This window comes from Brienomyrus brachyistius, chromosome 4, assembly GCF_023856365.1.
Source record: "Brienomyrus brachyistius isolate T26 chromosome 4, BBRACH_0.4, whole genome shotgun sequence".
Lineage (NCBI taxonomy): Eukaryota > Metazoa > Chordata > Actinopteri > Osteoglossiformes > Mormyridae > Brienomyrus > Brienomyrus brachyistius.
Genome location: NC_064536.1, coordinates 39,044,979 through 39,179,312, shown reverse-complemented (window position 1 = coordinate 39,179,312; position 134,334 = coordinate 39,044,979). Strand labels below are relative to the sequence as shown.

General features: G+C 44.2%; 96 non-coding genes across 96 annotated transcripts; all 96 read right to left on the bottom strand.

The window, feature by feature from the left end:
* Positions 1–712: 712 nt before the first annotated feature.
* trnae-uuc (transfer RNA glutamic acid (anticodon UUC)) lies at positions 713–784 on the bottom strand. Its single transcript has one exon. It is a non-coding gene; the product is annotated as a tRNA-Glu (tRNA).
* Positions 785–26,890: 26,106 nt separating this feature from the next.
* trnag-ucc (transfer RNA glycine (anticodon UCC)) lies at positions 26,891–26,962 on the bottom strand. Its single transcript has one exon. It is a non-coding gene; the product is annotated as a tRNA-Gly (tRNA).
* Positions 26,963–28,195: 1,233 nt separating this feature from the next.
* On the bottom strand, positions 28,196–28,268 carry trnam-cau (transfer RNA methionine (anticodon CAU)). Its single transcript has one exon. It is a non-coding gene; the product is annotated as a tRNA-Met (tRNA).
* A 177-nt stretch (positions 28,269–28,445) lies between these two features.
* trnar-ucu (transfer RNA arginine (anticodon UCU)) lies at positions 28,446–28,517 on the bottom strand. The gene has a single exon. It is a non-coding gene; the product is annotated as a tRNA-Arg (tRNA).
* A 691-nt stretch (positions 28,518–29,208) lies between these two features.
* Positions 29,209–29,280, bottom strand: trnag-ucc (transfer RNA glycine (anticodon UCC)). The gene has a single exon. It is a non-coding gene; the product is annotated as a tRNA-Gly (tRNA).
* Positions 29,281–29,983: 703 nt separating this feature from the next.
* trnag-ucc (transfer RNA glycine (anticodon UCC)) lies at positions 29,984–30,055 on the bottom strand. The gene has a single exon. It is a non-coding gene; the product is annotated as a tRNA-Gly (tRNA).
* Positions 30,056–30,503: 448 nt separating this feature from the next.
* trnam-cau (transfer RNA methionine (anticodon CAU)) lies at positions 30,504–30,576 on the bottom strand. Its single transcript has one exon. It is a non-coding gene; the product is annotated as a tRNA-Met (tRNA).
* A 702-nt stretch (positions 30,577–31,278) lies between these two features.
* On the bottom strand, positions 31,279–31,351 carry trnam-cau (transfer RNA methionine (anticodon CAU)). Its single transcript has one exon. It is a non-coding gene; the product is annotated as a tRNA-Met (tRNA).
* A 182-nt stretch (positions 31,352–31,533) lies between these two features.
* On the bottom strand, positions 31,534–31,605 carry trnag-ucc (transfer RNA glycine (anticodon UCC)). Its single transcript has one exon. It is a non-coding gene; the product is annotated as a tRNA-Gly (tRNA).
* A 448-nt stretch (positions 31,606–32,053) lies between these two features.
* Positions 32,054–32,126, bottom strand: trnam-cau (transfer RNA methionine (anticodon CAU)). The gene has a single exon. It is a non-coding gene; the product is annotated as a tRNA-Met (tRNA).
* Positions 32,127–32,307: 181 nt separating this feature from the next.
* On the bottom strand, positions 32,308–32,379 carry trnag-ccc (transfer RNA glycine (anticodon CCC)). The gene has a single exon. It is a non-coding gene; the product is annotated as a tRNA-Gly (tRNA).
* Positions 32,380–32,828: 449 nt separating this feature from the next.
* On the bottom strand, positions 32,829–32,901 carry trnam-cau (transfer RNA methionine (anticodon CAU)). The gene has a single exon. It is a non-coding gene; the product is annotated as a tRNA-Met (tRNA).
* Positions 32,902–33,083: 182 nt separating this feature from the next.
* On the bottom strand, positions 33,084–33,155 carry trnag-ucc (transfer RNA glycine (anticodon UCC)). Its single transcript has one exon. It is a non-coding gene; the product is annotated as a tRNA-Gly (tRNA).
* Positions 33,156–33,604: 449 nt separating this feature from the next.
* trnar-ccu (transfer RNA arginine (anticodon CCU)) lies at positions 33,605–33,677 on the bottom strand. The gene has a single exon. It is a non-coding gene; the product is annotated as a tRNA-Arg (tRNA).
* Positions 33,678–34,379: 702 nt separating this feature from the next.
* trnam-cau (transfer RNA methionine (anticodon CAU)) lies at positions 34,380–34,452 on the bottom strand. The gene has a single exon. It is a non-coding gene; the product is annotated as a tRNA-Met (tRNA).
* Positions 34,453–34,634: 182 nt separating this feature from the next.
* On the bottom strand, positions 34,635–34,706 carry trnag-ucc (transfer RNA glycine (anticodon UCC)). Its single transcript has one exon. It is a non-coding gene; the product is annotated as a tRNA-Gly (tRNA).
* A 448-nt stretch (positions 34,707–35,154) lies between these two features.
* On the bottom strand, positions 35,155–35,227 carry trnam-cau (transfer RNA methionine (anticodon CAU)). The gene has a single exon. It is a non-coding gene; the product is annotated as a tRNA-Met (tRNA).
* Positions 35,228–35,928: 701 nt separating this feature from the next.
* trnam-cau (transfer RNA methionine (anticodon CAU)) lies at positions 35,929–36,001 on the bottom strand. The gene has a single exon. It is a non-coding gene; the product is annotated as a tRNA-Met (tRNA).
* Positions 36,002–36,183: 182 nt separating this feature from the next.
* trnag-ccc (transfer RNA glycine (anticodon CCC)) lies at positions 36,184–36,256 on the bottom strand. The gene has a single exon. It is a non-coding gene; the product is annotated as a tRNA-Gly (tRNA).
* Positions 36,257–36,704: 448 nt separating this feature from the next.
* On the bottom strand, positions 36,705–36,777 carry trnam-cau (transfer RNA methionine (anticodon CAU)). Its single transcript has one exon. It is a non-coding gene; the product is annotated as a tRNA-Met (tRNA).
* Positions 36,778–36,959: 182 nt separating this feature from the next.
* On the bottom strand, positions 36,960–37,031 carry trnag-ccc (transfer RNA glycine (anticodon CCC)). The gene has a single exon. It is a non-coding gene; the product is annotated as a tRNA-Gly (tRNA).
* Positions 37,032–37,480: 449 nt separating this feature from the next.
* On the bottom strand, positions 37,481–37,553 carry trnam-cau (transfer RNA methionine (anticodon CAU)). Its single transcript has one exon. It is a non-coding gene; the product is annotated as a tRNA-Met (tRNA).
* Positions 37,554–37,735: 182 nt separating this feature from the next.
* On the bottom strand, positions 37,736–37,807 carry trnag-ucc (transfer RNA glycine (anticodon UCC)). The gene has a single exon. It is a non-coding gene; the product is annotated as a tRNA-Gly (tRNA).
* A 448-nt stretch (positions 37,808–38,255) lies between these two features.
* trnam-cau (transfer RNA methionine (anticodon CAU)) lies at positions 38,256–38,328 on the bottom strand. The gene has a single exon. It is a non-coding gene; the product is annotated as a tRNA-Met (tRNA).
* A 702-nt stretch (positions 38,329–39,030) lies between these two features.
* On the bottom strand, positions 39,031–39,103 carry trnam-cau (transfer RNA methionine (anticodon CAU)). The gene has a single exon. It is a non-coding gene; the product is annotated as a tRNA-Met (tRNA).
* A 182-nt stretch (positions 39,104–39,285) lies between these two features.
* Positions 39,286–39,357, bottom strand: trnag-ccc (transfer RNA glycine (anticodon CCC)). The gene has a single exon. It is a non-coding gene; the product is annotated as a tRNA-Gly (tRNA).
* A 449-nt stretch (positions 39,358–39,806) lies between these two features.
* Positions 39,807–39,879, bottom strand: trnam-cau (transfer RNA methionine (anticodon CAU)). Its single transcript has one exon. It is a non-coding gene; the product is annotated as a tRNA-Met (tRNA).
* A 182-nt stretch (positions 39,880–40,061) lies between these two features.
* trnag-ccc (transfer RNA glycine (anticodon CCC)) lies at positions 40,062–40,134 on the bottom strand. Its single transcript has one exon. It is a non-coding gene; the product is annotated as a tRNA-Gly (tRNA).
* Positions 40,135–40,582: 448 nt separating this feature from the next.
* trnam-cau (transfer RNA methionine (anticodon CAU)) lies at positions 40,583–40,655 on the bottom strand. Its single transcript has one exon. It is a non-coding gene; the product is annotated as a tRNA-Met (tRNA).
* Positions 40,656–40,837: 182 nt separating this feature from the next.
* Positions 40,838–40,909, bottom strand: trnag-ccc (transfer RNA glycine (anticodon CCC)). Its single transcript has one exon. It is a non-coding gene; the product is annotated as a tRNA-Gly (tRNA).
* Positions 40,910–41,358: 449 nt separating this feature from the next.
* On the bottom strand, positions 41,359–41,431 carry trnam-cau (transfer RNA methionine (anticodon CAU)). The gene has a single exon. It is a non-coding gene; the product is annotated as a tRNA-Met (tRNA).
* An 885-nt stretch (positions 41,432–42,316) lies between these two features.
* trnam-cau (transfer RNA methionine (anticodon CAU)) lies at positions 42,317–42,389 on the bottom strand. The gene has a single exon. It is a non-coding gene; the product is annotated as a tRNA-Met (tRNA).
* A 703-nt stretch (positions 42,390–43,092) lies between these two features.
* On the bottom strand, positions 43,093–43,165 carry trnam-cau (transfer RNA methionine (anticodon CAU)). The gene has a single exon. It is a non-coding gene; the product is annotated as a tRNA-Met (tRNA).
* Positions 43,166–43,347: 182 nt separating this feature from the next.
* On the bottom strand, positions 43,348–43,419 carry trnag-ucc (transfer RNA glycine (anticodon UCC)). The gene has a single exon. It is a non-coding gene; the product is annotated as a tRNA-Gly (tRNA).
* A 449-nt stretch (positions 43,420–43,868) lies between these two features.
* Positions 43,869–43,941, bottom strand: trnam-cau (transfer RNA methionine (anticodon CAU)). Its single transcript has one exon. It is a non-coding gene; the product is annotated as a tRNA-Met (tRNA).
* A 182-nt stretch (positions 43,942–44,123) lies between these two features.
* trnag-ucc (transfer RNA glycine (anticodon UCC)) lies at positions 44,124–44,195 on the bottom strand. Its single transcript has one exon. It is a non-coding gene; the product is annotated as a tRNA-Gly (tRNA).
* A 449-nt stretch (positions 44,196–44,644) lies between these two features.
* Positions 44,645–44,717, bottom strand: trnam-cau (transfer RNA methionine (anticodon CAU)). The gene has a single exon. It is a non-coding gene; the product is annotated as a tRNA-Met (tRNA).
* Positions 44,718–44,899: 182 nt separating this feature from the next.
* On the bottom strand, positions 44,900–44,971 carry trnag-ucc (transfer RNA glycine (anticodon UCC)). The gene has a single exon. It is a non-coding gene; the product is annotated as a tRNA-Gly (tRNA).
* A 704-nt stretch (positions 44,972–45,675) lies between these two features.
* On the bottom strand, positions 45,676–45,747 carry trnag-ucc (transfer RNA glycine (anticodon UCC)). The gene has a single exon. It is a non-coding gene; the product is annotated as a tRNA-Gly (tRNA).
* Positions 45,748–46,196: 449 nt separating this feature from the next.
* trnam-cau (transfer RNA methionine (anticodon CAU)) lies at positions 46,197–46,269 on the bottom strand. Its single transcript has one exon. It is a non-coding gene; the product is annotated as a tRNA-Met (tRNA).
* A 958-nt stretch (positions 46,270–47,227) lies between these two features.
* Positions 47,228–47,299, bottom strand: trnag-ucc (transfer RNA glycine (anticodon UCC)). The gene has a single exon. It is a non-coding gene; the product is annotated as a tRNA-Gly (tRNA).
* Positions 47,300–47,748: 449 nt separating this feature from the next.
* On the bottom strand, positions 47,749–47,821 carry trnam-cau (transfer RNA methionine (anticodon CAU)). Its single transcript has one exon. It is a non-coding gene; the product is annotated as a tRNA-Met (tRNA).
* A 182-nt stretch (positions 47,822–48,003) lies between these two features.
* Positions 48,004–48,075, bottom strand: trnag-ucc (transfer RNA glycine (anticodon UCC)). Its single transcript has one exon. It is a non-coding gene; the product is annotated as a tRNA-Gly (tRNA).
* A 704-nt stretch (positions 48,076–48,779) lies between these two features.
* On the bottom strand, positions 48,780–48,851 carry trnag-ucc (transfer RNA glycine (anticodon UCC)). The gene has a single exon. It is a non-coding gene; the product is annotated as a tRNA-Gly (tRNA).
* A 449-nt stretch (positions 48,852–49,300) lies between these two features.
* trnam-cau (transfer RNA methionine (anticodon CAU)) lies at positions 49,301–49,373 on the bottom strand. The gene has a single exon. It is a non-coding gene; the product is annotated as a tRNA-Met (tRNA).
* Positions 49,374–50,330: 957 nt separating this feature from the next.
* trnag-ucc (transfer RNA glycine (anticodon UCC)) lies at positions 50,331–50,402 on the bottom strand. Its single transcript has one exon. It is a non-coding gene; the product is annotated as a tRNA-Gly (tRNA).
* A 449-nt stretch (positions 50,403–50,851) lies between these two features.
* Positions 50,852–50,924, bottom strand: trnam-cau (transfer RNA methionine (anticodon CAU)). The gene has a single exon. It is a non-coding gene; the product is annotated as a tRNA-Met (tRNA).
* A 958-nt stretch (positions 50,925–51,882) lies between these two features.
* trnag-ucc (transfer RNA glycine (anticodon UCC)) lies at positions 51,883–51,954 on the bottom strand. The gene has a single exon. It is a non-coding gene; the product is annotated as a tRNA-Gly (tRNA).
* A 449-nt stretch (positions 51,955–52,403) lies between these two features.
* On the bottom strand, positions 52,404–52,476 carry trnar-ccu (transfer RNA arginine (anticodon CCU)). The gene has a single exon. It is a non-coding gene; the product is annotated as a tRNA-Arg (tRNA).
* Positions 52,477–53,433: 957 nt separating this feature from the next.
* Positions 53,434–53,505, bottom strand: trnag-ucc (transfer RNA glycine (anticodon UCC)). Its single transcript has one exon. It is a non-coding gene; the product is annotated as a tRNA-Gly (tRNA).
* Positions 53,506–53,954: 449 nt separating this feature from the next.
* On the bottom strand, positions 53,955–54,027 carry trnam-cau (transfer RNA methionine (anticodon CAU)). The gene has a single exon. It is a non-coding gene; the product is annotated as a tRNA-Met (tRNA).
* A 957-nt stretch (positions 54,028–54,984) lies between these two features.
* trnag-ucc (transfer RNA glycine (anticodon UCC)) lies at positions 54,985–55,056 on the bottom strand. The gene has a single exon. It is a non-coding gene; the product is annotated as a tRNA-Gly (tRNA).
* A 449-nt stretch (positions 55,057–55,505) lies between these two features.
* On the bottom strand, positions 55,506–55,578 carry trnam-cau (transfer RNA methionine (anticodon CAU)). Its single transcript has one exon. It is a non-coding gene; the product is annotated as a tRNA-Met (tRNA).
* A 957-nt stretch (positions 55,579–56,535) lies between these two features.
* Positions 56,536–56,607, bottom strand: trnag-ucc (transfer RNA glycine (anticodon UCC)). The gene has a single exon. It is a non-coding gene; the product is annotated as a tRNA-Gly (tRNA).
* Positions 56,608–57,310: 703 nt separating this feature from the next.
* trnag-ucc (transfer RNA glycine (anticodon UCC)) lies at positions 57,311–57,382 on the bottom strand. The gene has a single exon. It is a non-coding gene; the product is annotated as a tRNA-Gly (tRNA).
* Positions 57,383–58,085: 703 nt separating this feature from the next.
* trnag-ucc (transfer RNA glycine (anticodon UCC)) lies at positions 58,086–58,157 on the bottom strand. Its single transcript has one exon. It is a non-coding gene; the product is annotated as a tRNA-Gly (tRNA).
* A 704-nt stretch (positions 58,158–58,861) lies between these two features.
* On the bottom strand, positions 58,862–58,933 carry trnag-ucc (transfer RNA glycine (anticodon UCC)). The gene has a single exon. It is a non-coding gene; the product is annotated as a tRNA-Gly (tRNA).
* Positions 58,934–60,933: 2,000 nt separating this feature from the next.
* On the bottom strand, positions 60,934–61,006 carry trnam-cau (transfer RNA methionine (anticodon CAU)). The gene has a single exon. It is a non-coding gene; the product is annotated as a tRNA-Met (tRNA).
* Positions 61,007–62,484: 1,478 nt separating this feature from the next.
* On the bottom strand, positions 62,485–62,557 carry trnam-cau (transfer RNA methionine (anticodon CAU)). The gene has a single exon. It is a non-coding gene; the product is annotated as a tRNA-Met (tRNA).
* A 703-nt stretch (positions 62,558–63,260) lies between these two features.
* On the bottom strand, positions 63,261–63,333 carry trnam-cau (transfer RNA methionine (anticodon CAU)). Its single transcript has one exon. It is a non-coding gene; the product is annotated as a tRNA-Met (tRNA).
* A 5,353-nt stretch (positions 63,334–68,686) lies between these two features.
* On the bottom strand, positions 68,687–68,759 carry trnam-cau (transfer RNA methionine (anticodon CAU)). The gene has a single exon. It is a non-coding gene; the product is annotated as a tRNA-Met (tRNA).
* Positions 68,760–68,941: 182 nt separating this feature from the next.
* trnag-ucc (transfer RNA glycine (anticodon UCC)) lies at positions 68,942–69,013 on the bottom strand. The gene has a single exon. It is a non-coding gene; the product is annotated as a tRNA-Gly (tRNA).
* Positions 69,014–69,462: 449 nt separating this feature from the next.
* Positions 69,463–69,535, bottom strand: trnam-cau (transfer RNA methionine (anticodon CAU)). The gene has a single exon. It is a non-coding gene; the product is annotated as a tRNA-Met (tRNA).
* A 1,733-nt stretch (positions 69,536–71,268) lies between these two features.
* On the bottom strand, positions 71,269–71,340 carry trnag-ucc (transfer RNA glycine (anticodon UCC)). The gene has a single exon. It is a non-coding gene; the product is annotated as a tRNA-Gly (tRNA).
* A 443-nt stretch (positions 71,341–71,783) lies between these two features.
* On the bottom strand, positions 71,784–71,856 carry trnam-cau (transfer RNA methionine (anticodon CAU)). The gene has a single exon. It is a non-coding gene; the product is annotated as a tRNA-Met (tRNA).
* A 182-nt stretch (positions 71,857–72,038) lies between these two features.
* trnag-ucc (transfer RNA glycine (anticodon UCC)) lies at positions 72,039–72,110 on the bottom strand. The gene has a single exon. It is a non-coding gene; the product is annotated as a tRNA-Gly (tRNA).
* A 449-nt stretch (positions 72,111–72,559) lies between these two features.
* On the bottom strand, positions 72,560–72,632 carry trnam-cau (transfer RNA methionine (anticodon CAU)). Its single transcript has one exon. It is a non-coding gene; the product is annotated as a tRNA-Met (tRNA).
* A 693-nt stretch (positions 72,633–73,325) lies between these two features.
* On the bottom strand, positions 73,326–73,398 carry trnam-cau (transfer RNA methionine (anticodon CAU)). Its single transcript has one exon. It is a non-coding gene; the product is annotated as a tRNA-Met (tRNA).
* A 182-nt stretch (positions 73,399–73,580) lies between these two features.
* Positions 73,581–73,652, bottom strand: trnag-ucc (transfer RNA glycine (anticodon UCC)). Its single transcript has one exon. It is a non-coding gene; the product is annotated as a tRNA-Gly (tRNA).
* A 449-nt stretch (positions 73,653–74,101) lies between these two features.
* Positions 74,102–74,174, bottom strand: trnam-cau (transfer RNA methionine (anticodon CAU)). Its single transcript has one exon. It is a non-coding gene; the product is annotated as a tRNA-Met (tRNA).
* Positions 74,175–74,867: 693 nt separating this feature from the next.
* On the bottom strand, positions 74,868–74,940 carry trnam-cau (transfer RNA methionine (anticodon CAU)). Its single transcript has one exon. It is a non-coding gene; the product is annotated as a tRNA-Met (tRNA).
* A 182-nt stretch (positions 74,941–75,122) lies between these two features.
* On the bottom strand, positions 75,123–75,194 carry trnag-ucc (transfer RNA glycine (anticodon UCC)). Its single transcript has one exon. It is a non-coding gene; the product is annotated as a tRNA-Gly (tRNA).
* Positions 75,195–75,643: 449 nt separating this feature from the next.
* On the bottom strand, positions 75,644–75,716 carry trnam-cau (transfer RNA methionine (anticodon CAU)). Its single transcript has one exon. It is a non-coding gene; the product is annotated as a tRNA-Met (tRNA).
* Positions 75,717–76,419: 703 nt separating this feature from the next.
* On the bottom strand, positions 76,420–76,492 carry trnam-cau (transfer RNA methionine (anticodon CAU)). The gene has a single exon. It is a non-coding gene; the product is annotated as a tRNA-Met (tRNA).
* Positions 76,493–76,674: 182 nt separating this feature from the next.
* trnag-ucc (transfer RNA glycine (anticodon UCC)) lies at positions 76,675–76,746 on the bottom strand. The gene has a single exon. It is a non-coding gene; the product is annotated as a tRNA-Gly (tRNA).
* A 449-nt stretch (positions 76,747–77,195) lies between these two features.
* Positions 77,196–77,268, bottom strand: trnam-cau (transfer RNA methionine (anticodon CAU)). The gene has a single exon. It is a non-coding gene; the product is annotated as a tRNA-Met (tRNA).
* Positions 77,269–78,213: 945 nt separating this feature from the next.
* On the bottom strand, positions 78,214–78,285 carry trnag-ucc (transfer RNA glycine (anticodon UCC)). Its single transcript has one exon. It is a non-coding gene; the product is annotated as a tRNA-Gly (tRNA).
* A 449-nt stretch (positions 78,286–78,734) lies between these two features.
* trnam-cau (transfer RNA methionine (anticodon CAU)) lies at positions 78,735–78,807 on the bottom strand. Its single transcript has one exon. It is a non-coding gene; the product is annotated as a tRNA-Met (tRNA).
* Positions 78,808–78,989: 182 nt separating this feature from the next.
* On the bottom strand, positions 78,990–79,061 carry trnag-ucc (transfer RNA glycine (anticodon UCC)). Its single transcript has one exon. It is a non-coding gene; the product is annotated as a tRNA-Gly (tRNA).
* Positions 79,062–79,510: 449 nt separating this feature from the next.
* trnam-cau (transfer RNA methionine (anticodon CAU)) lies at positions 79,511–79,583 on the bottom strand. The gene has a single exon. It is a non-coding gene; the product is annotated as a tRNA-Met (tRNA).
* A 945-nt stretch (positions 79,584–80,528) lies between these two features.
* Positions 80,529–80,600, bottom strand: trnag-ucc (transfer RNA glycine (anticodon UCC)). The gene has a single exon. It is a non-coding gene; the product is annotated as a tRNA-Gly (tRNA).
* A 449-nt stretch (positions 80,601–81,049) lies between these two features.
* trnam-cau (transfer RNA methionine (anticodon CAU)) lies at positions 81,050–81,122 on the bottom strand. The gene has a single exon. It is a non-coding gene; the product is annotated as a tRNA-Met (tRNA).
* Positions 81,123–81,304: 182 nt separating this feature from the next.
* On the bottom strand, positions 81,305–81,376 carry trnag-ucc (transfer RNA glycine (anticodon UCC)). Its single transcript has one exon. It is a non-coding gene; the product is annotated as a tRNA-Gly (tRNA).
* A 704-nt stretch (positions 81,377–82,080) lies between these two features.
* Positions 82,081–82,152, bottom strand: trnag-ucc (transfer RNA glycine (anticodon UCC)). Its single transcript has one exon. It is a non-coding gene; the product is annotated as a tRNA-Gly (tRNA).
* A 449-nt stretch (positions 82,153–82,601) lies between these two features.
* Positions 82,602–82,674, bottom strand: trnam-cau (transfer RNA methionine (anticodon CAU)). The gene has a single exon. It is a non-coding gene; the product is annotated as a tRNA-Met (tRNA).
* Positions 82,675–82,856: 182 nt separating this feature from the next.
* On the bottom strand, positions 82,857–82,928 carry trnag-ccc (transfer RNA glycine (anticodon CCC)). Its single transcript has one exon. It is a non-coding gene; the product is annotated as a tRNA-Gly (tRNA).
* Positions 82,929–83,377: 449 nt separating this feature from the next.
* On the bottom strand, positions 83,378–83,450 carry trnam-cau (transfer RNA methionine (anticodon CAU)). The gene has a single exon. It is a non-coding gene; the product is annotated as a tRNA-Met (tRNA).
* Positions 83,451–84,152: 702 nt separating this feature from the next.
* trnam-cau (transfer RNA methionine (anticodon CAU)) lies at positions 84,153–84,225 on the bottom strand. The gene has a single exon. It is a non-coding gene; the product is annotated as a tRNA-Met (tRNA).
* A 2,247-nt stretch (positions 84,226–86,472) lies between these two features.
* On the bottom strand, positions 86,473–86,545 carry trnam-cau (transfer RNA methionine (anticodon CAU)). Its single transcript has one exon. It is a non-coding gene; the product is annotated as a tRNA-Met (tRNA).
* A 182-nt stretch (positions 86,546–86,727) lies between these two features.
* On the bottom strand, positions 86,728–86,799 carry trnag-ucc (transfer RNA glycine (anticodon UCC)). The gene has a single exon. It is a non-coding gene; the product is annotated as a tRNA-Gly (tRNA).
* Positions 86,800–87,247: 448 nt separating this feature from the next.
* On the bottom strand, positions 87,248–87,320 carry trnam-cau (transfer RNA methionine (anticodon CAU)). Its single transcript has one exon. It is a non-coding gene; the product is annotated as a tRNA-Met (tRNA).
* A 701-nt stretch (positions 87,321–88,021) lies between these two features.
* trnam-cau (transfer RNA methionine (anticodon CAU)) lies at positions 88,022–88,094 on the bottom strand. The gene has a single exon. It is a non-coding gene; the product is annotated as a tRNA-Met (tRNA).
* A 701-nt stretch (positions 88,095–88,795) lies between these two features.
* Positions 88,796–88,868, bottom strand: trnam-cau (transfer RNA methionine (anticodon CAU)). Its single transcript has one exon. It is a non-coding gene; the product is annotated as a tRNA-Met (tRNA).
* A 41,389-nt stretch (positions 88,869–130,257) lies between these two features.
* On the bottom strand, positions 130,258–130,330 carry trnag-ucc (transfer RNA glycine (anticodon UCC)). The gene has a single exon. It is a non-coding gene; the product is annotated as a tRNA-Gly (tRNA).
* Positions 130,331–131,031: 701 nt separating this feature from the next.
* On the bottom strand, positions 131,032–131,103 carry trnag-ucc (transfer RNA glycine (anticodon UCC)). Its single transcript has one exon. It is a non-coding gene; the product is annotated as a tRNA-Gly (tRNA).
* Positions 131,104–131,552: 449 nt separating this feature from the next.
* On the bottom strand, positions 131,553–131,625 carry trnai-uau (transfer RNA isoleucine (anticodon UAU)). Its single transcript has one exon. It is a non-coding gene; the product is annotated as a tRNA-Ile (tRNA).
* Between the last annotated feature and the right edge of the window lie 2,709 nt (positions 131,626–134,334).

The following is a 134,334-nucleotide window of genomic DNA, read 5'->3' as shown; positions in this document are numbered from 1 at the left end:
AGTGCAACAAATGTTTCAGCCCCCTATTGGCCAGTTGAAGAAGTGTTTCAACTAAATGTTTTACAACGGTCTCGACCAATTGGCCAAGCGAGGCGACTGGCCCCGTGTGGTTGGCCAGTGAAACAAGGACCCGCCTGCCCCGCTGACGCGCTGGTGTTGCAGCACGGACATTCTCTTCGCATCGGTGACGGTTTTGGCTTCGCATCCAGCATCCTAGACAATGCACACATTTATGGCCGAAAAACTGCTAAATTTGAGCAAAATCTCTCGTATTTTTTGTGTTTTCTTTTTGACTGTTTCACCACGGGTAAGATATTTTTTTTCTGTACAAATTGCATTTCGTAACCAACAAAAGTAATTTTATGGTAAAAGTTCATTTTCTCAAGTAATTCATTTCATTTTGTGTGTCTGATCTGAATTGTCGGGGACAGTGTTTTTCAGGGGTAACCTGGCACGGCACCACAACCTACGACTGGAGGAAATGGGCGCTGAGATTATTCTTTAGCTTGGCTTAAAAATATTAAAAATGTAATAAATATTGTGACACCAAAGTATGGCAAAATCACATGCAAGGTGACAGCTCCACCTGAGTTGTATGTAATGGCTGGTCAGTATTTCCAGCAAGATTGTTAGACTTCCCAGGAAGAGCATTTTTGCTGCCTTGGCTCAAGGATATGATTAGTTGCAAGGCTGAAGACAACGATAAGTACAATTCCCATACCGGGAGTCCAACCCGGGCCGCCTGGTTGAAAACCAGGAATCCTAACCGCTAGACCATATGGGACACCATGCAGCCTGCCTCTTGTGAGCTCCCTGTCTGCAGCTGATGCGAGGAAGCCAAGATGTTGGTAGCATGGAGCGGCTAAAGCAGAAGGCATTAGAGTAAAGGAAAGAAATGTCCGAGCCAGCCAGGAGTCGAACCCAGAATCTTCTGATCTGTAGGTAGACGCGTTATCCATTGCGCCACTGGCCCACAGCATGGAAGAACAAACAAGTAACACAAAGAGAAAAGGATTAAATGCATTTGTATCCAGATCTTTCTTGTGTCGATTTCACACTTCAGATGACTTTCAAGTATTTCTTAAAAACAGATTCTTCCTCTCAGTATCAAATAATGTCACAAGAAATTTCATCTTTTTAAGTAGCAATAATGCTTATGAGAATTACAGATGGAAAATCAACTAAAAGTAAATGCTACAGTCTGAAAATACGGAATGCTTCCCAAATCTGTCTGTCATCTATGTTCCTTTTTCCAGCCTCCTTTCGGCTTTAGTGCAACAAATGTTTCAGCCCTCTATTGGCCAGCTGAAGAAGTGTTTCAACTAAATGTTTTACAACGGTCTCGACCGATTGGCCAAGCGAGGCGACTGGCCCCGTGTGGTTGGCCAGTGAAACAAGGACCCGCCCGCCCCGCTGACACGCTGGTGTTACAGCACGGACATTCCCTTCGCATCGGTGACGTTTTTGGCTTCGCATCCAGCATCCTAGACAATGCACGCATTTATGGCCGAAAAACTGCTTTAATTTGAGCAAAATCTCTCGTATTCTTGGTGTTTTCTTTTTGGCTGTGTGGTAGAAAATTCTTGATTATGCTAATCAGTAATCAATAATGGAATATAGACGATTATGCAAAATGCATTACCTAATCAGTAATTAACAATTGAGTTTATAATGTGTTGTTGATTTACCTATAATGACTGAAACAATATAACCTCACTTGAATCAGTCTGATGTATCAAGCACAATGTACTAATGCAAGCTTGCTTACTGTAAGTAAAGGGATTTCTATTTTCTATGAAGGAACTAATGTTTGCCATAATGTAGCTGCTCAGCAAGGGCCCGGGTCAGCATGACCTGGAAGTGAGATAAAAGTAATTGGGTAATTGGATAAATTTAATTCGACTCAGTATGAAACTGCAGAGGAATTTCTGTGCTGATAAGCAAGCCTCAATAAGCAGAAGTGCCGGGTGTCTACAGACACCTGATCCTTTTCTTTGAACTATCTGATGACGGCATTTTTGGCTATAAGAAATGTATGCACTTGTTGTTCGGGGAGCAGAACACGAGACGCATGATTGCTGAGTGTCTGTTCCCTTTGAGCTCATCCAATAATAAAGTTCTGTCAAACACTTAAACATCGGACTTCGAGAAATTTCTTCCACAGATTTGGGGGCTCGTCCGGGATCGGAGAAAGGGAACAGCCAGAGCGCACGGACGGCGAGGAACGAGGTGTCCTGTTAGAAGGGAGCGGTGAAGCGCTACCGTCAGCCAAGGAGCGAGGAAAAAAGTTACTCCATCCGGCTCAGCATCCCATCCTCGTCGGACGGACGCCTGGACGTCCCAATCCGATCAACGGACCAAAATTAAAGGGAAAAATTGTAAGTTGATTTATTTAATCGCAAGTCGATGTTTAAGTCTATATAGTATCTATATGTGCTGTTTGACAAACTTTGGGAAAAGCGCTAGTGTATTGTGATCCACAGGAGGATCCTCGTATTCACAGGAAGGTGAATACAGGTATTTGCAAGGAAGCAAATACGGGTGTCTGTAGAGACACAGGTCTTTGACAGGGAGGGAGTATAAATAAGGTTGTGTGTGTGGAAACTGTCCCGTCGGGCAGCTAACACGGCTCTGCCGGGGGCAGCCTGGTAGCGGACTGAGTCCTGCCAGGGAAGTGAACCGCGCAGTGATTCGTGTCCTGCCGGAGGAAATTGTATGAATGTGTGAAGCATGTAAATATCCTGGTTGTGATGAATGTGAATGTGCCTAGTGCAAAATATCAGATAAACGAATTAATAAGTGTCCAGAAAATTAGACAGAGATACCGGTGTAAAAAGCGCCGGAGGCCAAGTGGCCGTGCCCAAACTAAATTTGTCTCATTTATGAGGACAGAGACACAAGTCAAAATTTATATTGCTGGAATGTGTATCTGGTGCGCATAATAAAATATTAATTATATTATCCTCCAATCCTGCTAAAAACAAAATATTTGCTTATGCTCTCTAGCGAAGGAGCGCTAGGGCTTTGTGTTTATAATAAATAGCTTGCTCTATCGCAAGGAAGGAATTTGCTTTTGTTTTCTCGCAAGGAAGGAATTTGCTTTTGCTTTCTCGCAAATTCTATTGCAACGAAGAAACTTGCTTCTGCTTTCGCAACGAAGTAAACTGCTTAATTTCCTGAAGTGCATTGTTGAGGGTAACTGGTGAACAGATAGGAAAAGTCATGGGCAGTTCAAATAGCAAAGAAAACAAATGGGCTCCAGATCCTGCGTATGACCCAGAGGGTATGACAAAATTTGAAAAACAAATGAGAAAACGCAGTTGTCGAAAGCCAGGCGAGAAACGTATGTGTCGCGATGTGGTCGAGACTGAGATGGGAGAGAGTTTTAGCAAAGAATGTGCCAAATGGAGTAAAATGGCAAGCGGGCGCTGGCCCGTGGACGGCACGTTCGATCCAACAATAATGCAACATACAAAGCGTGTAATACAAAGCAAAAAGGGATGTTGTGGAAAATATGGGGATATTCATAAGTTTGAAAAGCGGATATATGTGGCTAAATTGAAAGAGTTAGAGAAGGAAAAGGCAAATAATAAGGGACTGCGGGACAAACTGGCCAGGGAGACAGCGGAGTTAAACGCTGAAAGGGCTAAAAATGAGGCTCAGGCCCAATCCCTCAGCATGGTGTTACAGAATACTAAGAAGAAAAAGGAAGAGATACATCTGTACCCTCCTCTGCCGAATGTGCCCCCTCCCCCTGCTTATCATCCTCAGCTAGGAGCAGCTGCAGCAGCACCGGCGTCTGTGGAGGCCACTGCCCCTCCCTCAGAGAAGAAGGAGGAAGATGACACAGTGGGGGGAGCAGGAGCCCTGCCGCTGAGACAGAGCCAGAGACTGCTGCAAAGGGGGGGAGACTCAGCCTCACAGTTGTAGGATCACACATGCACATATCACAAAGCTTAAATTCCAGGTGGCCTGAGACAAGGCCTACCCTGGTACGAGAAGGCACACATCGACCTAGGCCTCAAAAGGGGGGTTCGTGACCCCACACACATAGATAACCAGGGAGGCCAGCACTCCAACTTTTATTGCCCAAAGCTTTAACGACCTACAGATAGCAGAGTGGATCCCCAGGGACAGGGGCCCCTCGACTTGGCCCACAACCCCATCACCCGACATCCTGCCTTGCATACCACTCTCCCAACACCCCACAGAAAGTTTCCTTTAAGTTTGGTTTTTGTATACCCTGTATAGTATGTTGCTTATGTCTCAATATGCAAGTCATGTTTATGTGAGTGTCCTTAGACAGTCTTAGGTTTGTGTGCCACCCTTATAACCATGTTCACAGCGTGTCTATTATTTTACCCCTCACACCTAAACACTTGTATAAATTTGAATAAATAAATATGTATAGCTACCACTGCATATATGTTAAACCAGAATAATCTTGGAAATTGAATAGTCTAACCAGGGATCTTAGTGTGCCCTAACTTTCGAAGATTCTTTTCCTTTGTCTGACAAACCTTCCCCCCCCCCCTTTATGCTTTGCCACATTCCTCGGCAACCCTTATCTGATCTTTGTATTTCACCATACCTATCCAAGGGTAAGATGTGCTGATGACAAGACAATGTCATATAATGTCTGTATAAAGGGTATACATCTGTTGAAGTGTAACCTATACTGTCTACCATATATACCACATACTGGTGTGAGTAATAGAACATAACATAATAGCATAATATAAGTAATCATTAATTAATCATCACAGATGGGATTTGGTGTGAACCGCTAGGCTGGTATGGCATGTTTGGTATCAAACCGACGGGAAATCACTCCAGTTTCCAAATCTGGTCAATGGTTACCACAAAAGTGGACATATCAAAAGTTACACCAGCCTAATGAAAATCACCATTACCAGAGAAGTCAGTCTGGTCATAAATCCCAAAAGGACTTTTCGGACCCCCTTCCAAAAGCCCGCCAAATGGATGGTCAGCCATTGGTCCAGGACTCGAATTCCTGGTCACTCCTATTCACGAACTTTACACTATAAAACCTGGCACCTCAGAACAAAGCGGGGGAGAGGGAAGAAAAGGAGAGAGAAAGGTGTAGAACATCAGCGGAGCGGAGGAGAGCGGAGCAGAGGAGAGCGGAGGAGAGGAAACAAAGACCATTAGCCCAGGAGAAGAGAAGCCCACAAGCAGGCCTCCAGCCATCAGTTTAGACCCAACTGGACAAAGAACTGAAACTCAGTCCAAGCTTCACCAGGAGAGAGAATCAGAGGGCTCCACTCCAACAACCGCTGTAAACACCGCGCCTCCCTGAGTGCCATCACCCATCAGCTCATCAGCCTCTGCAACCAACTGCCAAGACCCCCCCTTTCCTGCATCCAAGTAAACCAACTTCCTTTCATTTCTAATAACCTAAACTGTCCTATTCACCTGCTATATTCCTTTAGGTTCATATTTCCACAAACTGTTTGCTTTGCAGAACAGTTTTTCCCTTTTTAGGTTAATCCTTTTAAATCTGGTCATTGCATTTTCATGATTACATTGTTTGTGTCTATTCCGTTATTTCATGTTTATTCTTTGTTAGGTGTAATGTCTGTCTTATGTTAGTTGTAGGAATAAATGCATGTCTTTTACACAACTTCAGTCTCCGTCATTGAGTGCTCACAATAGTCCCTGCCTCTGTGCGATCTGGCTACTACGCTCTGAAACCTCAAACTCGCCTGAAATATCGCGAGACTCTCTCTCATTGGCCGTGAGGGGAGCTTCGCTACCGACCATTTACATTACCTGGTGACGCAGCTCGCTGGACGAGCCTACTAACCCAGGTTATTAAGCGATACTCGTTATTAATGAGTACCATTTAAGTCTCACATTAACAGATATCGGGGATTCGCAATTGAGTTTGGAGGAGCCGACCATTCGGCATAACAATTGGTTAATAATCAGCATTAAATAATAATTAATTAAAAGTTAATTAATTTCAAAACATATTGGTGGAGATATTAAAATTTACCTGAGCTAATAATTCCTACACCTCCTTGTCCTTTACGCACTGAAATTCCTTCAGATTCCTTCAATCTTTTAATTATGTTATGCACTGTTGAAGGTAAAATATCCAAATCTCTTCCTGTCGTTCTTTGAGGAACATTGTTTTTAAACATTTCAATAATTTTCCCACGTATTTGTGCTGCTTTTGTACCAAATCATAATTACAATCACCTTTTGACATCACTTGTTTCAAATCACATCATTATTTAACCAATTTACCTCACTACTGGTCCTAAATTGCTCCTGTCCCGACTTTTTTGGAAATGTGTTGCAAGAACCAAAATTGGAATACGTGTTTATTTTGAGAAAAACAATGAAATCCATGAGGAACACATTAAATAATGTGGTGGGGGTAACACAATAAATTCAAGATTTTTATTTGTCATACAAATGTAGTGTATTTCACTGGCAGTGAAATGAAATTGTCGTTACTCCAGTCGGTGTAATAAACACACTAGTAAAAGGACATCAAAATTAAACAACGTGAATTAACAAAAGAAGTACTGAAACTACAGAAAGATAATAAGAAAATATAACAATAAAAGGTATATAAAAAGTAAAGATGAAAATGTATAAAAAATATGTAGAAATGTTTAAAGTACAGATTGTAGTTATAGCATATTTTAGCTTTTAATCTGTGATGTTAATGATCCTACTGGCCTGGGGGTAGACGCTTCTCCTCGGCCTCTCAGTCCCGGCCATAAGGCCCCGGGGACTTATGCAGGGCGGCAGTTCTGTCCTGGTGATTCTCTGGGCGCATCGTATCACCCTCAGCGGGACTCGGTGGCCCTCAGAGCTGGAGCAGCCGTACCGAGCAGTTATGCTCCCGGAGAGCACAGATCCCACATTGCCGCTGTAGAAGGTTTTTTGTAGCACAGAGGAGAGTCTGTATTTCCACAGCTGCCTCACATGATACACTCACTGTCAAGCTTTCAGCACTAAAGTTACAGATTACTGGGTGGCCGAGAGGTCTGTGAAATTTGGAGGGTCAGTAGCTTGCCTGGGAAGCCTTAGCATTCAGCGAAAACTGAACAGAGAGGCCTGTAGCAGGGTTGTCTAATTTGTTTAGCTGGCTGGCATAAGATTTTCAGTTTGAAACAAGTATGCACACAGATTTACATGTACGTAACAGTTTTATTACCTTGTAAATAGTTTGTAGGGTTTTCAAAGTACCCCAGTGCTTTTGATATAGCGAATTTTAGGTTTATAATGAAATAATATAGATTTCTTGCGTGAGCGTGAGAGCCTGAAAGTGTGAGTGTCACACCAGATGGGTGAGAGCTGGCAACCCTTGCTCTGTTCAGTAGCTTCAGAAATTCTTTCGAACTTTCCACACACAGCTGATGGAAATCAATGGACGCAAAGGTTCTCAGTGACCATTTTAGCTTGTTTTTAGACTAAAGGCCTATGATGGATCTTTGGAATGTTGCGGAGATGCGAATGCTGAGGACAGCATACTTTGTGCTGTGAGTGTTATGTTATCCATGTAAACAAAGAGGAAGTACACAGTCCAACCAGATACTATATTGAAATGCTAACAAGTTTTTAAATATTTTTATTCAAGTGACTTTAAGTCTGGATAATGTTTTTAATGGTTGGAAACGTGTGTATTACTGTAAATTAAATAATTAAACTTCTGAAAAGGCCGCTCAGCACCCACCACTGAGCTTCACTGGTCAGCCTTGACTGGTTCTGTGCTGGTGGCAAGAGGCTCAGTGCAGGAGGAGGCTGCAAACCTGAAGAGGCACACAACCGTATGGGTGGGGCAGGGGATCAATGGTGTGAGGTAGAGGACCAGGGCAGTGGGATTGCAGTGGCACAAGGGCAACCGTGTGGTCATCATGGGGTCCTCTAATGGCAGCTTCAGGTAAGTCTCTCTGGTAAACCCCGTTAGACTCCAGTGAAGTGAGTGAGGCTGCAGCGCTACACTGGAGGGGACACATGTGGGCTCAGGGGCCCACGTGACTGTAGCAGAGGAAGGGATCTCTAGCTCATGTGGAGGTACAGGCCCAATGCCAGTAAGGGGTGGGCAGTCAGCTGCAGAGGCTGCAGGGCCAGCGGCCCCACTGTACACATGGACCGCAGGGAATCTCAGCATGTTGTGCCCAAAGTCCAGCACACATGCCGTGCTCCGGGGGAAATTCAGGCCCAGGATGGAGGGATCGAGCATGTCAGCCATCCACATAGTTACTATTCACAACTAAACCCCCCATGTCAAAAGGGAACAACCCCATCCCTCTTAAAGGGGCCAGGTCACCAGTCATTGTTCTCACCTGCACCAATGTCAGTTCTAGACAGTGTCTGGTCTCACCAGGGTTGCAGTGGAACCTGTATGGACTAGGGCAGTACATGCGACTCACATCACTATGGTGGGTATATGACAGAAGTCGCCTCTGTGAGTCCAATCCATAGTTACCACCTCTGCAGCAGGTGGCAGCGGGGCCACCTCCCCGGTGTCACCAAGGAAGTTCAGGAAATTAACCTTGTTGGCCCACATCTTCCCGGCTATGCGTGCCCTTGGCGGAACCCTGGGTGGCGGTGAACTTGGGACACTGTCTGAGGACTGAGGGGTGGGGGGGTGCTGCTGCCTGTCAGCCTACAGGCAGTCTGCATCCAGGAAGTAAACCTGAGGGCCTGGGTCCTCCAAGCCCTTTGGCGTTTCCTCACAGCTTGGTTGATTTCTCCCGCCTCGTTCCCCGCCACCTCGGTGCCCACAATTTCTCTCTCCAAAGCCAGTTCCAGGGCCTCATCTAGGGACGCAGAGGGGTTGACTGTGTCTGAATGTGAGCTATCTGGGGTTAAGTGTCTAGATAAACTGATCCCTGGCCAGTTCACTCTGTACTGATAGAGCCATGTGAGCAGAGACACGCCTACACAACCCCTTGATATCATTAAGCAGGATGCAGAGAGACTCATTTGACTCAGTCCCTGCGCCTATTGTTTAACTGAGAGGGCAGAAGTCCTCACACTGCCCACAGCGATTCTGCAGGGTACGGACCAGTGTCTCATCCAGGGTCTCAAGCAACCAGCAGTGTACACCTCACAAAAACATGTGTGACAACCCTGAGGAATTCTTTTTGGTATAATGGTGCTCCATGGAAAAACAAGTCTAAGCAACAACCAAGTTCAAAAAACAGTGCAAAAGTTATACAATAATCTAGTAATAAATATAAAATCACTATAAATGTTAAATACATGATGTGCAAAGCAGAATAGTCAGATTAAATAGATAAATAAAATGTGTTCCTGTGTGTGCAGGGTCAGTACAGAGATGCATCTAATAAGAAGCGGTGTAAGGCTGAATTAGCTCGGAGACGGACTGGGGACCTATGCCATGTATCGCCTTAGAAAGAAATAAGAAATCTTTAAACTGTATTCTCAGAAATTCTCAAAACTTAACAGGTAGCCAATGCAATGCAGCCAACACAGGGGAAATTTGGTGTCTATATTTTGTTGAGAGCCTGGTAGCACCGTTTTGAACAAGGTGTAGTCAGAATAAAGATGCTTCTGGTAAACCTGGGTACAGAGAACGGCAGTAACCCAATCAGGATAAAAGCAGGAGTAACTCTCCAGGTCTTTGGCTGAAAGGTGTGGTTTAAGCCAGGCTATTGCACTCAGCTGACAGAAACACCCCTTCACAACAGCATTTATTTGTTTATCAAACTCAGTGATGAATCAAAGATGACACCAAGATTTTTAGTATGTGACTGGAAGTTTTCTGAATGAGGCCCTAATTGTTCTCTGAGTTCATGAACAGTGACCAAAACTCATTACCTCTATCTTGTTTTCATTAATCTGGACGAAAGTCATTGCTGTCCTGTTCTTAATATCCTCCAGACAGTTAGAAAGGGCCACCAGAGAGCAGCAGTCACCAGGTTTTAATGGCAAATAGAGCAGCGTATCACCAGCATAGCAATGATATTTTACATAATAACATTCATAAATAGAGCCCAAAGGAAGCATGTATAGAGGCAATAGGAGAGGGCCTGTATCACAGGACTGGATATGTTTACAAGTAAGGCCATAGTACTGAAGGGGTGTGGCCATCCCACACAGTGACAAGCCCATTCATTCACCTCATCTAGGCCTTTTACTAGGGATTTAAGGTCCTGGTTTTCCTCTCAGACCCTAGAACACACTGCCAGGCTCAGATTCCCGATCCCACATCCTGCTGAAGCCCTTCCCAAGATCAGACACTACTTTTGTTTTCCTTGTTCTTATAGTAAAATGATGGTCTTTGACTTTTATACATCATCACTGTTCTGTTAATAAGAACATAAGAACGTAAGAACTATACAAACGAGAGGAGGCCATTCGGCCCATCAAGCTTGCTTGGGGAGAACTAAACTAATAGCTCAGAGTCGTTAAAATCTTATCTAGCTCTGATTTAAAGGAACCCAAGGATTCAGCTTGCACTACATTATCAGGAAGGCTATTCCATACTCTGACTACACGCTGTGTCAAGAAGTGCTTCCTTAAATCCAGCTTGAAATGTTCTCCCGCTAATTTCCACCTATGGCCACGAGTTCGTGTATTTAAACTAATGCTGAAGTAACTATTTGGTTGAACAGCATCCAAACCTGCTAGAATCTTACATACCTGGATCATGTCCCCCCTCAGTCTCCTTTGCTTGAGACTGAACAGATTTAGCTCAAGTAACCGTTCCTCGTATGACATTCCTCTAAGACCAGGAATCATTTTTGTGGCCCTCCGCTGCACCTTTTCTAAGGCCACAATGTCCTTTTTAAGATATGGTGACCAAACCTGCACACAATATTCAAGGTGAGGTCTCACCAAGGAATTGTATAATCTTAGCATTACCTCCCTTGACTTAAACTCCACACACCTGGAGATATACCCCAACATCCTATTGGCCTTTTTTATTGCTTCCCCACACTGGCGAGAGTGGGACATGGAAGCATCAACATACACACCAAGGTCTTTCTCATGATTAGCTACCTTTATTTCAATGACACCCATGAAATACCTGTACTTTATATTTCTGCTCCCTAGATGGAGTACCTTACATTTATCGACGTTAAATTTCATCTGCCAGGTATCCGCCCAGTCACTAATTAAATCAAGATCCCGCTGTAGCTGCTGAGCCGCTAATTCAGTATCTGCTACACCACCCATCTTGCTGTCATCTGCAAATTTCACCAGTTTACTGTATATATTGGTATCCATATCATTTATGTAAATTAGGAACAATAGTGGTCCTAAAATCGAACCCTGCGGTACCCCACTATGAACGCAGGCCCACTGTGACATTGTGCCTCTTATAACTACTCGCTTTTTCCTATCTGTTAACCAGTTATCAATCCAGGTCGCTACGGTACCTAAAATACCTGTCGCTTTGAGTTTAAGTAGGAGCCTTTTGTGGGGGACAACATCAAAAGCCTTTTGGAAATCTAAGTAGATGACATCATAGGCCTTCTTATCATCAACTTACTGAGTAGCTTCCTCAAAAAACTCCAACAGATTTGTTAAACAGGATCTACCTCTCCTAAATCCATGCTGGCTATCCCGCAAAATGTTATTGGAGTCCAGGTAATCTACCATTTTCTCTTTGATTATAGCCTCCATAACTCCATACAAGTTAGACTGATTGGCCTATAGTTAGACAAATTACTTCTATCCCCTTTTTTGAAAATGGGCGTTATGAAGGCATGCTTCCAATCAGAAGGTACCACACCTTCAGATAAGGATTTTTGAAACAGTAAAGTTAAGGGTCGGCAAATAATATCCCTCATCTCTTTTAACACTATAGGTAAGATGCCATCAGGGCCCTGTGATTTATTTATTTTGAGCTTAGCTAGGCTTTGCAAAACATCTGCTTCAGTTATATATATATTAGCTATAGACGATGCTGGATAGGTAATAACTGGTAAATTACTAAGGTCCTCAACAGTGAATACCCGTGCAAAACTATCATTGAACTCATTTACTATATCAATGCCGTTTACTATTATAAGACCCTTACTACCCTTACTAATTACTAAATTAGTAATTTCAGGTTTTAGAGCTCTTTTAGAGTTAAAATACTGGAAGAAACTTCATCCTTAGCTTCCAATGCAACCATCCTTTCGACATTTCTTTTAGCTCGTCTAATATCATTTTTTAACTCAGCCTGTAGACTTAGATATTCCTGCTTAATTCTGTCATCATCAGTTATTTTCCATTGCTGGAACAAAGCCCTTTTCCTCCTTACTTTATACTTTATTTCCCTAGTAAACCACCTAGGTTGCAATTTCCTAGATTTGTTCTTGCTGGAAACAGGTATGAAGTCCTCTTGCACTTGCAATAATGTGCTTTTAAAAAATTCCCAGGCCTCTTCAACAGTTTTGTTATTTAACTCCATCCAGTTCACAGTTTCTAGTTTTAGTCTCATACACTTAAAGTCAGCCTTCCTAACATTATATATTTTTGATTTGGACTTAGCTCTTCGAACACTAAACTTAACCTCAAATTTGACCATGTTATGATCGCTACTGTCAAGTGGTTCTAAAACGTCTAATTTACCAATCCTGTCCTGGTTATTAGAGAGAACAAGATCAAGAATGGCATCTCCCCTGGTAGGGGTGTTAACAAACTGAGTAAAAAAACAATCCTGTTTTTTAAACAGTACTAATTCCACCATCTCCAGTTCATTTTCTGAAGAGCCAGTGACAATGTCCTACTGCATTCCTGATAGATTAAAATCACCCATAACTACCACATCATTTTTATTGCTCATAGTCCTAATATCACTGTATAACAATCTGCTTTCCTCAGCAAATATATTAGGTGTTCTGTAACAAACACCGACAATTAGGCTATTTGAGTTTTTAGCATCTAATTTTACCCATATTGCTTCCGTAATTTTATTTATATCAGTAAGTTCCCTTGCCTGCAAGTTTTCCTTTACATATACTGCAACACCACCTCCCTTTTTTCCTATACGATCCTTACGGAACAACGTGTAACCATCCATATTATATTCTTGTCCATCCTTTTCACTCAACCACGTTTCAGTTATTCCTATAATATCATAAGAGTCTGATGAGATAAAAGCCTCTAAATCATGAATTTTATTCCTAATACTCCTGGCGTTTAAATACAGACAACAAAGGGTAGGCCTATTACGGTGCCCACTTACAATATGATTATTTGGGGCTTTCCGTTTCCCTCCACTGACATAGTTAACTAACCTCCCTGCCCCCCCCCAGTCCCTAGTTTAAACATTCCTCAACTACTCTACACATACGCCTCCCCAATACACTGGTTCCCCTCTGGTTCAGGTGCAACCCATCCGGCTTGAACAGGTCCCACCTGTTCCAGAAGGTCCTCCAATGCCCCATAAACCGAAACCCCTCTTTCCTACACCATCCTTTTAGCCACGCATTTAATTTCCTTATCTCAGCTAACTTAGCCTGACTTGCACGTGGCACGGGGAGTATTTCAGAGAATACCACCGTGGACGTTCTGCTTCTAAGCTTATTGGCGACTTCTATAAATTTATCCTGCAGAACAGCCCTTCTACCCTTGCCTATGTCGTTGGTGCCAACATGCACCACGACAACTGGATCCACCCCAGCTGGGGCCAAAAGCTTATCCACACGATCTGGAAGGTCTCCTACCTGGGCACCAGGCAGGCAAGACACCGTACGGGACCCTCTATCACGCATGCACACATAACTGTCTACTCCCCTAATAATGGAATCCCCCACTACCACAACCTCCCTCTTCCTGGGGGGAGGGGTCCTCAGTGCCCAAGGGCCCACCTGCCTCCCCAGTCCGTTCCGGCTCTAAAGCTGGAAGAACCTGAAACCTGTTCGACACAGTCACCTCAGGTGATGCCGCCTCTGCAACGTGTGTACGCCCTTTCCTGCGTCTACGACCTACGGTCACCCAGCTCTCTCGACCTCTCTGCTCTTCATTCTCCTCCCTCCCCGCTAGTGGCGTACACACCTTCTCCCTAAAAGGCGTATTAACTTGCTCCTCTAACTCACTGTTGCATTGGATGAGAGCCAGTTGCTCCTCAAGGTCGCGAACCTTGACCATGAGCGAGTCCACTAGCTTACATCGCTCGCAAATGAAGTCCGACTGGACACTAACGTCCAGAAGGGCAAACATGTTGCAAACGCAACACTGAGCCGGCCCCATAATGAACTAACTCACTATGACCCCCTACGCCCAGCCCAGTAAATATATATAGCGAATTTAACTTTAAAGATTAATTAGCGTAACGTTAAATGCAAAAAAGTGCCGAGTACACTAAAATAAGTTACTTGGGTTGAAACGGAACTTAATTATTATTTTTATTTAAAATTTTAAATCTGATAAATTTACTACTACTTACCAAAAGAACTTCTGCCTGAACCAAGTATGAACTAAAAACAAAACGAAATCGAAGTTGAAGTTGCTCTTGGGAGCAACTACTGCAGACTGTAGCCAATGAGATGCACAGTATGTAACATGTCACTGAGTCAAAAAGGAAGAACCTTAACACAAACACTGATGGAAAAAATGTTTTAATATTTTAAAAATCTGCATTTTAATTTAATTCAATATGATAAACGAGACTTGGAAGAAGTAACAGTGTCAGCTAAATCGGGCGACTTCATGAGGTTAAATATGATAAGCAATATGTTAAAAAATGTCAGTTTATTGGCCAAACATTTACATACAGTATGTATGTTGTAATGGGCTGATATTCATAAACATTTCATTGCTGTGGAAATCTTTGAGTGTTTTACGTGTGTGTTGAAGTCCTCCAGGGCTGTCAGTGGACAAACAGGAGGTGACGGGTGTGGATGGAGACAGTGTCAGTGTTACTATGGAAACAACAAAAGACAAAGGATGTGGTGTAAGATTGGGGGCTCCTGTGCATCAGAGAGATCAGTGAGTTTGCATGGGAGGCCTGTCCTGATCAGGAATGACACAGAAAATAAAACCTTCATTGTGACAATGAGTGGGCTGGAGAGGAAGGACACTGGCTGGTATTGGTGTGCTGCTGGAATCCTGCAGATTCCAGTTCATATTACTGTTAAACATAAGTAATTGATTTAAATCTGCCTGTGAATTATTTATGCTTGAATATAAATAGATACATACTAATCAACCCAGCAGTTTCACTCATGAAGGGGTTTGTGCTTCTTTGTGGGGATAATCCCCTATTTATTAGCTGTTGTGAAACAGAGTTATTTATTGGGATTATTGTTTCAATGATAGTGGCACGGTGGTCCAGTAGGCGGCGCTGTTCCTTCACGCCTCCATGTTTAGGGGTTTGAATCTGGCTTCTGCTCTGTCTGTGTGGAGTTTCCTCCAACAATCCAAAAACGCACAGTCAGGCTAATTGGTGTCTTTAATATTGAATGTGTGTCTTCTAGTTTATGATCAGTCTGTAATATGACAAAAATCACAGCATTTTCCACAGACATACAGCCAGTCACTTGTTATGTATACAAATCCAGACAAACCCATGTAGCTTGCAACATAATTCAGGCATTTTTTCATCTTTGTGAGGATGAATTGTTACTAATGGTGTGCAGACTGACTAACATGTCTGTAGGTGGTTTTTCATTGCAGCGTAGGCCAGTGTTACAGTTGTACTCTGTAATATCTGTTCCAGTGCTGCATCCATCCATTGTCTGAAACTGCTTGTCTAACTCAGGGTCCCTATGGGCGCAAGGCAGGGAACGTCCCATGACAGGGTGCCAACCCATTGCAGGACACGCTCACACTCCATTCCCTCGCACAAGCACACCTACCGGCAATTTGACAACTCCAATTAGCCTCAACATGTTTTTGGACTGTGGGGGGAAATCAGAGTCCCTGGAGGAAACCCCACAATGACACAGTGGGAGCATGCAAACTCCATACACACGGAACTCCAGCGAAGACTTGAGTACACGTGCCAGAGTGAGGCGACAGTGCAAACCACTGCACCACCATGCCACCCTGATACAATAGATACATTAAAATATGTTAATAAAATCATTTATCTCACCTGTTCACTATCAGTGCCCTGGGATGTGAACACTAATTCATTGTTGTCCATCTAATCATTTTCTCTGTAGAATATCTTTCATAATTTATATTTCAGTTTCAAGGGTGACCTTTTCTTAGTCTTTGTTGACTAACACAACACTGCTCTTTATTAACTATCCTTTCTCCTGTTTCCACTGCTCTCATTTTCTCTGCACATGATGAAGAAGGAGGGGATAATGAAAAACTGAGGTAAGCATTCAGCAGCATTTACAGTAGTGTGGGGGTCCAGCTAGCAGCATTTACCTGATCACACAGTAATTTTTTATTTTATTTTCTTATATTTATTTTCTATAAACTTGCGATCCCATCCCATCCAGGGTGAGCCCTTGCCTTGTGCCCTGTGCTGCTGGGGAATGAGTGCAGGCCTGTTTTTACAAAATAGTGTAACATGTTGTGTGATAATCTCTAGCTATTTTCATGCTCTTTGTTAATGTCTCCTGTTCCTCCCATGTGTCCTGTGTAATAGTACAGATGTGGCTGTACCGTGTTTCTATAAAGCATGTAAGACTTTACTGTTCACATCCACCCTCTTATTCAGCTCTTTGGTCCAGCTGGCTCTGTATGTAGGACTGAGCTGATCAGTGCTGCTGTCGATTATCAAGGTGGTTTTACTTCAGTCAGAATAGATTCACTGTTTTGTTCTTCAGGTTTAAATGTGATACGTGTGACTGACAGACACACTGGTGTATTATATGTCTCACAGGTGGGAGCAGGTTCTGGATGCTGTACTGAAAGCTAGGACTGGTGTGTTTTACCTGATTTGCACCATCATCACCATTCAGCTGCACTGGACCTCCTGTAGAAAGCGGGAACCAGTCAGAGAGAAGCAGAGGGTCTCCCTGGATCAGAGGAAGCTGGCAGAGGAGATGACCTTCGTGGAGCAGAATGAGTCAGACGAGCTGTAAAACAAACTGTTATGCTAACTGCAGTGAGGCCTCTCTCACTCGGCCCTGCTCAGTCTGTACAGTCATAGCATGAGAGTCAGTTAAACACAGAGGGGATGATTATCTGCTGGCAACCTGTACAACCACGTATTGGCCACTTATTCACAAGTGCTTTGCTTCCACCTGCTGGTTAATGTTTAATAATCGTTATCTTGTGAAGGTAAGACTGGTTTTTATTAAATTGTCTCTTGATTCTGAAAAAATATGGTACTATGCAAAAGTCTTGGGCCATCAAAGAAAATGTTTAATGCTATTTAATTGGGTTGTGTATATTTGCTCAGAACAAAAACACAATTATCATAAAAATATATGCAAATTAAAAGTGACACAATAAAAACTAACAAGAATTTCTTCTTTTCTCCATAAAGTTACTGATGCCTTGTTGGATCGCTAGATGAACCACGCTTTGGATCCTAAACCTCTCCTCAGGGGCACCCCAGCCATTCCATGTATTTGTTAAAATCCGCCACCAGCTTACTTAATTAATTAATTTAATTAAACAAATGTTAATGATGCATTGATTAGCCATAGGAGTTGTGTTAATGGTCAAGTCAAAAATATATGGGTCTATTGGATGGTTGGTGCAAATGTTTTACTAACTTTAGAAGAGATTTTGAAATGACTGGGCTGCCACACTTTGACGGACAAAATATTATAATTCTAGACCAAGATAAAGATCATTTGAACATCATTTTCTTCGACAGCCCAAGACTTTTGTACAGTTTTGTATGTGTCTTTTATACTGGTTATTATTTGTTTAAATACATGATTAATAAATTGATACTTTACAAAACATTTAATATTTTTCTGAAATTGGTAATTATTAAAAACGAATTTCACGAACTTAAATGGTTTGGCTGCGATGGGCTGGCCCCCCATCCAGGGTTGTTCCCGTGCCCATTGCTTCCGGGATAGGCTCCGGACCACCCGCGACCCAGTAGGATAAGCGGTTTGGAAAATGGATGGATGGATAGACCTGAACTATCCACTGCTGCACTGACCCCCACCTTCTTCTTTTTTTTTCCCTTTGTCCTGTCCGGCAGCTTTAGCAGAATCATGGTCTGAATGCACTGCTGTGCCAAACATGTTTGCTTTACCATGAGGGGCTCTATAAACTCTGTATAGGCCTCTCATGTTGATCGATTTCATTTTTTAAATTTTATTTATTTATTTAATTTTTAACCCGTGAAGTATTGCAGTCGGTGAGCTGGCTGAAGAGGATGGACAGATTAGGAGGGAAAAAAAGAAGGAAAAATGTGATGGTCCACTTTACTGTGGCCTTGAGCCACATTAGAAATTTATTTCTGATATATTTAACTTAATCCTCATTTTTCTTTTGCCCATGAGCACGAAACAGCTAAATAATTAGCATGATGCAGAAGTTATTCTCAGACAGGCACTTAATCTAAAAAGCAGAAATGTCATCATACACGATGTGAGGGTGAGACTGCAGATACACTGTGTGCTGCATACAGAGGGTCTGACCTCAGGCCTTTGTGTCAGTTGTTATTATGTTTGATTTGTGATTCTCACCTGGAGGCCCATCAGCGGATGAAGAGGAGCATCAGAGGAGCCTTATGTGTGTCTCACTGACCTCAGATCTGCGCAGACTGGCACTTACTTCCTGATTCTCCATAACTTTGCTGTTTCTCTGTCTTTATCTGTTACTCAGGAGTCCTGAAGTCCAATGAAAAATCCGCTTTCTCCTATCTACTTGGCTGATACAAGTTCTGCTCACTTCTGCTTGGGTTGCATGGATCACCAGCCACTTGTCACCAACTAACAGACCACAGCCTACCTGACCAATGTCGTAACTGGTGCACCTAGGTATAAAATTTAGTCTCACTGTCTCCAAAAAAGGTCACTGTCTGGAACCCCATGGAACCACATTTTTGATTCCTTAGGCAATTTTTACACTATGTGACAAACAAAAACAACACACAAGTTTGTCTCAACACAGGCTCCATAGTCAAGAAAGCACAGCAGCACCTCTACTTTCAGCTGAAGCTGAGAAAAGTCCATCTCCCATCCTCACAACATTTTACTGGGGAACTACTGAGAGCATCCTGAGCAGCTGCATCACGGTCTGATTTGGGAACTGCCTCGCCTCAGATCATAAGACCAGCGGATAGTGAGGATAGCTGAGAAGATTATTAGAGTCTCTCTCCCCTCCATCATGGACATTCACATCACACGCTCCATCCGCAAAGCCACCAACATTGTGGATGACCGCACCCACCCCTCACATAATCTTTTCACTCTGGCATCTGGAAAAGCATTCAGGCCTCCACAACCAGACTCAGAAACATGGCGTCAGACTACTGAACTCTCAGGGACTGATCTGATACCACACACAACACACACACACACACACACACACACACACACACACACACACACACACACACACACACACAGCTGTGTAATTATATCTTCGTGGGGACTCTCCATTCATTTCTATGGGGAAAACTGTAATCCCAACATGACAACTTTAACCCCTACCAACCCCTAACCTTAACCATATGTAACCAAACCAAATACAAGACTTTTGGCATTTTTAGTTTTTTGACTGTATTTACAGATCTTTGTGAGTACCTGAAAATGCCCCCCAAAACATCAAAATAACAGGTTTTTCTCACATTGTGGGGGAGATTTGGTCCCCACAATGTAATATACACCTACTCCACACACACATACAGAGATTAGGTATTTGAATCTTTGTGGGGATTCTCCATTCATTTGTATGGGCGTAACCCCAATCCTAACTATGGCAACCTTAAACATTGCAGTAGTTACCAAGCAGTAACAGTAAGCAACCAAACAAAATGCAAGACTTTTTGAATTATTCATTTGACTGCATTAACAGAATTTAATAAAATTCAGTATCTTCTTACTTTCGGGACCAAAAACATGTCCCTACAAAGTCAAAATAACATGTTTTTATAGCACTATGTACATAACCACCCACCCAAACGCGCGCACACACACACAAACAAGCCTACCTACAGTATACCCTCCATAGATTCCTGAATGAAATATCTGTAAAGCAGTTATTATGGCATGGCGTTGGGTTTGAACATGCAGTTTTTAAGAATATTGCGCTAATTCTAAACGAAAGACTGCACTAATTCTAAAATGGCTATATAAGAACTTTATTTACCATTAAATGAATTATAAATCAAACCAAAATTTAGTCTCTCAAAAAACTTGTATATGACATATCTTTGTTCACATTATGAGAAATTAAAAACACCAGGACACAGAATGTGAATAACAAGAACTATAGTGTTCTTTCTCAAAAGCGGACCAACCATCGTGGCTGAAATGCTAATTGCGTTCACCAGCTATGGAAAAAACAACAGCGGTACACCCCAAACATCGCGGTATTACGCATTACCGTAATACTGCGTAGCAAAGACATAATGTCATAAATAAATTACAGTCAGAATTTATAGACAGAACGGCGTGGTTTCCCATTGACAAGTAGATACATGGTTTACGGGCTTGAAGGCGGTTAGATCAACAAATCCAATCACGCCCAGCCAGAACAAGCACGAGCTAAACATACTACTTTTGATTGGTTCACCTTCAAATTCGTCCCGCCCTAACAATTTATTCTCGTTTCCATTCGTTGAAAATGCCGTTAGTACATCTTCATCCATTCGACCAATGAAAAATTTCGCTGGTTTCCATAGAAACTTAATCAGTGCAGGTTGAACATAAACTTTCTGACAGAGCGTTGGTACAGAGGTGAGAAGCATCTCTTCGTATGTTTCTTGCTATTTCTTCAGATTATGTTTTGTTAGCATAGTTAATTGTATGTTTCATTTTATGTCGTGATATAGTTCATGCAAATATTGCCGCAAAATATAATTGAAATATATTTAAAATTAGTAGCTTAAACTGTAGATGCTGTGGCCATTTTTCGTAATGTGATTGTTTATATTTAAATTGTAAGAGAAAATAATTGTATTATACTTAAAAACAATAAGACTTATGGTTGATATGATTGGTTTTACTCATCCGGTCTGTCGTAATGCGTTTCATCTGAAGATGTTATTCTGAAAAGAGCCCCTATACGTTTACTTTTTAAATGTCCCATGTTGTTGAAGTAAGATTAACCGTTTGCTGGGTTCATTACCATGGCGATGTTATAACGTACCGAAGCAGCGTCCTGATTTCGCCAGCGTTACTGTATAGGTTGTGAAACAGTTTTAGCAATTTGGCCGCTTCTATCGGAGTAGCCTCGATGCCACGAGCAGCTAATGAAGGCTCCATCCCTTTCCATAGGCATTCTTGGTGAATAGCATTTAGCAAATGTCTGGAGTACGTTGAAAATACACAGTGTCTAGTTTGGCTTTGAGAGTATCACAGATGGCTAGTTAATTATGTTAACCAGAATGAAAATTCCGAAAGCTGTTTCCTGGACCAACGACCAGCACTGGCAAGCCTGGGACCTGTGGGACGAGGTGATCGACTGGGGAGAGAGGAAAGGTTTGGAGGAGTGCTCACCAGCGACACCCCCCACTGTCCAGGCTGGGGAGGTTATGGGGGGACTGGGAGGTGTGACTGACTGGTGTAAGGGAGGGGAGGGTGTGAGAGTGATAGGCAATGCTGGCATTGTCTCTGAGACTCTTCAGGAAAATTACGGCCTGACATCTGAAGAGTGGGAAATTTATAAGACGTATTACCTTCACAAAAAGAAGAAGGTGAGGAAGAATAGGACCAGTCAGGGGGTAGGTGAGGTAAAGGGTGAGGTTAGTGGGGAAAGGGTGGAGGTGGCAGAGAGGGAAAGACATGTGGGTAAGATCTCCGGTGTACAGGTGGAGGGTGCAGACCAGAATGTAGGCATTAATAAAATGCAAAATGGAAGCAATGGGAAGCAAGGAGGGGTGTGGGTAAATGTGAAGGTGGAGGGGGGGAATATTACCCTAAAGGCAGAGGATACGAAAGGAAATGTGAAGGTGGAGGCTTTGCAAGTCCGAGTGTGTGAGTTTGGGCTTGCAGAAGTAATTTCTGGGGATGTAAATTTTGAGATTGTGGGGGTAGAAGTAGGGGAGGTAATTATTGAGGGTGTGGACATGGTGAGAGATGTAACCATATTGGAAATAATAGTAAGTGATGTACTAGTTGATATTATAAATAGAGAAAGAGGTAATGAGGAAACTGGCGGTGTAGCGATAGATGTGGGTCAGGTAGAGATAGAAGATGTAGAAGTGGTGGAAAATTAATATTAAAGTTGAGCTTGTAGAGCTCTTGACACAGAGAAGAGCCAAAATACAAGGAAGATGAAGTTGTGGTTCTTCTGCTGCTGTTTGGGGAAAATTAAATGTTTAAAACAGTATCAAAGATAATGAATTAAGTGTGATAAATTTTGAGATGTATAGTGGAATGTTTATTAATAATTGTTAATGTGGCGCCCCTGAACCCCGTCGGTTGGCCGCCCCTGCCGGTTGTGTGGGGTCGGGGATGGGGACTAATCGGGGCCAGTCGGGGATCTGGCCCTGGTGCCGGGGGGGGCCCACTCCTGCACGCCCTTATTGCTCCCCTGGGCCGGACACCACATTTCATACAACACTAGGGCTTTGAGGGGCAGTGGGGAGGTTTTACTTGCACATTAGACACCACATGACACTAGGGCTGAGGAGGTGGGTTTAGGCAGGTGGGGCTCTGCCGTCTGCCAGCGGTGGGGTGCCCGTGCCTCGACTGTTCACCTGCTTTTTGCACTTTAGTTATATACACAGTCCATGCTACATTAGGGCCTTGGGGTGCAGGGAGGGGGATGGGGGACTCTGCCATCTGCCAGTGGTGGGGCCCTCATACTTGAACTGCACCCACTAATTTTAATGCATTGTAGACATAAACACACAACTCTCTCACACATGTACATGCACACTTCACATTAACATGGGACGGGGAATCAGTGGGGGCTGAGGGCTCCCCCCTAACTCTCTGTCTCTGGCCCTGTGCGGGTGGGGTGGCCCGGCAGGTAGAAGACGGCCCTGGCCGGTGTGGGCCGTCTCCTCTTGTGGGCTGTGGGCTGGGTGGTCCTTGGCTCTGCTGCGCCGTGGTGGGGCCCTGGCAGGCGGTCCGGGGTATCTAGGTATGCTCTGAGCCCTTCTAGGCGAATTGGAGGGTTCGGTTTGGGCTGGGCGGGGGGTCTGCTGCTCCCCAGTTGACGCAGGTCCACTCGTGGGGGGGTGCACTTTCTTTGTATGGATCTCCCTTAGATCATCCTGCAGTGTCGGGGAGGGGGGGGACGTGCCGGTTCGCTACAGTGGGCGGCGATCCGTCCTGCCAGGGAGCGGGCTGGGGGGACCGTCCGCCAGGGGAGTTTTCCCGGTTGATGGGGCCCTTTGGCCCTGGACCCGCTTCCCTCGGTGGAGGGCTTGCGGGAGGGACTGGGAGGCTCCCTGCCTGTCCCCCTTCTGCGGACCTCCTTTTCCGGGGTTTGGCGCCCCCTTAGTCCCTCGTGGGCTCCGTCTCGGGTTGGGCGGGTGGTTGTCTTGTGGACGTATGGCCATGGGCCGTGTGTTTCCTTTGGTTGTTTGTACTCTGTATTCCCCTACACTTTATTTTCTCCATCCCACCTTTATTACTACGATTGTTGTGTCTGTGTCCCCCTCTCTCCCCGGTTCGGGGAGTTCTGAGCGGCCACACTCTTTACACTGTATCTTTAATTTAATGTAAAATAAAGTTGTTCTCCGAAGAGGGGGGGTGGTGGTGGGCAAAAAAATAATTGTTAATGCTTATTCACAGCAAAATTGAATACAATTTTAAAATGATCTTTTTAGTATTATGTTCAGAGTTACTTTGATTAATTTGATTAATTTCTTTTAAACGACACACACATAAAAATTATTAGCCTTATTATGTATTTGTGTTTAATGTATTGTCTACTTATTAAGCACCATATCTTAAGGAAATTGTCAAGGTTCTGGAAGGATGCAGGTAAAGGCAGGCGTCGGGGAAAACGAAGGAGATTTTATTCTAATAAAAACACAATGCAAAAGGCAAAAGGAAACAGACCATGAGGGGTCAAAACCAGGCTGGGAGAGCAGGGGGGAAACACAGGATCAGCAGGATTGATCCTATACAGCAGGATCGCACACGTAACAATACAATGACTGGACTGGGGAGCACAGGACAAAGAGGCACTATATGCACCACAGATGAGGAGCAGACGAGAGGGACCTGGGATCATCCACACAAGGGCTGAAACGGGAGGCAGGATTAAACGAGAAATAGATGTAGCTCATTAGCACCACACCACAGGGAAGGCGAGGGAAACAGGCATGTGGGGAGTGATAGGCATGTAGTCCAGGTCACCTGTGTTACCATAGAGTTTAACGTGTCCTGCAGTCTTGTCCCCCCCCCACACCCTCTGCTTGTTCTCTTCCTCTGTTTCTATCTTCACTCCAGATCCCACACATTTCCAGCCCGCTGTTTCTGGGAAAAGCCACTTGCCAATCATCCTTGGAGCAGCAGCCATTCTCAGGATCTCCTACATCTCAGATCACCTAATAAACACAGGACCTGTCGACGACTGGAGAAAAGGAGAAACGCTGAAGCACACTGGGCATTTTGGAAGCATTTCGTCATAATAAATTACCTTTGCCTTTACTGTTTCTGTTTATAGTTTCATTATAGTAAATTGCACTTAGTTGTGATTACTCAGTTACAAAGACAATGGGTCACTCTATCATGGGTGATGGTATGCTTTTAGCTGTGCTTCCACAGGTTGTATCTGCCTTAGTAAGTGACTAAATGTCTTTTTCACAAGTGATTTTGATTATGTTTGTAGAATTAAATTAAAGGTAAATCTGTACATTGGTTAAAATAACATCTGACTGCTACAATAATACATCATACAGCGTTTTTTGTACTAATGTGCTACCTTGAGACATTCAGGTTGTATAATGAACAATTTTAATAAGAATTGTGTTAAGTAATTAACTTTCAAAATCTATCAATACCATGCAAAAGTGTAAAGTCAAATTTATGAGATACTTATTACAATAAACGGAAGTAGTCTGTACCCATTTAAAGAGGCTTTACATCGTACAGCTTATACTGGTCTGGTTGGTGGGTATAAAGGATCAATTAGAAATCTTCCTCCTCCAAATGTATCATATCATTTCATGAGTTTTGGTAGAGTGGGGGTAGCAGGATAATAATAGGATTTACTGGTTATTTTTGATAAGGTAAAATCGCAAGATGCAGAAAAATAAAAACTTGTGTATGGTCAGAATTATCAGTGGTAGGAGATTTTTGTCCCTACTACCATCTGGGAAAAGAACATTCTGGTGCTTATCTGTGAAGAAGCAATTTCAGGAGATATAAATCCTTGGAAAAAGTAGTCTCCCACTCTATAAATAGGGTACAATTTGTTTTTTCACGCAGTGGAAATTGAAATGTTTTTTTAATGTTGATGACGACTGTAACAGGTCAAAAGGTGGCGCCAAAGATCCCCAGTAATGCATCGCCCATTAATGTAAAGATATCCCCCTGCCTCGCCATGCATGACTTTTTTGCTCAATTGGCTACTGTTCCAGGTGAAATTTTAGCCATGGGATGCGGATGACTGTACAGATGCTTGCATCTGAGATCAGTTTGGGCTAGACGTTGAAATTGGAAGGTTTGTGGATCCGCTATGAGACGAGTAATGGTATCTACTTCTGAAGAAGTTCTTTTGCACAGTTATGGAAGTACGCTGGGCTCATGCAACATGAGTGACATAAAAACATCTATTAGAGTCTGTCGGAGAGTGATTTTGTAAAAGTGCAGCTATGCATGGGAACTGTTTCAGCAAGTAAATAAACTGCCCTGTGTGAGGGCCGAACTCACGACCTTCAGATTATGAGACTGACGCGCTACTGACTGCGCTAACGAGGCTTTCACTGACATAAGCAGCCCTGTTTGCCAGTGTGCTAACTCATCTGGAAGGCAGATATATATATTGATGGAGTAATGCTTCTTTCAGTTTCTATAATGCAGCGGGTTATTGATGACATGCTGTTCAGCTGGACTATAAGCACCTGAAGACACTCACAGAGAAGGAGGTCATAAGTAAGGCTGCGTTTGCCGGGAATCGAACCCGGGTCATCTGCTTGGAAGGCAGCTAAGGCAGCTTTGCTAGCCACTATTCCACCTAGGCCGAAGTTGAAAAAGCTTCGTAGTGATTATCTTTTGTCTTTCCACAAACCTGCTAGCAGTATGTCTGGTTCTGGTCCAGGTCTGGTGTTGTGATACAAGTGTAACAGTCAACAAGTATATGGCCCTCGTCACAGATTTTGCTGTTGCCGAATTTTGTTGTTGCTCGATTGGCTACTGTTGCAGGTGAAATCTTAGCCATGGCATGCGGATGACTGTACAGATGCTTGCATCTGAGATCAGTTTGGGCTAGACGTTGAAATTGGAAGGTTTGTGGATCCGCTATGAGACGAGTAATGGTATCTACTTCTGAAGAAGTTCTTTTGCACAGTTATGGAAGTACGCTGGGCTGATGCCACATGAGTGACATAAAAACATCTATTAGAATCTGTGGGAGAGTGATTTTGTAAAAGTGCAGCTATGCATGGGAACTGTTTCAGCAAGTAAATAAACTGCCCTGTGTGAGGGCCGAACTCACGACCTTCAGATTATGAGACTGACGCGCTACTGACTGCGCTAACGAGGCTTTCACTGACATAAGCAGCCCTGTTTGCCAGTGTGCTAACTCATCTGGAAGGCAGATATATATATTGATGGAGTAATGCTTCTTTCAGTTTCTATAATGCAGCGGGTTATTGATGACATGCTGTTCAGCTGGACTATAAGCACCTGAAGACACTCACAGAGAAGGAGGTCATAAGTAAGGCTGCGTTGGCCGGGAATCGAACCCAGGTCAACTGCTTGGAAGGCAGCTATGCTAGCCACTATACCACCAACGCCAAAGTTTAAAAAGTTTTGTAGCGATTATCTTTTATCTTTCCACAAACCTGCTAGCAGTATGTCTGGTTCTGGTCCAGGTCTGGTGTTGTGATACAAGTGTAACAGTCAACAAGTATATGGCCCTCGTCACAGATTTTGCTGTTGCCGAATTTTGTTGTTGCTCGATTGGCTACTGTTGCAGGTGAAATCTTAGCCATGGCATGCGGATGACTGTACAGATGCTTGCATCTGAGATCAGTTTGGGCTAGACGTTGAAATTGGAAGGTTTGTGGATCCGCTATGAGACGAGTAATGGTATCTACTTCTGAAGAAGTTCTTTTGCACAGTTATGGAAGTACGCTGGGCTGATGCCACATGAGTGACATAAAAACATCTATTAGAATCTGTGGGAGAGTGATTTTGTAAAAGTGCAGCTATGCATGGGAACTGTTTCAGCAAGTAAATAAACTGCCCTGTGTGAGGGCCGAACTCACGACCTTCAGATTATGAGACTGACGCGCTACTGACTGCGCTAACGAGGCTTTCACTGACATAAGCAGCCCTGTTTGCCAGTGTGCTAACTCATCTGGAAGGCAGATATATATATTGATGGAGTAATGCTTCTTTCAGTTTCTATAATGCAGCGGGTTATTGATGACATGCTGTTCAGCTGGACTATAAGCACCTGAAGACACTCACAGAGAAGGAGGTCATAAGTAAGGCTGCGTTTGCCGGGAATCGAACCCGGGTCATCTGCTTGGAAGGCAGCTAAGGCAGCTTTGCTAGCCACTATTCCACCTAGGCCGAAGTTGAAAAAGCTTCGTAGTGATTATCATTTGTCTTTCCACAAACCTGCTAGCAGTATGTCTGGTTCTGGTCCAGGTCTGGTGTTGTGATACAAGTGTAACAGTCAACAAGTATATGGCCCTCGTCACAGATTTTGCTGTTGCCGAATTTTGTTGTTGCTCGATTGGCTACTGTTGCAGGTGAAATCTTAGCCATGGCATGCGGATGACTGTACAGATGCTTGCATCTGAGATCAGTTTGGGCTAGACGTTGAAATTGGAAGGTTTGTGGATCCGCTATGAGACGAGTAATGGTATCTACTTCTGAAGAAGTTCTTTTGCACAGTTATGGAAGTACGCTGGGCTGATGCCACATGAGTGACATAAAAACATCTATTAGAATCTGTGGGAGAGTGATTTTGTAAAAGTGCAGCTATGCATGGGAACTGTTTCAGCAAGTAAATAAACTGGCCCGTGTGAGGGTTGAACTCACGACCTTCAGATTATGAGACTGACACGCTACCGACTGCGCTAACGAGGCTTTCACTGACATAAGCAGACCTGTTTGCCAGTGTGCTAACACATCTGGAAGGCAGATGTATAAATCGATGGAGTAATGCTTCTTTCAGTTTCTATAACGCAGCGGGATATTGATGGCATGCTGTTCAGCTGGACTATAAGCACCTGAAGACACAGAGAAGGAGGTCATAAGTAAGGCTGCGTTGGCCGGGAATCGAACCCAGGTCAACTGCTTAGAAGGCAGCTATGCTAGCCACTATACCACCAACGCCGAAGTTGAAAAAGCGTCGTAGCGATTATCTTTTATCTTTCCACAACCCTGCTAGCAATATGTCTGTTTTTGGTCCAGGTCTGGTGTTGTGATACAAGTGTAACAGTCAACAAGTATATGGCCCTCGTCACAGATTTTGCTGTTGCCGAATTTTGTTGATGCTCGATTGGCTACTGTTGCAGGTGTAATCTTAGCCATGGGATGCGGATGACTGTACAGATGCTTGCATCTGAGATCAGTTTGGGCTAGACGTTGAAATTGGAAGGTGTGTGGATCCGCTATGAGACGAGTAATGGTATCTACTTCTGAAGAAGTTCTTTTGCACAGTTATGGAAGTACGCTGGCCTGTTGCCACATGAGTGACATGAAAACATCAATTAGAATCTGTGGGAGAGTGATTTTATAAAAGTGCAGCTATGTATGGGAACTGTTTCAGCAAGTAAGTAAACTGCCCCGTGTGAGGGTTGAACTCACGACCTTCAGATTATGAGACTGACGCGCTACCGAGATTTTCACTGACATAAGCAGCCCTATTTGCCAGTGTGCTAACTCATCTGGAAGGCAGATATATAGATTTATGGAGTAATGCTTGTTTCAGTTTCTATAACGCAGCGGGTTATTGATGACATGCTGTTCAGCTGGACTATAAGCACCTGAAGACACTCACAGAGAAGGAGGTCATAAGTAAGGCTGCGTTGGCTGGGAATCGAACCCAGGTCGACTGCTTGGAAGGCAGCTATGCTAGCCACTATACCACCAACGCCAAAGTTGAAACAGCTTTGTAGCGATTATCTTTTATCTTTCCACAAACCTGCTAGCAGTATGTCTGGTTCTGGTCCAGGTCTGGTGTTGTGATACAAGTGTAACAGTCAACAAGTATATGGCCCTCGTCACAGATTTTGCTGTTGCCGAATTTTGTTGATGCTCGATTGGCTACTGTTGCAGATGTAATCTTAGCCATGGGATGCGGATGACTGTACAGATGCTCGCATCTGAGATCAGTTTGGGCTAGACGTTGAAATTGGAAGGTGTGTGGATCCGCTATGAGACGAGTAATGGTATCTACTTCTGAAGAAGTTCTTTTGCACAGTTATGGAAGTACGCTGGCCTGATGCCACATGAGTGACATAAAAACATCAATTAGAATCTGTGGGAGAGTGATTTTGTAAAAGTGCAGCTATGCATGGGAACTGTTTCAGCAAGTAAGTAAACTGCCCCGTGTGAGGGTCAACTCACGACCTTCAGATTATGAGACTGACGCGCTACCGACTGCGCTAACAAGGCTTTCACTGACATAAGCAGCCCTGTTTTGCCAGTGTGCTAACTCATCTGGAAGGCAGATATATAGATTTATGGAGTCATGCTTGTTTCAGTTTCTATAACGCAGCGGGTTATTGATGACATGCTGTTCAGCTGGACTATAAGCACCTGAAGACACTCACAGAGAAGGAGGTCATAAGTAAGGCTGCGTTGGCCGGGAATCGAACCCGGGTCAACTGCTTGGAAGGCAGCTATGCTAGCCACTATACCACCAACGCCGAAGTTGAAAAAGTTTCGTAGCGATTATCTTTTATCTTTCCACAAACCTGCTAGCAGTATGTCTGGTTCTGGTCCAGGTCTGGTGTTGTGATACAAGTGTAACAGTCAACAAGTATATGGCCCTCGTCACAGATTTTGCTGTTGCCGAATTTTGTTGATGCTCGATTGGCTACTGTTGCAGGTGAAATCTTAGCCATGGGATGCGGATGACTGTACAGATGCTTGCATCTGAGATCAGTTTGGGCTAGACGTTGAAATTGGAAGGTTTGTGGATCCGCTATGAGACGAATAATGGTATCTACTTCTGAAGAAGTTCTTTGCACAGTAATGGAAGTACGCTGGGCTCATGCAACATGAGTGACATAAAAACATCTATTAGAGTCTGTGGGAGAGTGATTTTGTAAAAGTGCAGCTATGCATGGGAACTGTTTCAGCAAGTAAACAAACTGCCCCGTGTGAGGGTCGAACTCATGACCTTCAGATTATGAGACTGACGCGCTACTGACTGCGCTAACGAGGCTTTCACTGACATAAGCAGCCCTGTTTGCCAGTGTGCTAACACATCTGGAAGGCAGATGTATAAATCGATTGAGTAATGCTTCTTTCAGTTTCTATAATGCAGCAGGATATTGATGGCATGCTGTTCAGCTGGACTATAAGCACCTGAAGACACTCACAGAGAAGGAGGTCATAAGTAAGGCTGCGTTGGCCGGGAATCGAACCCAGGTCAACTGCTTGGAAGGCAGCTATGCTAGCTACTATACCACCAACGCCGAAGTTGAAAGAGCTTTGTAGCGATTATCTTTTATCTTTCCACAAACCTGCTAGCCGTATGTCTGGTTCTGGTTCAGGCCTGGTGTTGTGATACAAGTGTAACAGTCAACAAGTATATGGCCCTCGTCAAAGATTTTGCTGTTGCCGAATTTTGTTGATGCTCGATTGGCTACTGTTGTAGATGAAATCTTAGCCATGGGATGCGGATGACTGTACAGATGCTTGCATCTGAGATCAGTTTGGGCTAGACGTTGAAATTGGAAGGTTTGTGGATCCGCAATGAGACGAGTAATGGTATCAACTTCTGAAGAAGTTCTTTTGCACAGTTATGGAAGTACGCTGGGCTGATGCCACATGAGTGACATAAAAACATCTATTAGAATCTGTGGGAGAGTGATTTTGTAAAAGTGCAGCTATGCATGGGAACTGTTTCAGCAAGTAAATAAACTGCCCCATGTGAGGGTCGAACTCATGACCTTCAGATTATGAGACTGACGCGCTACCGACTGCGCTAACGAGGCTTTCACTGGCATAAGCAGCCCTGTTTTGCCAGTGTGCTAACTCATCTGGAAGGCAGATTTATAGATTGATGGAGTAATGCTTGTTTCAATTTCTATAACGCAGCGGGTTATTGATGACATGCTGTTCAGCTGGACTATAAGCACCTGAAGACACTCACAGAGAAGGAGGTCATAAGTAAGGCTGCGTTGGCCGGGAATCGAACCCGGGTCAACTACTTGGAAGGCAGCTATGCTAGCCACTATACCACCAACGCCAAAGTTTAAAAAGTTTTGTAGCGATTATCTTTTATCTTTCCACAAACCTGCTAGCAGTATGTCTGGTTCTGGTCCAGGTCTGGTGTTGTGATACAAGTGTAACAGTCAACAAGTATATGGCCCTCGTCACAGATTTTGCTGTTGCCGAATTTTGTTGTTGCTCGATTGGCTACTGTTGCAGTTGAAATTTTAGCCATGGGATGCGGATGACTGTACAGATGCTTGCATCCGAGATCAGTTTGGGCTAGATGTTGAAATTGGAAGGTTTGTGGATCCGCTATGAGACGAGTAATGGTATCTACTTCTGAAGAAGTTCTTTGCACAGTAATGGAAGTACGCTGGGCTCATGCAACATGAGTGACATCAAAACATCTATTAGAGTCTGTGGGAGAGTGATTTTGTAAAAGTGCAGCTATGCATGGGAACTGTTTCAGCAAGTAAACAAACTGCCCCGTGTGAGGGTCGAACTCACGACCTTCAGATTATGAGACTGACGCGCTACTGACTGCGCTAACGAGGCTTTCACTGACATAAGCAGCCCTGTTTTGCCAGTGTGCTAACTCATCTTGAAGGCAGATTTATAGATTGATGGAGTAATGCTTGTTTCAATTTTATAACGCAGCGGGTTATTGATGACATGCTGTTCAGCTGGACTATAAGCACCTGAAGACACTCACAGAGAAGGAGGTCATAAGTAAGGCTGCGTTGGCCGGGAATCGAACCCAGGTCAACTGCTTGGGAGGCAGCTATGCTAGCCACTATACCACCAACGCCAAAGCTGAAAAAGCTTTGTAGCGATTATCTTTTATCTTTCCACAAACCTGCTAGCAGTATGTCTGGTTCTGGTCCAGGTCTGGTGTTGTGATACAAGTGTAACAGTCAACAAGTATATGGCCCTCGTCACAGATTTTGCTGTTGCCGAATTTTGTTGTTGCTCGATTGGCTACTGTTGCAGTTGAAATCTTAGCCATGGGATGCGGATGACTGTACAGATGCTTGCATCTGAGATCAGTTTGGGCTAGATGTTGAAATTGGAAGGTTTGTGGATCCGCTATGAGACGAGTAATGGTATCTACTTCTGAAGAAGTTCTTTTGCACAGTTATGGAAGTACGCTGGGCTGATGCCACATGAGTGACATAAAAACATCTATTAGAATCTGTGGGAGAGTGATTTTGTAAAAGTGCAGCTATGCATGGGAACTGTTTCAGCAAGTAAATAAACTGCCTCGTGTGAGGGTCGAACTCACGACCTTCAGATTATGAGACTGACGCGCTACCCACTGCGCTAACGAGGCATTCACTGGCATAAGCAGCCCTGTTTTGCCAGTGTGCTAACTCATCTGGAAGGCAGATTTATAGATTGATGGAGTAATGCTTGTTTCAATTTCTATAACGCAGCGGGTTATTGATGACATGCTGTTCAGCTGGACTATAAGCACCTGAAGACACTCACAGAGAAGGAGGTCATAAGTAAGGCTGCGTTGGCCGGGAATCGAACCCGGGTCAACTGCTTGGAAGGCAGCTATGCTAGCCACTATACCACCAACGCCAAAGTTTAAAAAGTTTTGTAGCGATTATGTTTTATCTTTCCACAAACCTGCTAGCAGTATGTCTGGTTCTGGTCCAGGTCTGGTGTTGTGATACAAGTGTAACAGTCAACAAGTATATGGCCCTCGTCACAGATTTTGCTGTTGCCGAATTTTGTTGATGCTCGATTGGCTACTGTTGCAGGTGTAATCTTAGCCATGGGATGCGGATGACTGTACAGATGCTTGCATCTGAGATCAGTTTGGGCTAAACGTTGAAATTGGAAGGTGTGTGGATCTGCTATGAGACGAGTAATGGTATCTACTTCTGAAGAAGTTCTTTTGCACAGTTATGGAAGTACGCTGGCCTGATGCCACATGAGTGACATAAAAACATCAATTAGAATCTGTGGGAGAGTGATTTTATAAAAGTGCAGCTATGCATGGGAACTGTTTCAGGAAGTAAATAAACTGCCCTGTGTGAGTGTCGAACTCACGACCTTCAGATTAGGAGGCTGACGCGCTACCGACTGCGCTAACGAGGCTTTCACTGACATAAGCAGCCCTGTTTGCCAGTGTGCTAACACATCTGGAAGGCAGATGTATAGATTGAAGGAGTAATGCTTCTTTCAGTTTCTATAATGCAGCAGGATATTGATGACATGCTGTTCAGCTGGACTATAAGCATCTGAAGACACTCACAGAGAAGGAGGTCATAAGTAAGGCTGCGTTGGCCGTGAATCGAACCCGGGTCAACTGCTTTGAAGGCGGCTATGCTAGCCACTGTACCACCAACGCCTAAGTTGAAAAAGTTTCGTAGCGATTATCTTTTATCTTTCCACAAACCTGCTAGCAGTATGTCTGGTTCTGGTCCAGGTCTGGTGTTGTGATACAAGTGTAACAGTCAACAAGTATATGGCCCTCGTCAAAGATTTTGCTGTTGCCGAATTTTGTTGATGCTCGATTGGCTACTGTTGTAGATGAAATCTTAGCCATGGGATGCGGATGACTGTACAGATGCTTGCATCTGAGATCAGTTTGGGCTAGACGTTGAAATTGGAAGGTTTGTGGATCCGCAATGAGACGAGTAATGGTATCAACTTCTGAAGAAGTTCTTTTGCACAGTTATGGAAGTACGCTGGGCTGATGCCACATGAGTGACATAAAAACATCTATTAGAATCTGTGGGAGAGTGATTTTGTAAAAGTGCAGCTATGCATGGGAACTGTTTCAGCAAGTAAATAAACTGCCCCATGTGAGGGTCGAACTCACGACCTTCAGATTATGAGACTGACGCGCTACCGACTGCGCTAACGAGGCTTTCACTGGCATAAGCAGCCCTGTTTTGCCAGTGTGCTAACTCATCTGGAAGGCAGATTTATAGATTGATGGAGTAATGCTTGTTTCAATTTCTATAACGCAGCGGGTTATTGATGACATGCTGTTCAGCTGGACTATAAGCACCTGAAGACACTCACAGAGAAGGAGGTCATAAGTAAGGCTGCGTTGGCCGGGAATCGAACCCGGGTCAACTACTTGGAAGGCAGCTATGCTAGCCACTATACCACCAACGCCAAAGTTTAAAAAGTTTTGTAGCGATTATCTTTTATCTTTCCACAAACCTGCTAGCAGTATGTCTGGTTCTGGTCCAGGTCTGGTGTTGTGATACAAGTGTAACAGTCAACAAGTATATGGCCCTCGTCACAGATTTTGCTGTTGCCGAATTTTGTTGTTGCTCGATTGGCTACTGTTGCAGTTGAAATTTTAGCCATGGGATGCGGATGACTGTACAGATGCTTGCATCCGAGATCAGTTTGGGCTAGATGTTGAAATTGGAAGGTTTGTGGATCCGCTATGAGACGAGTAATGGTATCTACTTCTGAAGAAGTTCTTTGCACAGTAATGGAAGTACGCTGGGCTCATGCAACATGAGTGACATCAAAACATCTATTAGAGTCTGTGGGAGAGTGATTTTGTAAAAGTGCAGCTATGCATGGGAACTGTTTCAGCAAGTAAACAAACTGCCCCGTGTGAGGGTCGAACTCACGACCTTCAGATTATGAGACTGACGCGCTACTGACTGCGCTAACGAGGCTTTCACTGACATAAGCAGCCCTGTTTTGCCAGTGTGCTAACTCATCTTGAAGGCAGATTTATAGATTGATGGAGTAATGCTTGTTTCAATTTTATAACGCAGCGGGTTATTGATGACATGCTGTTCAGCTGGACTATAAGCACCTGAAGACACTCACAGAGAAGGAGGTCATAAGTAAGGCTGCGTTGGCCGGGAATCGAACCGGGGTCAACTGCTTGGAAGGCAGCTATGCTAGCCACTATACCACCAATACCTAAGTTGAAAAAGCTATGTAGCGATTATCTTTTATCTTTCCACAAACCTGCTAGCAGTATGTCTGGTTCTGGTCCAGGTCTGGTGTTGTGATACAAGTGTAACAGTCAACAAGTATATGGCCCTCGTCACAGATTTTGCTGTTGCCGAATTTTGTTGTTGCTCGATTGGCTACTGTTGCAGTTGAAATTTTAGCCATGGGATGCGGATGACTGTACAGATGCTTGCATCCGAGATCAGTTTTGGCTAGATGTTGAAATTGGAAGGTTTGTGGATCCGCTATGAGACGAGTAATGGTATCTACTTCTGAAGAAGTTCTTTGCACAGTAATGGAAGTACGCTGGGCTCATGCAACATGAGTGACATCAAAACATCTATTAGAGTCTGTGGGAGAGTGATTTTGTAAAAGTGCAGCTATGCATGGGAACTGTTTCAGCAAGTAAACAAACTGTCCCGTGTGAGGGTCGAACTCACGACCTTCAGATTATGAGACTGACGCGCTACTGACTGCGCTAACGAGGCTTTCACTGACATAAGCAGCCCTGTTTTGCCAGTGTGCTAACTCATCTGGAAGGCAGATTTATAGATTGATGGAGTAATGCTTGTTTCAATTTCTATAACGCAGCGGGTTATTGATGACATGCTGTTTAGCTGGACTATAAGCACCTGAAGACACTCACAGAGAAGGAGGTCATAAGTAAGACTGCGTTGGCCCGGGAATCGAACCCAGGTCAACTGCTTGGGAGGCAGCTATGCTAGCCACTATACCACCAACGCCAAAGTTTAAAAAGTTTTGTAGCGATTATCTTTTATCTTTCCACAAACCTGCTAGCAGTATGTCTGGTTCTGGTCCAGGTCTGGTGTTGTGATACAATTGTAACAGTCAACAAGTATATGGCCCTCGTCACAGATTTTGCTGTTGCCGAATTTTGTTGATGCTCGTTTGGCTACTGTTGTAGGTGAAATCTTAGCCATGGGATGCGGATGACTGTACAGATGCTTGCATCTGAGATCAGTTTGGGCTAGACGTTGAAATTGGAAGGTTTGTGGATCCGCTATGAGACGAGTAATGGTATCTACTTCTGAAGAAGTTCTTTGCACAGTAATGGAAGTACGCTGGGCTCATGCAACATGAGTGACATAAAAACATCTATTAGAGTCTGTGGGAGAGTGATTTTGTAAAAGTGCAGCTATGCATGGGAACTGTTTCAGCAAGTAAACAAACTGCCCCGTGTGAGGGTCGAACTCACGACCTTCAGATTATGAGACTGACGCGCTACTGACTGCGCTAACGAGGCTTTCACTGACATAAGCAGCCCTGTTTTGCCAGTGTGCTAACTCATCTGGAAGGCAGATTTATAGATTGATGGAGTAATGCTTGTTTCAATTTCTATAACGCAGCGGGTTATTGATGATATGCTGTTCAGCTGGACTATAAGCACCTGAAGACACTCACAGAGAAGGAGGTCATAAGTAAGGCTGCGTTGGCCGGGAATCGAACCCAGGTCAACTGCTTGGGAGGCAGCTATGCTAGCCACTATACCACCAACGCCAAAGCTGAAAAAGCTTTGTAGCGATTATCTTTTATCTTTCCACAAACCTGCTAGCAGTATGTCTGGTTCTGGTCCAGGTCTGGTGTTGTGATACAAGTGTAACAGTCAACAAGTATATGGCCCTCGTCACAGATTTTGCTGTTGCCGAATTTTGTTGTTGCTCGATTGGCTACTGTTGCAGTTGAAATCTTAGCCATGGGATGCGGATGACTGTACAGATGCTTGCATCTGAGATCAGTTTGGGCTAGATGTTGAAATTGGAAGGTTTGTGGATCCGCTATGAGACGAGTAATGGTATCTACTTCTGAAGAAGTTCTTTTGCACAGTTATGGAAGTACGCTGGGCTGATGCCACATGAGTGACATAAAAACATCTATTAGAATCTGTGGGAGAGTGATTTTGTAAAAGTGCAGCTATGCATGGGAACTGTTTCAGCAAGTAAATAAACTGCCTCGTGTGAGGGTCGAACTCACGACCTTCAGATTATGAGACTGACGCGCTACCCACTGCGCTAACGAGGCATTCACTGGCATAAGCAGCCCTGTTTTGCCAGTGTGCTAACTCATCTGGAAGGCAGATTTATAGATTGATGGAGTAATGCTTGTTTCAATTTCTATAACGCAGCGGGTTATTGATGACATGCTGTTCAGCTGGACTATAAGCACCTGAAGACACTCACAGAGAAGGAGGTCATAAGTAAGGCTGCGTTGGCCGGGAATCGAACCCGGGTCAACTGCTTGGAAGGCAGCTATGCTAGCCACTATACCACCAACGCCAAAGTTTAAAAAGTTTTGTAGCGATTATGTTTTATCTTTCCACAAACCTGCTAGCAGTATGTCTGGTTCTGGTCCAGGTCTGGTGTTGTGATACAAGTGTAACAGTCAACAAGTATATGGCCCTCGTCACAGATTTTGCTGTTGCCGAATTTTGTTGTTGCTCGATTGGCTACTGTTGCAGTTGAAATTTTAGCCATGGGATGCGGATGACTGTACAGATGCTTGCATCCGAGATCAGTTTGGGCTAGATGTTGAAATTGGAAGGTTTGTGGATCCGCTATGAGACGAGTAATGGTATCTACTTCTGAAGAAGTTCTTTGCACAGTAATGGAAGTACGCTGGGCTCATGCAACATGAGTGACATCAAAACATCTATTAGAGTCTGTGGGAGAGTGATTTTGTAAAAGTGCAGCTATGCATGGGAACTGTTTCAGCAAGTAAACAAACTGCCCCGTGTGAGGGTCGAACTCACGACCTTCAGATTATGAGACTGACGCGCTACTGACTGCGCTAACGAGGCTTTCACTGACATAAGCAGCCCTGTTTTGCCAGTGTGCTAACTCATCTGGAAGGCAGATTTATAGATTGATGGAGTAATGCTTGTTTCAATTTCTATAACGCAGCGGGTTATTGATGACATGCTGTTCAGCTGGACTATAAGCACCTGAAGACACTCACAGAGAAGGAGGTCATAAGTAAGGCTGCGTTGGCCGGGAATCGAACCGGGGTCAACTGCTTGGAAGGCAGCTATGCTAGCCACTATACCACCAATACCTAAGTTGAAAAAGCTATGTAGCGATTATCTTTTATCTTTCCACAAACCTGCTAGCAGTATGTCTGGTTCTGGTCCAGGTCTGGTGTTGTGATACAAGTGTAACAGTCAACAAGTATATGGCCCTCGTCACAGATTTTGCTGTTGCCGAATTTTGTTGTTGCTCGATTGGCTACTGTTGCAGTTGAAATTTTAGCCATGGGATGCGGATGACTGTACAGATGCTTGCATCTGAGATCAGTTTGGGCTAGATGTTGAAATTGGAAGGTTTGTGGATCCGCTATGAGACGAGTAATGGTATCTACTTCTGAAGAAGTTCTTTGCACAGTAATGGAAGTACGCTGGGCTCATGCAACATGAGTGACATCAAAACATCTATTAGAGTCTGTGGGAGAGTGATTTTGTAAAAGTGCAGCTATGCATGGGAACTGTTTCAGCAAGTAAACAAACTGTCCCGTGTGAGGGTCGAACTCACGACCTTCAGATTATGAGACTGACGCGCTACCGACTGCGCTAACGAGGCTTTCACTGGCATAAGCAGCCCTGTTTTGCCAGTGTGCTAACTCATCTGGAAGGCAGATTTATAGATTGATGGAGTAATGCTTGTTTCAATTTCTATAACGCAGCGGGTTATTGATGACATGCTGTTCAGCTGGACTATAAGCACCTGAAGACACTCACAGAGAAGGAGGTCATAAGTAAGGCTGCGTTGGCCGGGAATCGAACCCAGGTCAACTGCTTGGGAGGCAGCTATGCTAGCCACTATACCACCAACGCCAAAGTTGAAAAAGCTTTGTAGCGATTATCTTTTATCTTTCCACAAACCTGCTAGCAGTATGTCTGGTTCTGGTCCAGGTCTGGTGTTGTGATACAAGTGTAACAGTCAACAAGTATATGGCCCTCGTCACAGATTTTGCTGTTGCCGAATTTTGTTGTTGCTCGATTGGCTACTGTTGCAGTTGAAATCTTAGCCATGGGATGCGGATGACTGTACAGATGCTTGCATCTGAGATCAGTTTGGGCTAGACGTTGAAATTGGAAGGTTTGTGGATCCGCTATGAGACGAGTAATGGTATCTACTTCTGAAGAAGTTCTTTTGCACAGTTATGGAAGTACGCTGGGCTGATGCCACATGAGTGACATCAAAACATCTATTAGAGTCTGTGGGAGAGTGATTTTGTAAAAGTGCAGCTATGCATGGGAACTGTTTCAGCAAGTAAATAAACTGCCTCGTGTGAGGGTCGAACTCACGACCTTCAGATTATGAGACTGACGCGCTACCGACTGCGCTAACGAGGCTTTCACTGGCATAAGCAGCCCTGTTTTGCAAGTGTGCTAATTCATCTGGAAGGCAGATATATATTTTGATGGAGTAATGCTTGTTTCAGTTTCTATAACGCAGCGGGTTATTGATGACATGCTGTTTAGCTGGACTATAAGCACCTGAAGACACTCACAGAGAAGGAGGTCATAAGTAAGACTGCGTTGGCCCGGGAATCGAACCCAGGTCAACTGCTTGGGAGGCAGCTATGCTAGCCACTATACCACCAACGCCAAAGTTTAAAAAGTTTTGTAGCGATTATCTTTTATCTTTCCACAAACCTGCTAGCAGTATGTCTGGTTCTGGTCCAGGTCTGGTGTTGTGATACAATTGTAACAGTCAACAAGTATATGGCCCTCGTCACAGATTTTGCTGTTGCCGAATTTTGTTGATGCTCGTTTGGCTACTGTTGTAGGTGAAATCTTAGCCATGGGATGCGGATGACTGTACAGATGCTTGCATCTGAGATCAGTTTGGGCTAGACGTTGAAATTGGAAGGTTTGTGGATCCGCTATGAGACGAGTAATGGTATCTACTTCTGAAGAAGTTCTTTGCACAGTAATGGAAGTACGCTGGGCTCATGCAACATGAGTGACATAAAAACATCTATTAGAGTCTGTGGGAGAGTGATTTTGTAAAAGTGCAGCTATGCATGGGAACTGTTTCAGCAAGTAAACAAACTGCCCCGTGTGAGGGTCGAACTCACGACCTTCAGATTATGAGACTGACGCGCTACTGACTGCGCTAACGAGGCTTTCACTGACATAAGCAGCCCTGTTTTGCCAGTGTGCTAACTCATCTGGAAGGCAGATTTATAGATTGAGGGAGTAATGCTTGTTTCAATTTCTATAACGCAGCGGGTTATTGATGACATGCTGTTCAGCTGGACTATAAGCACCTGAAGACACTCACAGAGAAGGAGGTCATAAGTAAGGCTGCGTTGGCCGGGAATCGAACCCAGGTCAACTGCTTGGGAGGCAGCTATGCTAGCCACTATACCACCAACGCCAAAGTTGAAAAAGTTTTGTAGCGATTATCTTTTATCTTTCCACAAACCTGCTAGCAGTATGTCTGGTTCTGGTCCAGGTCTGGTGTTGTGATACAAGTGTAACAGTCAACAAGTATATGGCCCTCGTCACAGATTTTGCTGTTGCCGAATTTTGTTGTTGCTCGATTGGCTACTGTTGCAGTTGAAATCTTAGCCATGGGATGCGGATGACTGTACAGATGCTTGCATCTGAGATCAGTTTGGGCTAGATGTTGAAATTGGAAGGTTTGTGGATCCGCTATGAGACGAGTAATGGTATCTACTTCTGAAGAAGTTCTTTTGCACAGTTATGGAAGTACGCTGGGCTGATGCCACATGAGTGACATAAAAACATCTATTAGAATCTGTGGGAGAGTGATTTTGTAAAAGTGCAGCTATGCATGGGAACTGTTTCATCAAGTAAATAAACTGCCCCGTGTGAGGGTCGAACTCACGACCTTCAGATTATGAGACTGACGCGCTACCGACTGCGCTAACGAGGCTTTCACTGGCATAAGCAGCCCTGTTTTGCCAGTGTGCTAACTCATCTGGAAGGCAGATATATATTTTGATGGAGTAATACTTGTTTCAGTTTCTATAATGCAGCGGGTTATTGATGACATGCTGTTCAGCTGGACTATAAGCACCTGAAGACACTCACAGAGAAGGTGGTCATAAGTAAGGCTGCGTTGGCAGGGAATCGAACCCGGGTCAACTGCTTGGAAGGCAGCTATGCTAGCCACTATACCACCAACGCCAAAGTTTAAAAAGTTTTGTAGCGATTATCTTTTATCTTTCCACAAACCTGCTAGCAGTATGTCTGGTTCTGGTCCAGGTCTGGTGTTGTGATACAAGTGTAACAGTCAACAAGTATATGGCCCTCTTCACAGATTTTGCTGTTGCCGAATTTTGTTGATGCTCGATTGGCTACTGTTGTAGGTGAAATCTTAGCCATGGGATGCGGATGACTGTACAGATGCTTGCATCTGAGATCAGTTTGGGCTAGACGTTGAAATTGGAAGGTTTGTGGATCCGCAATGAGACGAGTAATGGTATCTTCTTCTGAAAAAGTTCTTTTGCACAGTTATGGAAGTACGCTGGGCTGATGCCACATGAATGACATAAAAACATCTATTAGAATCTGTGGGAGAGTGATTTTGTAAAAGTGCAGCTATGCATGGGAACTGTTTCAGCAAGTAAATAAACTGCCCCGTGTGAGGGTCGAACTCACGACCTTCAAGTTCAACTTCAAGTTCTTTTGCACAGTTATGGAAGTACGCTGGGCTGATGCCACATGAGTGACATAAAAACATCTATTAGAATCTGTGGGAGAGTGATTTTATAAAAGTGCAGCCATGCATGGGAACTGTTTCAGCAAGTAAACAAACTGCCCCGTGTGAGGGTCGAACTCACGACCTTCAGATTATGAGACTGATGCGCTACCGACTGCGCTAACGAGGCTTTCACTGGCATAAGCAGCCCTGTTTTGCCAGTGTGCTAACTCATCTGGAAGGCAGATATATATTTTGATGGAGTAATACTTGTTTCAGTTTCTATAATGCAGCGGGTTATTGATGACATGCTGTTCAGCTGGACTATAAGCACCTGAAGACACTCACAGAGAAGGAGGTCATAAGTAAGGCTGCGTTGGCAGGGAATCGAACCCGGGTCAACTGCTTGGAAGGCAGCTATGCTAGCCACTATACCACCAACGCCAAAGTTTAAAAAGTTTCGTAGCGATTATCTTTTATCTTTCCACAAACCTGCTAGCAGTATGTCTGGTTCTGGTCCAGGTCTGGTGTTGTGATACAAGTGTAACAGTCAACAAGTATATGGCCCTCGTCACAGATTTTGCTGTTGCCGAATTTTGTTGATGCTCGATTGGCTACTGTTGTAGGTGAAATCTTAGCCATGGGATGCGGATGACTGTACAGATGCTTGCATCTGAGATCAGTTTGGGCTAGACGTTGAAATTGGAAGGTTTGTGGATCCGCAATGAGACGAGTAATGGTATCTTCTTCTGAAGAAGTTCTTTTGCACAGTTATGGAAGTACGCTGGGCTGATGCCACATGAGTGACATAAAAACATCTATTAGAATCTGTGGGAGAGTGATTTTGTAAAAGTGCAGCTATGCATGGGAACTGTTTCAGCAAGTAAATAAACTGCCCCGTGTGAGGGTCGAACTCACGACCTTCAAATTATGAGACTGACGTGCTACCGACTGCGCTAACGAGGCTTTCACTGGCATAAGCAGCCCTGTTTTGCCAGTGTGCTAACTCATCTGGAAGGCAGATGTATAGATTGAAGGAGTAATGCTTCTTTCAGTTTCTATAATGCAGCAGGATATTGATGGCATGCTGTTCAGCTGGACTATAAGCACCTGAAGACACTCACAGAGAAGGAGGTCATAAGTAAGGCTGCGTTGGCCGGGAATCGAACCCGGGTCAACTGCTCGGAAGGCAGCTATGCTAGCCACTATACCACCAACACCTAAGTTGAAAAAGCTGTGTAGCGATTATCTTTTATCTTTCCACAAATCTGCTAGCAGTATGTCTGGTTCTGGTCCAGGTCTGGTGTTGTGATACAAGTGTAACAGTCAACAAGTATATGGCCCTCGTCACAGATTTTGCTGTTGCCGAATTTTGTTGATGCTCGATTGGCTACTGTTGTAGGTGAAATCTTAGCCATGGGATGCGGATGACTGTACAGATGCTTGCATCTGAGATCAGTTTGGGCTAGACGTTGAAATTGGAAGGTTTGTGGATCCGCAATGAGACGAGTAATGGTATCTTCTTCTGAAGAAGTTCTTTTGCACAGTTATGGAAGTACGCTGGGCTGATGCCACATGAGTGACATAAAAACATCTATTAGAATCTGTGGGAGAGTGATTTTATAAAAGTGCAGCTATGCATGGGAACTGTTTCAGCAAGTAAATAAACTGCCCCGTGTGAGGGTCGAACTCACGACCTTCAGATTATGAGACTGACGCGCTACCGACTGCGCTAACGAGGCTTTCACTGGCATAAGCAGCCCTGTTTTGCCAGTGTGCTAACTCATCTGGAAGGCAGATGTATAGATTGAAGGAGTAATGCTTGTTTCAGTTTCTATAATGCAGCAGGATATTGATGGCATGCTGTTCAGCTGGACTATAAGCACCTGAAGACACTCACAGAGAAGGAGGTCATAAGTAAGGCTGCGTTGGCCGGGAATCGAACCCGGGTCAACTGCTTGGAAGGCAGCTATGCTAGCCACTATACCACCAACGCCAAAGTTTAAAAAGTTTTGTAGCGATTATCTTTTATCTTTCCACAAACCTGCTAGCAGTATGTCTGGTTCTGGTCCAGGTCTGGTGTTGTGATACAAGTGTAACAGTCAACAAGTATATGGCCCTCGTCACAGATTTTGCTGTTGCCGAATTTTGTTGTTGCTCGATTGGCTACTGTTGCAGTTGAAATCTTAGCCATGGGATGCGGATGACTGTACAGATGCTTGCATCTGAGATCAGTTTGGGTTAGATGTTGAAATTGGAAGGTTTGTGGATCCGCTATGAGACGAGTAATGGTATCTACTTCTGAAGAAGTTCTTTTGCACAGTTATGGAAGTACGCTGGGCTGATGCCACATGAGTGACATAAAAACATCTATTAGAATCTGTGGGAGAGTGATTTTGTAAAAGTGCAGCTATGCATGGGAACTGTTTCAGCAAGTAAATAAACTGCCCCGTGTGAGGGTCGAACTCACGACCTTCAGATTATGAGACTGACGCGCTACCGACTGCGCTAACGAGGCTTTCACTGGCATAAGCAGCCCTGTTTTGCCAGTGTGCTAACTCATCAGGAAGGCAGATATATATTTTGATGGAGTAATGCTTGTTTCAGTTTCTATAACGCAGCGGGTTATTGATGACATGCTGTTCAGCTGGACTATAAGCACCTGAAGACACTCACAGAGAAGGAGGTCATAAGTAAGGCTGCGTTGGCCGGGAATCGAACCCGGGTCAACTGCTTGGAAGGCAGCTATGCTAGCCACTATACCACCAACGCCAAAGTTTAAAAAGTTTTGTAGCGATTATCTTTTATCTTTCCACAAACCTGCTAGCAGTATGTCTGGTTCTGGTCCAGGTCTGGTGTTGTGATACAAGTGTAACAGTCAACAAGTATATGGCCCTCGTCACAGATTTTGCTGTTGCCGAATTTTGTTGTTGCTCGATTGGCTACTGTTGCAGTTGAAATCTTAGCCATGGGATGCGGATGACTGTACAGATGCTTGCATCTGAGATCAGTTTGGGCTAGATGTTGAAATTGGAAGGTTTGTGGATCCGCTATGAGACGAGTAATGGTATCTACTTCTGAAGAAGTTCTTTTGCACAGTTATGGAAGTACGCTGGGCTGATGCCACATGAGTGACATAAAAACATCTATTAGAATCTGTGGGAGAGTGATTTTGTAAAAGTGCAGCTATGCATGGGAACTGTTTCAGCAAGTAAATAAACTGCCCTGTGTGAGGGTCGAACTCACGACCTTCAGATTATGAGACTGACGCGCCACCGACTGCGCTAACGAGGCTTTCACTGGCATAAGCAGCCCTGTTTTGCCAGTCTGCTAACTCATCTGGAAGGCAGATATATATTTTGATGGAGTAATGCTTGTTTCAGTTTCTATAACGCAGCGGGTTATTGATGACATGCTGTTCAGCTGGACTATAAGCACCTGAAGACACTCACAGAGAAGGAGGTCATAAGTAAGGCTGCGTTGGCCGGGAATCGAACCCGGGTCAATTGCTTGGAAGGCAGCTATGCTAGCCACTATACCACCAACGCCTGAGTTGAAAAAGCTGTGTAGCGATTATTTTTTATCTTTCCACAAACCTGCTAGCAGTATGTCTGGTTCTGGTCCAGTTCTGGTGTTGTGATACAAGTGTAACAGTCAACAAGTATAAGGCCCTCGTCACAGATTTAGCTGTTGCCGAATTTTGTTGATGCTCCATTGGCTACTGTTGTAGGTGAAATCTAAGCCATGGGATGCGGATGACTGTACAGATGCTTGCATCTGAGATCAGTTTGGGCTAGACGTTGAAATTGGAAGGTTTCTTGATCCGCTATGAAACGAGTAATGGTATCTACTTCTGAAGAAGTTCTTTTGCACAGTTATGGAAGTACGCTGGGCTGATGCCACATGAGTGACATAAAAACATCTATTAGAATCTGTGGGAGAGTGATTTTGTAAAAGTGCAGCTATGCATGGGAACTGTTTCAGCAAGTAAATAAACTGCCCCGTGTGAGGGTCAAACTCACGACCTTCAGATTATGAGACTGACGCGCTACCGACTGCGCTAACAAGGCTTTCACTGGCATAAGCAGCCCTGTTTTGCCAGTGTGCTAACTCATCTGGAAGGCAGATATATATTTTGATGGAGTAATGCTTGTTTCAGTTTCTATAACGCAGCGGGTTATTGATGACATGCTGTTCAGCTGGACTATAAGCACCTGAAGACACTCACAGAGAAGGAGGTCATAAGTAAGGCTGCGTTGGCCGTGAATCGAACCCAGGTCAACTGCTTGGAAGGCAGCTATGCTAGCCACAATACCACCAACGCCGAAGTTGAAAATGTTTCGTAGCGATTATCTTTTATCTTTCCACAAACCTGCTAGCAGTTTGTCTGGTTCTGGTCCAGGTCTGGTGTTGTGATACAAGTGTAACAGTCAACAAGTATGTGGCCCTCGTCACAGATTTTGCTGTTGCCGAATTTTGTTGTCGCTCGATTGGCTACTGTTGCAGGTGAAATCTTAGCCATGGGATGCGGATGACTGTACAGATGCTTGCATCTGAGATCAGTTTGGGCTAGACGTTGAAATTGGAAGGTTTGTGGATCCGCTATGACACGAGTAATGGTATCTACTTCTGAAGAAGTTCTTTTGCACAGTTATGGAAGGACGCTGGGCTGATGCCACATGAGTGACATAAAAACATCTATTAGAATCTGTGGGAGAGTGATTTTGTAAAAGTGCAGCTATGCATGGGAACTGTTTCAGGAAGTAAATAAACTGCCCTGTGTGAGTGTCGAACTCACGACCTTCAGATTATGAGGCTGACGCGCTACCGACTGCGCTAACGAGGCTTTCACTGACATAAGCAGCCCTGTTTTGCCAGTCTGCTAACAAATCTGGAAGGCAGATATATAGATTGATGGAGTAATGCTTGTTTCAGTTTCTATAACGCAGCGGGTTATTGATGACATGCTGTTCAGCTGGACTATAAGCACCTGAAGACACTCACAGAGAAGGAGGTCATAAGTAAGGCTGCGTTGGCCGGGAATCGAACCCGGGTCAACTGCTTGGAAGGCAGCTATGCTAGCCACTATACCACCAACGCCAAAGTTTAAAAAGTTTTGTAGCGATTATCTTTTATCTTTCCACAAACCTGCTAGCAGTATGTCTGGTTCTGGTCCAGGTCTGGTGTTGTGATACAAGTGTAACAGTCAACAAGTATATGGCCCTCGTCACAGATTTTGCTGTTGCCGAATTTTGTTGTTGCTCGATTGGCTACTGTTGCAGTTGAAATCTTAGCCATGGGATGCGGATGACTGTACAGATGCTTGCATCTGAGATCAGTTTGGGCTAGATGTTGAAATTGGAAGGTTTGTGGATCCGCTATGAGACGAGTAATGGTATCTACTTCTGAAGAAGTTCTTTTGCACAGTTATGGAAGTACGCTGGGCTGATGCCACATGAGTGACATAAAAACATCTATTAGAATCTGTGGGAGAGTGATTTTGTAAAAGTGCAGCTATGCATGGGAACTGTTTCAGCAAGTAAATAAACTGCCCCGTGTGAGGGTCGAACTCACGACCTTCAGATTATGAGACTGACGCGCTACCGACTGCGCTAACGAGGCTTTCACTGGCATAAGCAGCCCTGTTTTGCCAGTGTGCTAACTCATCAGGAAGGCAGATATATATTTTGATGGAGTAATGCTTGTTTCAGTTTCTATAACGCAGCGGGTTATTGATGACATGCTGTTCAGCTGGACTATAAGCACCTGAAAACACTCACAGAGAAGGAGGTCATAAGTAAGGCTGCGTTGGCCGGGAATCGAACCCGGGTCAACTGCTTGGAAGGCAGCTATGCTAGCCACTATACCACCAACGCCAAAGTTTAAAAAGTTTTGTAGCGATTATCTTTTATCTTTCCACAAACCTGCTAGCAGTATGTCTGGTTCTGGTCCAGGTCTGGTGTTGTGATACAAGTGTAACAGTCAACAAGTATATGGCCCTCGTCACAGATTTTGCTGTTGCCGAATTTTGTTGTTGCTCGATTGGCTACTGTTGCAGTTGAAATCTTAGCCATGGGATGCGGATGACTGTACAGATGCTTGCATCTGAGATCAGTTTGGGCTAGATGTTGAAATTGGAAGGTTTGTGGATCCGCTATGAGACGAGTAATGGTATCTACTTCTGAAGAAGTTCTTTTGCACAGTTATGGAAGTACGCTGGGCTGATGCCACATGAGTGACATAAAAACATCTATTAGAATCTGTGGGAGAGTGATTTTGTAAAAGTGCAGCTATGCATGGGAACTGTTTCAGCAAGTAAATAAACTGCCCTGTGTGAGGGTCGAACTCACGACCTTCAGATTATGAGACTGACGCGCCACCGACTGCGCTAACGAGGCTTTCACTGGCATAAGCAGCCCTGTTTTGCCAGTCTGCTAACTCATCTGGAAGGCAGATATATATTTTGATGGAGTAATGCTTGTTTCAGTTTCTATAACGCAGCGGGTTATTGATGACATGCTGTTCAGCTGGACTATAAGGACCTGAAGACACTCACAGAGAAGGAGGTCATAAGTAAGGCTGCGTTGGCCGGGAATCGAACCCGGGTCAATTGCTTGGAAGGCAGCTATGCTAGCCACTATACCACCAACGCCTGAGTTGAAAAAGCTGTGTAGCGATTATTTTTTATCTTTCCACAAACCTGCTAGCAGTATGTCTGGTTCTGGTCCAGTTCTGGTGTTGTGATACAAGTGTAACAGTCAACAAGTATAAGGCCCTCGTCACAGATTTAGCTGTTGCCGAATTTTGTTGATGCTCCATTGGCTACTGTTGTAGGTGAAATCTAAGCCATGGGATGCGGATGACTGTACAGATGCTTGCATCTGAGATCAGTTTGGGCTAGACGTTGAAATTGGAAGGTTTCTTGATCCGCTATGAAACGAGTAATGGTATCTACTTCTGAAGAAGTTCTTTTGCACAGTTATGGAAGTACGCTGGGCTGATGCCACATGAGTGACATAAAAACATCTATTAGAATCTGTGGGAGAGTGATTTTGTAAAAGTGCAGCTATGCATGGGAACTGTTTCAGCAAGTAAATAAACTGCCCCGTGTGAGGGTCAAACTCACGACCTTCAGATTATGAGACTGACGCGCTACCGACTGCGCTAACAAGGCTTTCACTGGCATAAGCAGCCCTGTTTTGCCAGTGTGCTAACTCATCTGGAAGGCAGATTTATAGATTGATGGAGTAATGCTTGTTTCAGTTTCTATAACGCAGCGGGTTATTGATGACATGCTGTTCAGCTGGACTATAAGCACCTGAAGACACTCACAGAGAAGGAGGTCATAAGTAAGGCTGCGTTGGCCGTGAATCGAACCCAGGTCAACTGCTTGGAAGGCAGCTATGCTAGCCACAATACCACCAACGCCGAAGTTGAAAATGTTTCGTAGCGATTATCTTTTATCTTTCCACAAACCTGCTAGCAGTTTGTCTGGTTCTGGTCCAGGTCTGGTGTTGTGATACAAGTGTAACAGTCAACAAGTATGTGGCCCTCGTCACAGATTTTGCTGTTGCCGAATTTTGTTGTCGCTCGATTGGCTACTGTTGCAGGTGAAATCTTAGCCATGGGATGCGGATGACTGTACAGATGCTTGCATCTGAGATCAGTTTGGGCTAGACGTTGAAATTGGAAGGTTTGTGGATCCGCTATGACACGAGTAATGGTATCTACTTCTGAAGAAGTTCTTTTGCACAGTTATGGAAGGACGCTGGGCTGATGCCACATGAGTGACATAAAAACATCTATTAGAATCTGTGGGAGAGTGATTTTGTAAAAGTGCAGCTATGCATGGGAACTGTTTCAGCAAGTAAATAAACTGCCCTGTGTGAGTGTTGAACTCACGACCTTCAGATTATGAGGCTGACGCGCTACCGACTGCGCTAACGAGGCTTTCACTGACATAAGCAGCCCTGTTTGCCAGTGTGCTAACAAATCTGGAAGGCAGATATATAGATTGATGGAGTAATGCTTGTTTCAGTTTCTATAACGCAGCGGGTTATTGATGACATGCTGTTCAGCTGGACTATAAGCACCTGAAGACACTCACAGAGAAGGAGGTCATAAGTAAGGCTGCGTTGGCCGGGAATCGAACCCGGGTCAATTGCTTGGAAGGCAGCTATGCTAGCCACTATACCACCAACGCCAAAGTTTAAAAAGTTTTGTAGCGATTATCTTTTATCTTTCCACAAACCTGCTAGCAGTATGTCTGGTTCTGGTCCAGGTCTGGTGTTGTGATACAAGTGTAACAGTCAACAAGTATATGGCCCTCGTCACAGATTTTGCTGTTGCCAAATTTTTTTGATGCTCGATTGGCTACTGTTGTAGGTGAAATCTTAGCCATGGGATGCGGATGACTGTACAGATGCTTGCATCTGAGATCAGTTTGGGCTAGACGTTGAAATTGGAAGGTTTGTGGATCCGCTATGAGACGAGTAATGGTATCTACTTCTGAAGAAGTTCTTTTGCACAGTTATGGAAGTACGCTGGGCTGATGCCACATGAGTGACATAAAAACATCTATTAGAATCTGTGGGAGAGTGATTTTGTAAAAGTGCAGCTATGCATGGGAACTGTTTCAGCAAGTAAATAAACTGCCCCGTGTGAGGGTCAAACTCACGACCTTCAGATTATGAGACTGACGCGCTACCGACTGCGCTAACAAGGCTTTCACTGGCATAAGCAGCCCTGTTTTGCCAGTGTGCTAACTCATCTGGAAGGCAGATTTATAGATTGATGGAGTAATGCTTGTTTCAGTTTCTATAACGCAGCGGGTTATTGATGACATGCTGTTCAGCTGGACTATAAGCGCCTGAAGACACTCACAGAGAAGGAGGTCATAAGTAAGGCTGCGTTGGCCGTGAATCGAACCCAGGTCAACTGCTTGGAAGGCAGCTATGCTAGCCACTATACCACCAACGCCAAAGTTTAAAAAGTTTTGTAGCGATTATCTTTTATCTTTCCACAAACCTGCTAGCAGTATGTCTGGTTCTGGTCCAGGTCTGGTGTTGTGATACAAGTGTAACAGTCAACAAGTATATGGCCCTCGTCACAGATTTTGCTGTTGCCGAATTTTGTTGTTGCTCGATTGGCTACTGTTGCAGTTGAAATCTTAGCCATGGGATGCGGATGACTGTACAGATGCTTGCATCTGAGATCAGTTTGGGCTAGATGTTGAAATTGGAAGGTTTGTGGATCCGCTATGAGACGAGTAATGGTATCTACTTCTGAAGAAGTTCTTTTGCACAGTTATGGAAGTACGCTGGGCTGATGCCACATGAGTGACATAAAAACATCTATTAGAATCTGTGGGAGAGTGATTTTGTAAAAGTGCAGCTATGCATGGGAACTGTTTCAGCAAGTAAATAAACTGCCCTGTGTGAGGGTCGAACTCACGACCTTCAGATTATGAGACTGACGCGCCACCGACTGCGCTAACGAGGCTTTCACTGGCATAAGCAGCCCTGTTTTGCCAGTCTGCTAACTCATCTGGAAGGCAGATATATATTTTGATGGAGTAATGCTTGTTTCAGTTTCTATAACGCAGCGGGTTATTGATGACATGCTGTTCAGCTGGACTATAAGCACCTGAAGACACTCACAGAGAAGGAGGTCATAAGTAAGGCTGCGTTGGCCGGGAATCGAACCCGGGTCAATTGCTTGGAAGGCAGCTATGCTAGCCACTATACCACCAACGCCTGAGTTGAAAAAGCTGTGTAGCGATTATTTTTTATCTTTCCACAAACCTGCTAGCAGTATGTCTGGTTCTGGTCCAGTTCTGGTGTTGTGATACAAGTGTAACAGTCAACAAGTATAAGGCCCTCGTCACAGATTTAGCTGTTGCCGAATTTTGTTGATGCTCCATTGGCTACTGTTGTAGGTGAAATCTAAGCCATGGGATGCGGATGACTGTACAGATGCTTGCATCTGAGATCAGTTTGGGCTAGACGTTGAAATTGGAAGGTTTCTTGATCCGCTATGAAACGAGTAATGGTATCTACTTCTGAAGAAGTTCTTTTGCACAGTTATGGAAGTACGCTGGGCTGATGCCACATGAGTGACATAAAAACATCTATTAGAATCTGTGGGAGAGTGATTTTGTAAAAGTGCAGCTATGCATGGGAACTGTTTCAGCAAGTAAATAAACTGCCCCGTGTGAGGGTCAAACTCACGACCTTCAGATTAGGAGACTGACGCGCTACCGACTGCGCTAACAAGGCTTTCACTGGCATAAGCAGCCCTGTTTTGCCAGTGTGCTAACTCATCTGGAAGGCAGATTTATAGATTGATGGAGTAATGCTTGTTTCAGTTTCTATAACGCAGCGGGTTATTGATGACATGCTGTTCAGCTGGACTATAAGCACCTGAAGACACTCACAGAGAAGGAGGTCATAAGTAAGGCTGCGTTGGCCGTGAATCGAACCCAGGTCAACTGCTTGGAAGGCAGCTATGCTAGCCACAATACCACCAACGCCGAAGTTGAAAATGTTTCGTAGCGATTATCTTTTATCTTTCCACAAACCTGCTAGCAGTTTGTCTGGTTCTGGTCCAGGTCTGGTGTTGTGATACAAGTGTAACAGTCAACAAGTATGTGGCCCTCGTCACAGATTTTGCTGTTGCCGAATTTTGTTGTCGCTCGATTGGCTACTGTTGCAGGTGAAATCTTAGCCATGGGATGCGGATGACTGTACAGATGCTTGCATCTGAGATCAGTTTGGGCTAGACGTTGAAATTGGAAGGTTTGTGGATCCGCTATGACACGAGTAATGGTATCTACTTCTGAAGAAGTTCTTTTGCACAGTTATGGAAGGACGCTGGGCTGATGCCACATGAGTGACATAAAAACATCTATTAGAATCTGTGGGAGAGTGATTTTGTAAAAGTGCAGCTATGCATGGGAACTGTTTCAGGAAGTAAATAAACTGCCCTGTGTGAGTGTCGAACTCACGACCTTCAGATTATGAGGCTGACGCGCTACCGACTGCGCTAACGAGGCTTTCACTGACATAAGCAGCCCTGTTTGCCAGTGTGCTAACAAATCTGGAAGGCAGATATATAGATTGATGGAGTAATGCTTGTTTCAGTTTCTATAACGCAGCGGGTTATTGATGACATGCTGTTCAGCTGGACTATAAGCACCTGAAGACACTCACAGAGAAGGAGGTCATAAGTAAGGCTGCGTTGGCCGGGAATCGAACCCGGGTCAATTGCTTGGAAGGCAGCTATGCTAGCCACTATACCACCAACGCCAAAGTTTAAAAAGTTTTGTAGCGATTATCTTTTATCTTTCCACAAACCTGCTAGCAGTATGTCTGGTTCTGGTCCAGGTCTGGTGTTGTGATACAAGTGTAACAGTCAACAAGTATATGGCCCTCGTCACAGATTTTGCTGTTGCCAAATTTTTTTGATGCTCGATTGGCTACTGTTGTAGGTGAAATCTTAGCCATGGGATGCGGATGACTGTACAGATGCTTGCATCTGAGATCAGTTTGGGCTAGACGTTGAAATTGGAAGGTTTGTGGATCCGCTATGAGACGAGTAATGGTATCTACTTCTGAAGAAGTTCTTTTGCACAGTTATGGAAGTACGCTGGGCTGATGCCACATGAGTGACATAAAAACATCTATTAGAATCTGTGGGAGAGTGATTTTGTAAAAGTGCAGCTATGCATGGGAACTGTTTCAGCAAGTAAATAAACTGCCCCGTGTGAGGGTCAAACTCACGACCTTCAGATTATGAGACTGACGCGCTACCGACTGCGCTAACAAGGCTTTCACTGGCATAAGCAGCCCTGTTTTGCCAGTGTGCTAACTCATCTGGAAGGCAGATTTATAGATTGATGGAGTAATGCTTGTTTCAGTTTCTATAACGCAGCGGGTTATTGATGACATGCTGTTCAGCTGGACTATAAGCACCTGAAGACACTCACAGAGAAGGAGGTCATAAGTAAGGCTGCGTTGGCCGTGAATCGAACCCAGGTCAACTGCTTGGAAGGCAGCTATGCTAGCCACAATACCACCAACGCCGAAGTTGAAAATGTTTCGTAGCGATTATCTTTTATCTTTCCACAAACCTGCTAGCAGTTTGTCTGGTTCTGGTCCAGGTCTGGTGTTGTGATACAAGTGTAACAGTCAACAAGTATGTGGCCCTCGTCACAGATTTTGCTGTTGCCGAATTTTGTTGTCGCTCGATTGGCTACTGTTGCAGGTGAAATCTTAGCCATGGGATGCGGATGACTGTACAGATGCTTGCATCTGAGATCAGTTTGGGCTAGACGTTGAAATTGGAAGGTTTGTGGATCCGCTATGACACGAGTAATGGTATCTACTTCTGAAGAAGTTCTTTTGCACAGTTATGGAAGGACGCTGGGCTGATGCCACATGAGTGACATAAAAACATCTATTAGAATCTGTGGGAGAGTGATTTTGTAAAAGTGCAGCTATGCATGGGAACTGTTTCAGGAAGTAAATAAACTGCCCTGTGTGAGTGTCGAACTCACGACCTTCAGATTATGAGGCTGACGCGCTACCGACTGCGCTAACGAGGCTTTCACTGACATAAGCAGCCCTGTTTGCCAGTGTGCTAACAAATCTGGAAGGCAGATTTATAGATTGATGGAGTAATGCTTGTTTCAGTTTCTATAACGCAGCGGGTTATTGATGACATGCTGTTCAGCTGGACTATAAGCACCTGAAGACACTCACAGAGAAGGAGGTCATAAGTAAGGCTGCGTTGGCCGGGAATCGAACCCGGGTCAATTGCTTGGAAGGCAGCTATGCTAGCCACTATACCACCAACGCCAAAGTTTAAAAAGTTTCGTAGCGATTATCTTTTATCTTTCCACAAACCTGCTAGCAGTATGTCTGGTTCTGGTCCAGGTCTGGTGTTGTGATACAAGTGTAACAGTCAACAAGTATATGGCCCTCGTCACAGATTTTGCTGTTGCCAAATTTTTTTGATGCTCGATTGGCTACTGTTGTAGGTGAAATCTTAGCCATGGGATGCGGATGACTGTACAGATGCTTGCATCTGAGATCAGTTTGGGCTAGATGTTGAAATTGGAAGGTTTGTGGATCCGCTATGAGACGAGTAATGGTATCTACTTCTGAAGAAGTTCTTTTGCACAGTTATGGAAGTACGCTGGGCTGATGCCACATGAGTGACATAAAAACATCTATTAGAATCTGTGGGAGAGTGATTTTGTAAAAGTGCAGCTATGCATGGGAACTGTTTCAGCAAGTAAATAAACTGCCCCGTGTGAGGGTCAAACTCACGACCTTCAGATTATGAGACTGACGCGCTACCGACTGCGCTAACAAGGCTTTCACTGGCATAAGCAGCCCTGTTTTGCCAGTCTGCTAACTCATCTGGAAGGCAGATTTATAGATTGATGGAGTAATGCTTGTTTCAGTTTCTATAACGCAGCGGGTTATTGATGACATGCTGTTCAGCTGGACTATAAGCACCTGAAGACACTCACAGAGAAGAAGGTCATAAGTAAGGCTGCGTTGGCCGTGAATCGAACCCAGGTCAACTGCTTGGAAGGCAGCTATGCTAGCCACTATACCACCAACGCCGAAGTTGAAAATGTTTCGTAGCGATTATCTTTCATCTTTCCACAAACCTGCTAGCAGTTTGTCTGGTTCTGGTCCAGGTCTGGTGTTGTGATACAAGTGTAACAGTCAACAAGTATGTGGCCCTCGTCACAGATTTTGCTGTTGCCGAATTTTGTTGTCGCTCGATTGGCTACTGTTGCAGATGAAATCTTAGCCATGGGATGCGGATGACTGTACAGATGCTTGCATCTGAGATCAGTTTGGGCTAGACGTTGAAATTGGAAGGTTTGTGGATCCGCTATGACACGAGTAATGGTATCTACTTCTGAAGAAGTTCTTTTGCACAGTTATGGAAGGACGCTGGGCTGATGCCACATGAGTGACATAAAAACATCTATTAGAATCTGTGGGAGAGTGATTTTGTAAAAGTGCAGCTATGCATGGGAACTGTTTCAGGAAGTAAATAAACTGCCCTGTGTGAGTGTCGAACTCACGACCTTCAGATTATGAGGCTGACGCGCTACCGACTGCGCTAACGAGGCTTTCACTGACATAAGCAGCCCTGTTTGCCAGTGTGCTAACAAATCTGGAAGGCAGATTTATAGATTGATGGAGTAATCCTTGTTTCAGTTTCTATAACGCAGCGGGTTATTGATGACATGCTGTTCAGCTGGACTATAAGCACCTGAAGACACTCACAGAGAAGGAGGTCATAAGTAAGGCTGCGTTGGCCGGGAATCGAACCCGGGTCAATTGCTTGGAAGGCAGCTATGCTAGCCACTATACCACCAACGCCAAAGTTTAAAAAGTTTCGTAGCGATTATCTTTTATCTTTCCACAAACCTGCTAGCAGTATGTCTGGTTCTGGTCCAGGTCTGGTGTTGTGATACAAGTGTAACAGTCAACAAGTATATGGCCCTCGTCACAGATTTTGCTGTTGCCAAATTTTTTTGATGCTCGATTGGCTACTGTTGTAGGTGAAATCTTAGCCATGGGATGCGGATGACTGTACAGATGCTTGCATCTGAGATCAGTTTGGGCTAGACGTTGAAATTGGAAGGTTTGTGGATCCGCTATGAGACGAGTAATGGTATCTACTTCTGAAGAAGTTCTTTTGCACAGTTATGGAAGGACGCTGGGCTGATGCCACATGAGTGACATAAAAACATCTATTAGAATCTGTGGGAGAGTGATTTTGTAAAAGTGCAGCTATGCATGGGAACTGTTTCAGGAAGTAAATAAACTGCCCTGTGTGAGTGTCGAACTCACGACCTTCAGATTATGAGGCTGACGCGCTACCGACTGCGCTAACGAGGCTTTCACTGACATAAGCAGCCCTGTTTGCCAGTGTGCTAACAAATCTGGAAGGCAGATTTATAGATTGATGGAGTAATGCTTGTTTCAGTTTCTATAACGCAGCGGGTTATTGATGACATGCTGTTCAGCTGGACTATAAGCACCTGAAGACACTCACAGAGAAGGAGGTCATAAGTAAGGCTGCGTTGGCCGGGAATCGAACCCGGGTCAATTGCTTGGAAGGCAGCTATGCTAGCCACTATACCACCAACGCCTGAGTTGAAAAAGCTGTGTAGCGATTATTTTTTATCTTTCCACAAACCTGCTAGCAGTATGTCTGGTTCTGGTCCAGTTCTGGTGTTGTGATACAAGTGTAACAGTCAACAAGTATAAGGCCCTCGTCACAGATTTAGCTGTTGCCGAATTTTGTTGATGCTCGATTGGCTACTGTTGTAGGTGAAATCTTAGCCATGGGATGCGGATGACTGTACAGATGCTTGCATCTGAGATCAGTTTGGGCTAGACGTTGAAATTGGAAGGTTTGTGGATCCGCAATGAGACGAGTAATGGTATCTTCTTCTGAAGAAGTTCTTTTGCACAGTTATGGAAGTACGCTGGGCTGATGCCACATGAGTGACATAAAAACATCTATTAGAATCTGTGGGAGAGTGATTTTGTAAAAGTGCAGCTATGCATGGGAACTGTTTCAGCAAGTAAATAAACTGCCCTGTGTGAGTGTCCAACTCACAACCTTCATATTATGAGGCTGACGTGCTACCGACTGCGCTAACGAGGCTTTCACTGGCATAAGCAGCCCTGTTTGCCAGTGTGCTAACAAATCTGGAAGGCAGATTTATAGATTGATGGAGTAATGCTTGTTTCAGTTTCTATAACGCAGCGGGTTATTGATGACATGCTGTTCAGCTGGACTATAAGCACCTGAAGACACTCACAGAGAAGGAGGTCATAAGTAAGGCTGCGTTGGCCGGGAATCGAACCCGGGTCAATTGCTTGGAAGGCAGCTATGCTAGCCACTATACCACCAACGCCAAAGTTTAAAAAGTTTCGTAGCGATTATCTTTTATCTTTCCACAAACCTGCTAGCAGTATGTCTGGTTCTGGTCCAGGTCTGGTGTTGTGATACAAGTGTAACAGTCAACAAGTATATGGCCCTCGTCACAGATTTTGCTGTTGCCAAATTTTTTTGATGCTCGATTGGCTACTGTTGTAGGTGAAATCTTAGCCATGGGATGCGGATGACTGTACAGATGCTTGCATCTGAGATCAGTTTGGGCTAGACGTTGAAATTGGAAGGTTTGTGGATCCGCTATGAGACGAGTAATGGTATCTACTTCTGAAGAAGTTCTTTTGCACAGTTATGGAAGTACGCTGGGCTGATGCCACATGAGTGACATAAAAACATCTATTAGAATCTGTGGGAGAGTGATTTTGTAAAAGTGCAGCTATGCATGGGAACTGTTTCAGCAAGTAAATAAACTGCCCCGTGTGAGTGTCGAACTCACGACCTTCAGATTATGAGGCTGACGCGCTACAGACTGCGCTAACGAGGCTTTCACTGGCATAAGCAGCCCTGTTTTGTCAGTGTGCTAACTCATCTGGAAGGCAGATTTATAGCTTGATGGAGTAATGCTTGTTTCAGTTTCTATAACGCAGCGGGTTATTGATGACATGCTGTTCAGCTGGACTATAAGCACCTGAAGACACTCACAGAGAAGGAGGTCATAAGTAAGGCTGCGTTGGCCGGGAATCGAACCCGGGTCAATTGCTTGGAAGGCAGCTATGCTAGCCACTATACCACCAACGCCTGAGTTGAAAAAGCTGTGTAGCGATTATTTTTTATCTTTCCACAAACCTGCTAGCAGTATGTCTGGTTCTGGTCCAGTTCTGGTGTTGTGATACAAGTGTAACAGTCAACAAGTATAAGGCCCTCGTCACAGATTTAGCTGTTGCCGAATTTTGTTGATGCTCGATTGGCTACTGTTGTAGGTGAAATCTTAGCCATGGGATGCGGATGACTGTACAGATGCTTGCATCTGAGATCAGTTTGGGCTAGACGTTGAAATTGGAAGGTTTGTGGATCCGCAATGAGACGAGTAATGGTATCTTCTTCTGAAGAAGTTCTTTTGCACAGTTATGGAAGTACGCTGGGCTGATGCCACATGAGTGACATAAAAACATCTATTAGAATCTGTGGGAGAGTGATTTTGTAAAAGTGCAGCTATGCATGGGAACTGTTTCAGCAAGTAAATAAACTGCCCTGTGTGAGTGTCGAACTCACAACCTTCATATTATGAGGCTGACGCGCTACCGACTGCGCTAACGAGGCTTTCACTGGCATAAGCAGCCCTGTTTTTCCAGTGTGCTAACTCATCTGGAAGGCAGATATATAGATTGATGGAGTAATGCTTCTTTCAGTTTCTATAACGCAGCGGGTTATTGATGACATGCTGTTCAGCTGGACTATAAGCACCTGAAGACACTCACAGAGAAGGAGGTCATAAGTAAGGCTGCGTTGGCCGTGAATCGAACCCGGGTCAACTGCTTGGAAGGCAGCTATGCTAGCCACAATACCACCAACGCCGAAGTTGAAAACGTTTCGTAGCGATTATCTTTTATCTTTCCACAAACCTGCTAGCAGTTTGTCTGGTTCTGGTCCAGGTCTGGTGTTGTGATACAAGTGTATCAGTCAACAAGTATATGGCCCTCGTCACAGATTTTGCTGTTGCCGAATTTTGTTGTCGCTCGATTGCCTACTGTTGCAGGTGAAATCTTAGCCATGGGATGCGGATGACTGTACAGATGCTTGCATCTGAGATCAGTTTGGGCTAGACGTTGAAATTGGAAGGTTTGTGGATCCGCTATGAGATGAGTAATGGTATCTACTTCTGAAGAAGTTCTTTTGCACAGTTATGGAAGTACGCTGGGCTGATGCCACATGAGTGACATAAAAACATCTATCAGAATCTGTGGGAGAGTGATTTTGTAAAAGTGCAGCTATGCATGGGAACTGTTTCAGGAAGTAAATAAACTGCCCCGTGTGAGTGTTGAACTCACGACCTTCAGATTATGAGACTGACGCGCTACCGACCTCGCTAACGAGGCTTTCACTGACATAAGCAGCCCTGTTTGCCAGTGTGCTAACACATCTGGAAGGCAGATTTATAGATTGATGGAGTAATGCTTGTTTCAGTTTCTATAACGCAGCGGGTTATTGATGACATGCTGTTCAGCTGGACTATAAGCACCTGAAGACACTCACAGAGAAGGAGGTCATAAGTAAGGCTGCGTTGGCCGGGAATCGAACCCGGGTCAATTGCTTGGAAGGCAGCTATGCTAGCGACTATACCACCAACGCCAAAGTTTAAAAAGTTTCGTAGCGATTATCTTTTATCTTTCCACAAACCTGCTAGCAGTATGTCTGGTTCTGGTCCAGGTCTGGTGTTGTGATACAAGTGTAACAGTCAACAAGTATATGGCCCTCGTCACAGATTTTGCTGTTGCCGAATTTTTTTGATGCTCGATTGGCTACTGTTGTAGGTGAAATCTTAGCCATGGGATGCGGATGACTGTACAGATGCTTGCATCTGAGATCAGTTTGGGCTAGACGTTGAAATTGGAAGGTTTGTGGATCCGCAATGAGACGAGTAATGGTATCTTCTTCTGAAGAAGTTCTTTTGCACAGTTATGGAAGTACGCTGGGCTGATGCCACATGAGTGACATAAAAACATCTATTAGAATATGTGGGAGAGTGATTTTATAAAAGTGCAGCTATGCATGGGAACTGTTTCAGCAAGTAAATAAACTGCCCCGTGTGAGGGTCGAACTCACGACCTTCAGATTATGAGACTGACGCACTACCGACTGCGCTAACGAGGCTTTCACTGGCATAAGCAGCCCTGTTTTGCCAGTGTGCTAACTCATCTGGAAGGCAGATTTATAGATTGATGGAGTAATGCTTGTTTCAGTTTCTTTAACGCAGCGGGTTATTGATGACATGCTGTTCAGCTGGACTATAAGCACCTGAAGACACTCACAGAGAAGGAGGTCATAAGTAAGGCTCCGTTGGCCGGGAATCGAACCCAGGTGAACTGCTTGGAAGGCAGCTATGCTAGCCACTATACCACCAACGCCTGAGTTGAAAAAGCTGTGTAGCGATTATCTTTTATCTTTCCACAAACCTGCTAGCAGTTTGTCTGGTTCTGGTCCAGGTCTGGTGTTGTGATACAAGTGTATCAGTCAACAAGTATATGGCCCTCGTCACAGATTTTGCTGTTGCCGAATTTTGTTGTCGCTCGATTGCCTACTGTTGCAGGTGAAATCTTAGCCATGGGATGCGGATGACTGTACAGATGCTTGCATCTGAGATCAGTTTGGGCTAGACGTTGAAATTGGAAGGTTTGTGGATCCGCTATGAGATGAGTAATGGTATCTACTTCTGAAGAAGTTCTTTTGCACAGTTATGGATGTACGCTGGGCTGATGCCACATGAGTGACATAAAAACATCTATCAGAATCTGTGGGAGAGTGATTTTGTAAAAGTGCAGCTATGCATGGGAACTGTTTCAGGAAGTAAATAAACTGCCCCGTGTGAGTGTTGAACTCACGACCTTCAGATTATGAGACTGACGCGCTACCGACCTCGCTAACGAGGCTTTCACTGACATAAGCAGCCCTGTTTGCCAGTGTGCTAACACATCTGGAAGGCAGATTTATAGATTGATGGAGTAATGCTTGTTTCAGTTTCTATAACGCAGCGGGTTATTGATGACATGCTGTTCAGCTGGACTATAAGCACCTGAAGACACTCACAGAGAAGGAGGTCATAAGTAAGGCTGCGTTGGCCGGGAATCGAACCCGGGTCAATTGCTTGGAAGGCAGCTATGCTAGCGACTATACCACCAACGCCAAAGTTTAAAAAGTTTCGTAGCGATTATCTTTTATCTTTCCACAAACCTGCTAGCAGTATGTCTGGTTCTGGTCCAGGTCTGGTGTTGTGATACAAGTGTAACAGTCAACAAGTATATGGCCCTCGTCACAGATTTTGCTGTTGCCGAATTTTTTTGATGCTCGATTGGCTACTGTTGTAGGTGAAATCTTAGCCATGGGATGCGGATGACTGTACAGATGCTTGCATCTGAGATCAGTTTGGGCTAGACGTTGAAATTGGAAGGTTTGTGGATCCGCAATGAGACGAGTAATGGTATCTTCTTCTGAAGAAGTTCTTTTGCACAGTTATGGAAGTACGCTGGGCTGATGCCACATGAGTGACATAAAAACATCTATTAGAATCTGTGGGAGAGTGATTTTATAAAAGTGCAGCTATGCATGGGAACTGTTTCAGCAAGTAAATAAACTGCCCCGTGTGAGGGTCGAACTCACGACCTTCAGATTATGAGACTGACGCACTACCGACTGCGCTAACGAGGCTTTCACTGGCATAAGCAGCCCTGTTTTGCCAGTGTGCTAACTCATCTGGAAGGCAGATTTATAGATTGATGGAGTAATGCTTGTTTCAGTTTCTTTAACGCAGCGGGTTATTGATGACATGCTGTTCAGCTGGACTATAAGCACCTGAAGACACTCACAGAGAAGGAGGTCATAAGTAAGGCTCCGTTGGCCGGGAATCGAACCCAGGTGAACTGCTTGGAAGGCAGCTATGCTAGCCACTATACCACCAACGCCTGAGTTGAAAAAGCTGTGTAGCGATTATTTTTTATCTTTCCACAAACCTGCTAGCAGTATGTCTGGTTCTGGTCCAGGTCTGGTGTTGTGATACAAGTGTAACAGTCAACAAGTATAAGGCCCTCGTCACAGATTTAGCTGTTGCCGAATTTTGTTGATGCTCCATTGGCTACTGTTGTAGGTGAAATCTTAGCCATGGGATGCGGATGACTGTACAGATGCTTGCATCTGAGATCAGTTTGGGCTAGACGTTGAAATTGGAAGGTTTCTTGATCCGCTATGAAACGAGTAATGGTATCTACTTCTGAAGAAGTTCTTTTGCACAGTTATGGAAGTACGCTGGGCTGATGCCACATGAGTGACATAAAAACATCTATTAGAATCTGTGGGAGAGTGATTTTGTAAAAGTGCAGCTATGCATGGGAACTGTTTCAGCAAGTAAATAAACTGCCCCGTGTGAGGGTCGAACTCACGACCTTCAGATTATGAGACTGACGCGCTACCGACTGCGCTAACGAGGTTTTCACTGGCATAAGCAGCCCTGTTTTGCCAGTGTGCTAACTCATCTGGAAGGCAGATTTATAGATTGATGGAGTAATGCTTGTTTCAGTTTCTATAACGCAGCGGGTTATTGATGACATGCTGTTCAGCTGGACAATAAGCACCTGAAGACACTCACAGAGAAGGAGGTCATAAGTAAGGCTGCGTTGGCTGTGAATCGAACCAGGGTCAACTGCTTGGAAGGCAGCTATGCTAGCCACAATACCACCAACGCCAAAGTTGAAAATGTTTCGTAGCGATTATCTTTTATCTTTCCACAAACCTGCTAGCAGTTTGTCTGGTTCTGGTCCAGGTCTGGTGTTGTGATACAAGTGTAACAGTCAACAAGTATATGGCCCTCGTCACAGATTTTGCTGTTGCCGAATTTTGTTGTCGCTCGATTGTCTACTGTTGCAGGTGAAATCTTAGCCATGGGATGCGGATGACTGTACAGATGCTTGCATCTAAGATCAGTTTGGGCTAGACGTTGAAATTTGAAGGTTTGTGGATCCGCTATGAGACGAGTAATGGTATCTACTTCTGAAGAAGTTCTTTTGCACAGTTATGGAAGTACGCTGGGCTGATGCCACATGAGTGACATAAAAACATCTATTAGAATCTGTGGGAGAGTGATTTTGTAAAAGTGCAGCTATGCATGGGAACTGTTTCAGGAAGTAAATAAACTGCCCTGTGTGAGTGTCGAACTCACGACCTTCAGATTATGAGGCTGACGCGCTACCGACTGCGCTAACGAGGCTATCACTAACATAAGCAGCCCTGTTTGCCAGTGTGCTAACACATCTGGAAGGCAGATGTATAGATTGAAGGAGTAATGCTTCTTTCAGTTTCTATAATGCAGCAGGATATTGATGACATGCTGTTCAGCTGGATTATAAGCACCTGAAGACACTCACAGAGAAGGAGGTCATAAGTAAGGCTGCGTTGGCCGTGAATCGAACCCAGGTCAACTGCTTGGAAGGCAGCTATGCTAGCCACTATACCACCAACGCGGAAGTTGAAAAAGTTTCGTAGCGATTATCTTTTATCTTTCCACAAACCTGCTAGCAGTATGTCTGGTTCTGGTCCAGGTCTGGTGTTGTGATACAAGTGTAACAGTCAACAAGTATATGGCCCTCGTCACAGATTTTGCTGTTGCCAAATTTTGTTGATGCTCGATTGGCTACTGTTGTAGGTGAAATCTTAGCCATGGCATGCGGATGACTGTACAGATGCTTGCATCTGAGATCAGTTTGGGCTAGACGTTGAAATTGGAAGGTTTGTGGATCCGCAATGAGACGAGTAATGGTATTTTCTTCTGAAGAAGTTCTTTTGCACAGTTATGGAAGTACGCTGGGCTGATGCCACATGAGTGACATAAAAACATCTATTAGAATCTGTGGGAGAGTGATTTTGTAAAAGTGCAGCTATGCATGGGAACTGTTTCAGCAAGTAAATAAACTGCCTGTGTGAGTGTCGAACTCACAACCTTCATATTATGAGGCTGACGCGCTACCGACTGCGCTAACGAGGCTTTCACTGGCATAAGCAGCCCTGTTTTGCCAGTGTGCTAACTCATCTGGAAGGCAGATATATAGATTGATGGAGTAATGCTTCTTTCAGTTTCTATAACGCAGCGGGTTATTGATGACATGCTGTTCAGCTGGACTATAAGCACCTGAAGACACTCACAGAGAAGGAGGTCATAAGTAAGGCTGCGTTGGCCGGGAATCGAACCCAGGTGAACTGCTTGGAAGGCAGCTATGCTAGCCACTATACCACCAACGCCTGAGTTGAAAAAGCTGTGTAGCGATTATTTTTTATCTTTCCACAAACCTGCTAGCAGTATGTCTGGTTCTGGTCCAGGTCTGGTGTTGTGATACAAGTGTAACAGTCAACAAGTATATGGCCCTCGTCACAGATTTTGCTGTTGCCGAATTTTTTTGATGCTCGATTGGCTACTGTTGTAGGTGAAATCTTAGCCATGGGATGCGGATGACTGTACAGATGCTTGCATCTAAGATCAGTTTGGGCTAGACGTTGAAATTTGAAGGTTTGTGGATCCGCTATGAGACGAGTAATGGTATCTACTTCTGAAGAAGTTCTTTTGCACAGTTATGGAAGTACGCTGGGCTGATGCCACATGAGTGACATAAAAACATCTATTAGAATCTGTGGGAGAGTGATTTTGTAAAAGTGCAGCTATGCATGGGAACTGTTTCAGGAAGTAAATAAACTGCCCTGTGTGAGTGTCGAACTCACGACCTTCAGATTATGAGGCTGACGCGCTACCGACTGCGCTAACGAGGCTATCACTAACATAAGCAGCCCTGTTTGCCAGTGTGCTAACACATCTGGAAGGCAGATGTATAGATTGAAGGAGTAATGCTTCTTTCAGTTTCTATAATGCAGCAGGATATTGATGACATGCTGTTCAGCTGGATTATAAGCACCTGAAGACACTCACAGAGAAGGAGGTCATAAGTAAGGCTGCGTTGGCCGTGAATCGAACCCAGGTCAACTGCTTGGAAGGCAGCTATGCTAGCCACTATACCACCAACGCGGAAGTTGAAAAAGTTTCGTAGCGATTATCTTTTATCTTTCCACAAACCTGCTAGCAGTATGTCTGGTTCTGGTCCAGGTCTGGTGTTGTGATACAAGTGTAACAGTCAACAAGTATATGGCCCTCGTCACAGATTTTGCTGTTGCCAAATTTTGTTGATGCTCGATTGGCTACTGTTGTAGGTGAAATCTTAGCCATGGCATGCGGATGACTGTACAGATGCTTGCATCTGAGATCAGTTTGGGCTAGACGTTGAAATTGGAAGGTTGGTGGATCCGCAATGAGTCGAGTAATGGTATCTTCTTCTGAAGAAGTTCTTTTGCACAGTTATGGAAGTACGCTGGGCTGATGCCACATGAGTGACATAAAAACATCTATTAGAATCTGTGGGAGAGTGATTTTGTAAAAGTGCAGCTATGCATGGGAACTGTTTCAGCAAGTAAATAAACTGCCTGTGTGAGTGTCGAACTCACAACCTTCATATTATGAGGCTGACGCGCTACCGACTGCGCTAACGAGGCTTTCACTGGCATAAGCAGCCCTGTTTTGCCAGTGTGCTAACTCATCTGGAAGGCAGATATATAGATTGATGGAGTAATGCTTCTTTCAGTTTCTATAACGCAGCGGGTTATTGATGACATGCTGTTCAGCTGGACTATAAGCACCTGAAGACACTCACAGAGAAGGAGGTCATAAGTAAGGCTGCGTTGGCCGGGAATCGAACCCAGGTGAACTGCTTGGAAGGCAGCTATGCTAGCCACTATACCACCAACGCCTGAGTTGAAAAAGCTGTGTAGCGATTATTTTTTATCTTTCCACAAACCTGCTAGCAGTATGTCTGGTTCTGGTCCAGGTCTGGTGTTGTGATACAAGTGTAACAGTCAACAAGTATATGGCCCTCGTCACAGATTTTGCTGTTGCCGAATTTTTTTGATGCTCGATTGGCTACTGTTGTAGGTGAAATCTTAGCCATGGGATGCGGATGACTGTACAGATGCTTGCATCTAAGATCAGTTTGGGCTAGACGTTGAAATTTGAAGGTTTGTGGATCCGCTATGAGACGAGTAATGGTATCTACTTCTGAAGAAGTTCTTTTGCACAGTTATGGAAGTACGCTGGGCTGATGCCACATGAGTGACATAAAAACATCTATTAGAATCTGTGGGAGAGTGATTTTGTAAAAGTGCAGCTATGCATGGGAACTGTTTCAGGAAGTAAATAAACTGCCCTGTGTGAGTGTCGAACTCACGACCTTCAGATTATGAGGCTGACGCGCTACCGACTGCGCTAACGAGGCTATCACTAACATAAGCAGCCCTGTTTGCCAGTGTGCTAACACATCTGGAAGGCAGATGTATAGATTGAAGGAGTAATGCTTCTTTCAGTTTCTATAATGCAGCAGGATATTGATGACATGCTGTTCAGCTGGATTATAAGCACCTGAAGACACTCACAGAGAAGGAGGTCATAAGTAAGGCTGCGTTGGCCTTGAATCGAACCCAGGTCAACTGCTTGGAAGGCAGCTATGCTAGCCACTATACCACCAACGCGGAAGTTGAAAAAGTTTCGTAGCGATTATCTTTTATCTTTCCACAAACCTGCTAGCAGTATGTCTGGTTCTGGTCCAGGTCTGGTGTTGTGATACAAGTGTAACAGTCAACAAGTATATGGCCCTCGTCACAGATTTTGCTGTTGCCAAATTTTGTTGATGCTCGATTGGCTACTGTTGTAGGTGAAATCTTAGCCATGGCATGCGGATGACTGTACAGATGCTTGCATCTGAGATCAGTTTGGGCTAGACGTTGAAATTGGAAGGTTGGTGGATCCGCAATGAGTCGAGTAATGGTATCTTCTTCTGAAGAAGTTCTTTTGCACAGTTATGGAAGTACGCTGGGCTGATGCCACATGAGTGACATAAAAACATCTATTAGAATCTGTGGGAGAGTGATTTTGTAAAAGTGCAGCTATGCATGGGAACTGTTTCAGCAAGTAAATAAACTGCCTGTGTGAGTGTCGAACTCACAACCTTCATATTATGAGGCTGACGCGCTACCGACTGCGCTAACGAGGCTTTCACTGGCATAAGCAGCCCTGTTTTGCCAGTGTGCTAACTCATCTGGAAGGCAGATATATAGATTGATGGAGTAATGCTTCTTTCAGTTTCTATAACGCAGCGGGTTATTGATGACATGCTGTTCAGCTGGACTATAAGCACCTGAAGACACTCACAGAGAAGGAGGTCATAAGTAAGGCTGCGTTGGCCGGGAATCGAACCCAGGTGAACTGCTTGGAAGGCAGCTATGCTAGCCACTATACCACCAACGCCTGAGTTGAAAAAGCTGTGTAGCGATTATTTTTTATCTTTCCACAAACCTGCTAGCAGTATGTCTGGTTCTGGTCCAGGTCTGGTGTTGTGATACAAGTGTAACAGTCAACAAGTATAAGGCCCTCGTCACAGATTTAGCTGTTGTCGAATTTTGTTGATGCTCCATTGGCTACTGTTGTAGGTGAAATCTTAGCCATGGGATGCGGATGACTGTACAGATGCTTGCATCTGAGATCAGTTTGGGCTAGATGTTGAAATTGGAAGGTTTCTTGATCCGCTATGAAACGAGTAATGGTATCTACTTCTGAAGAAGTTCTTTTGCACAGTTATGGAAGTACGCTGGGCTGATGCCACATGAGTGACATAAAAACATCTATTAGAATCTGTGGGAGAGTGATTTTGTAAAAGTGCAGCTACGCATGGGAACTGTTTCAGCAAGTAAATAAACTGCCCCGTGTGAGGGTCGAACTCACGACCTTCAGATTATGAGACAGACGCGCTACCGACTGCGCTAACGAGGCTTTCACTGGCATAAGCAGCCCTGTTTTGCCAGTGTGCTAACTCATCTGGAAGGCAGATTTATAGATTGATGGAGTAATGCTTGTTTCAGTTTCTTTAACGCAGCGGGTTATTGATGACATGCTGTTCAGCTGGACTATAAGCACCTGAAGACACTCACAGAGAAGGAGGTCATAAGTAAGGCTGCGTTGGCCGGGAATCGAACCCGGGTCAATTGCTTGGAAGGCAGCTATGCTAGCCACTATACCACCAACGCCAAAGTTTAAAAAGTTTCGTAGCGATTATCTTTTATCTTTCCACAAACCTGCTAGCAGTATGTCTGGTTCTGGTCCAGGTCTGGTGTTGTGATACAAGTGTAACAGTCAACAAGTATATGGCCCTCGTCACAGATTTTGCTGTTGCCGAATTTTTTTGATGCTCGATTGGCTACTGTTGTAGGTGAAATCTTAGCCATGGGATGCGGATGACTGTACAGATGCTTGCATCTGAGATCAGTTTGGGCTAGACGTTGAAATTGGAAGGTTTGTGGATCCGCAATGAGACGAGTAATGGTATCTTCTTCTGAAGAAGTTCTTTTGCACAGTTATGGAAGTACGCTGGGCTGATGCCACATGAGTGACATAAAAACATCTATTAGAATCTGTGGGAGAGTGATTTTATAAAAGTGCAGCTATGCATGGGAACTGTTTCAGCAAGTAAATAAACTGCCCCGTGTGAGGGTCGAACTCACGACCTTCAGATTATGAGACTGACGCGCTACCGACTGCGCTAACGAGGCTTTCACTGGCATAAGCAGCCCTCTTTTGCCAGTGTGCTAACTCATCTGGAAGGCAGATTTATAGATTGATGGAGTAATGCTTGTTTCAGTTTCTTTAACGCAGCGGGTTATTGATGACATGCTGTTCAGCTGGACAATAAGCAGCTGAAGACACTCACAGAGAAGGAGGTCATAAGTAAGGCTGCGTTGGCCGTGAATCGAACCAGGGTCAACTGCTTGGAAGGCAGCTATGCTAGCCACAATACCACCAACGCCGAAGTTGAAAATGTTTCGTAGCGATTATCTTTTATCTTTCCACAAACCTGCTAGCAGTTTGTCTGGTTCTGGTCCAGGTCTGGTGTTGTGATACAAGTGTAACAGTCAACAAGTATATGGCCCTCGTCACAGATTTTGCTGTTGCCGAATTTTGTTGTCGCTCGATTGTCTACTGTTGCAGGTGAAATCTTAGCCATGGGATGCGGATGACTGTACAGATGCTTGCATCTAAGATCAGTTTGCGCTAGACATTGAAATTGGAAGGTTTGTGGATCCGCTATGAGACGAGTAATGGTATCTACTTCTGAAGAAGTTCTTTTGCACAGTTATGGAAGTACGCTGGGCTGATGCCACATGAGTGACATAAAAACATCTATTAGAATCTGTGGGAGAGTGATTTTGTAAAAGTGCAGCTATGCATGGGAACTGTTTCAGGAAGTAAATAAACTGCCCTGTGTGAGTGTCGAACTCACGACCTTCAGATTATGAGGCTGACGCGCTACCGACTGCGCTAACGAGGCTTTCACTGACATAAGCAGCCCTGTTTGCCAGTGTGCTAACACATCTGGAAGGCAGATGTATAGATTGAAGGAGTAATGCTTCTTTCAGTTTCTATAATGCAGCAGGATATTGATGACATGCTGTTCAGCTGGACTATAAGCACCTGAAGACACTCACAGAGAAGGAGGTCATAAGTAAGGCTGCGTTGGCCGTGAATCGAACCCGGGTCAACTGCTTGGAAGGCAGCTATGCTAGCCACAATACCACCAACGCCGTAGTTGAAAATGTTTCGTAGCAATTATCTTTTATCTTTCCACAAACCTCCTAGCAGTATGTCTGGTTTTGGTCCAGGTCTGGTGTTGTGATACAAGTGTAACAGTCAAGAAGTATATGGCTCTCGTCACAGATTTTGCTGTTGTCGAATTTTGTTGATGCTCGATTGGCTACTGTTGCAGGTGAAATCTTAGCCATGGGATGCGGATGACTCTACAGATGCTTGCATCTGAGATCAGTTTGGGCTAGACGTTGAAATTGGAAGGTTTGTGGATCCGCTATGAGACGAGTAATGGTATCTACTTCTGAAGAAGTTCTTTTGCACAGTTATCTAAGTACGCTGGGCTGATGCCACATGAGTGACATAAAAACATCTATTAGAATCTGTGGGAGAGTGATTTTGTAAAAGTGCAGCTATGCATGGGAACTGTTTCAGGAAGTAAATAAACTGCCCCGTGTTAGTGTCAAACTCACAACCTTCATATTATGAGGCTGACGCGCTACCGACTGCGCTAACGAGGCTTTCACTGGCATAAGCAGCCCTGTTTTGCCAGTGTGCTAACTCATCTGGAAGGCAGATATATAGATTGAAGGAGTAATGCTTCTTTCAGTTTCTATAATGCAGCAGGATATTGATGACATGCTGTTCAGCTGGACTATAAGCACCTGAAGACACTCACAGAGAAGGAGGTCATAAGTAAGGCTGCGTTGGCCGGGAATCGAACCCGGGTCAAATGCTTGGAAGGCAGCTATGCTAGCCACTATACCACCAACGCCAAAGTTTAAAAAGTTTCGTAGCGATTATCTTTTATCTTTCCACAAACCTGCTAGCAGTATGTCTGGTCCAGGTCTGGTGTTGTGATACAATTGTAACAGTCAACAAGTATATGGCCCTCGTCACAGATTTTGCTGTTGCCGAATTTTGTTGTTGCTCGATTGGCTACTGTTGCAGTTGAAATCTTAGCCATGGGATGCGGATGACTGTACAGATGCTTGCATCTGAGATCAGTTTGGGCTAGATGTTGAAATTGGAAGGTTTGTGGATCCGCTATGAGACGAGTAATGGTATCTACTTCTAAAGAAGTTCTTTTGCACAGTTATGGAAGTACGCTGGGCTGATGCCAGATGAGTGACATAAAAACATCTATTAGAATCTGTGGGAGAGTGATTTTGTAAAAGTGCAGCTATGCATGGGAACTGTTTCAGCAAGTAAATAAACTGCCCCGTGTGAGGGTCGAACTCACGACCTTCAGATTATGAGACTGACGCGCTACCGACTGCGCTAACGAGGCTTTCACTGGCATAAGCAGCCCTGTTTTGCCAGTGTGCTAACTCATCTGGAAGGCAGATTTATAGATTGATGGAGTAATGCTTGTTTCAGTTTCTATAACACAGCGGGTTATTGATAACATGCTGTTCAGCTGGACTATTAGCACCTGAAGACACTCACAGAGAAGGAGGTCATAAGTAAGGCTGCGTTGGCCGGGAATCGAACCCAGGTCAACTGCTTGGAAGGCAGCTATGCTAGCCACTATACCACCAACGCCAAAGTTTAAAAAGTTTTGTAGCGATTATCTTTTATCTTTCCACAAACCTGCTAGCTGTATGTCTGGTTCTGGTCCAGGTCTGGTGTTGTGATACAAGTGTAACAGTCAACAAGTATATGGCCCTCGTCACAGATTTTGCTGTTGCCGAATTTTGTTGTTGCTCGATTGGCTACTGTTGCAGTTGAAATCTTAGCCATGGGATGCGGATGACTATACAGATGCTTGCATCTGAGATCAGTTTGGGCTAGATGTTGAAATTGGAAGGTTTGTGGATCCGCTATGAGACGAGTAATAGTATCTACTTCTGAAGAAGTTCTTTTGCACAGTTATGGAAGTACGCTGGGCTGATGCCACATGAGTGACATAAAAACATCTATTAGAATCTGTGGGAGAGTGATTTTGTAAAAGTGCAGCTATGCATGGGAACTGTTTCAGCAAGTAAATAAACTGCCCCGTGTGAGGGTCGAACTCACGACCTTCAGATTATGAGACTGACACGCTACCGACTGCGCTAACGAGGCTTTCACAGCCCTGTTTTGCCAGTGTGCTAACTCATCTGGAAGGCAGATGTATAGATTGAAGGAGTAATGCTTCTTTCAGTTTCTATAATGCAGCAGGATATTGATGGCATGCTGTTCAGCTGGACTATAAGCACCTGAAGACACTCACAGAGAAGGAGGTCATAAGTAAGACTGCGTTGGCTGGGAATTGAACCCGGGTCAACTGCTTGGAAGGCAGCTATGCTAGCCACTATACCACCTACGCCGAAGTTGAAAAAGTTTCGTAGCGATTATCTTTTATCTTTCCACAAACCTGCTAGCAGTATGTCTGGTTCTGGTCCAGGTCTGGTGTTGTGATACAAGTGTAACAGTCAACAAGTATATGGCCCTCGTCACAGATTTTGCTGTTGCCGAATTTTGTTAATACTCGATTGCCTACTGTTGCAGGTGAAATCTTAGCCATGGGATGCGGATGACTGTACAGATGCTTGCATCTGAGATCAGTTTGGGCTAGACGTTGAAATTGGAAGGTTTGTGGATCCGCAATGAGACGAGTAATGGTATCTTCTTCTGAAGAAGTTCTTTTGCACAGTTATGGAAGTACGCTGGGCTGATGCCACATGAGTGACATAAAAACATCTATTAGAATCTGTGGGAGAGTGATTTTGTAAAAGTGCAGCTATGCATGGGAACTGTTTCAGCAAGTAAATAAACTGCCCCGTGTGAGGGTCGAACTCACGACCTTCAGATTATGAGACTGACGCGCTACCGACTGCGCTAACGAGGCTTTCACTGGCATAAGCAGCCCTGTTTTGCCAGTGTGCTAACTCATCTGGAAGGCAGATTTATAGATTGATGGAGTAATGCTTGTTTCAGTTTCTATAACACAGCGGGTTATTGATAACATGCTGTTCAGCTGGACTATTAGCACCTGAAGACACTCACAGAGAAGGAGGTCATAAGTAAGGCTGCGTTGGCCGGGAATCGAACCCAGGTCAACTGCTTGGAAGGCAGCTATGCTAGCCACTATACCACCAACGCCAAAGTTTAAAAAGTTTTGTAGCGATTATCTTTTATCTTTCCACAAACCTGCTAGCTGTATGTCTGGTTCTGGTCCAGGTCTGGTGTTGTGATACAAGTGTAACAGTCAACAAGTATATGGCCCTCGTCACAGATTTTGCTGTTGCCGAATTTTGTTGTTGCTCGATTGGCTACTGTTGCAGTTGAAATCTTAGCCATGGGATGCGGATGACTATACAGATGCTTGCATCTGAGATCAGTTTGGGCTAGATGTTGAAATTGGAAGGTTTGTGGATCCGCTATGAGACGAGTAATAGTATCTACTTCTGAAGAAGTTCTTTTGCACAGTTATGGAAGTACGCTGGGCTGATGCCACATGAGTGACATAAAAACATCTATTAGAATCTGTGGGAGAGTGATTTTGTAAAAGTGCAGCTATGCATGGGAACTGTTTCAGCAAGTAAATAAACTGCCCCGTGTGAGGGTCGAACTCACGACCTTCAGATTATGAGACTGACACGCTACCGACTGCGCTAACGAGGCTTTCACAGCCCTGTTTTGCCAGTGTGCTAACTCATCTGGAAGGCAGATGTATAGATTGAAGGAGTAATGCTTCTTTCAGTTTCTATAATGCAGCAGGATATTGATGGCATGCTGTTCAGCTGGACTATAAGCACCTGAAGACACTCACAGAGATTGAGGTCATAAGTAAGACTGCGTTGGCTGGGAATTGAACCCGGGTCAACTGCTTGGAAGGCAGCTATGCTAGCCACTATACCACCTACGCCGAAGTTGAAAAAGTTTCGTAGCGATTATCTTTTATCTTTCCACAAACCTGCTAGCAGTATGTCTGGTTCTGGTCCAGGTCTGGTGTTGTGATACAAGTGTAACAGTCAACAAGTATATGGCCCTCGTCACAGATTTTGCTGTTGCCGAATTTTGTTAATACTCGATTGCCTACTGTTGCAGGTGAAATCTTAGCCATGGGATGCGGATGACTGTACAGATGCTTGCATCTGAGATCAGTTTGGGCTAGACGTTGAAATTGGAAGGTTTGTGGATCCGCAATGAGACGAGTAATGGTATCTTCTTCTGAAGAAGTTCTTTTGCACAGTTATGGAAGTACGCTGGGCTGATGCCACATGAGTGACATAAAAACATCTATTAGAATCTGTGGGAGAGTGATTTTGTAAAAGTGCAGCTATGCATGGGAACTGTTTCAGCAAGTAAATAAACTGCCCCGTGTGAGGGTCGAACTCACGACCTTCAGATTATGAGACTGACGCGCTACCGACTGCGCTAACGAGGCTTTCACTGGCATAAGCAGCCCTGTTTTGCCAGTGTGCTAACTCATCTGGAAGGCAGATTTACAGATTGATGGAGTAATGCTTGTTTTAGTTTCTATAACGCAGCGGGTTATTGATGACATGCTGTTCAGCTGGACTATAAGCACCTGAAGACACTCTCAGAGAAGGAGGTCATAAGTAAGGCTGCGTTGGCCGGGAATCGAACCCGGGTCAAATGCTTGGAAGGCAGCTATGCTAGCCACTATACCACCAACGCCAAAGTTTAAAAAGTTTCGTAGCGATTATCTTTTATCTTTCCACAAACCTGCTAGCAGTATGTCTGGTTCTGGTCCAGGTCTGGTGTTGTGATACAATTGTAACAGTCAACAAGTATATGGCCCTCGTCACAAATTTTGCTGTTGCCGAATTTTGTTGATCCTTGATTGGCTACTGTTGTAGGTGAAATCTTAGCCATGGGATGCGGATGACTGTACAGATGCTTGCATCTGAGATCAGTTTGGGCTAGACGTTGAAATTGGAAGGTTTGTGGATCCGCAATGAGACGAGTAATGGTATCAACTTCTGAAGAAGTTCTTTTGCACAGTTATGGAAGTACGCTGGGCTGATGCCACATGAGTGACATAAAAACATCTATTAGAATCTGTGGGAGAGTGATTTTGTAAAAGTGCAGCTATGCATGGGAACTGTTTCAGCAAGTAAATAAACTGCCCCTTGTGAGGGTCGAACTCACGACCTTCAGATTATGAGACTGACGCGCTACCGACTGCGCTAACGAGGCTTTCACTGGCATAAGCAGCCCTGTTTTGCCAGTGTGCTAACTCATCTGGAAGGCAGATTTATAGATTGATGGAGTAATGCTTGTTTCAGTTTCTATAACGCAGCGGGTTATTGATGACATGCTGTTCAGCTGGACTATAAGCACCTGAAGACACTCACAGAGAAGGAGGTCATAAGTAAGGCTGCGTTGGCTGGGAATCGAACCCGGGTCAACTGCTTGGAAGGCAGCTATGCTAGCCACTATACCACCTACGCCGAAGTTGAAAAAGTTTCGTAGCGATTATCTTTTATCTTTCCACAAACCTGCTAGCAGTATGTCTGGTTCTGGTCCAGGTCTGGTGTTGTGATACAAGTGTAACAGTCAACAAGTATATGGCCCTCGTCACAGATTTTGCTGTTGCCGAATTTTGTTAATCCTCGATTGCCTACTGTTGCAGGTGAAATCTTAGCCATGGGATGCGGATGACTGTACAGATGCTTGCATCTGAGATCAGTTTGGGCTAGACGTTGAAATTGGAAGGTTTGTGGATCCGCAATGAGACGAGTAATGGTATCTTCTTCTGAAGAAGTTCTTTTGCACAGTTATGGAAGTACGCTGGGCTGATGCCACATGAGTGACATAAAAACATCTATTAGAATCTGTGGGAGAGTGATTTTGTAAAAGTGCAGCTATGCATGGGAACTGTTTCAGCAAGTAAATAAACTGCCCCGTGTGAGGGTCGAACTCACGACCTTTAGATTATGAGACTGACGCGCTACCGACTGCGCTAACGAGGCTTTCACTGGCATAAGCAGCCCTGTTTTGCCAGTGTGCTAACTCATCTGGAAGGCAGATTTATAGATTGATGGAGTAATGCTTGTTTCAGTTTCTATAACGCAGCGGGTTATTGATGACATGCTGTTCAGCTGGACTATAAGCACCTGAAGACACTCACAGAGAAGGAGGTCATAAGTAAGGCTGCGTTGGCCGGGAATCGAACCCGGGTCAACTGTTTGGAAGGCAGCTATGCTAGCCACTATACCACCAACGCCAAAGTTTAAAAAGTTTCGTAGCGATTATCTTTTATCTTTCCACAAACCTGCTAGCAGTATGTCTGGTTCTGGTCCAGGTCTGGTGTTGTGATACAATTGTAACAGTCAACAAGTATATGGCCCTCGTCACAGATTTTGCTGTTGCCGAATTTTGTTGATGCTTGATTGGCTACTGTTGTAGGTGAAATCTTAGCCATGGGATGCGGATGACTGTACAGATGCTTGCATCTGAGATCAGTTTGGGCTAGACGTTGAAATTGGAAGGTTTGTGGATCCGCAATGAGACGAGTAATGGTATCAACTTCTGAAGAAGTTCTTTTGCACAGTTATGGAAGTACGCTGGGCTGATGCCACATGAGTGACATAAAAACATCTATTAGAATCTGTGGGAGAGTGATTTTGTAAAAGTGCAGCTATGCATGGGAACTGTTTTAGGAAGTAAATAAACTGCCCCGTGTGAGTGTTGAACTCACGACCTTCAGATTATGAGGCTGACGCGCTACCTACTGCGCTAACGAGGCTTTCACTGACATAAGCAGCCCTGTTTGCCAGTGTGCTAACACATCTGGAAGGCAGATGTATAGATTGAAGGAGTAATGCTTCTTTCAGTTTCTATAATGCAGCAGGATATTGATGACATGCTGTTCAGCTGGACTATAAGCACCTGAAGACACTCACAGAGAAGGAGGTCATAAGTAAGGCTGCGTTGGCTGGGAATCGAACCCGGGTCAACTGCTTGGAAGGCAGCTATGCTAGCCACTATACCACCTACGCCGAAGTTGAAAAAGTTTCGTAGCGATTATCTTTTATCTTTCCACAAACCTGCTAGCAGTATGTCTGGTTCTGGTCCAGGTCTGGTGTTGTGATACAAGTGTAACAGTCAACAAGTATATGGCCCTCGTCACAGATTTTGCTGTTGCCGAATTTTGTTAATACTCGATTGCCTACTGTTGCAGGTGAAATCTTAGCCATGGGATGCGGATGACTGTACAGATGCTTGCATCTGAGATCAGTTTGGGCTAGACGTTGAAATTGGAAGGTTTGTGGATCCGCAATGAGACGAGTAATGGTATCTTCTTCTGAAGAAGTTCTTTTGCACAGTTATGGAAGTACGCTGGGCTGATGCCACATGAGTGACATAAAAACATCTATTAGAATCTGTGGGAGAGTGATTTTGTAAAAGTGCAGCTATGCATGGGAACTGTTTCAGCAAGTAAATAAACTGCCCCGTGTGAGGGTCGAACTCACGACCTTCAGATTATGAGACTGACGCGCTAACGAGGCTTTCACTGGCATAAGCAGCCCTGTTTTGCCAGTGTGCTAACTCATCTGGAAGGCAGATTTACAGATTGATGGAGTAATGCTTGTTTCAGTTTCTATAACGCAGCGGGTTATTGATGACATGCTGTTCAGCTGGACTATAAGCACCTGAAGACACTCACAGAGAAGGAGGTCATAAGTAAGGCTGCGTTGGCTGGGAATCGAACCCGGGTCAACTGCTTGGAAGGCAGCTATGCTAGCCACTATACCACCAACGCCAAAGTTTAAAAAGTTTCGTAGCGATTATCTTTTATCTTTCCACAAACCTGCTAGCAGTATGTCTGGTTCTGGTCCAGGTCTGGTGTTGTGATACAATTGTAACAGTCAACAAGTATATGGCCCTCGTCACAAATTTTGCTGTTGCCGAATTTTATTGATGCTTGATTGGCTACTGTTGTAGGTGAAATCTTAGCCATGGGATGCGGATGACTGTACAGATGCTTGCATCTGAGATCAGTTTGGGCTAGACGTTGAAATTGGAAGGTTTGTGGATCCGCAATGAGACGAGTAATGGTATCTTCTTCTGAAGAAGTTCTTTTGCACAGTTATGGAAGTACGCTGGGCTGATGCCACATGAGTGACATAAAAACATCTATTAGAATCTGTGGGAGAGTGATTTTGTAAAAGTGCAGCTATGCATGGGAACTGTTTCAGCAAGTAAATAAACCGCCCCGTGTGAGGGTCGAACTCACGACCTTCAGATTATGAGACTGACGCGCTACCGACTGCGCTAACGAGGCTTTCACTGGCATAAGCAGCCCTGTTTTGCCAGTGTGCTAACTCATCTGGAAGGCAGATTTATAGATTGATGGAGTAATGCTTGTTTCAGTTTCTATAACGCAGCGGGTTATTGATGACATGCTGTTCAGCTGGACTATAAGCACCTGAAGACACTCACAGAGAAGGAGGTCATAAGTAAGGCTGCGTTGGCCGGGAATCGAACCCGGGTCAACTGTTTGGAAGGCAGCTATGCTAGCCACTATACCACCAACGCCAAAGTTTAAAAAGTTTCGTAGCGATTATCTTTTATCTTTCCACAAACCTGCTAGCAGTATGTCTGGTTCTGGTCCAGGTCTGGTGTTGTGATACAATTGTAACAGTCAACAAGTATATGGCCCTCGTCACAGATTTTGCTGTTGCCGAATTTTGTTGATGCTTGATTGGCTACTGTTGTAGGTGAAATCTTAGCCATGGGATGCGGATGACTGTACAGATGCTTGCATCTGAGATCAGTTTGGGCTAGACGTTGAAATTGGAAGGTTTGTGGATCCGCAATGAGACGAGTAATGGTATCAACTTCTGAAGAAGTTCTTTTGCACAGTTATGGAAGTACGCTGGGCTGATGCCACATGAGTGACATAAAAACATCTATTAGAATCTGTGGGAGAGTGATTTTGTAAAAGTGCAGCTATGCATGGGAACTGTTTTAGGAAGTAAATAAACTGCCCCGTGTGAGTGTTGAACTCACGACCTTCAGATTATGAGGCTGACGCGCTACCTACTGCGCTAACGAGGCTTTCACTGACATAAGCAGCCCTGTTTGCCAGTGTGCTAACACATCTGGAAGGCAGATGTATAGATTGAAGGAGTAATGCTTCTTTCAGTTTCTATAATGCAGCAGGATATTGATGGCATGCTGTTCAGCTGGACTATAAGCACCTGAAGACACTCACAGAGAAGGAGGTCATAAGTAAGGCTGCGTTGGCTGGGAATCGAACCCGGGTCAACTGCTTGGAAGGCAGCTATGCTAGCCACTATACCACCTACGCCGAAGTTGAAAAAGTTTCGTAGCGATTATCTTTTATCTTTCCACAAACCTGCTAGCAGTATGTCTGGTTCTGGTCCAGGTCTGGTGTTGTGATACAAGTGTAACAGTCAACAAGTATATGGCCCTCGTCACAGATTTTGCTGTTGCCGAATTTTGTTAATACTCGATTGCCTACTGTTGCAGGTGAAATCTTAGCCATGGGATGCGGATGACTGTACAGATGCTTGCATCTGAGATCAGTTTGGGCTAGACGTTGAAATTGGAAGGTTTGTGGATCCGCAATGAGACGAGTAATGGTATCTTCTTCTGAAGAAGTTCTTTTGCACAGTTATGGAAGTACGCTGGGCTGATGCCACATGAGTGACATAAAAACATCTATTAGAATCTGTGGGAGAGTGATTTTGTAAAAGTGCAGCTATGCATGGGAACTGTTTCAGCAAGTAAGTAAACTGCCCCGTGTGAGGGTCGAACTCACGACCTTCAGATTATGAGACTGACGCGCTAACGAGGCTTTCACTGGCATAAGCAGCCCTGTTTTGCCAGTGTGCTAACTCATCTGGAAGGCAGATTTACAGATTGATGGAGTAATGCTTGTTTCAGTTTCTATAACGCAGCGGGTTATTGATGACATGCTGTTCAGCTGGACTATAAGCACCTGAAGACACTCACAGAGAAGGAGGTCATAAGTAAGGCTGCGTTGGCCGGGAATCGAACCCGGGTCAACTGCTTGGAAGGCAGCTATGCTAGCCACTATACCACCAACGCCAAAGTTTAAAAAGTTTCGTAGCGATTATCTTTTATCTTTCCACAAACCTGCTAGCAGTATGTCTGGTTCTGGTCCAGGTCTGGTGTTGTGATACAATTGTAACAGTCAACAAGTATATGGCCCTCGTCACAAATTTTGCTGTTGCCGAATTTTATTGATGCTTGATTGGCTACTGTTGTAGGTGAAATCTTAGCCATGGGATGCGGATGACTGTACAGATGCTTGCATCTGAGATCAGTTTGGGCTAGACGTTGAAATTGGAAGGTTTGTGGATCCGCAATGAGACGAGTAATGGTATCTTCTTCTGAAGAAGTTCTTTTGCACAGTTATGGAAGTACGCTGGGCTGATGCCACATGAGTGACATAAAAACATCTATTAGAATCTGTGGGAGAGTGATTTTGTAAAAGTGCAGCTATGCATGGGAACTGTTTCAGCAAGTAAATAAACCGCCCCGTGTGAGGGTCGAACTCACGACCTTCAGATTATGAGACTGACGCGCTACCGACTGCGCTAACGAGGCTTTCACTGGCATAAGCAGCCCTGTTTTGCCAGTGTGCTAACTCATCTGGAAGGCAGATTTATAGATTGATGGAGTAATGCTTGTTTCAGTTTCTATAACGCAGCGGGTTATTGATGACATGCTGTTCAGCTGGACTATAAGCACCTGAAGACACTCACAGAGAAGGAGGTCATAAGTAAGGCTGCGTTGGCCGGGAATCGAACCCGGGTCAACTGCTTGGAAGGCAGCTATGCTAGCCACTATACCACCAACGCCAAAGTTTAAAAAGTTTTGTAGCGATTATCTTTTATCTTTCCACAAACCTGCTAGCAGTATGTCTGGTTCTGGTCCAGGTCTGGTGTTGTGATACAATTGTAACAGTCAACAAGTATATGGCCCTCGTCACAAATTTTGCTGTTGCCGAATTTTGTTGATGCTTGATTGGCTACTGTTGTAGGTGAAATCTTAGCCATGGGATGCGGATGACTGTACAGATGCTTGCATCTGAGATCAGTTTGGGCTAGACGTTGAAATTGGAAAGTTTGTGGATCCGCAATGAGACGAGTAATGGTATCAACTTCTGAAGAAGTTCTTTTGCACAGTTATGGAAGTACGCTGGGCTGATGCCACATGAGTGACATAAAAACATCTATTAGAATCTGTGGGAGAGTGATTTTGTAAAAGTGCAGCTATGCATGGGAACTGTTTCAGCAAGTAAATAAACTGCCCCGTGTGAGGGTCGAACTCACTACCTTCAGATTATGAGACTGACGCGCTACCGACTGCGTTAACGAGGCTTTCACTGGCATAAGCAGCCCTGTTTTGCCAGTGTGCTAACTCATCTGGAAGGCAGATTTATAGATTGATGGAGTAATGCTTGTTTCAATTTCTATAACGCAGCAGGTTATTGATGACATGCTGTTCAGCTGGACTATAAGCACCTGAAGACACTCACAGAGAAGGAGGTCATAAGTAAGGCTGCGTTGGCCGGGAACCGAACCCGGGTCAACTGCTTGGAAGGCAGCTATGCTAGCCACTATACCACCAACGCCAAAGTTTAAAAAGTTTTGTAGCGATTATGTTTTATCTTTCCACAAACCTGCTAGCAGTATGTCTGGTTCTGGTCCAGGTCTGGTGTTGTGATACAAGTGTAACAGTCAACAAGTATATGGCCCTCGTCACAGATTTTGCTGTTGCCGAATTTTGTTGTTGCTCGATTGGCTACTGTTGCAGTTGAAATCTTAGCCATGGGATGCGGATGACTGTACAGATGCTTGCATCTGAGATCAGTTTGGGCTAGATGTTGAAATTGGAAGGTTTGTGTATCCGCTATGAGACGAGTAATGGTATATACTTCTGAAGAAGTTCTTTTGCACAGTTATGGAAGTACGCTGGGCTGATGCCACATGAGTGACATAAAAACATCTATTAGAATCTGTGGGAGAGTGATTTTGTAAAAGTGCAGCTATGCATGGGAACTGTTTCAGCAAGTAAATAAACTGCCCCGTGTGAGGGTCGAACTCACGACCTTCAGATTATGAGACTGACGCGCTACCGACTGCGCTAACGAGGCTTTCACTGGCATAAGCAGCCCTGTTTTGCCAGTGTGCTAACTCATCTGGAAGGCAGATATATATTTTGATGGAGTAATGCTTGTTTCAGTTTCTATAACGCAGCGGGTTATTGATGACATGCTGTTCAGCTGGACTATAAGCACCTGAAGACACTCACAGAGAAGGAGGTCATAAGTAAGGCTGCGTTGGCCGGGAATCGAACCCAGGTCAACTGCTTGGGAGGCAGCTATGCTAGCCACTATACCACCAACGCCAAAGTTTAAAAAGTTTTGTAGCGATTATCTTTTATCTTTCCACAAACCTGCTAGCAGTATGTCTGGTTCTGGTCCAGGTCTGGTGTTGTGATACAAGTGTAACAGTCAACAAGTATATGGCCCTCGTCACAGATTTTGCTGTTGCCGAATTTTGTTGTTGCTCGATTGGCTACTGTTGCAGTTGAAATCTTAGCCATGGGATGCGGATGACTGTACAGATGCTTGCATCTGAGATCAGTTTGGGCTAGATGTTGAAATTGGAAGGTTTGTGGATCCGCTATGAGACGAGTAATGGTATCTACTTCTGAAGAAGTTCTTTTGCACAGTTATGGAAGTACGCTGGGCTGATGCCACATGAGTGACATAAAAACATCAATTAGAATCTGTGGGAGAGTGATTTTGTAAAAGTGCAGCTATGCATGGGAACTGTTTCAGGAAGTAAATAAACTGCCCCGTGTGAGGGTTGAACTCACGACCTTCAGATTATGAGACTGATGCGCTACCGACTGCGCTAACGAGGCTTTCACTGACATAAGCAGCCCTGTTTGCCAGTGTGCTAACACATCTGGAAGGCAGATGTATAGATTGAAGGAGTAATGCTTCTTTCAGTTTCTATAATGCAGCGGGATATTGATGACATGCTGTTCAGCTGGACTATAAGCACCTGAAGACACTCACAGAGAAGGAGGTCATAAGTAAGGCTGCGTTGGCCGTGAATCGAACCCAGGTCAACTGCTTGGAAGGCAGCTATGCTAGCCACTATACCACCAACGCCAAAGTTGAAAAAGCTTTGTAGCGATTATCTTTTATCTTTCCACAAACCTGCTAGCAGTATGTCTGGTTCTGGTCCAGGTCTGGTGTTGTGATACAAGTGTAACAGTCAACAAGTATATGGCCCTCGTCACAGATTTTGCAGTTGCCGAATTTAGTTGATGCTCGATTGGCTACTGTTGCAGGTGAAATCTTAGACTTGGGATGCGGATGACTGTACAGATGCTTGCATCTGAGATCAGTTTGAGCTAGACGTTGAAATTGGAAGGTTTGTGGATCCGCTATGAGACGAGTAATGGTATCTACTTCTGAAGAAGTTCTTTTGCACAGTTATGGAAGTACGCTGGGCTGATGCCACATGAGTGACATAAAAACATCTATTAGAATCTGTGGGAGAGTGATTTTGTAAAAGCGCTGCTATGCATGGGAACTGTTTCAGGAAGTAAATAAACCGCCCCGTGTGAGGGTCGAACTCACGACCTTCAGATTATGAGACTGTCGCGCTACCGACTGCGCTAACGAGGCTTTCACTGACATAAGCAGCCCTGTTTGCCAGTGTGCTAACACATCTGGAAGGCAGATATACAGATTGATGGAGTAATGCTTGTTTCAGTTTCTATAATGCAGCGGGATATTGATGACATGCTGTTCAGCTGGACTATAAGCACCTGAAGACACTCACAAAGAAGGAGGTCATAAGTAAGGCTGCGTTGGCCGTGAATCGAACCCAGATCAACTGCTTGGAAGGCAGCTATGCTAGCCACTATACCACCAACGCCAAAGTTGAAAAAGCTTTGTAGCGATTATCTTTTATCTTTCCACAAACCTGCTAGCAGTATGTCTGGTTCTGGTCCAGGTCTGGTGTTGTGATACAAGTGTAACAGTCAACAAGTATATGGCCCTCGTCACAGATTTTGCTGTTGCTGAATTTTGTTGATGCTCGATTGGCTACTGTTGCAGGTGAAATCTTAGCCATGGGATGCGGATGACTGTACAGATGCTTGCATCTGAGATCAGTTTGGGCTAGACGTTTAAATTGGAAGGTTTCTGGATCCGCTATGAAACAAGTAATGGTATCTACTTCTGAAGAAGTTCTTTTGCACAGTTATGGAAGTACGCTGGGCTGATGCCACATGAGTGACATAAAAACATCTATTAGAATCTGTGGGAGAGTGATTTTTGTAAAAGTGCAGCTATGCATTGGAACTGTTTCAGCAAGTAAATAAACTGCCCTGTGTGAGGGTCGAACTCACGATCTTCAGATTATGAGACTGACGCGCTACCGACTGCACCAACGAGGCTTTCACTGGCATTAGCAGCCCTGTTTTGCCAGTGTGCTAACTCATCTGGAAGGCAGATATATAGATTGATGGAGTAATGCTTGTTTCAGTTTCTATAACGCAGCGGGTTATTGATGACAAGCTATTCAGCTGGACTATAAGCACCTGAAGACACTCACAGAGAAGGAGGTCATAAGTAAGGCTGCGTTGGCCGGGAATCGAACCCAGGTCAACTGCTTGGAAGGCAGCTATGCTAGTCACTATACCACCAACGCCGAAATTGAAAAAGCTTTGTAGCGATTATCTTTCCACAAACCTGCTAGCATTATGTCTGGTTCTGGTCCAGGTCTGGTGTTGTGATACAAGTGTAACAGTCAACAAGTATATGGCCCTCGTCACAGATTTTGCTGTTGCCGAATTTTGTTGTTGCTCGATTGGCTACTGTTGCAGGTGAAATCTTAGCCATGGGATGCGGATGACTGTACAGATGCTTGCATCTGAGATCAGTTTGGGCTAGAAGTTGAAATTGGAAGGCTTGTGGATCCGCTATGAGACGAGTAATGGTATCTACTTCTGAAGAAGTTCTATTGCACAGTTATGGAAGTACGCTGGGCTGATTCCACATGAGTGACATAAAAACATCAATTAGAATCTGTGGGTGAGTGATTTTGTAAAAGTGCAGCTATGCATGGGAACTGTTTCAGCAAGTAAATAAACCGCCCCGTGTAAGGGTTGAACTCACGACCTTCAGATTATGAGGCTGACGTGCTACCGACTGCGCTATCGAGGCTTTCACTCACATAAGCAGCCCTGTTTGCCAGTATGCTAACACATCTGGAAGGCAGATGTACAGATTGATGGAGTAATGCTTCTTTCAATTTCTATAACGCAACGGGTTATTGATGACATGCAGTTCAGCTGGACTATAAGCACCTGAAGACACTCACAGAGAAGGAGGTCATAAGTAAGGCTGCGTTGGCCGGGAATCGATCCCGGGTCAACTGCTTGGAAGGCAGCTTTACTAGCCACTATACCACCAACACCGAAGTTGAAAAAGCTTTGTAGCAATTATCTTTTATCTTTCCACAAACCTGCTAGCATTATGTCTGGTTCTGGTCCAGGTCTGGTGTTGTGATACAAGTGTAACAGTCAACAAGTATATGGCCCTCGTCACAGATTTTGCTGTTGCCGAATTTTTTTGTTGTTCGATTGGCTACTGTTGCAGGTGAAATCTTAGCCATGGGATGCGGATGACTGTACAGATGCTTGCATCTGAGATCAGTTTGGGCTAGACGTTGAAATTGGAAGGTTTGTGGATCCGCTATGAGACGAGTAATGGTATCTACTTCTGAAGAAGTTCTTTTGCACAGTTATGGAAGTACGCTGGGCTGATGCCACATGAGTGACATAAAAACATCATTTAGAATCTGTGGGAGAGTGATTTTGTAAAAGTGCAGCTATGCATGGGAACAGTTTCAGCAAGTAAATAAAATGCCCCGTGTGAGGGTCGAACTCACGACCTTCAGATTATGAGACTGACGCTCTACCGACTGCGCTAACGAGGCTTTCACTGGCATAAGCAGCCCTGTTTTGCCAGTGTGCTAACTCATCTGGAAGGCAGATATATAGATTGAAGGAGTAATGCTTCTTTAAGTTTCTGTAATGCAGCAGGATATTGATGACATGCTGTTCAGCTGGACTATAAGCACCTGAAGACACTCACAGAGAAGGAGGTCATAAGTAAGGCTGCGTTGGCCGGGAATCGAACCCGGGTCAACTGCTTGGAAGGCAGCTATGCTAGCCACTATACCACCAACGCCTAAATTGAAAAAGCTGTGTAGCGATTATCTTTTATCTTTCCACAAACCTGCTAGCAGTATGTCTGGTTCTGGTCCAGGTCTGGTGTTGTGATACAAGTGTAACAGTCAACAAGTATATGGCCCTCGTCACAGATTTTGCTGTTGCCGAATTTTGTTGTTGCTCGATTGGCTACTGTTGCAGGTGAAATCTTAGCCATGGGATGCGGATGACTGTACAGATGTTTGCATCTGAGATCAGTTTGGGCTAGACGTAGAAATTGGAAGGTTTGTGGATCCGCAATGAGACGAGTAATGGTATCTACTTCTGAAGTAGTTCTTTGCATAGTTATGGAAGTACGCTGGGCTGATGCCAAATGAGTGACTTATAAACATCTATTAGAGTCTGTGGAAGAGTGATTTTGTAAAAGTGCAGCTATGCATGGGAACTATTTTGGCAATTAAATTAGCTGCCCCGTGTGAGGGTTGAACTCACTACCTTCAGATTATGAGACTGACACGCTACCGACTGCGCTAACGAGGCCTTCACTGACGTAAGCAGCCCTGTTTGCCAGTGTGCTAACAGATCTGGAAGGCAGATATATAGATTGATGGAGTAATGCTTCTTTCAGTTTCTATAACGCAGCGGGATATTGATGACATGCAGTTCAGCTGGACTATAAGCACCTGAAGACACTCACAGAGAAGGAAGTCATAAGTAAGGCTGCGTTGGCCGGGAATCGATCCCGGGTCAACTGCTTGGAAAGCAGCTTTACTAGCCACTATACCACCAACACCGAAGTTGAAAAAGCTTCGTAGCAATTATCTTTTATCTTTCCACAAACCTGCTAGCAGTATGTCTGGTTCTGGTCCAGGTCTGGTGTTGTGATACAAGTGTAACAGTCAACAAGTATATGGCCCTCGTCACAGATTTTGCTGTTGCCGAATTTTGTTGTTGCTCGATTGGCTACTGTTGCAGGTGAAATCTTAGCCATGGGATGCGGATGACTGTACAGATGTTTGCATCTGAGATCAGTTTGGGCTAGACGTAGAAATTGGAAGGTTTGTGGATCCGCAATGAGACGAGTAATGGTATCTACTTCTGAAGAAGTTCTTTGCACAGTTATGGAAGTACGCTGGGCTGATGCCAAATGAGTGACTTAAAAACATCTATTAGAGTCTGTGGAAGAGTGATTTTGTAAAAGTGCAGCTATGCATGGGAACTATTTTGGCAATTAAATTAGCTGCCCCGTGTGAGGGTTGAACTCACTACCTTCAGATTATGAGACTGACGCGCTACCGACTGCGCTAACGAGGCTTTCACTGACGTAAGCAGCCCTGTTTGCCAGTGTGCTAACAGATCTGGAAGGCAGATATATAGATTGATGGAGTAATGCTTCTTTCAGTTTCTATAACGCAGCGGGTTATTGATGACATGCAGTTCAGCTGGACTATAAGCACCTGAAGACACTCACAGAGAAGGAAGTCATAAGTAATGCTGCGTTGGCCGTGAATCGATCCTGGGTCAACTGTTTGGAAGGCAGCTTTACTAGCCACTATACCACCAACACCGAAGTTGAAAAAGCTTCGTAGCAATTATCTTTTATCTTTCCACAAACCTGCTAGCAGTATGTCTGGTTCTGGTCCAGGTCTGGTGTTGTGATACAAGTGTAACAGTCAACAAGTATATGGCCCTCGTCACAGATTTTGCTGTTGCCGAATTTTGTTGTTGCTTGATTGGCTACTGTTGCAGGTGAAATCTTAGCCATGGGATGCGGATGACTGTACAGATGTTTGCATCTGAGATCAGTTTGGGCTAGACGTAGAAATTGGAAGGTTTGTGGATCCGCAATGAGACGAGTAATGGTATCTACTTCTGAAGAAGTTCTTTGCACAGTTATGGAAGTACGCTGGGCTCATGCGACATGAGTGACATAAAAACATCTATTAGATTCTGTGGAAGAGTGATTTTGTAAAAGTGCAGCTATGCATGGGAACTATTTCAGCAAGTAAATAAGCTGCCCCGTGTGAGGGTCGAACTCACGACCTTCAGATTATGAGACTGACGTGCTACCGACTGTGCTAACGAGGCTTTCACTAACGTAAGCAGCCCTGTTTGCCAGTGTGCTAACAGATCTGGAAGGCAGATACATAGATTGATGGAGTAATGCTTCTTTCAGTTTCTATAACGCAGCAGGTTATTGATGACATGCTGTTCAGCTGGACTATAAGCACCTGAAGACACTCACAGAGAAGGAGTTCATAAGTAAGGCTGCGTTGGCCAGGAATCGATCCCGGGTCATCTGCTTGGAAGGCAGCATTACTAGCCACTATACCACCAAGGCCGAAGTTGACAAAGTTTTGTAGCGATTATCTTTTATCTTTCCACAAACCTGCTAGCATTATGTCTGGTTCTGGTCCAGGTCTGGTGTTGTGATACAAGTGTAACAGTCAACAAGTATATGGCCCTCGTCACAGATTTTGCTGTTGCCGAATTTTGTTGTTGTTCGATTGGCTACTGTTGCAGGTGAAATCTTAGCCATGGGATGCGGATGACTTTACAGATGCTTGCATCTGAGATCAGTTTGGGCTAGACGTTGAAATTGGAAGGTTTGTGGATCCGCTATGAGACGAGTAATGGTATCTACTTCTGAAGAAGTTCTTTTGCACAGTTATGGAAGGACGCTGGGCTGATGCCACATGAGTGACATAAAAACATCTATTAGAATCTGTGGGAGAGTGATTTTGTAAAAGTGCAGCTATGAATGGGAACTGTTTCAGCAAGTAAATAAACTGCCCTGTGTGAAGGTTGAACTCACGACCTTCAGATTATGAGACTGACGCGCTACCCACTGTGCTAATGAGGCTTCCACTGATGTAAGCAGCCCTGTTCGCCAGTGTGCTAACACATCTGGAAGGCAGATATATAGATTGATGGAGTAATGCTTCTTTCAGTTTCTATAATGCAGCGGGATATTGATGACATGCTGTTCAGCCAGACTATAAGCACCTGAAGACACTCACAGAGAAGGAGATCATAAGTAAGGCTGCGTTGGCCGGGAACTGAACCCAGGTCAACTGCTTGGAAGGCAGCATTACTAGCCACTATACCACCAAGGCCGAAGTTGACAAAGTTTCGTAGCGATTATCTTTTATCTTTCCACAAACCTGCTAGCAGTATGTCTGGTTCTGGTCCAGGTCTGGTCTTGTGATAGAAGTGTAATAGTCAACAAGTATATGGCCCTCGTCACAGATTTTGCTGTTGCTGAATTTTGTTGTATTTTGCTGAATTTTGAATTTTGCTGTATCACAGGACTGGATATGTTTACAAGGCCATAGTACTGAAGGGGTGTGGCCATCCCACACAGTGACAAGCCCATTCATTCACCTCATCTAGGCCTTTTACTAGGGATTTAAGGTCCTGTTTTTCCTCTCAGACCCTAGAACACACTGCCAGGCTCAGATTCCCGATCCCACATCCTGCTGAAGCCCTTCCCAAGATCAGACACTACTTTTGTTTTCCTTGTTCTCATAGTAAAATGATGGTCTTTGCCTTTTATGCATCATCACTGTTCTGTTAATTACACATGACCTAATCTAAGTATTATACAAACCAAGCATCATTACTTAGAGATGTCATGATGTGGAAAATCCTTATTCAGTTAATAATTTTCGCCACAGGTGCTGACAGTGTGTCTACAGTGAAATGGGTCTGTGTACAAAGAGGGTGATATGTAACAATCCCATATTCCTATGGTGACAGATATAAAACTCATGTGAAATACTGGTGCAGAGGGTATAATGTGAGGTCATGTACTCCCATAGTACACATTGACTCTCCACAGGAGGGTAAAGTGTCAGTCAGAGATGATCCTGACCAGCGAGTCTTCACTGTGACCATCAACAATCTGACAGCTGAGGACTCCGACCGGTACTGGTGTGGTGTGAAGATCAGTGGAGCCTCTTTGATCAGGTTAATCTGTCAGTCACTGATGGCAAGATATCTGTACTGCAGACTGTAGCCAATGAGATGCACAGTATGTAACATGTCACTGAGTCAAAAAGGAAGGACCTTAACACAAACACTGATGGAAAAAATGTTTTAATATTTTAAAAATCTGCATTTTAATTTAATTCAGCATGATAAACGAGACTTGGAAGAAGTAACAGTGTCAGCTAAATCGGGTGACTTCATGAGGTTAAATATGATAAGTAATATTTTAAAAAATGTTAGTTTATTGTCCAAACATTTACATACAGTATGTATGTTGTAATGGGCTGATATTCATAAACATTTCATTGCTATGCAAATCTTTGAGTGTTTTATCTGTGTGTTCAAGTCCTCCAGGGCTGTCAGTGGACAAACAGGAGGTGACGGGTGTGGATGTAGACAGTGTTAGTGTTCAGTGTTACTATGGAAACAACAAAAGACATAGGATGTGGTGTAAGATTGGGGGCGCCTGTGCATCAGAGAGATCTGGGAGTTTGGATGGGAGGCATATCCTGATCAGGGATGACAAAGTAAATAAAGTCTTCATTGTGACAATGAGTGGACTGGAGAGGAAGGACACTGGCTGGTATTGGTGTGCTGCTGGAAACCTGCAGATTCCAGTTCATGTTACTGTTAAACATAAGTAATTAATTTAAATCTGCATGTGAATCATTTATGCTTAAATATAAATAGATAAATACTAATTAACCCTACAGTTTCCTTCATGAAGGGGATCTGTGCTTCTTTTTGGGGACAATCCCCTATTTTCATCCATCCACCCATTTTCCAAACTGCTTATCCTACTGGGTTGCGGGGGGTCCGGAGCCTATCCCAGAAGCAATGAGCACGAGGCAGGGTACAACCTAGGATGGGTGGCCAGCCCATCGTAGGGCACACTCACACACCATTCACTCACGCATGCACACCTACGGGCAATTTAGCAACTCCAATTAGCCTCAGCATGTTTTTGGACTGTGGGGGGAAACCGGAGTACCTGGAGGAAACCCCACGACGACATGGAAACTCCACACACATGTGACCCAGGCGGAGGCTCAAACCCGGGACTCAGAGGCGTGAGGCAACAGTTCTAACCACTGCACCTCCATGCTGCTCCCTCACTAGTTCCTACAGCATCTTATTTAAAATAAAACTAATAAAATACAGCTAAATTGTTTTATTAATTAAATCTTATTGATTTTAAATTTATACTAATTTGTCATACATCCGTTACGGCACTTTATCCCGCTGATTAAACAATTGTAGTTAGATACTTTACCCAACACCGAGGCCTGCAGCGGGGCGTCTGGGCCTATGCCAGAGCCCCAGAGCTGTGGTGCTAGAGATAGACTTTTATTTAAATTAGAAATATATTATTTTATACTATTCACAAATAAGACAGATTAATAAATAGAGGTAATGTGCCTTCTGCCAGGATGGGGCTGCTGGCTGTCTGCTTCTTACACCCAGGACCAGCGGTTAAACGTCACTCTGCAGGCACCGTAAAACAATTTGTCAACCGGCGGCCATTTTGTTTCATTGACACTTCCTTCTCATGGACTTATCACTCACGACTCCAAAAGCTCTTGCTCCGAATAAGCCTGAGAGTGTCCTCCCGCTGTCTGCCTTTGTGGATAGCGCGCAGCCTCCCTTCCCGACGAGAAGAAGAAGCACGTGATCATCCCGGCGATCGTTCTGGGGGCGTGCGCACTCCCAGGGCAGGTAAGGCACAGGGATAAAATACATACAATGATATGAGGCTGCGGGGCTGGTCTGCTCAGTCATTCAGGTTATCGGCTTATATTGTATGTGTAATCATGTTACATAATGTGTGTACTTATGTTCTTACGCTTTAAATAGAGTGTTGTAACAGTGTAATACCAGAGTAGTGTCTCCTGTGTGTGTTTTTGATAGTTCCTACCCCCAGTGCTTGAATCTTAAGATTCTATCAGGTCTGGATGCTGTTTCAATATTAGTTTAAATACTAGAACTCGTGGCCATAGGTGGAAATTAGTGGGAGAACATTTAAAAATGAATTTGAGGAAGCACTTCTTTACACAGCGTGTAGTTGGAGTATGGAATAGTCTTGCTGTTAGTGTAGCGCATCAAACAGCTCCAAGGACTGTGTCGGTTCTCCCCATGTTATTCAGTACCGGGTGTCGGTACTCCTCTTGTCATTCATTACCAGGTGCTGATAGTTCCTTTATTATTCATTATCAGTTCAAAAGTGAGTTACTGCATTATGATAAAAATGGTTTCTAACTGGAAATAAAAAGTCTTAATTTTGGACAATAACTTTAATGGTAAAGTCATTTACTTGTACATTGGATTATCTCCAAATTCATCAATAATGATGTTTCATTGTTGTCAGTTAAAGAATGGACAGGTGGTTCTGTAGAGATACATGGTCATAATGTTCCTCTCTCAGACCTCTATGGAGCCTGGTGCTGATGTCACCTACAGCTCCATTGTCCTGCCAGATCCAGAGGTAAGATGGTTTCATGTAAATCAGTTTTTGTGATACTGCTCCTATGCCCATACCAATGAGAGTGACAAGTATATCAATAATGTACTGACTGGGCAGGTACATCTACACCTCAGCTGATCTCTCAGATCCATGTGTATCAGAATTAGCTGTAATGAACCAAGAAGTACCATGATACCCCTGATATTTCATAGTGATTCACATGGGAGGTTTGGGAGTTTATGGATTTGTAGTTTCTGTACAAAGGTTAGTCTTGTACCTCCACTGTAAGCAGCTAAATACTCTCAGCAGGTCTCAACATAAAACACACTTTAGTTCGACCTTCTAATGACAATTCAGTCTATTGGACATCTATAGACAACAGTAGTGGCTGGTTCCAAAATAAAGGAAAAACACCACAACTAAATAAAGTGACACAAAATCCATACATCTAAGCAACACCCAAGCAATCCATGACCCCCGACGATCAGATGCACAAACCAATACAAGACGCATCACAGACCCGCGCCGCCTAGCAAGAACCAACAGTAACTGCAGCCCCCCCTGAGCACCCCACACCCACTAAGCCACCACCCAGGGGACGCCAGCCCACAGCCACCCCATACATCAACCGGCATGCCACCAAATTAGCTGGCACGTCAATTAACGCAACAAGCAACCGCCCAAGCATCACCCCCCAACAGACAACCCAGCAAGCGTGAAGCAGTCATGCAAAGCCAAAGCGACCCCACCGCCAGCCCATGACAACCCATGTAAGTCAGCATCCATAGACATCCACCAGCGTAGTTACTGCCACTTCCACTGCCCCGCTGGTCAGTGGTGCCGTGGAGGGGATATCACACACCTAGCACGTTTTCCCAGTCTCCGGGAATCGAAGAATAACAAAATCATCACTCATCCCCCTTAGTCTGCTGATGATTATACTTTTGTCCTGATATTGCTGACCGTTTCGGTATTTTATAACCATCTATTCGTATATTTTCGCTATATACACTCAACTCTGCTTTACAGCCACTTCCTAACCCTGATGTCATATGGGAGTTCCAGCCCCTCACACACTCTGCTCTACAGCCACTTCCTAACCCTGATGTCATATGGGAGCTCCAGCCCCTCACACACTCTGCCGTTTCGCTGATATTAAAGTGCCAGCATCACCGCAACAGAAAGGAAGAATTACTGTGGTACTAATTACACAATCAGATGGTCCCATGGCATCCAAGCTGCCTAAATACACACCCTGCCTACTGTTCACCTAGCTATGAGTTTCCTTTGACACTGTGTATGGTCATGATTCCAGCATCATACCTGCAGTTCACTTGGCATCAGATTTTAATCGGATGAAACTAAAGAGGTTTCACAGATTAATGTATCAATCTGGTTCATTTCCTGTTCCTGTAGCACTAACATTGATTCTCTACATTCCCTGAAATGCTAAGGAAGGTGTTAGTGTCTGAGAAACCAAATTGATGTTAATGCTTGTCTGTTCCTTGTCCAATAGGGGGCAGCAACAGAGGCACTGCTCTACATGTGGGGAGCTGCTGCCCAGGATGAGAGGGACACGCAGATACTCCAGTGATGGGGAGGGATCATCACCAGAGAGGAGAATCTTACAGTGATGTGAGCTGTATTTAAATGGCATGCAGCACTGTCACATTGCAGTGTGACAGTAAGAATCAGCCAGTGACAAACAGACATTTGTGGCTGTTGTGCATTTTTACCGTGATCAAGACGCCATTTGCTGCACTTGTACGTCGCTTTGGAGAAAAACTTAAATGTAATAAGAGGTAAATGTAAATGTGAGGTTTTATTCTGGCGGTCTGCGAAATGTCACTTTTATATTAATAGAGAAAATATCATTAGCAGTATTAGTTTATTTGTATAATATAAAATGTCTATTATCATAATATACAGTATTTTGAGAAAGTATTGGCCAGTGTCTCTTTCTCTTGTCTGTCCGTCCTTCCTTCCTTCCATCCATCCATCCATCCATTTTCTGCCGCTTATCTGGGGTCGGGTCACAGGGGCAGCAGTCTAAGCAGGGATGCCCAGACCTCCCTCTCACCAGCCACCTCTTCCGGCTCCACCGGGGGATACCAAGGCGTTCCCAGGCCAGCCGAGAGAAACGCCCCAGGGCCTCCTCCTGGTTGGACATACCGGAAACACCTCCCCTGGGGGCGTCCAGGAGGCATCCCAGCTAGATGCCCGAACCCCTCAGTTGGCTCAGTTCAATGTGGAGGAGCAGCGGCTTTACTCAGTGCTCCTCCCGAATGTCTGAGCTCCTCACCCTGTCTCTAAGGCTGAGCCCAGGCCTGCTGTGGAGGAAGCTCATTCCGGTCGTTTGTATCCACAGTCTCATTCTTTCAGTCACTACCCAGAGCTCAAGACCATAGGTGAGAGTAGGAAGATTATTGATAGATGGAATATTACTGAAAATGCAGAACACAGACAGTGTGACTCGTCATACACCATGTTAATAAAAATGCTTTTCATTGCTCCTGCATGCTGCAGTGGTGGCTGTGTGTAACACGGATGCCTCATACTTTCAGGGGTTTGGGTTTGAATCCTGCCCCTGGCTGTCAGTGTGCTGTTTGTGTCCCTGGTTTGGGCCCCGTGCTTCCTGGGATGTGCCCCAGGCTGACTGTGACCCCAGCCTGGGCAAGAGGGGGAAAGATAGATGGATGATTTAAAAACATTTAAACTCATAAAAGGGAGGCAGTGAGTTTAAGGAGAGTCAGGAAGTGAGTGTCAGTCTCCACAGATCTGAGGTCAGCGATACACACATAAGGCTCCTCTGATGCTCCTCTTCATCCTCTTCTTCACTGATGGGCCTCCAGGTGAGGATCACTTACTCTGGGACTCCACCATTCAGCGTAGTTAAGATGAAGATACATTTTGCACAATATACTTACTACATCTGTATGTTTATATTCATATTTTTCCATGAAGTTTTATCACTTCCTGTTAGTATTTCTGTATTGCTAAAACACTAAACCTCAGTTTAAAAACTAAACTGTCAACTACCAAAACTCCTTCATCAAATCAATTCCACAGTTGGCAAAATGATAAACACTGTTCGTCTGCTTAGACACAATTAGCAAATCTGAATCTCCCAATTAGCAAAACTCTAAACACATTCTCATTCACAAAACACATTTAGCAGTGTGGTGCACTTGGACCCAGAATGGCACACACAGACTCTAAAAGTTACACAGAAATAACACCTTGTTTTCATCATTAACACACTATCACTCAAAACTGAGCACACATGTGTGCAGTCTGTGATGTGTGGAACCCATTCAATAAACAGGATATAAGCCAAGTCAAATGCAAGCGGTGTGACTGAATTCAACATGGAGCATTACAATAGAAGAGGAAGAGGAGTGCGAGTCAGAGGTGGTGGACGAGGAGGAAGACCAAGAAGAAGAGGTGTAATTTCAAATGAAATCAGAGCAACGGTCATAGATCACGTTGTGGTTCGTGGCATGACGATGAGGGAAGCAGAACAACATGTGCAACCAAATCTATGCCGGTTCACAGTGGCCTCCATGGTCAGGACCTTCAGGGAAGAAAACCGGTAAAATGTATTTTTGTCTCTGAAAGTTACGGCGTGACTTCAGTGTCAGTCAGTGGCTCCACCAATCTCTATAAAGGGGACAGGGAAAAATAATTTCCTTACGGCACTATATCTGTTTTTGTACAGTAGAGAACATTTACAGTACAGCATGTATACTGCTAACAATATTATCTTTTTGCAGAATTGACAGATGGCCACATACAGTAGGGGTGGAAAAACACATATGTTCTCAGAAGAACAAGAGATAGTAATTGTTGAGATGGTCCGTCAAAACAATGCAATACGACTGCGTGAAATACAACAGCAGATTATTGAAGACAATGTGCATTTCGATAGAATAAATCATGTGAGTCTTTCAACAAATGACCGTGTCCTGCAACGCAACCAGATAAGGATGAAACAAGCCTATAGGGTGCCGTTTGAGCGAAACTGAAATAGTGAAAGAGCAACGAAATCAATATGTGCAAGTAACTAAACTGTTACAGTATACTCTGCACTAGCATGTACAGTATACTGTACTATATATGTCATTCACAGAATGGAGGGTCATCTATTTTCATTGTGTATAGAGACTGTTTTGAACTTGACTCAATGGAGAGGCCTCACGAATATATCTTCATGGATGAAGCTGGATTCAATCTGGCAAAAAGGAGAAAGAGAGGTCGCAGCATAACTGGTCAACGTGCCATTGCAGAAGTGCCTGGCCAGTGTGGTGGAAATGTGACCATATGCGCTGCCATCAGCAGCTATGGGGTTGTCCACTGCCATGTTGTTGTTGGACCATACGATACTGACCTTCTTCTAACATTCCTGGATGGTCTATGGGATGCTTTGCTCAGACATGAGCGGAGAGGTGACGAGCAGGCAGAGCGTCGCATTTATGTTATCATTTAGGACAATGTGAGCTTTCACCGTGGTCCAAGAATACGTGATTGTTTTAACAATAACCAGCATTTTATGAATGTTTGCCTTCCACCATACACTCCCTTTTTAAACCCTACTGAGGAATTTTTCTCAGCATGGCGGTAGAAAGTATATTACTGAAATCCCTACATACAGGTAAATCTCATCCAAGCAATGGATGCAGCGTGTGATGATATAAGAATGGAATCTTGCCAAGGCTGGATTCGGGAAGCCAAAGGATTATCTCCATGTTGTCTTGCAAGGGAGAACATTGCATGTGCTGTAGATGAAGTCCTGTGGACTGACTGGATGCAGAGGCATGATGATGCGGCTGAATGACTGATTGATTTTGATGTAAAAATATGTAAAAGCACAGAGTGCAGTTTATTTTTCTGTAGGTTTCTTTGTTTGGATGTAAATAAGCTTCATAAGTACAGGAATGTCCTAAATAAAGATTATTTTCCTTTTATCCCAGAGTGATTTGCATTTGTTTATGTCAATAAACATGACAAACAAAGTAGTGTGTCAATTTCTGAGTAGTGTTTTTACATTGCCTGGTTTTGTGTGTTTTCTGACAGTTGTGCTTGATTTTGAGTAAAGTAAAAATAATAATAATAATTGACACTTTTTATTGATCCCCGTAGGGAAATTGTCTTTACGCCTCCCACAGCTAGCTCTTTTTTCATATAGGAAGTTGTCTGCAAAGGGCTGCCACCTGTAGCAGCGCCCAGGGAGCTGGGGGTTAAGGGCCTTGCTCAAGGACCCACAGGCTGAGGCTGTGTTTGAACCTGCGACCTACTGATTACAGGCACACAGGCTTAGCCCACTGAGCCACACACTGCCCCGTAGTCTTGGTTCAACTCTTTGATTTTGCAAGACAAGTCAGAGGTTTTATGAGCATAGCTTGAACTTTAGGGTTTGTGCTTAGTGTTTTGAGAAAAGGAGAGGAGATTTTAGGAAATGCGTTTTAGCAATTCAGAAAAACTGTAATAGTCTGTGTTGGTAGCATGTTGACTAACTTTGATTTTAGAATTGACTGCAGTCTTCTTTGTGTCCACTATGTGGCAGCAGTATACAGGAAATGTCTTACTCTGTCACGGCTGCTGGTGTGTGTATAAATTCACATACTCTGATAACAAGTAATTCTGCCTCCAACTGTTTGTCAGGGATCTGGGCAGGAATGAATTACATGCCGACTGTACATACAACAGAGATAGGCTCCTGGGAGAACTTTGCCAGAAGTTGAAACACGACTTTAAGAATGACACTGATCCAGAAGTGGATAGTTTAGGTCCAGAAAGTAAAAATCCAGTTTTAGATGTTGTTTCAAACAACTAGTTGTGTAAAGTGCCACAGACACAGAGTACTCAGCTGGTTGGTTGAAACTAAATCTTGGTCTGGATTTTTACTTTCTAGACCTGAACTATCCACTGTTGCACTAACCTCCACCTTCTTGGGGGAGGGAGTCAGTCCAGACCAGGTCCCGCCCCCCAGCTAATAGGCTCCCTGGAAGCTGAAGGGTGTTCCAGCTAGACAGTGCTAAGTGATCTGAGTAATGGGGGGAGCACAGTCACAACAGAGGGGGAAGTACCCCCCCCCCCAGGAAGTAGAAGCGGAGGGTGAGGACAGCTCACTTAATTATCAGTCACTGTTTTGTCAGTGGTGCTATACTTTGTCTCTCTCGCTGACAGTTTCTTGCTGATGTAGAGCCCTGGGCACTGCTCTTCCTCCTGCTCTTCCTCCTCCCCTGCCCCCAGACACCCTCCCTCCCCCAGTGACACACACCCCATGGCAGTGCTGCCGGCCTCCTCAGCACATGCAGGGCTGCCCTTAAAGAGCCACAGATGCCACAGCCAGTCACTGCTGTAAAGGACGACGTTGGTCAGGTGGGCTGTGGTCTGTCAGTAGGTGACACAGAAGACAACAGAACTCGTATCAGCCAATCAGAGATGGGAAAGTGGATTTTTCATTGGACTGATCAATCAGCAAATGAGTGTCAGTCTCCACAGATCTGAGGTCAGTGAGACACACATAAGGCTCCTCTGATGCTCCGATGGAATATTATTTAGCACTATATAACGTAGAATACAAGTATTACGATATTATTAAAAAGTATGCCAAATATCCATGATGTAATCATTACAATGTAAACATTATAATGTAATCAACACAATGTAATCAACTGAGTATGTATTTGCACCTTTAGTTAGTCTGAGTTTCTGTTAGCTACTTTATGTTAATCCTGAATATATGAATATTCACTTTTATTAGCGTATATTTTATCACTATGTTAAAGGACAAATATATCATCAACCTTTTAGTTAGACAATGTGTAAAAGGCTGAAACTGACTAGGTTTACTACTGAAGGAAGGGATTCGCCTGAGTTCACGGCTGAGCATTTTTAAAAACCCAAGTGGAGCTGCTCGCACCACCATTATGTTCAGCCGAGAGACCAAACGGTAAAAGAAATGATGGACAAACTTATCACCTAGGGGTGTGGATTAAGGGAAAAAACAATTATTGCGAATGGCTGAAGGAATGATGATGCTTAAGTGACGAGATATTGTTAAATGATAAGAACTTGTATAAAAAATGGTGTAAAACAGTACTGGACACTTTACGTGTCCGGCCTTGGTTGTAACTTCATTGTTGCAATAAAGACTGAATTCTGGATACTACACAAGCGGCCCTCTGACTTGGCGGGGAAGGAGAAAAAACCACGGCATAAATTGGCGTCACGAACAGGATCGGAGAAGAGACCTGGGGAGGCGACCACCTGGCGGAGAACCGGGAGACACCCGTCTGCATTTGAGCGGCGCGCCCAAACATAGGTAAGGAAAGGTTTTTATTATTGTTTAATAGAATAGGGAAATAGAATAGGGAGACAGAGACGGGGGTGTCTCGGGGACATACGCCGCCAGGCAGGGCCTCCCGGTAAGGGTACTCGCCGATTAAAAGAACTAAAGATAGGAGAGCTGTTTGTGCAGTGTCCAGTGGGCCCAGTGTGTGTGTGATGTGAGAGAAATCCCTAAAAGAAGGGTCACGTGTGGATATTCCCTCAGAAATAAACGCCTTGAAGGAGGGGAAAGTTGACCCTGAGGGCTTGATATACTGTTGCGAGGCATAGAGGCCTTGAAGGTTTAATAGTGATTTAAAGGTATTGCCCTGAGAGAGGGGCAGTGTTTGTGCTGCAGGTTCTTGGATTAGTGTGAGTCGGAGACATCGCCCTAAGAGAGGGGGGTCTCCCTGTTCTGATAAAGTAAAGGTTGGGTTGCCCTAAGGGAGGGGGCCGTGTGTTTTAAGTTATGGGGGAAAAGTGCTGTTATGTCGTGATGCAAAGATATTGCTAAGTTGCTAAGGAATTGTTTTAAGCAAAGGTCATGTTGTGTTGCAAATAAAATATTGGTAAAGTAATAAGGCCAGAGAGAGCCTAAGTATTAGAAGTTGTGGGGATTTTAAAGGTCTGCTGGATCAGACTGGTTTTGTTATGCAGAAGTGGGGAAAATTGTCATGTATGCAATTTTGGGTTGAACCAGAGGAAAAGCACAAATATTTTTGACTAAAAGTTGAGTGTTAAGGTGCATAAAGCAGAAATAAGTACCGCAGAGGTAAAAACGCTTAGGAGACTAAAATTAAAAAGGGATTAATCTAGCACGGGGATTGGATAGAGCATTTGTGCATTTCTATAGAAAATCATTTGTAGTAGTGGAAGTGCAGGTAGGTGAGTTTAGAATTTTGACAAATCTCAAAATAAAGTTTTTTGAATAAAATGTGATTAGAATATTCTATGGACTAAAGAGACTAAGTTTAGAGATAAAGGGTATTAAAACACATCTTTGTGAGAGAACAACAGGTCATAGACAAGAGGTTTTGTGACTTTCCATGGAATTAGGGAGTTTAACAGAGAAAGCGTGAGGAGGCTCGTGTGCATGGTGGACAGACAAACGTAAATCAGGCTGATAAAAAAGAGAGAAGGGAGGCTTTGGTATATGTGTGCCCATAGATAATTGGGTGCAACGTTAGGAGTAAGTAGAAAATAATATAGAGTCAGTGACACTTTAAGGTGAAGTAGGTTCAGTCAGGGAGAGAATTCTTATTAAGGAAAAGAAAGGAAAACAATAGAACACGGGTTGGCTGTTAGGAAATTTGATAATTTTTATATCAGACAGGAAAACAGCCCAAGTGACAGTAGAGTGGAGGAAAACAGTAAAATGAAGGGCCCAGTAAAGGCAGCAGACACACCAGTACAGCAGCTGGGGAGGGAGCACCCCCTGCTTAAAAGAAAGATAGAAAAGGTGTCTAAAAAGTGGGAGAATAGAACAAAGGCCCTGGTAACTAAGTAGCCTAAAGGGGGCACATGGGATGTGGCAGTGTGTGATGAGATGGAGACTCTGATAAAGTATCATAAGGCTAATAAGAACACAGAAAGGCGTGAAAAGAAAAGGCGTAAGGAACTGGAAGTTTTGAGGTTGTTTAAAGTAAAGGGAGAGACCCGGAGAAGGGACCAGAAAGCAATGAGAAAGGCATTAAGTGAGAAAGAAGAGATGAGGCAGGAAGAAATATGGCCACCGTCTTATCAAAGTCAGTACCCGTTAGTGGAAGCCCCACCTCCTTCATACAAGGGTCAGTTTACAGTAATAGAGGGGAAGGTAGAATTCAAAGGTGAGGTGACACAGACGGAGGAAGCAGGAAGGGAGCAGAAAGTAACGGCAGGTTGTTTAGATGGATACAGGGAAGTGAGTGCATTGCTGCGGCAGGCTGTGGAGGAAGGACTGCGAGAGAGTGAGCTAATAACAGAAGGCCAGGCATGTGGATCTGAGAAAAAGGGAAGTGCTAAAAAGGTGGGGTACGGAGTAAGTGGTATTGATGCAGAAGGGCTGATGCACCTGCTGGACACCCCTAACCCTCCATCTAAAGGATGGAGTCAGTTTCAGGAGAAGGAGACAGAAACAGAAAGTGAGGAAGGAGTAGAGGATAGAGTAGTGAGAAGCAGGAGGGCTGTAAGGCCCCCCACCAGGTACACTCCGATGCTTCCGTTAATGGTGAAAGGAGCACAGACACAGTATGTGCCGTGGGCAGGACAGGATCTGGAGGGCCTGCTTCTCAGACTCCCAGTCCCGGCAGAAGGGGCCAGAAAGTGGATAAAAGCATTAGAGGAGGAAACTATGGGTCGGCTCCTGGCGATAGGGGTCATAAAGGCAGTTATGGCTCGCGCTTTGGGGGTGGACGCAATGGAGAGACTGCTGCGAAGCAGTGGCCTGGCAGCGGCGACATGGATTCCTGTGAATGATGCATGTCCCTTTGACGGTTACCGTGCTAACCTCTGGCACCAGCTGTGATTAATGTTTCCTCCATGGCTGAGTGTGGTTGAAATGAAGGTGGAGCCCATAAAGGAGGGGGGAGCCCAGCTGCCTATCTGCAAGCCCAAGAAAAGCAGTGGAGCACTGAGACAGAGCAGGACCTGCAGAATCCGGCATTCAGAGGTCTGTACTGGAGGGCACTGCAGGACGTGCTCCCTAAGCCAGTGAGAACCAGGCTAAGGCAAGTTGTGGGACTTATTACTATGCCTGAGGAGCAATACCGTGAGCAGCTGATTCACGCTATTGACTTGTACAGAGAGGAGGAGGACTCTGCTAAAGAGCGTGAGAGGGAGCTGACAAAGAAACTGAATCAGATGCAGCTGGAGGAGCTGACCGCTAAAAAGAAAAAAGTCCAGGCACCAGTGGTCTCTCCGGACCCCAGCCCTCGGGGGTAGCCTGTAGACAGCCGACAGTCTCCTGTCGCTGGGGCCCCTCAGAATACTAATTGGCCTTCGGTCCCTGATTGGAATAGAGAGAATAGATATGATAGGTGGGGGGGTGATCAGAGAGCACCTGATTTCCCACAAATTAGACGATCCCAGTCTATGGGAAGACTGGAGAACAGGCCACTTCAGCTGGTGTGCTGGAACTGTAACCAGCCTGGACACACCTCTAGAGTCTGCCCAAATCCACCCTTTCAGGGGGTGAGCCCGAGACGCCCTATGGGCCCGGTTAATCCAGGAGGCTCTGTAGGTCCAATGCCAAATAGAGGCAGGGGTGGCAATCCGCAGTTGCAGAATAACAGACCACAGGGTCCGATCAACCCGTGGACCCAGGGACGTTTATTCTAGGGGTGCCCAGAAAAAGGGGGACCTCAGATGCCAATGTTGAGTAAGGGGTCTGAGGCTGAGCCGATGCTGCAGGTTCAAATAAATGGCAAAGTAATACCAATAATGATAGACACTAGAGCCACCTACACAAAAATGTAAATATGCCCATACTAATATCAGAGCACACCCCAGTGAATTTGTTAGGCAGAGATGCTTTGTGTCAGCTGCAGATAGACATAAAATGTACAGAGGGGGGTGTAGAGGTGCTCAGTGGACAGTACAGCCTTATGCGACGAAATTTGTTGTTCCATAGAGGGCAGTATAGTTTATATGGAATTGAAGATGTTACTGGAAGAATTTGGGAAATTTTTCCAGAACAGTGGGACCCATTTATACAGGAACAATATAGCCATAGGTAAAATTGGACACAGGAAAAACATATTTGTTTGTTGCGATGGGGAAAATTCAGTGATCCTGAAGTAAAGGGTGAGTGGGATCAGCTGATAGAGTCTCTGCCTGGCCGGGAGAAAGAAAGGATGTGCATGATAACAGACGGGATAATATTTGGCCCTGAGGGAGTAGCCATTCCGATACGGAAAACGGGAATAGTGGGAGAATGGTACAACATACCAGACACGGAGCCCCACATAGCGATGACTTTTAATCAGTCCATGCTGGATCTGAGAGAAATGATGCAGCGAGCAAAGCAGGTGGTTTTGGTGCCGACGGTGCGTGAAGGCGTGCAGGCAGCGGCAGGAGAGAAGATGTTAAGGATTCAGTGGAGTGCAAAGGTTGTAGGTGATTTGAAGTTAGACAACAGAGATTCGTGGCTGTGGAGCATGATAGGAGTACAGTGTGATGCAAAAGAAAGTACAGAGGAATGTTGGCAGGAAATGGAAAGAGAAGTGCCTGAGGAGGTGTGGACTGCTCACGATACAGATGTAGGCCTAGTAAATTCAGCTAGCCCAGTGGAAATTTATCTTAAACCATGGTGCACACCACCCTGGAAAAACCAGTACCCCTGGAAACCTGAGGCCGAGGAAGGTATAAGGGAAACAATAGAGGGATTACTGGATGCAGGGATGTTGGTGCCTACCATTAGCTGCTGCAACACCCCCATCTTGCCTGTGCCAAAGGCAGGAGGTGAAAAGTGGAGGCTGGTACATGATTTGCGTGCAGTAAATGAGGTAGTGGAGGATCAGACAGCAGAAGTTCCCAATCCACACACACTGTTGACAAATGTGCCCCCCAATGCAAAATGGTTTACAGTTGTGGATTTGTGTTCAGCGTTTTTCAGTGTGCCCCTTGCAGAACAGTCACAGTTTCTGTTTGCTTTCACCTACAGGGGTCAGCAGTATGCCTACACGAGGATGCCACAGGGATTTAAGCATTCGTCGCATGTTTTTAATCAGGTGCTTAAGGCAGACTTAGATGGACTGAATTTAAAAAGTACAGTGATACAGTATGTGGATGATCTATTGTTGTGTGCTGAAACGCTGGCAGACTGCCACCAAGACTCAGTGCAGTTGCTGAAGGTCTTGGCAAAAGGGGGGCATAAGGTGTCCAAGGCCAAGCTGCAGTACTGCCAAGAGCAGGATACGTACTTGGGACATGAGATCAGCCATGGGAGGAAAGCTATAGCAGCAGAACAGTTAAAGGGGATCACTAAGGCTCCGAAACCCATGACCGTGTCACAGATGCTGACTTTTTTAGGGATGACAGGATTCAGCATGGACTGGATTGAGGACTACGCTGTAAAGGTGGCACCGTTTTGGGCACTGATAAAGGAGGAGGGCCACACTAATTTGAAGGGCCCCTTAATTTGGACAAATGAGGCCTCAGTAGCATTTGAATCTATGAAGCAGGAGCTACAGAATGCACCTGCTCTGGGCCTCCCAGACTACACCAAGCCGTTTTATCTGTATGTCGGGAAGAGGAAGGATGGCTTTGGGACAGCCCTGCTCACTCGGGACTTGTGTCCTGGCAGACGGAAGCAGCCATTGGCATACTACAGCATGAAGCTGGACAATGTGGCTCAGGGATACCCACCCTGTTTCCAGGGAGTGGTGGCTGCCTATTTAGGCTATGAAAAGGCCACTGCCATCACAATGGGTTATCCAGTGACAATTTATACTTCACATAAGGTGGTGGACCTTATTGACAAAGGCAAATTTGTGTTGACCCCAGCAAGGCAGCTAGCGTACTTTGCATTTCTCACTTACCCGGATGTGACAATAAAGCCCCGCACTACAGTAAACCCTGCAGACAGCATTCCCCTGGAGGATGAGGGGCAGCCACATGAGTGTGTGGCAGAGTCTTTGGTTTACACTAAACTGAGACCAGACTTGGAGAGTTCTCCCATTAAAATAGCGAGATGGTGTTGTTTGTGGATGGCTCATGTTGGAGAGATGGGGATGCCTTAAAGGCTGGGTTTGCTGTAGTTCAGGCACAGGGTGATGATTTTTACACTCTCGTTTCAGAGCCAGCGGCACAACCGTGTTCCGCTCAATTAGCGGAGCTAAAGGCTTTGACTGAAGCGTGCCGACGAGGACAACATAAGACGGTTACTATCTACACAGACTCTGCATACGCACACGGTGTATGCCATCTCTTTGGAGCAGTCTGGAAGCAAAGGGGGTTTCGCAAAAGTGACGGCTCCCCCATTCAGCATTATAATCAGATTTTGGAGTTGCTACATGCAATGATGCGTCCTAAGCGTTTGGCTATTATTAAGTGTCAGGCCCACCGCAAAGGTCGTGATTTTGTTATACAAGGCAATGCGGCCGCTGATGCGGCAGCCAGGGCAGCTGCACAGGTCAGGACTGCTCATCTTTTGCCTATGGTGACTGTAGAGCCTTACTGTTTCTGATCTGGTGGCCCTGCAGGAGCGTGCGGGCCCCTATGAGGCCTCTGTGTGGCTAAAAAGGGGGGCCTCTAAGGATGCTAATGGGCTGTATCACAACCATGAGGAACTTTTGGCCGCACCTCTGTCTCTGGTGAGCATTTTGATAACGGATGCGCATGGTCTTGACCATTGCACAAGGGGGGAGGTGTTACGGAAAATTACACGACAAGGTTTCTGGGCACCACAGATGCAAGCAATGTTGGATGCAAGGTTGTCAGAATGTGAGGTGTGCATTAAGAACAATGTACGCAAAGCAATCACGGCCACAATAGGGCACATTCCAGTGCCTGAGGGACCATTCAGACACCTAGTGATGGACTATTTGGACATGGGAAAAACAGCATATGGAAAGCGATATATGCTTGCGATTGTGGACAGGTTCAGCAGATGGGTGGAGGCAATACCGTCCAAGGACATGGGGGCGATGACAGTGGTGAAATTCCTGATCAGAGAGGTGATTCCGAGGTTTGGGATACCAACTGAAATAAGCTCTGATAATGGAGCTGCCTTTGTGGGGAAAGTTACTAAGTTAGTGGTTCAACAGCAGAGAATAAAACAAAGGTTGGGATGTGTGTATCACCCTCAGTCGCAGGGCATGGTGGAGAGAGTGAATGGCACACTTAAGCAGAAGCTGAATAAGTTTGCGCCACCATGAAAATAAACTGGGTAGATGCACTGCCAACAGCCTTGATGGCGTATCGGATGGAAACGCACAGGGTGACGCATTTGTCTCCGCATGAAATGCTGACAGGGAGACCAATGCCTGGATCGACTTGGAGGGGGCCGTATAAGGGACCCAGCCTAGATCAGCTGGGGGATGAATTAAAGTTGTACATGAGGACGTTAACCAAAATACACAAAGCTATTTCCAAACAGGAAAAGGAGAAAGCACAGAAAGAAGACACAGACCGGGAGGAGCCAGTCATCTTTCTCGGAGATAAAGTCTACCTGCGAGTGTTCTGGCGAAAGTGGCACGAGCCCCGACGAGAGGGACCCTTCAAGGTGACAGGAGCCACAGCAACAGCGGTACAGGCAGAAAGGAGTAACACGTGGTATCATTTGAACCACTGCACTAGAGTACTGCACGAAAGGCAGATAGTCACTGAAACCAACACAGAGGATGCAGCTGCCCTTGGCTCAGATGGCCCTGATGGAGCTCCCAGAGGAGCTCCACAACTTGGAGAGGAGCCAGTTTCAGGTTCAGAACAGACTGAGGGTCAAGAGGGAGCGTCGCAAGCAGGCCAGCCACTCCAGACAGGACACAAAGCTGTGGGTTCTGGTAGGGCTGACAGCGATGATATTGGTGATGCTAATGATATATCAGGCCCTTCAGGTCTGGGGGCACAGCAGGACCACAGGTCAGGTGAGTTCAGAACAATTGACTTCACTGACTCAGCCTTGTCCTTTGATGCTGAATAACCTGTCAGACAACAATGAGCGAAAGCGGAGAGAAATGGGGGGAGATATGGGAGTGAGGAGAGTGAGCAAATTGTAGAATATACCCAGGATGAAGTAGACCTGGATGGGTTAGCAAAACGTACGCTTGGAAATTGGTGGTATAAATGGGCTAAGTATACCGCCGCTTCATTAGGGCAGGAGGGTTGTGTGTTGTGTGCAGGTCCTGACCCTTCAGTTAGGGTAGTCCCGTTCCCATACACTAATAAACGGTGTGAAGAATGGGAAATGGAGAGGATAATGAGATTCTGGAAGAGTCTGTGTCAGGAGGGGCAGGCCCCTGAGAAAGACTGCAGACCCATATCTAACCAGTCAGAGCGCATACCATACTGCCCCTATCAGTGTCTGATATATCAGGGAAATACTAAATATGCTTACAGGGTGGAAAAGCATTGTGGGCAGTTTAAGCCCTGGGAAGGGGGACAGCAAGATATTATGGTGAACAAATTGAGTTTTTTCAAGGGACTTATTTATGAGTGTTTTACAAATGATGAGCCAGAGGAGGTAGGCATCTTCTGGGGAACCTGTGGAACTGTTTGGGATGTACAAAACGGAGAACTATCACGTGTTCCGCTGGATGCGTTAGTAAACCAGAGTGTGCCCCTGGCAGATGTGTGGTGGCTGTGTGGTAAGGAGGGCGGATTGAGGCCTACTCTTCCCTATAATTGGGGAGGCCACTGCGCTAGGGTAATGTTAGCCAGCCAGGTGGATATATATTCTAGAAGACGACCGTCTAGGTCCCGCAGATTTGTGGCAAATTATGAGAAGGATCCCAATGTATATATAGATGCGATTGGCCAGCCGAGGGGCATTCCAGAGAAATAAAAGGCGAGAAGTGAGATAGCTGCTGGTTTCGAATCAATATTTATTTGGCCTACTCTTAACAAAAATGTGGAATGGATAAATTATTTGTACTATAATCAGCAGAGGTTTACCAACTATACTCAGGGGGCACTCGCATCTCTGGGGGAGCAGCTTCAGGCCACCAGTCTGATGACCTGGCAGAACAGGATGGCCCTGGATTGGCTCCTGGCAGAGAAAGGGGGAGAGTGTATGCTGTGCTGTACGTTTATTCCTAATAATACAGCCCCGGATGGTTCCTTTACTGAGGTTATGAGAAAGTTGCAGGGGTTACAGGACAAGATGGCAAGTAATGCAGGACAACATGACGGGTTGTTTGACTGGTGGTATGATATGTGGGGAAATTGGCAGCAAGCCCTTATGAAAGCACTCTGTGTGGGTGCTGTGCTCATTTTTGCTCTGCTACTTATCTTTTGTTGTGTAGTTCCTCTTGTTCGCTCCCTAGTGGGGAGAGCACTGTCCCGGCAGGTGATTATAGCTGCAATGTCTAGAGTGGTGGGAGGACCGTTTGGAGCGGCATCCTCCTGGACCAACACGGAAACGGATGGCGACATAGACACCTTGGATGCAGTCCTGCCCATAGCTGAAGTTCGGCCATTCCGTGTGTGAATTCTCCGAGCAGGAGACCTGCAACGTGGCTGCCTCCCACGACATCTGGGATTTTTTCTGATTAGGACAGACTGTCCGTTATAATAGTCTGCAATGTTATTAGTTAACCTTTTACTTATCTTTGTATTACATATATCTGTTTTTGTATTGGGTTTGTAATAGATTTTGTAGTCCTGCTGTATATGCAATATATCCAGGGGAGGTCATTGTATGGCGATCCTCCCCTCCCTTCCTGATGTACCCCCTGTGCTGCTGTTGGTTGATTCTCAGTGTTAGTAGTTTGTGAGCCATGCCTGCCATGGACCCCGAAGGGGGGCGGCGCCTGTGGCGGGCTGGGAGTGGAAGTTCCCTGGGTCATAGGGTTTTTGCCCTCCCTCCTAGGCTGGATGGACAGGATTGTGTGTGGGACTCCTTGGAGTCCCAAAGGGGGGAAATATATGGAATATTATTTAGCACTATATAACGTAGAATACAAGTATTATGATATTATTAAAAAGTATGCCAAATATCCATGATGTAATCATCACAATATAAACATTATAATGTAATCAACACAATGTAATCAACTGAGTATGTATTTGCACCTTTTGTTAGTCTGAGTTTCTGTTAGCTACTTTATGTTAGTCCTGAATCTATGAATATTCACTTTTATTAACGTATATTTTATCACTATGTTAAAGGACAAATATATTATCAACCTTTTAGTTAGACAATGTGTAAAAGGCTGAAACTGACTAGGTTTACTACTGAAGGAAGGGATTCGCCTGAGTTCACCCGAAGTTCACGGCTGAGCATTTTTAAAAAACCAAGTGGAGCTGCTCGCACCACCATTATGTTCAGCCGAGAGACCAAACGATAAAAGAAATGATGGACAAACTTATCACCTAGGGGTGTGGATTAAGGGAAAAAACAATTATTGTGAATGGCTGAAGGAATGATGATGCTTAAGTGACGAGATATTGTTAAATGATAAGAACTTATATAAAAATTGGTGTAAAAGAGTACTGAACACTTTATGTGTCCGGCCTTGGTTGTAACTTCATTGTTGCAATAAAGACTGAATTCTGGATACTGCACAAGCGGACCTCTGACTTCTGATTTGGCGGGGAAGGAGAAAAAACCACAACAGTACTAAGGGGCCTAACTCAGTCCCTGAAATGTAGCCCCATACAATTATCCCTCCTTCACTAAACATTACTGTTGGCACAATGCAGTCAGGCTGGTTATGGTCTCCTGACATCTGACAATCCCAGACTTATCCATCAGACTGCCTGACAGAGAAGCATGATACATCACTTCCTAGATCATGTTTCTACTATTCCAGAGTCCAGTGGTGCCGTGCTTTACACCACTCCATCAGACACTTGGCACTGCGTTTGGTGATGTGAGGTTTGGATGCAGTTGCTCAGCCATGGAAGCCCATTCCATGAATTTCTCAGTGCACAGTTTTTTTGCAGGAGTTAATGCCAAAGAAAGTTTGGAACTCTGTAGTTATTGAGTCAACAAAGCATTAGCAACTTTGCACTTTAGCACTCTGTTACATTATGTGGCCTGCCACTTTTTGGTGCAGTTTTTGTTATTCCTAAAGACATTCGCTTTGCAATAATACCACTGACAGTTCACTGCGGAATATATAACAGGAAAGGAATTTCAAAAACTGCCTCATTGCAAAGGTGGCATTCCATGATAGTATCATGCTTGAATTCACTGAGGTCTTCAGAACGACTCATATTTTCACAAATGTTTGTGAAACCTTTGGCAATGGGTCTCAGTGAAACACCTGAAAAGTTTAAATGTAGCATGTTTCATGGCTTCACTGCATTTCCCTCCACAATGATCATCTAACTGATGAAGCTGAAGACAGAGCTGAAAATGAGTTAAATCATGACTTCAAAAGTTATCCAAGGGACAAGAGATTCTGAAAAATCAGAGATGGAACTACTGGTTGGGCTGGTCATTGCCTGCTTTTTCTAAATGAAGTTTCAAAGCACTCAATTAATGTATGTAAATATGTTTTATAATATTTAAACAAAAAGCTTTTTAATGGGTTTGCATCTTATATATCCTACAGTGTGCTTGTGCATTTGATTCCTCCTTGATTCGGGTGAAACAGAAAATAACTATCAAGAGAGACAGAGAGAAACTTCTGGGAAGATTTGTTGTCCAAAGTTGAATTGAGTGTCCAAACCCTTTTGGATGTCAAATTTCATCTAGGTTCTTCTAAATCACCTATTACCCACTGTAATCCTTTCAATACCAACCTAGTAGACTTCACATAGCATCACTGCCAACAAAATAAGAGGGTTATAGTTACATTAGATAAAGGAATTTTATGTAAAATTTGCCAATTTGGGCATTCAGCACCATAGACAGCAGCCTACTGTTGCTTAAAGGGGCATTATTATGCTCATTTTCAATTTATAATTCTATTTTTAGGCTCTACTACAATAGAGTTTGCATGCTTCAGTGTTCCAAAAACACATATTTTCTCATTAATGCACATCTCTATTCACCCTCTGTCTAATCCCACCCCTAATGAGTCCCGTGTGGTTTGATTGGTCGGCTTACCCTTCATTCCCCTGTCTTGCAGTTGGCAGACAGATCCTTGCAGTTAGGCAGCCAATAAGGATTGTGTTATGAAGAGACCTCATCATGTTGTGAAAGTAAGAGCTGGAATTCCAATGAGGTGTTTTAGGCAGATGAGAGAAGAGTGGTTTCTGTGGTGAGAGTTACTCCCTTTGCTATGTACTTTGCGTCTTAAGACTTTGCAGACTGTTTACATGCACCCGAAGCCATAAAACACACTAATAGAAAGGGAAAAGCATAATAGGTCCCATTTAGTGAGTATTATACCAGTTTCCAATACATTATTTTATATGTATATTTCTTTTGATGTTGACCAGAAGGTATGTGATATCTTTCTCCCCTTACCCCTCATCAGATAAGTAAGAGCTGCTGTCATCTGAGACAAGCTGGTGTAATTCCCTTTAGTTCAATTCAACATTACTTCTGTCGTGCATTTTCACATTACATTGTCTCAAAGCACTTTACCTTATCCCTGCCCAAAGCCCCCAGAGAGCAAACCAGTGGCAAGGAAAAACTCCTTAGAAGGAAGGAACCTTGGGAGGAACCAGACTCAAAGGGGAAGCCCATCCTCCAAGTGCCGGCACAGGAAGTGATATGAGCAAAATGGCAAGGTCCCAATTCACACTGTTTATATTTTAAGATTTGAGTCTCAAAGTGGGCAGGTGATGGCAGGCAGGTGTTGGTGCTGCTTCCGATGACAGGAGGAACTGTGCTACAGCAACAGGGCATACAGGAGAGACATTACAGGCTGAGAAAAAAGCGGGCGGTCCTGATTTCATGTCTTTCATCAGACTACAAGATGGTCACTGACTGGTGTGCTCTGAGGGGGAGCTGTGATCTGGAAACCACAACCATTTTGTGATGGCGGCTGAATAACAGGAGCAGAGATCCAGATATGCGGGCAACTGTGGCTTTTAATAGTAACACGATAGCAGAGGTACAGATGGGACGTGGCAAGAGGGGTAGTCGATGGTCAAGAGCAGAAGTCCGAAGCCAGGAGATCGGTCCGACAGGTAAGCACGGGACACAAACACACCAGGGAGAGGGAACAAGACTTGCCGGTCTCAGCGGGTAAGGAAGATCAGGTTCGGGAGCGGTTCTGGGGAGAGGAAGAGAAACAGTTAAGGTACACACACAAGGCAGACAGAAATGGTAAGGAGGAACGGGCAGACGCAGGACAAAAGAATGCTTGGTATGGCTCAACTGCATTGGCTCAATACTTCGCAATGTTCCTCTGATACTCTGTGCCTTAAGACTGTTCGTTCATTGCTTTGCGATGCGGAACACCTGGTGGGCTCCGCCTGCATGGGCGTGACACATTTACATTTAATTTTGAAATATTCGTAAAACATTAATTCAATCAGAATATTTATTAAATCAAAATAATGACAAATACACAATTTTTAAGAATTAATAAGCAATGCAATAAGGTTTTTACTTTCACTAATGAATAAACCAATTTTAATCTTTAACCAGCAGGTGGCAGCAAAGCACGTGTGAAGAAGAGGCCATCAGCAGTACAAAGCACTGGCTGTACAGGTTCCCAGCAGACAATCCAAACCTCCTTCATTAACTGACTCTCATGGTATGACTAGACAGTCTGAACAGGGCTGCGTGAAAGAGGCCTCACTGCAGTTAGCATAACCATTTATTTTACAGCTCTTCTGTCTCATTCTACTCCATAAAGGTCACATCCCCCTTCCAGCTTCCTCTGTTGCAAGGAGATTCATGCAAAATAAGTAGCTACAGCCGTTTATTTTTCTACTGATTAATCTATCAGTTATTTTAATGATTGGTCGATCAATCTAAGTGATTAATTTTCCTGCAGAAAATCACATTGAGTGTTTAATTTAAGTTTAATTTTGACAACACCAAACTGTATGTAACTGCAGGGCTATCGAGAATAACTACTCCAATAATTACGTAGTGATATTGAAGAAAGACATGTCATCCACTACGTCCACTAATCATAGCAGCCTTAATGCATATATCAAAAAAAGGTTTGTATATACAAAATGGTATTTTAATATGTATTATATCTGTTTACGTGATAACAAAGACCTAAATATATAAGCTATTTGCTTTAAATATGTGACTCATGTTAGAGAAAATGTAAGTAAACCATGGGGACAGAAAAATCACTGAATAACAGGAATGACCGACATATAGTGCCAAACAGATACGGTGCAAAGACAGAACTCATGGTACAAACAAAGTAAACATAGTGCACTATGTAGGGTAGGTTGTAAATTTGTCTGCACTTTGCAGCTTACCTTGCGTTGACTCTTTGTAGTACGGACCCCACAACGGTGGTGGAATTATAAGGGGCTGGTCATCAGGGGGCATGGATTTTGTGGCAGTTTCTTTATTGTCCATATCAAACTCAGCATAGAAGCGCTTAAGCTGGTCGGCGTTGCTGGTGGAGGGAGCTGCATTTGTGGGTTTCTATTCTGCAATGGCTTGAATGTCCTGTGTATTAAGACGAACTCGCGGACTATTACGTCGCCCACATAACATAGAATGAATAAGAGTTCTTTACCGTCCTTGTCACGGGAGATCGCGGGCAGAGCGGCGATCGTGAGGGCAAGCGGGGAATCAGGAAGCAGGCAGGCAGGATTCAGGACGAACGGGGTTTATTATACAGAAATCCGGGGCAGGGAACACAGGACGGCAACAGACATCAATGACGGACGAAGGACTCAGGTAAGACACGGACTGAAATACACAGGACTGAGCAAATGAACTAGATACAGCTGGGTACAATCGGGAGAAAACACGTGGGTAATCAGGGGGCGTGGCACACAGGAGGAGCGGACGAGCCAGGCATGACAGTCCTCCTGATACTGTAATATTCTGGGAAGTTGTGATTGTTCAACTCCACTATGCACGGTTAGGAGCAACTCCAACTTCACCTATCAGAAATATGTAGTCTAAGAAAACGCAGTTTAAAGAAGGTAGTTTACCTGGCGAAACTGCAAACAAACATATAATCGGGCTATGTCCAACAAAAAGCAGTTTTTAAAAACCTAGCCTACATGGCGAAATTGAATTACTTTCTGGACCAACAAACGCAACCAGGCATGAACATTATGCAGCTTCGTAATTTAAAGATGGCCCCCGATGTTCTCTGTGGGCCCCACCGGGGCTTCACTAAATCGTTATGCCTATGGGAAATAAGACATTTTTAAAATAAACTTAGTGAGTATTTATCAATAAGCCATTAAAAAAAAAAAAAAAAAACCTCTGTTCAGCTGACCCCAAATGTTCGCTGAACACTTACCAAACGGAGAGTGTACGCTGGTTGATTGTGAAAAGCTGCAGCGACGTGGCCTGCATGAGCCCCCAGCCTAATGATCCTGCTGTAGTCCTGCAGGACGACAGCCCAGCGGTTCAGTCTCACCCCAGCAATCTTCTGACCAGCTGGGTGAAGTGAGCAGAGCTCCAAGCAGATGGCCTCCACGAGTCTGCTCACGTGAGGCCACTGTGCAGGCCCGGTGCCTTGGCCCAGCAGGCAGCTGCTGAAAAAGAATTTAGAAGTTAGGCCAAGTGTAACCCAGCAGCAGAGTATGCATGCCTGGAAATATGTAATATCATTGTCTACACAAACGATTCACTCATCGCTTCAGGCTTTCCTTCCCTGAGCACACTGATGTTTTCGAGAGGCTGGCCTTGAACCCGCCCTGAAGGAGCTGCTCCCTGTGCCTCGGTAGGTAGGAGACACGCTGCCTGTCTCTCTCCGGCAGGTTGTTCCAGAGAGAGACGATCCTGGCAACATGACTCTCCAAGACACAGGGCTCCTCACGTAGCCCCACCAGGTACCTCGCCAGCCTGACCACATGGTTGTACCCCGGGGCTCTTCTGTCAGGGCCTTTGAAAACCTGACAGGATGACAAAGGGAGTAAAGTGTGAGTGGAGGAAATTTGCAGTGCTGTTTCACATTAGGTGAATAGAAAAATAAATGAAATTCAGTGAATATAGATTCTGCCTCTCTGGGTGGCCAGTGCCTCGGGTGAGGGGCGCAGTTATCGCGTACTCTGCCAATCGCGCGGGACAGTCCTGAAACGTTTCAGCGGTGCAGGCCAATGGTGAGCCGTTACAGGTGAAACAATTGTTTCACTTAAAGCCGAAGATCGTCCGACCGGAGGCGAGAAGGACACCAGTCATTGTTCTCACCTGCACCAATGTCAGTTCTAGACAGTGTCTGGTCTCACCAGGGTTGCAGTGGAACCTGTATGGACTAGGGCAGTACATGCGACTCACATCACTATGGTGGGTATGTGACAGAAGTTGCCTCTGTGAGTCCAATCCGTAGTCACCACCTCTGCAGCAGGTGGCAGCAGGGCCACCTCCCCGGTGTCACCAAGGAAGTTCAGGAAATTAACCTTGTTGGCCCACATCTTCCCGGCTATGCGTGCCCTTGGCGGAACCCTGGGTGGCGGTGAACTTGGGACACTGTCTGAGGACTGAGGGGTGGGGGGGTGCTGCTGCCTGTCAGCCTACAGGCAGTCTGCATCCAGGAAGTAAACCTGAGGGCCTGGGTCCTCCAAGCCCTTTGGCGTTTCCTCACAGCTTAGTTGATTTCTCCCGCCTCGTTCCCCGCCACCTCGCTGCCCACAATTTCTCTCTCCAAAGCCAGTTCCAGGGCCTCATCTAGGGACGCAGAGGGGTTAACTGTGTCTGAATGTGAGCTATCTGGGGTTAAGTGTCTAGATAAACTGATCCCTGGCCAGTTCACTCTGTACTGATAGAGCCATGTGAGCAGAGACACGCCTACACAACCCCTTGATATCATTAAGCAGGATGCAGAGAGACTCATTTGACTCAGTCCCTGCGCCTATTGTTTAACTGAGAGGGCAGAAGTCCTCACACTGCCCACAGCGATTCTGCAGGGTACGGACCAGTGTCTCATCCAGGGGCTCAAGCAACCAGCAGTGTACACCTCACAAAAACATGTGTGACAACCCTGAGGACCTGCTTGCATACCACAATGGTATCCCATCTCCCCTTGCTCTTTAAAGGGGTACCACCCATCCAGTATAGTTATCACTGGGCTATCACAATGTCATCACAATACTAAAGACTGAAACAAAGCCGTGAGGTCAGACCCTCTGTATACAGCACACAGTCTCACCCTCACATCCTGTATGACCACATTTCTGCTGTTCACATGGCATTTCTCCAGCTTCCATTGCCCTGCAATGGACTGACGTACTGTTGAAGGTCTACCTCACTTTACACTTTGCCCATGTCTTGTGTGTATACCCTGTCCGATCCTAACGTGTATTTAGTGTGTGTAAATCTCTCACTGCATCTGCATTTCGCAGTTCAGCTTCTGACAACATTGTGTTTCCCATCTGTGTATTTGGGTTTGGTGCTTGTTGGGTGCCTGTCGTGGTCCTTCTATTTACAATTGTACGCGGGGCATGCTGGGATATGTGCCCCGCCGGTGTTACACTAGTATAAAAAAAGGAATCTGGTCGAGTTTGTTCATTGACCAAATTTTGTTTTTGCGAACCAAATTGTTTGTAGGCCAAAGCATTTGTAAACTGCAAGAACTACTGTACTAATGATAAATTGGTATGAAAAAATGGAGACAATTTCTGAGACACCAGAGTGATCCGTGTACTGTAATATTTATCTTATCAATAACACAGTAAAAATACACATTAGCGCCAATTCATCTTCTTTATTCATCATGAATATTTTAATTCATTAATGCAGGAGTCTGTGATAAATCGCTATCAGCATTTGGTTTATAATGGCCAATTAATGATAACTAAAAAGAAACAGAGAGACTAAAGACAGAACTTTCAACCATGATATGAGTGCTGTTGCTGCATAATTTGTCCACCAGGGGTCACAGCGCAACCCCCCTCTCGGCAAGATGGATGACTTGAAATATGTTTCTATATCAAGTTGAATTATTTTTATTTCTATAGCACATTAAAAAACAATCTATGTTGTGCCAAGGTGCTGTAGGTCAAAATAATATAAATATACAGTAAAAGTAGAGACATTGGCCAATGTTACACAATGTTACACAAAAAATAATCAGACTGTGGTTTATTGCCAAGTAGGTTGACCCTACAAGGAATTCTTTTTGGTATAATGGTGCTCCATGGAAAAACAAGACTAAGCAACAACCAAGTTCAAAAAACAGTGCAAAAGTTATACAATAATCTAATAATAAATATAAAATCACTATAAATGTTAAATACATGATGTGCAAAGCAGAATAGTCAGATTAAATAGATAAATAAAATGTGCTCCTGTGTGTGCAGGGTCAGTACAGAGATGCATCTAATAAGAAGCGGTGTAAGGCTGAATTAGCTCCGAGACGGACTGGGGACCTATGCCATGTATCGCCTTAGAAAGAAATAAGAAATCTTTAAACTGTATTCTCAGAAATTCTCAAAACTTAACAGGTAGCCAATGCAATGCAGCCAACACAGGGGAAATTTGGTGTCTATATTTTGTTGAGAGCCTGGTAGCACCGTTTTGAACAAGGTGTAGTCAGAATAAAGATGCTTCTGGTAAACCTGGGTACAGAGAACGGCAGTAACCCAATCAGGATAAAAGCAGGAGTAACTCTCCAGGTCTTTGGCTGAAAGGTGTGGTTTAAGCCAGGCTATTGCACTCAGCTGACAGAAACACCCCTTCACAACAGCATTTATTTGTTTATCAAACTCAGTGATGAATCACAGATGACACCAAGATTTTTAGTATGTGACTGGAAGTTTTCAGAATGAGGCCTAATTGTTCTCTGAGATCATGAACAGTGACCAAAACTCATTACCTCTGTCTTGTTTTCATTAATCTGGACAAAAGTCATTGCTGTCCTGTTCTTAATATCCTCCAGACAGTTAGAAAGGGCCACCAGAGAGCAGCAGTCACCAGGTTTTAATGGCAGATAGAGCTGCATATCACCAGCATAGCAATGATATTTTACATAATAACGTTCACAAATAGAGCCCAAAGGAAGCATGTATAGAGGGAATAGGAGAGGGCCTGTATCACAGGACTGGATATGTTTACAAGTAAGGCCATAGTACTGAAGGGGTGTGGCCATCCCACACAATGACAAGCCCATTCATTCACCTCATCTAGGCCTTTTACTAGGGATTTAAGGTCCTGGTTTTCCTCTCAGACCCTAGAACACACTGCCAGGCTCAGATTCCCGATCCCACATCCTGCTGTAGCCCTTCCCAAGATCAGACACTACCTTTGATTTCCTTGTTCTTATAGTAAAATGATGGTCTTTGCCTTTTATGCATCATCACTGTTCTGTTAATTACACATGACCTAAGCTAAGTATTATACAAACCAAGCAGCATTACTTAGAGATGTCATGAGGTGGAAAATCCTTATTCAGTTAATAATTTTCGCCACAGGTGCTGACAGTGTGTCCACAGTGAAATGGGTCTGTGTACAGAGAGGATGATCTGTAACAATCCCATGTTCCTATGGTGACAGATATAAAACTCATGTGAAATACTGGTGCAGAGGGTATAATGTGAGGTCATGTACTCCCATAGTACACACTGACTCACCACAGGAGGGTAAAGTGTCCATCAGAGATGATCCTGACTAGCGAGTCTTTACTGTGACCATCAACATTCTGACAGCTGAGGACTCTGATCGGTACTGGTGTGGTGTGAAGATCAGTGGAGCCTCTCTGATCAGGTTAATCTGTCAGTCACTGATGGTAAGATGTCTGTACTGCAGACTGTAGCCAATGAAATGCACAGTATGTAACATGTCACTGAGTCAAAAAGGAAGGACCTTAACACAAACACTGAAGGAAAAAATGTTTTAATATTTAAAAAATCTGCATTTTCATTTAATTCAGTATGATGAACGAGACTTGGAAGAAGTAACAGTGTCAGCTAAATCGGGTGACTTCATGAGGTTAAATATGATAAGTAATATGTTAAAAATGTCAGTTTATTGGGCAAACATTTACATATGCATGTTGTAATGGACTGATATTCATAAACATTTCATTGCTGTGCAAATCTTTGAGTGTTTTATCTGTGTGTTCAGGTCCTCCAGGGCTGTCAGTGGACAAACAGGAGGTGACGGGTGTGGATGGAGACAGTGTCAGTGTTCAGTGTTACTATGGAAACAACAAAAGACATAGGATGTGGTGTAAGATTGGGGGCTCCTGTGCATCAGAGAGATCAGTGAGTTTGGATGGGAGGCCTGTCCTGATCAGAGATGACACAGAAAATAAAACCATCAGTGTGACAATGAGTGGACTGGAGAGGAAGGACACTGGCTGGTATTGGTGTGCTGCTGGAAACCTGCAGATCCCAGTTCATGTTACTGTTAAACATAAGTAATTGATTTAAATCTGCCTGTGAATTATTTATGCTGGAATATAAATAGATACATAAAAACTAACCCAGCAGTTTCACTCACAAAGGGGTTTGTGCTTCTTTGTGGGGATAATCCCCTATTTATCAGCTGTTGTGAAACAGAGTTATTTATTGGGATTGTTGTTTCAATGATAGTGGCACGGTGGTCCAGTAGGCGGCGCTGTTGCTTCACACCTCCATGTTTAGGGGTTTTAATCTGGCTTCTGCTCTGTCTGTGTGGAGTTTGCATGTTCTCCACATGCTGTGTGGGTTTTCTCCAACAATCCAAAAACACACAGTAATGGTAAATGGACTGCATTTAGATAGCGCCTTTCTACTCCTACGAGTACTCAAAGTGCTTTATATTGTATGCCTCACATACACATTCATACACCGGTGGTGGAGGCTGCCATGCAAGGTGCCAACCTGCTCACCAGGAGCAATTTGGTGTTCAGTGTCTTGCTCAAGGACACTTTGATGGGTTCAGGAGGAACCAGGACTCAAACCTGCAACCCTCTAGTTGCTGGATGATATTGCTACCTCCTGCACCACCATCTTCCCCACAGTCAGGCTAATTGGTGTCTCTAATATAGAATGTGTGTCTTCTAGTTCATGATCAGTCTGTAATATGACAAAAATCACAGCATTTTCCACAGACATACAGCCAGTCACTTGTTATGTACACAAATCCAGACAAATCCATGTAGCTTGCAACTTAATTCAGGTATTTTTTCATCTTTGTGAGGATAAATTGTTACTAATGGTGTGCAGACTGACTAACATGTCTGTAGGTGGTTTTTCATTGCAGCGTAGGCCAGTGTTACAGTTGTACTCTGTAATATCTGTTCCAGTGCTGCATCCATCCATTGACTGAAACTGCTTGTCTAATTCAGGGTCCCTATGGGCACAAGGCAGGGAACGTCCCATGACAGGGTGCCAACCCATTGTAGGACACGCTCACACTCCATTCCCTCGCACAAGCACACCTACCGGCAATTTGACAACTCCAATTAGCCTCAGCATGTTTTTGGACTGTGGGGGGAATCAGAGTCCCTGGAGGAAACCCCACAATGACACGGGGGGAGCATGCAAACTCCACACACACAGAACTCCAGCAAAGACTTGAGTACACGTGCTAGAGGTGTGAGGCGACAGTGCAAATATCTTTTATAATTTATATTTCAGTTTCAAGAGTGACCTTTTCTTAGTCTTTATTGACTAACAGAACACTGCTTTTTATTAACAATTCTTTCTCCTGTTTCCACTGCTCTCCTATTCTCTGCAAATGATGAAGAAGGAGGGGATAATGAAAACCTGAGGTAAGCATTCAGCAGCATTTACAGTAGTGTGGGGGTCCAGCTAGCAGCATTTACCTGATCACACAGTAATGGGAAACTGTCATTTTAATTTTAAGGGAAAAAATATTTTTTATTTTATTTTCTTATATTTATTTTCTATAAACTTGAGATCCCATCCCATCTAGGGTGAGCCCTTGCCTTGTGCCCTGTGCTGCTGGGGAATGACTGCAGGCCTGTTTTTACAAAATAGTGTAACATGTTGTGTGATAATCTATAGCTATTTTCATGCTCTTTGTTAATGTCTCCTGTTCCTCACATGTGTCCTGTGTAATAGTACAGATGTGGCTGTACCGTGTTTCTATAAAGCATGTAAGACTTTACTGTTCACATCCACCCTCTTATTCAGCTCTTTGGTCCAGCTGGCTCTGTATGTAGGACTGAGCTGATCGGTGCTGCTGTCGATTATCAAGGTGGTTTTACTTCAGTCAGAACAGATTCACTGTTTTGTTCTTCAGGTTTAAATGTGATATGTGTGACTGACAGACACACTGGTGTATTATATGTCTCACAGGTGGGAGCAGGTTCTGGATGCTGTACTGAAAGCTGGGACTGGTGTGTTTTACCTGATTTGCACCATCATCACCATTCAGCTGCACTGGACCTCCTGTAGAAAGCGGGAACCAATCAGAGAGAAGCAGAGGGTCTCCCTGGATCAGAGGAAGCTGGCAGAGGAGATGACTTTCGTGGAGCAGAATGAGTCAGACGAGCTGTAAAATAAACGGTTATGCTAACTGCAGTGAGGCCTCTCTCACTCGGCCCTGCTCAGTCTGTACAGTCATAGCATGAGAGTCAGTTAAACACAGAGGGGTTGATTATCTGCTGGCAACCTGTACAACCACGGATTGGCCACTTATTCACAAGTGCTTTGCTGCCACCTGCTGGTTAATGTTTAATAATCGTTATCTTGTGAAGGAAATACTGGTTTTTATTAAATTGTCTCTTGATTCTGAAAAAATATGGTACTATGCAAAAGTCTTGGGCCATCAAAGAAAATGTTTAATGCTATTTATCTGGGTTGTGTATATTTGCTCGGAACAAAAACACAATTATCATAAAAAAATATGCAAATTAAAAGTAACACAATAAAAACTAACAAGAATTTCTTCTTTTCTCCATAAAGTTACTGATGCCTTGTTGGATCGCTAGATGAACCACGCTTTGGATCCTAAACCTCTCCTCAGGGGCACCCCAGCCATTCCATGTATTTGTTAAATTCCGCCACCAGCTCACTTAATTAATTAATTTAATTAAACAAATGTAAATGATGCATAGGAGTTGTGTTAATGGTCAAGTCAAAAATATATGGGTCTATTGGATGGTTGGTGCAAATGTTTTGCTAACTTTAGAAGAGATTTTGAAATGACTGGGCTGCCACACTTTGACGGACAAAATATTATAATTCTAGACCAAGATGAAGATCATTTGAACATCATTTTCTTTGACAGCCCAAGACTTTTGTACAGTTTTGTATGTGTCTTTTATACTGGTCATTATTTGTTTAAATACATGATTAATAAATTGATACTTTACAAAACATTTCATATTTTTCTGAAATTGGTAATTATTAAAAACGAATTTCACAAACTTAAATGGTTTGGCTGCGATGGGCTGGCCCCCCATCCAGGGTTGTTCTCGTGCCCATTGCTTCCGGTATAGGCTCCGGACCCCCCGCGACCCAGTAGGATTAGCGGTTTGGAAAATGGATGGATGGATAAATGGTTTGGAGTTTTTAGGTCACCCCTCCTCGTCAGAGCCCACCAATCAGGGACTCTTTTAAAGAGTGATGTAATCGGGACCGCCCACTTTTCAATCTGGTACAAATACACCAGCTTGTCTCTGCTAACAACAGCCTGTGCATATCAGTTAAGGAGGAAACAGTACCACATACATATTGGCCAACATCAAATGAAAATGTAACATACGAAAACAGGACCGCCCACTTGTCACTCTGCGTAAAATCACACCAGCTTGTCTCAGCTGACAGCAGCCTCACATATCAGCTAAGGAGGAAGACGGCATATCAAAAGTAAAAAGAAAGACACCATCAAATGAAAATATCCCTGTGTGATCTATTAGTTTCTGCTTTCACTCCCATTAAGTGACAGTAAGTCTAGTTGCTGTCCGTGGTGCTGAAAACCTGGGTCAGTAAATTCCAAATGAAACTTCTTTACCTGATTTAACTGTAACTCACTTATTTTTGTTGGCAATGATGCTTTGTTGAGTCTAGAAAGGCGCAAAGTGGGTTACAGATAAATTAAATGAAGTAGTTTTGCTTAAAAACCAAAAAGCTTTGAACAATCAGTTCAGCTTTGGACTGTAGTGCTTCACAAAAGTAAAATCCATCCAGTTAAATCTCTTTATCCCCAAGTCAAGAAGATATCAAATGCAGAAGCACATTGTGGGAGATACAAGGTGCAGACACATTAAAAGCACTTTTTTGTGTGAACATTATAAAACAGATTGATACACATTAAGCAGTTTGTAACTTTACATCCAGACATACATCATTCAGAAAAAGCAGGCGATGACCAGCCCATCCAGCAGCTCCATCTCTGATTGTACAGAATCCCTTGTCAGGGTAACTTCTGAAGTCATGAGTAAACTAATTTCCAACTCTGCATTCAGTTTCATCGGTTAGATTAAATTAGGAACTAAACTAAACTAGAAGAGAAATATAGTCAAGCTACTTAAGTAGCTGAATTTTGTGTATCCACTAGAGGGCAGCCACACATAGATTCCCTTATGAATGGTTCTGATGCTTCCGGAAAGCACTGTACAGAGACTCAGGTATGCCAGTGAGGAACGGATAAAGAGCAGACGGATCCAAATCCTAGCTGTAATATATAGTATTTTCAATGAATTTAAACAAATTAATATAACAGTGTCAGAGTGTCAGATCCATGTGACTTTTTATGATTGAAGAACTTTGAAAGCCTGAATATAACTGAGGAGGCCCACGGACCCCATTATGTGTGAAACATCATTGTGGTGCTGAGAGAAACACAAACAGCTCAGTCTGACAGGACTGCTGATAAGACCCAGATGAAGTGAATCATCAGACTTTGCCCCCGCCTGTCCCCCCCCCCCCCAGGATACCCCCACCCCTGTCATACAGACACCTTCCTAACGGACCTCTTGATTTGTGCTGATCCACAGATATTAAAAGGACCTACTGCAGTGACATTTTAAAACTGTATAAAACAAAATAAAGACTGAAACAAAGGCCTGAGGTCAGACCCTCTGTATGTAGCACACAGTGTTTCTGCAGAGTCTCACACTCACATCCTGTATGACGACATTTCTGCTTTTCAGAATAAGTCTGATTTCATTGCTCTTTGCTCATTTGCAATATAAGGAAGTAACAGTTTAGAAAAGAACTAGACTTATTTGATTAATTTGTTTGTAGTTTAAACTCTGTGAGCATGAATGATTCACTGTGAAGACCAGCTATCAATACTTTTGCTATAAAATCATGTTTCTAAAATGATAAGAATCTAGATTAAATCAAAATATTTATTCCTGGTAAGAGCAGGACAACAGCAGCATCAAACTGTTTTCCTTTTTACAGACAAGAAATAGACAGGAAATGCATCAGTGCACAAACAGTTTATGAAAATCAAAGATAGATGTAAGATTTTTAAACATTTAAAACCCACAAAAAGGGAGGCAGTGAGGTTAAGGAGAGTCAGGAAGTGAGCGTCAGTCTCCACAGATCTGAGGTCAGCGATACACACATAAGGCTCCTCTGATGCTCCTCTTCATCCTCTTCTTCACTGATGGGCCTCCAGGTGAGGATCACTTACTCTGGGACTCCACCATTCAGCGTAGTTAAGATGAAGATACATTTGGCACAATATACTTACTACATCTGTATGTTTATATTCATATTGTTCCATGAAGTTTGATCACTTCCCGATTATAGTCTGTGGTGGTAGCATGTTGACTGACTGATTTTAGAATTGACTGCAGTATTCTTTGTGTCCACTATGTGGCAGCAGTATACAGGAAATATCTTATTCTGTCACAGCTGCTGGTGTGTGTATAAATTCACATACTCTGATAACAAGTAATTCTGCCTCCAACTGTTTGTCAGGGATCTGGGCAGGAATGAATTACATGCCGACTGTACATACAACAGAGATAGGCTCCTGGGAGAACTTTGCCAGAAGTTGAAACACGACTTTAAGAATGACACTGATCCAGAAGTGGATAGTTTCGGTCCAGAGAGTAAAAATCCAGTCCAGGACTTCGTTTCAAACAACTAGTTGTGTAACGTGCCACAGACACAGAGTACTCAGCTGTTTGGTTGAAACTAAATCTTGGTCTGGATTTTTACATTCTGGACCTGAACTACCCACTGCTGCACTGACCCCCACCTTCTTCTTTTTTTTCCCCTTTGTCCTGTCCGGCAGCTTTAGCAGAATCATGGTGTGAATGCGCTGCTGTGCCAAACATGTTTGCTTTACCATGAGGGGCTCTATAAACTCTGTATAGGCCTTCGATTTCATTTTTAAAATTTTATTTATTTATTTCATTTTTAACACGTAAAGTATTGCAGTGGGTGAGCTGGCCGAAGAGGATGGACAGATTAGGAGGGAAAAAAAGAAGGAAAAAGAAGAAAGCAGTAAGTGAGATGAAATGAAAGTTTTTAGCGGGTGTCTCTAACTTTGCTCTGCCGTTGCATGCACACCACTTCCAGGGCCAGCCTTGCTCTCACGCTGATATACTGTCAGATTATGCACATCTTATATATTGTTTTAACCCTTAGCGTATAAGTAAATACTATTTTGTACTTACTTGATGTGATGGTCCACTTTACTGTGGCCTTGAGCCACATTAGAAATTTATTTCCGATATATTTAACTTAATCCTCATTTTTCTTTTGCCCATGAGCACGAAACAGCTAAATAATTAGCATGATGCAGAAGTTATTCTCAGACAGGCACTTAATCTAAAAAGCAGAAATGTCATCATACACGATGTGAGGGTGAGACTGTAGACACACTGTGTGCTGCATACAGAGGGTCTGACCCCAGGCCTTTGTGTCAGTTGTCAGATCACAAGACCAGCGGATAGTGAGGATAGCTGAGAAGATTATTAGAGTCTCTCTCCCCTCCATCATGGACATTCACATCACACGCTCCATCCGCAAAGCCACCAACATTGTGGATGACCCCACCCACCCCTCACAGAATCTTTTCACTCTGGCATCTGGAAAAGCATTCAGGCCTCCACAACCAGACTCAGAAACATGGCGTCAGACTACTGAACTCTCAGGGACTGATCTGATACCACACACAACACACACACACAGCTGTGTAATTATATCTTCGTGGGGACTCTCCAATCATTCTGTAATCCCAACATGACAACTTTAACCCCTACCAACCCCTAACCTTAACCATATGTAACCAAACCAAATACAAGACTTTTGGCATTTTTAGTTTTTTGACTGTATTTACAGATAGATCTTTGTGAGTACCTGAAAATGCCCCCCAAAACATCAAAATAACAGGTTTTTGTCACATTGTGGGGGACATTTGGTCCCCACAATGTAATATACACCTAATCCACACACACACACAGATTAGGTATCTGAATCTTTGTGGGGATTCTCCATTCATTTGTATGGGCGTAACCCCAATCCTAACTATGGCAACCTTAAACATTGCAGTAGTTACCAAGCAGTAACAGTAAGCAACCAAACAAAATGCAAGACTTTTTGAATTATTCCTTTGACTGCATTCACAGAATTTAATAAAATTCAGTATCTTCTTACTTTCGGGATCGAAAACATGTCCCTACAAAGTCAAAATAACATGTTTTTATAGCACTATGTACATGACCACCCACCCAAACGCGCACACACACACACACAAACAGGCCTACCTACAGTATACCCTCCATAGATTCCTGAATGAAATATCTGTAAAGCAGTTATTATGGCATGGCGTTTGGTTAGAACATGCAGTTTTTAAGAATATTGCGCTAATGCTAAAATGACTATATAAGAACTTTATTTACCATTAAATAAATTATAAATCAAACCAAAATTTAGTCTCTCAAAAAACGTGTATATGACATATCTATGTTCACATTAGGAGAAAATAAAAACACCAGGACACAGAATGTGAATAACAAGAACTATAGTGTTCTTTCTCAAAAGCGGACCTACCAACGTGGCTAAAATACTAATTGCGTTCACCAGCTATAGAAAAAAAAACAGCGGTACACCCCAAACATCGCGGTATTACGCATTACCGTAATACTGCATAGCAAAGACATAATGTCATAAAAAAAATTACAGTCAGAATTTATAGACAGAACTGCGTGGTTTCCCATTGACAAGTAGATACATGGTTTACGGGCTTGAAGGCAGTTAGATCAACAAATCCAATCACGCCCAGCCAGAACAAGCACGAGCTAAACATACTACTTTTGATTGGTTCACCATCAAATTCGTCCCTCCCTGACAATCATTTCTCGTTTTCATTCGTTGAATATTGCGTCAGTACATATCTTCATCCTTTCGACCAATGAAAAATTTCGCTGGTTTCTATAGAAACAAAATCAGTGCAGGTTGAACATAAACTTTCTGACAGAGCGATGGCACAGAGGTGAGAAGCATCTCTTCGTATGTTTCTTGCTATTTCTTCAGATGTTGTTTTGTAAGCATAGTTAATTTTATATTTCATTTTATGTCGTGATATAGTTCATGCAAATATTGCCGCAAAATATAATTGAAATATATTTAAAATTAGTAGCTTAAACTGTAGATGCTGTGGCCATTTTTCGTAATGTGATTGTTTATATTTAAATTGTAAGAGAAAATAATTGTGTTAAACTTAAAAACAATAAGACTTATGGTTGATATGATTGGTTTTACTCATCCGGTCTGTCGTAATGCGTTTCATCTGAAGATGTTATTCTGAAAAGAGCCCCTATACGTTTGCTTTTTAAATGTCCCATGTTGTTGAAGTAAGATTAACCGTTTGCTGGGTTCATTACCATGGTGATGTTATAACGTATCGAAGCAGCGTCCTGATTTTGCCAGCGTTACTGTATAGGTTGTGAAACAGTTTTAGCAATTTGGCCGCTTCTATCGGAGTAGCCTCGATGCCACGAGCAGCTAATGAAGGCTCCATCCCTTTCCATAGGCATTCTTGGTGAATAGCATTTAGCAAATGTCTGGAGTACGTTGAAAATACACAGTGTCTAGTTTGGCTTTGAGAGTATCACAGACGGCTAGTTAATTATGTCTTGTTTATTCACCAGAATGAAATACTGATACTGGTCTGGGTGGTGGGTATAAAGGATCAATTAGAAATCTTCCTCCTCCAAATGTATCATATCATTTCATGAGTTTTGGTAGAGTGGGGGTAGCAGGATAATAATAGGATTTACTGGTTATTTTTGATAAGGTAAAATCGCAAGACGCAGAAAAATAAAAATTTGTGTATGGTCAGAATTATCAGTGGTAGGAGATTTTTCTCCCTACTACCATCTGGGAAAAGAACATTCTGGTGCTTATCTGTGAAGAAGTAATTTCAGGAGATATAAATCTTTGCAAAAAGTAGTCTCCCACTCTATAAATAGGGTGCAATTTGTTTTTTCACGCAGTGGAAATGGAAATGTTTTTTTAATGTTGATGACGACTGTAACAGGTCAAAAGGTGGCGCCAAAGATCCCCAGTAATGCATCGCCCATTAATGTAAAGATATCCCCCTGCCTCGCCATGCATGACTTTTTGCTCAATTGGCTACTGTTGCAGGTGAAATCTTAGCCATGGGATGCGGATGACTGTACAGATGCTTGCATCTGAGATCAGTTTGGGCTAGACGTTGAAATTGGAAGGTTTGTGGATCCGCTATGAGACCAGTAATGGTATCTACTTCTGAAAAAGTTCTTTGCACAGTTATGGAAGTACGCTGGGCTCATGCAACATGAGTGACATAAAAACATCTATTAGAGTCTGTGAGAGAGTGATTTTGTAAAAGTGCAGCTATGCATGGGAACTGTTTCAGCAAGTAAATAAACTGCCCTGTGTGAGGGCCGAACTCACGACCTTCAGATTATGAGACTGACGCGCTACAGAGGCTTTCACTGAAGTTGATAGCCCTATTTGCCAGTGTGCTAACACATCTGGAAGGCAGACATACAGATTGATGGAGTAATGCTTCTTTCAGTTTCGACAATGCAGATGACATGCTGTTCAGCTGGACTATAAGCATCTGAAGACACTCACAGAGAAGGAAGTCATAAGTAAGGCTGCGTTGGCCGGGAATCGAACCCGGGTCAACTGCTTGGAAGGCAGCTATGCTAGCCACTATACCACCAACGGCGAAGTTGAAAAAGTTTTGTAGCGATTATCTTTTATCTTTCCACAAACCTGCTAGCAGTATGTCTGGTTCTGGTCCAGGTCTGGTGTTGTGATACAAGTGTAACAGTCAACAAGTATATGGCCCTCGTCACAGATTTTGCTGTTGCCGAATTTTGTTGATGCTCGATTGGCTACTGTTGCAGGTGAAATCTTAGCCATGGGATGCGGATGACTGTACAGATGCTTGCATCTGAGATCAGTTTGGGCTAGACGTTGAAATTGGAAGGTTTGTGGATCCGCTATGAGACGAGTAATTATTTACTTCTGAAGAAGTTCTTTTGCACAGTTATGGACGTACGCTGGGCTGATGCCACATGAGTGACATAAAAACATCAATTAGAATCTGTGGGAGAGTGATTTTGTAGAAGTGCAGCTATGCATGGGAACTGTTTCAGGAAGTAAATAAACTGCACTGTGTGAGGGTCGAACTCACGACCTTCAGATTATGAGACTGATGCGCTACCGACTGCGCTAACGAGGCTTTCACTGGCATAAGCAGCCCTGTTTTGCCAGTGTGCTAACTCTTCTGGATGGCAGATATATAGATTGATTGAGTAATGCTTCTTTCAGTTTCTATAATGCAGCAGGATATTGATGACATGCTGTTCAGCTGGACTATTAGCACCTGAAGACACTCACAGAGAAGGAGGTCATAAGTAAGGCTGCGTTGGCCGGGAATCGAACCCGGGTCAACTGCTTGGAAGGCAGCTATGCTAGCCACTATACCACCAACGCCGAAGTTGAAAAAGCTTCGTAGCGATTATCTTTTGTCTTTCCACAAACCTGCTAGCAGTATGTCTGGTTCTGGTCCAGGTCTGGTGTTGTGATACAAGTGTAACAGTCAACAAGTATATGGCCCTCGTCACAGATTTTGCTGTTGCCGAATTTTGTTGTTGCTCGATTGGCTACTGTTGCAGGTAAAATCTTAGCCATGGGATGCGGATGACTGTACAGATGCTTGCATCTGAGATCAGTTTGGGCTAGACGTTGAAATTGGAAGGTTTGTGGATCCGCTATGAGACGAGTAATGGTATTTACTTCTGAAGAAGTTCTTTTGCACAGTTATGGACGTACGCTGGGCTGATGCCACATGAGTGACATAAAAACATCAATTAGAATCTGTTGGAGAGTGATTTTGTAAAAGTGCAGCTATGCATGGGAACTGTTTCCGCAAGTAAATAAACTGCCCTGTGTGAGGGTCGAACTCACGACCTTCGGATTATAAAACTGACGCGCTACCGACTGCGCTAACGAGGCTTTCACTGACATAAGCAACCCTGTTTGCCAGTGTGCTAACACATCTGGAAGGCAGATGTATAGATTGATGGAGTAATGCTTCTTTCAGTTTCTATAACGCAGCGGGTTATTGATGACATGCTGTTCAGCTGGACTATAAGCACCTGAAGACACTCACAGACAAGGAGGTCATAAGTAAGGCTGCGTCGGCCGGGAATCGAACCCGGGTCAACTACTTGGAAGGCAGCTATGCTAGCCACTATATCACCAACACCGAAGTTGAAAAAGCTTTATAGCGATTATCTTTTATCTTTCCACAAACCTGCTAGAAGTATGTCTGGTTCTGGTCCAGGTCTGGTGTTGTGATACAAGTGTAACAGTCAACAAGTATATGGCCCTCGTCACAGATTTTGCTGTTGCCGAATTTTGTTGTTGCTCGATTGGCTACTGTTGCAGGTGAAATCTTAGCCATGGGATGCGGATGTCTGTACAGATGCTTGCATCTGAGATCAGTTTGGGCTAGACGTTAAAATTGGAAGGTTTGTGGATCCGCTATGAGACGAGTAATGGTATCTACTTCTGAAGAAGTTCTTTTGCACAGTTATGGAAGTACGCTGGGCTGATGCCACATGAGTGACATAAAAACATCAATTAGAATCTGTGGGAGAGTGATTTTGTAAAAGTGCAGCTATGCATGGGAACTGTTTCAGCAAGTAAATAAACTGCCCCGTGTGAGGGTCGAACTGATGACCTTCAGATTATGAGACTGACGCGCTACCAACTGCGCTCACGAGGCTTTCACTGGCATAAGCAGCCCTGTTTTGCCAGTGTGCTAACTCATCTGGAAGGCAGATATATAGATTGATGGAGTAATGCTTGTTTCAGTTTCTATAACGCAGTGGGTTATTGATGACATGCTGTTCAGCTGGACTATAAGCACCTGAAGACACTCACAGAGAAGGAGGTCATAAGTAAGGCTGCGTTGGCCAGGAATTGAACCCAGGTCAACTGCTTGGAAGGCAGCTATGCTAGCCACTATACCACCTACGCCGAAGTTGAAAAAGCTTTGTAGCGATTATCTCTTATCTTTCCACAAACCTGCTAGCAGTATGTCTGGTTCTGGTCCAGGTCTGGTGTTGTGATACAAGTGTAACAGTCAACAAGTATATGGCCCTCGTCACAGATTTTGCTGTTGCCGAATTTTGTTGTTGCTCGATTGGCTACTGTTGCAGGTGAAATCTTAGCCATGGGATGCGGATGACTGTACAGATGCTTGCATCTGAGATCAGTTTGGGCTTGACGTTGAAATTGGAAGGTTTGTGGATCCGCTATGAGACGAGTAATGGTATCTACTTCTGAAGAAGTTCTTTTGCACAGTTATGGAAGTAGGCTGGGCTGATGCCACATGAGTGACATAAAAACATCTATTAGAATCTGTGGGAGAGTGATTTTGTAAAAGTGCAGCTATGCATGGGAACTGTTTCACCAAGAAAACAAACTGCCCTGTCTGAGGGTCGAACTCACGACCTTCAGATTATGAGACTGACGCGCTACCGACTGCGCTAACGAGGCTTTCACTGACATAAGCCGCCCTGTTTGCCAGTGTGCTAACACATCTGGAAGGCAGATGTATAGATTGATGGAGTAATGCTTCTTTCAGTTTCTATAACGCAGCGGGTTATTGATGACATGCTGTTCAGCTGGACTATAAGCACCTGAAGACACTCACAGACAAGGAGGTCATAAGTAAGGCTGCGTCGGCCGGGAATCGAACCCGGGTCAACTACTTGGAAGGCAGCTATGCTAGCCATTATACCACCAACACCGAATTTGAAAAAGCTCGGTAGCGATTATCTTTTATCTTTCCACAAACCTGCTAGCAGTATGTCTGGTTCTGGTCCAGGTCTGGTGTTGTGATACAAGTGTAACAGTCAACAAGTATATAGCCCTCGTCACAGATTTTGCTGTTGCCGAATTTAGTTGTTGCTCCATTGGCTACTGTTGCAGGTGAAATCTTAGCCATGGGATGCGGATGACTGTACAGATGCTTGCATCTGAGATCAGTTTGGTCTAGACGTAGAAATTGGAAGGTTTGTGGATCCGCTATGAGACAAGTATTGGTATCTACTTCTGAAGAAGTTCTTTGCCCAGTTATGGAAGTACGCTGGGCTCATGCAACATGAGTGACATAAAAACATCTATTAGAGTCTGTGGAAGAGTGATTTTGTAAAAGTGCAGCTATGCATGGGAACTGTTTCAGCAAGTAAATAAACTGCCCTGTCTGAGGGTTGAACTCATGACCTTCAGATCATGAGACTGACATGCTACCGACTGCGCTAATGAGGCTTTCACTGACATAAGCAGGCCTGTTTGCCAGTGTGCTAACACATCTGGAAGGCAGATGTATAGATTGTTGGAGTAATGCTTCTTTCAGTTTCTATAATGCAGCGGGATATTGATGACATGCTGTTCAGCTGGACTATAAGCACCTGAAGACACTCACAGAGATGGAGGTCATAAGTAAGGCTGCGTCAGCCAGGACCCGAAACCGGGTCAACTGCTTGGAAGGCAGCTATGCTAGCCACTATTCCACCAACGCCGAAGTTGAAAAAGTTTCGTAGCGATTATCTTTTATCTTTCCACATACCTGCTAGCAGTATGTCTGGTTCTGGTCCAGGTCTGGTGTTGTGATACAAGTGTAACAGTCAACAAGTATATGGCCCTCATCAC